The sequence below is a fragment of the Calypte anna genome, chromosome 8, assembly GCF_003957555.1.
Source record: "Calypte anna isolate BGI_N300 chromosome 8, bCalAnn1_v1.p, whole genome shotgun sequence".
Classification (NCBI taxonomy): Eukaryota; Metazoa; Chordata; class Aves; order Apodiformes; family Trochilidae; genus Calypte; species Calypte anna.
The window spans coordinates 11,671,623-11,815,801 of NC_044254.1; the positions used below are offsets into that span (position 1 = coordinate 11,671,623).

Genomic DNA, 144,179 nt, shown 5'->3' on the forward strand with positions numbered 1-144,179 from the left:
AAAGGTTAATACATTCCTACAAGTGACTTAATCCAACCTTATTGCTGAAGTGATATGATTGTAAATGGATATAAATGAAAGTAAAAAAGCTTTCAGTAATGCATTGTAACTATTAGTTAATATTCAGAAAGGACAGGGAATTTAAAAAAAGAAAAGGTACAGCACTATCTGCCAACAACTAATTTGCACACAGTGCATTAATTTTAAGAATTAATTATGCTGTAAAATCTAAGCCTAAGTACACACAGCACATGCAATGTCAGAGTGTGATGTAACAAGAACTGCAGCTCACGTTTTGACTTGTAGATTTAAAATCTAGGTGAACTGAAAGTAAATGTAAGCCCAGAGAATTTAAGTTTTATGATGCAAACCCACTGAAAAGGAAAAATAGCATCTTAGTAGAATACAAATGATACTAGTAGTTCCAAATTAATTTTAAGAATTTTATTACCTCAGTTGCAATTTGCTTAAGCATAAAGGGAATGAGGAGTAATTCATTATTACATATAGAAAAAGAACAGGAATTATGATAAACATGTGCTGGTATGAGGTCATCATGAAGTGAAAGGATGCAAATTGGGCCTGGTTAATAAAATTCTGCACATCTCAGAGAGTAAAAATTGTTTTGAAAATGGTATCCTATTGAAGAGTAAAATCTGTTGAGGATGTCTTCCATCTAGTGATCTAAATCCTGAGAAGAAAAAGGTTGCAATTAAAGCCTGATCAAATCAGCACCAGGTTCCTTCAACCCTGGAAGCACTGTGGGGGTGGCAAAAAGGGACACCCACTACGATGACAAAAGTGAGCAAGGACAGCTCACCAGCACACCATCGAGCTAGTGGTGACCCCTGAGGTCATGTCACAAGAAGAGGGGGCTGGACACTTGAATGGGCCTGAAAGGAAGCTTCCAAGGACTGCCAGTGATTAATGGCCAGCTGCTCTTTTTAACAGACTTAGGCAGAGTGATTAGGTGCAGGAATAGTTGAGTGTTGCTGAGCTGTGATTATTGCACTAAGAGGAGGATTTTTGCTAGCAATCTAGGTTTTGCTAATTGTTTTTAAATCATAAAATAATTTTGACTGGAAAATACCTTAATTAAGGTACAAGTTGGCTGAGCATTTATAGGCTTTTGTATGTCTATCTGGAAGACATGAATTGCATTTCATTTTTTCAATGAGCAATTTTTGTTCACTGGAATTTTATTTCGTTTTGTTTTTGTTAATAAATTTTCCTTCGAAACAAAACCTGCACATTTAAAATTTCTTTCCAGAAGAAATTTTTAGTTAGCTAGGCCTGGTTTCAAGAACTGTTGGATAGAGTTAGAAATTCTGATGTGAATTGGTTCTCTCAGGGTTTCACTAGCTCTTCTTCTCTGCTGTAACTGTTCCAAGATGGTCTTGGGTATTTTTGAACATGGGAAAAATGTTTATAGCCCTGCAGACAGCATCTCAGGTATGCAAACTGGCAAAGTTTTCTCAGAAACAAAGAAAAGACAGTAAAGAGAAACACAATGAAGAGGTAATCCAGCCAGCCTTTGATACCAGATATAAAATAATCCACAAGCTGATTCTACTTTTCATACAAAATGCAGTATGTATGTGAGCACAAATACATAAAAGTCTGCCTAAACTGAAATTATTTAATTTAGCTGTGCTTTCATTCATATAGCTTTCCTAACAAGACAGGACATATTGATGCTGATTTATTTAGTCTTTAAGCAATCTGGGCATTAACATCCAAGTATGCTCACAGTCCATGATCAATCTGTGAATTCTTAAAAGGCAAAAAGGCAAGCAAGAGGGTCATTCTGACTTAACTGCTAAAGTGAAGCAGTGATTACAGGGTAAGAAGGCCAGTTGTGAATATTCTTTGAATATTAAAAAAACCCAAACAAAAAAACCTCAAAACACTCAAAGTTCTTCCAAAAGGAACATTGAAAATCATAGCAGCACAGACAGGCCCTTCAATGGCAGTTGAGTAGCAGCGGTACACAACAAACTTCAGCAGGTAGCTGCTGCCTCCTTCAGGCCATTCCCACTATTACAGTAAAAGAATTCCTATTGAGTCATAAATTAATAACACATCACTATTTTGAACATCCCCATTTCAGATGGGGAGAGGGAAAGAATCCTAAGAAGAAAGATACTGTTAAAGAAGTTGTTATTGAACATGTTTATATATTGGCAAAGGATTATTTTTGTGTTAGAAATACACAGTCATTGAATTATCTTAACTAGGACGACAAATGATACTTTAAGTTGTATCTTTAGCTGTTACGTTCAAGCTGTGAAGTCACAAATGAGAGAAAAAAAGATCTTAATTAGAGCAAAGGCTGTGAACTGGACTGTGGAAAAACTCAAGATCAATTCAGACATCCAGAATGCATATTTCTATATTTTTAGCTAAGTATTTTCAACTCGGTGATTCTGTTCCTCGTACATAAAACAAATTATGCCCTATTTCTCCTTCTATCTTTCTTTTACTTCAGAAGAAGCTTGTGTAGAGCCATCAAGGACAGGTGGGCAGGTGTTCCTTACTTACTCCACAGATGGGGGATATGCAACTGGATTTTATGTTTAAGTACACCCATATGTATATGCAGTGCTCAGTGTACACACGTGGATGTATCTGTGTGTGTATAGTGATGTGTTCAACAGCTCCCTCATCTCAGCTGAAGCTAAGTACTCCCTGTGAAAATAACAAACAACATCAGCTTGATGGAAGCTGAGTGACTCAGTCTGCTAAGAAGGACACTTGTAGATGCAATCATATAATAGTTAATATTTTGTCTTTGGGATGTAACCTGGTACATTGTTTCAGCTTGCCTGAGAAGGTTTTTTAAACTAAATGCAAAGGGAAGATTCAAAAGATTATTTTATGCATGGAGTGTGCTTCCTGTAAGGAGAAAAAGAAAATACACTTCTCAAAAATTACTTTGTATCCATCTCACACTAACACAACCTTCTGATATAACAGCAAATATACATACCAGGTTTTCATATGGTGATACTGCTTTATTTCCTAAAGCACAATTTAAGCAAAATAGTTAAGGAAGAAAAGTGATACAGATTTGATGGTGCACTTCATTCTGTATACCTAATAACATAAAGGTCCCCAAAGAATAAAACATTTTTGAAACAATTTATCACTTTTTTCAAAACGGAAGTGGTTATCTTCTACTTCTGTGAATCTGAGTTGTCAAAGCTTCTAATAGAAGCTCTCAAATACATCCAATGTATACAATTTGCTGGCCTTTCTGTACTCATTTTGTTGCTAATAATAAAAAGAAAAAAAATTTCCATTTTTCACATAGCTGATTCTCAGCACTCCAAGATCAAGTCATCATCCTTGAAGTTAAATCACTTAGGTGTGAGAGAAGGCTCCTTCTGTTCACATGCATATTACACATCTGTTGAAATGTAGTGTGATACATCACTGAGGTATATTGAGTTTTGCCCTTTTCATCTTGCTGCCTTTTTTTTTTAACTCTATAAGTTTGGGTTTATCATACCCATTCCTTGGCACTCAATAATGTAGGTATCTTTGCTGGGATCTTCCTCTTCTGATTTTGTTACAGTAAATTTGGCCTAAAATAGGATTAGAAATAGATTACTAATTAAGTTAACATATATAAGATTAAGTATTCAATATCTGATACCAAATAATTATATTGACATGTGTTTATTTATTACAGCTTGGATTGAGTTAATAAAATCCATGTAAATAAAGACAGTGAAAGTATCTAAACACTCTAAAAGCATTTATCTCTAAACTATGTTCACTTTCTACAGGTAAATGATCAAGTTCACTTCACAGTGCCTGCTAAACAGTATGTCACCTTGTGACTGGATGACAAGAAGTAGCTAAAACTTCCTAAACTTTTGGACTGACCTTTGTTAGCTTTTCTGCAAAGTGTATAGCTGTTTGAGTATGAAGTGTAATTGGTCCAGTTTTCACTCTAGACACTCCCTTTGCCAGCGCCATAAAAATGATAAGCTGAAAGGAAAGTGAGGGAAAGGCAATTATTAAGTAACTGTTCTGGTCCTAGGAACATACTCCAAAACAACCAAACAAACAAACAAACCACCAGCAAAAAAGAAAAAAACAGAAAAAAAAAGAGGAAAACATGCAAAATGTCTGTAGATGTAAAAATTCATGCTGCTGAGTGTTAAGCATGACCCAAAGGCCAAGAAGCTCATAAATTACAGCTGTGATGCCTATTACAGAAGGGCTGCTACTTTTTCTCATAGGAGTTTGCCACTGAATTCCTCTGTACATTTCAGTTTGCTCTCCTCCACCCTCATGCCCCAAAATTCCTAAAGTCACAACAGATTCCATATTGTTAGATTGCCTTTAGGGAAAAAAAAAAAACAAAACCAATCCAAAAACCAAATCCAAAACAACTCGGGAAGAGGTTTTTTAATGCTAACACTTTCTGATCACATATTCACAAGACGGGTATTTTAAAAAATTTTTATTTGATCAACAAATATCACCATGACGTGCAAGTACTCAGTAAAGCCTGATATAACTCTGAGCAGTCCCCATGCACACAGAGTTTAGCTGTGGCATGTTTCCACCAATTTTACTCTGCACACTTTGGAAAAAGTAGGATGAGTCCAAAACCTACATACTTCCTGTTATACAACATAACAGTAATGTGTGGCCAGGTGTATATACCTAAGAGTTATCTAGAACAGCCCAAGGTTCTTATCAGGCTGTGTTACTGAATAGAAGATAGTGGAGGGTCTTCAGATTAAATCAGGTAAAGAAGAAAACCAGCATTTCCTAGATATTCTGTTCTCTATGGGCTTCACTGAGTATAATTCTTAATATGTAACCAGGAGGCTAATTTTACTCCACTGCACAGAGCACCAAACAAAAACAAATTCCCACCTCTTTCTGCCGGACCTACTAATATTTACAGGAAGGGAAAATTTAGAAAGTGTTGTTACAAAGCCAGGAGCATCTGTGGTTCCTAAAATCTGTATGTAATTTGCAAATCCTAATGATACTGTGACCACACCTAGAAACTTCCTAAGACTTCTAATTATCTAATAATTATGTAAAGCCATGCCCACCGATGGATACACCATCTAACTTTGATATCCACATTCTTTCCCTGTTTGGATTTATATTCTCTACAAGTAATACATGTCCAAATTCAACTTCATGTGAACATATTCAGGAGCCTTACTTGGTCTTGCAGAGAATCATCCACAGTTCCACCATGTTTAAGATTTTTAAGCAGAATTTCAGCTGCTTCAATGCCAACCTTGTCAGAATTCTTTCCTAACAAATGAATCCAGGAGATTAGGATGCTGCCAATTATTATTTAACATTTAAAAAATACAGAAGGAATAAAAAATAAGAAATTATCAACTTTTTCAACCTTATTTCCATGCTCTTGCCTCAAATGTCTGCTTGAAAAACCCCTCTCATCTTATGACATATAGTTCATACTTCCTAAGCAGTGGAAAGGAGCTCCACTTGGTCAGAGAAACATTTTATTCAAACCGTTTCAAACAAAAATAATTTCTAATCCTTTTATCTAGATACACATCTAGTTTCACTGAAAAAAACCATTCATAAATAAACCAAATGTTCTTAAATTCCAGAAGCATTTTCAACTCGGTGATCCTTATCAATCTTTTCTGTTAAAAGGTGAGTTTAACATTTTGTCATTTTTGTCACTGCAGAAGCAGCTTACTACAAAGTATGAGATTCCATTTACTACATTTATCTCTACTGTCTATTGTTACTAAACAACATCCATTTTAAAATACAACAGTTAAAGCATCAGATCTTTGGAAAGATTATACTTCAGATTCCTATTTCTTAATAGCACATTAATTTAAATCTGAAAGGGGTATATACTTCATGGAACCCTTACCTCTCTTGCCAAGTGATGACCCAGCTAACAAACAACCTGTTGAAGTCTCTGCAACAACACTAAGCAGAAAAAACAGAATCAATATTAAGAACAAGATCACTCACATTTCACTTAATTTATCAGATATGCAATCAGGGTCTAAGTAATCAATGAGCAACATTACAGTTATCAATAGAAAGTTTGGGCTCATCTTACATGATTCCACTTCCTGTCCCACAGGCTCGATCATCAGGTTCTCGAACAGGTTGAATATTAACGTAAAGATCTCTGATTTCTTTTCTGATGCATCTCACTGCTGCTGCTGACATGTCTTTTGCCAGCTAACAACATAAGAGGTAAAAACATTAAATTATGTAATTGTCTTTTTCTTTGTAAGTCATTATCACAGTGAATCCCTGAATAAAGGGGCTATGTTAATAACTAGAAAAACAAAGGATTGCTGTAATACCCTTACAATCAAGCATCTATTTTATCTTCCACGAATTTTTCCACAAAATTAAGGTAACATTAAATTATGAACAACTGGCAAGTATAGTGTTGAATGTAGAAGCTTTAATATAAATAGAAATTCCAGAACTTTTCTCCATTCATAGTGAGAAAGATTTTATTTTAGTCTTGATTACCTCAAGACAATATATTGTTAAAAAAAACAAACATAAAATAAGGAACCCACAATTATTATGTACAGGATATATTAATATCTTAGAAGATATAATACATAAAATAACATTTTGACAGGTGGGGGCAAGATGAAGCTTATCCCATCCTTGTGGTCCAATCATTTCCCTCTACTCATTCTCTGGAGACACAGAGAGGACAGAAATATTAGAAAGGGGTTCAAAGGAGCAAATTTCTCACTGGAGAGAAGTCCAAGCATTAATACTGTGTGGAATACAGTAGGGGTATGTTAAATAGATTACACGCCGTGTTACAGATATAAGAAGTTGGGTACTATCAGAGCTATTATCAGCACTTACTTTTATAGGCAGTGCTCCAGCAACAAATGCTCTTCCATATATCTTTGTCACTGTGCCACGATCTGTTAAGTTTATTGGGCTCAACTCTTTGACTGGGGACAACTGGACTACAACTTCACCACCTCCCTGAGGGTAGTAGCCCCTGTTTACAAACACTACCAGATATAATTAAATGCAAAGATCACAAGGAAACCAAGAAAAGAACATTCATATATTTAATTATACATTTTTATGTTCTCTGTTACTACACATATGAATTTTCTTGATGTGTACCTTAGAAACCTTTATAATAGAATTAAGTTCTCTAGCAGTAATACCTCATAACACACATTAACTATCTTGACTGGCACCTCTTCAGCTTCCCTCAGGGGTAACCCATAGAAAACATTAATAAGCAGCTGAAGACTCAGCCATGGAAAGAAAAAGAAAAAAAAGAAAAAGGGAAAGGGAAAAGGGAAAACGAAAGCAGGAAAAAACGTTATCATATTTATCATACGGTGACAATACACACAGGGGCAGCTAATGCAGATTAGTTAATGTATTATAAATTCCTCCCTCAGCTTGATTAAGGGCATCTTGCATGTGTGCCTCTGTGCTCACACACTGGCTTGGTAAAGCCTGTCTCTGCCACGTCTACAAATCTCACCTCTTTTTTATGTCACAATTAAAGGTAATATTGAATTTTTCAACTATTGGCTTGAAAACCTGAAAAAAAGCATACATAAAACCACAGTGAATCTATTTTGTATTTGTAATTTCCTACTATCTTATGCATTCTTCCAAGGGGAAAAAAAAATAGTGCAATGCAAAAGTTTCAGTTACATTATAGAACAAAACAGCCAGTCTCATCCATACAGCTTATCTGACATTCCTGATACTTCATTCTGAATGACCCTTTGTGTAAAAGGACTTTCTTACAGAAAAAGGAAGATAAATTTTTAACAATTCACAGAGCACTTCTAGAATAAAGACTATATTTTAAGTGAAATTTTCTTTAGTGATTACAAGCAGACTAGGTAGTTCCTGTTTCAGGGAATTCCAGGAAACACTGCTTGCCCTCTTAATACAGTATACTAATAGTGTTATGTTGCCATGCCTAATTCCATAATTACAAATTAACTTGCAGTAAGAGCAATAAAATTACAGTAGTTATACTGTATAAATATGCATGAACGATGCACCAAGCCAAAAAAAATTTTCCCTACCATGACTGTGTAGTCTATCTGAGGAGCCATCTCAGCATTAGTCCCACCTTTTAAATGAAGTTCTGATGGAGTAGCAGCAAACAGCACACAGGGCATTGCTACCTGCATCAGTAGACACACACTCCTAAAAGCAATGATAAGATACTCAACTGTCAAGCAGTCATGATCCATAGAATTCCACAGAAACATTAAATATCAAAGGCAAATGACTCTCCAAAGCATTTACATATTTGATTTTGACCATTACCTAGGAAGTAAATTTATTAGTCTTAAAACTAATTTAAAATTTCATGTCCTTAACAAGCCTAAATACAAGGGGTTTTGTTCCTCAATAACTGCATCTTTCCTACTCCTGTTTGAAGTAAATGTAATGTAGCTTACTCAGTATAGCGATAGGACTACAAAAACTGTAAGTTTAGCTAGCAAATAAAGCAGAAAAGGCTTAGGCAACAGTTTTAATGTCTTAATACTTAACAAGGTATTTAGAAAAATATAAAATTTCATAGTAGCACCTCATACAAGAAAATTCAGGGCCATAGAAAATAGATACGAGATTCCCCTATCACTGAATCACAGATAAAGAAAAACTTAGAAACTAAATTTCCCAAAAGTAAGTTTGTTCAGCAAAACAAAAGTTATATCACAGGGATTCAAACACCATTTTGAATTGTGTAAAGAGTAATCTGAGCCAAAGAAAACACAGTTTTGTTTTCTTAATTAACTTCCATAGCTAAAATGGTAGAAACTATTTACGGAATTTTTCATCAGATTCAAAGAACAAAGGACACAACACTTAAATACAGGACAGAGGAAATACAGCTTCAAAGAACTATAGAATGGATAGAATGTTTCCAGCTCCAGAAGACTAGAATCCCACATTGTGCCTTTATGTATGAAAGTAAAAGTTCAAAATCTTCTTTAATACATTATGAGGATTATTTTAGATCTCATGGATTTAAGATACTTCTCTAATTTGATGCAAGATGACCCAAGAATGTACAAATGTGAGAAAATAATGTGTACATTTTTAACTACATGGGTAGTTGCTTTTTGCTTAACATAAATCAAGTGTTCAACTTACATATCAGTTATAATTTAAACCCATTGCATTTGTGTATACTTTTCCACATATATTCTGCCTACACTAGAAGTTCTTTAGTCAAATATATCTGGCTAAAGCAGCATGGATTTTAGCTCATTACTCATGTATTCATATTCTTTTATTTCCCTCTCATTCATGATAATTTTAAAGTTACCAAAATGTCTTCTCTTGTCATTTTAAAGTTATAAAAGGCATTTAAAAGCAGGTAGCGTTCAGTAATTTTCTCTGTACAGACATACCCTGCTGTTTTTGTATCTGCTATGTGGGTTCCACCTTTGATCTTCCCAGGGGTGAAGGTTATTTCTGTTGAGCCAATTTCTCCACCTTCCAGCTTCCCCTCACATAGATCTCGAATCATCTCCAATCCAGATAGATGCTGAGGCCTTGGAATGACAATAGGCAGTTAAAAATACATACAAGTAGACTACATCCTCCTCATTTATGTGAAAAGAAATACTAAACACCAATTAATGGATACAGTTGCAGATTTCTGATCAAACAAAGATCAGAGATTCAATCTGGTTCCTACAGTACTTCTTCTGGGTTCATAAGAGACAAAGGCATAGCAGTCAGACCATTTTGGCATTCTTAGGATTCTGCTTTATTTTCCATTATAGAGTCCAGACAGACAAATGAGATGCAGGAGCAGTCGCTTGTCCTAATGTGATAAAAGCTTGCACAAAAACGCAGTGGGCTATTGATGGCAAGACTACACTGGAGCCAAGCCAAGAGAGCTGACAGTTTTGCTATTTATCTTATTTATCTTAGGAAAGAAACGAACTGATCTTAACACTGGGCGTTCGAAGTACCATGTTTCACTGAGGCGTTACGTGACCTCAGCTGTATTTTGTATTTCGTACTGTGCAGTCTCCACTGGCGAAGCAGCCTTTGAAAATATTTCCGAGATTTTAAGTCCGTGGTGCCTGACAGGTACGACCGGGGCAGCCAGCCGGGACGAGGGGTGGGAACTGCGCTGAGGGGAGCCGGTGAAGGGGGCCCAATCCTCTCCCCGGGAAACTGCGGGGGTACCCCGTTCATACTCCAGCGTTACTCCGTGCTCAGTCCTCAAGTAAGTGAGCCACAAACTCACTGACAAAACTGCCCTCTTATAGCAATGGAAATACAGCCCTGGGCGAGCGGCCACCAGGACGCGGGAAGGGCGATTACCTGAGGCCGGGCTGGCTCCTCCCGGCGCGGATCCGCTGCACCCGTACCGGCAGGCCCAGCAGGCAGCTCAGGGCCGTGGACACTCGCAAGATTTGCCCGCCCTGCAAGGAAAAACTCAGTTCGTCAGGCACTACGGTACTTCCCACCCAGCCGACCACTACCGGCCCTTCCGCAGAAGACGAGGCCAGCCCACCACTGGTGCTCACCCCCTCCATGATCCCGCCGTCTATCTCCATCCTGTCCCCGTCCATGACGGGCGGTGAGTAGAGTCGTTTCTCGCAGAGACCCCTAAGCCGATAAGATCCCAGCAGGGCCCTGCAGACGGAAAGCGCGAGGCGAAGCAGCTCCCGGGCCCCTGAGCGCCAGCCGGCGAAAGCGCGCCCAATGGTGCGCTTCGGCGACGGCGTCTCTCAAAGCTGCCGGTACTGTTCCCGGTGCTTGGGCCTGGGAGAGGCGGTGCTGGAGCACGCGCAGAGCGGAGGGACCTCCCCGCCCGCCAGCCACACGTAGTCAGGGGCAGTGCGCTGCCTGAGGGGCAGACGGCGGGTCCCAGCGCCCCGGCAGCATTGTAGTGCGTTGGGAGATCCCTACAGGCACAGGGCAGAGTGGTGGCGGCTCGGCGTTCCGGAGAAAGCAATGCCTGTACCCTGTCGCGACGTTACGGCCGGGGCGGTGACAAATACAGGACCCCGCAAGTCACGACAATGCAGCTGCTGGGACGACAGCCCGTGGGCCCTGCTTTGCCCCGGGACGCCCTAAGCCGCTGCTGAAGGCTGAAGGAGAATGGCTGGACTCCTGCCGTCAGGGTTACGAGAGAGTAATTTTCCCCAGGCGAGATGTCTAAAAGAAGCACGGAGAGACGTATGCGTGTCGGTCAGGCAGTCACACTCGGGACTTTATTACAGATGTCCCGGCAAAGGCCGGGTGCTTCCTGCTGCCCTTCCCGCCAGTTCGGTCAAGGGAAGCCTCACGCCCACCAGCGCCAGCGGAAAACCCTTTGAGGCGCTGGGGACAGATGAAGTTCACCCGTTTCTTTCTATGGGCGTGAGGGCTCCGAGGCACCGCCTGCGCCCTCCGGCAGGCAGCCGAGACCAGTCGGCTAACCCCGCCTGCCATCCCGCTCTCCGGGCTCCCGTTGTCGCTGCCTTCTCTGGCCTGTGCCTTGGGTGTCCTCCCGTCGGCGGCGTCCGGCGTGGCTGCCCTCCGGTTGGCTATTCGGTGGGAGGTGTGGGGGGCGTGAGGCCAGCCCTTCCCGGAGTAAGATGGCGGCCGTGACTGCTCTGAGGGGTAGCTGCCGAGCCGCGGGGCGCCTGGTAAGGGGAGCAGGGGACTGACTCTGCGGGTGGTGGCGTTCCCGGTTAGATGGTGAGGGGGTGGACGACGCGAGGCATCTCCGCCTCGTCAGCGGCATCCTGGAGCCCTGTTACTTCCTTCCAGTGGGAAGGGAGCGAGGACCGCGCGGCAGACCCTCGGAGCCAACACGACACGATCGCCGATTTACCGCCTCCCCTCATCCCTTCCCGCGCCTGCGGGCGGGCAGTGCCCGAACTGCCCTCCCTGCCTCCCCTCAGTCTGCCTGTCCGCCTTAGCTGCACCTGCGGGCGGGCAGCGCCTTAGCCCTCCCCTCCGCTGCCGTACAGGTGAGCGCGCCCTCCGCAGCCAGGCAGCCGGCAGCGTCAGCCCCGCAGGCTCCGCTGCTCCCTGGGGTAAGGCTCCTCGCCCCTCAGGAAACCCTTGCAGAAATTGCCTCCGCCCCACTCTGCTGTTCCCCAGTGTGTTCCCAGTTGCCCGCGTTTCCCGTGAAAGAAAAGTGTACCTCCTATAATAACCCGCTGACAGCCTTCTCTTCTGTTATTTCTTAGTCATCTGATAGATTGCGTCGCCGGTACGTTACGCGGCATCGCTGCTCCTCCGCCTGTGCAGCAGACCCTTTGCGTACCGCATCTGCACAGGGGTCATGTGGGTGACACACACAGAAATGGGAAACGTGTTTCTTTAAATTTCAGGAGCCTTAGTGCTTGTGACTTAAGTAGTTGAGAAACCTTACCATACTTAAGTACGGTATTACTTAAGTGAATATACTTTGTTGCCTTTTAGCACACTGACAATCTCAAAAACATGAGACTGACATAATGAAGACTGACTTTATGCTTTCTTCTGCCTTCTTTTATTATACTCTTCCTGCTGAAGTGAAGAGTAATGCCTAGTGAAATGTCAGAAAAAGAAACATTTTTGAAAAATAATCCTAGTGCAAACAAAATCAAGGATCAGTTCTAGTTTATATTATTTTTTGCTCTTAATGATTCCTTATACGTTGAAAGCATAGTAGCAATATTTTCAGTGATACTTTTGTAACTATCTAGTTTTAGGCTGCATATAAGTAACATTACTAATTAAGAATATAGAAATAGCAGGTTCTTTTTAGTTTTCTTTCTAGCTAAAGCTTAAATATAAAGGGAGATTCTGGTGAGATTATAATGGTCCTATTATTAATGCTAATCTTATTTGTGTTCACACTGAACTGTGGAATTGGCTATTTATGGTGTGTGTTTCCTGCAAGCACATTTTGAGTTTTGCTAGATACTATTCTTCTTGTGACCCATCTACAGTGAAACAATGATAAGATGCAGGAAGTAATATTGTTATTATAATATTAAAGGGCTTTATTTGAATATTCTCAATGCTTTTGCAAACACTTCGCTAGCAAAAGGAAGGAAATGTAATGGTGTCCATGTGGGCTGTAAGTTGTGAAGAACAGAGCCTGGGGGTCTTTGCATTAAGTAGTAGGGAAATAACAGTTCCCTGGACACTAGGACATGGTGCCAGTTACTTGGGTTAGTAGTAATGTCTGACTGAAATGTACTGGGTTTAGTACAAAAGGACATGGGGTTAGTAAATAGGCAACTATATACTTGGAGATACAGAGTAAGTATGCAAAACAAATCCATTGTAAGTAAATGTTCACTAAAATGACTCAATGTGACAGCAAGTTGAAAGAGCTCTGTAGAGGAGTATCCTTTAATAAGAAGTCATTCATTGCCTTTGAGCACAAACTGTTCAAAACAACTTTGAAATTCAGTGTTACTTCATCAGGTAATCGGTTGCCTGCAGGGAATAAAAACACAGGAGCAGATTCTTAAGATCTGAAGTGATTCAGAAAAGCACAGTTGGCTTTTTGTTTAAGAAAATAACTACAACTGAACTAAATGGGGGCAAGGTAGTTCTCTCCCATATAGCATACAGCTCCTATGTTGTCTAGGCTAAAACCACAAGTTTTGGTCAAAAAGTGGCTGATGTGTCCTCAGTATCAGTGACAGACTGGAGTGGAACTTCATTTTCTTCTCCCCATAGCACTCCACACTTAGAAGACTTGAGCAGGAATGTTGTTATCTTACATTATTGCCTTTAAATTGTTAGACAGCGTTAATAGAGGAGACAAACATAACTGCTAGTACTGTGCTTCTTTTTTTTTGCAAAGCTGCAAACCAAAAAGATTAAATTTTTAAAAAAATACAGTAGTTTTTAATTATTCTTATTAATGTAATTTGAAACATCACTGAAACTCTTCCATAACAAAACCAGTCTTTTTTTTTGGCAGTGACATTTGTAACTCACTACCTGCATTGGTTACCAAATGTTAAAAACACTTGGAAAGCATTATGAAACTTCACATTTAGAAATAGTTCAGAGATGTGCTCCTTGTGATCATCTTCACAGGTATGTTTTACATGTAGGCTCATATAATAAAACTCTTTTCTCTTTATAAGTTTGGGACAAAAAGATCTGGTAACCATGAATTTAAATGGGAAGAAAAAACATAATTAAAAGTGGAAGAAAATAGGCTTGTGAAGAGGTATATTGTATACCAGTTCTGTAATTGAATGGGAATTTTAAGTATGTGGCATAAAGTAAGGTTTGTTGTAACTTAAAATTACCATTTTGCATGTTTTTTTTAAATAGGGAAAATTGTTAGGAGGAATAATGAAAGGGCTGTCTGCTCATTATTATAGGTACTTACTCTGTGTCCTTTGTAGTAGAGTGTATTGTATAAATATAAATAAATGTATAAATGTAATTTGCAATTCTAGGTTAAATATTGTAGAAAATGTGCATATCACCAGTTCAGAATTGTGCGGTTTTCTGACTAATCCACTTTTAATAAGTCTAATACAAAACCAAATAGTTAAACACTGCAGGGGGGGGGCGGCTGGGTTGGTACTGGCAATCAGGAAGTTTCATATGCTCAGTAGTTACTGAAAGAACTTTCAAAAAAGAAGTTAAAATGAACTTTCCCATGCAGGTGTGCTGTTCTCTGGCTCGTCTAAGAAGATAATTTCTACATTTTACACTTTTGAGCTATTTGCCGTACATTGTAGCACCTGAATTTTTTTCACATCTCTAAATGAATTAGAGATTTTATTTACAGATAATTTACTATTATTATTAATTTATAGCACTCTAAGACAACCTAACACTGGAATTACATTAGAGATCTTACTAAATGAGAAAGGGTCTGAACTAACTTCCATTGATAGTAATGTTATGTCTTTTTATACTAATGCAGTTGCTCCTGGCTTTGTTTTTGACCAAAATCATGGCTGATTACATGATGCTTTAAAGCATAAAGTTTTGTCTGAAAAACCTTTCAAAAATTCTGTAGACCTTCAAAGTTGATTTCTGGATAAATGTAATTATAACCATGGAAAAAAATCATCTCTTGCCCAGGTCTTTAAAAATGTCACTAAAGTTGATGTGAACTGATATTTACTTGAAGATTATTGCCTCCTATATATTGAGAGAAATGAAGGGCAGCTGGTGTGAATGTCCTTTCCAATTAGTATTTCTGTATTTTTAGTATTCCATTTAGTATTCAACCTGGAATAAGAACTGGAATTCTTTCTAGAATAAGAAATGATGAAGAATAATGTGCTGATTTTTTTCAGCACTCTAGGGGACCCTTCCAGAACCCATTCTGGATAAGAATATTTCAGATGACTGATGTCGTTGATATTATATATGTTTTTTTGTGTGTTTCCTGATTAAAACAATTACTTAGAGAAACATAAATATTAATATCTTACCAGATCTTGTCATGCTTTTTGTTAATTGGTTATGTTAGCATGGCTTTGATCTCCCAGTGTGTTGTTAGTGAAAGATATGGCAAAGCTTATGGTGATTTAGTGGTTATTGTATGCTCAGTATGTATTCAGTATGATTGTGTTTCCATGAGAGCTTCTTATATATATATTACAATTGAGCTATTTTAGTATTATTGTTGCTTCAGGAGTATTAAATGAGCTCTTTACTCCTCAGTCTATCATATTAACACTTGAGACTTTTCTCCCCCAGGTTTGCATTCACCGTGTTAGATCGTGCAGCAGCATTCGCTTTATAAAATCAAAATATGTGTGCGTGTTTGACAAATCTGCCCTCAAGTTTAGTCATCAGCAACGATTATTCAGAACATCTGCTGGTAATCTTTTTCATAATAGAATGATTTATTTTTTGTTAATTCATGGATGTTATGTTAGTGATTCATATATCAATGGTATGTAGACGATTTCTGATGCTTTTGGATTTTTCTGTTTGATATCTTGCATTTTATATTAAACATGCTGTTTCCTTATTGTCCGTTTTAAGTTTCATGCGGCCAAATTGTCCAGTTTAAGCTTTCTGACATTGGAGAAGGAATTACAGAGGTGACTGTAAAAGAATGGTAAGCTCTACTTTCTTCAAAATGTACTAAGAGATCGGCAAGTAGTTTAACAGTTACTTTATCAATTATTTATCTGAGAATGTTTTCTAGTTAAGTTTTTCAAGTTTTATGTTATACATTTTAAAGCCCTGTATATGCAGAGCTTTATATTTTGTTTGTTTGTAATCTGTTTCTTTGGGAGTGGAAAAGATGGAAAGAAAGGGGTGCCATAACTGCACCTTTATATAATACTGTAGCAGTGATAAATATTTTTAGAGCACAGGAGGTCTGTCTTCTATTACACTTAGTCTGAACTTCAGAAACAAATTACTAGTCTGGAGAACCACCATAATTTTATCCTATAACCCTTCTCTATTTACTCTGGTAAAAGGTTTGAACATTTAAATTGTTTGTAAAAAAGCCAGTGATGAATGGATTAAACAAAATCAAAGTGTATATTAAAGAAAGGCAATGTTGAAATGCCTTGTTCTTTGTATATATAGGTGAAAACATCTACCCTTTCATTGAAGACAGTGTTTCCCACTTACAGTTTCTTTTCTGAAACTGATCATATACTATACTGATCCCAGTGATTTGAAATTAAGAACTTCCTTTGGTTCTGACTAAGCTGGACTCATTCGTATTTTAATAGGGCTTACACTCTGTCAAGAAAACTCTGCTTTACTAAAGTATGTATGTCTGGTATTCTAAACCATTATGTTATTTCACAAAGGGTTCTGCATCAGTCAGGCAAAGGAAAATAGCAAATGTATCCATTAGACAGAATTTCTCTTCTTATTTGGAATGCATTGTTATGTTGTGGGGATGCACATAACTGAACAAAAGAATACACAGCATAGATTTTGACAGTTAATATGTTTTATACTAGGCTATGTCTTATCTTTTAGGTATATAAAAGAAGGTGATAGCGTGTCTCAGTTTGATAACATCTGTGAAGTACAAAGTGACAAAGCTTCTGTTACTATCACTAGTCGTTATGATGGCATCATTAGAAAACTCCATTATAATTTAGATGAAATTGCTTGTGTTGGTAAACCATTAGTGGACATTGAAATCGATGCTTCAAAAGGTATTGTAGGCTGTTTTTTTCTCTTGGTATTTTATGTTTGTTGTCGTAAAACCATTAATGACAGAAGAATTTACTTTTTTCCCCTGAAAATCTTAAAACTGAATTATTTTTTTTCTCTTTTTAAATCAAGAAAGCTGAGTAGAAAAAGCTATGATATTTTACTAGGATGTTTCCTATTGGAAATTTAGCTTAATCAGCAGCCTCTAGCATGCTGTGTTCCCAAGAATAGTAGCTCCAAGTAAATGTTAAAAACTTCAGCTATCACAGAATCACAGAATAGTTAAGGTTGGAGTTTAACTTTACTCTATTGTAAGCATTTGTTAAAGTTTTTCTTTTTGTTTGCAGGTCTTGCTTCAGAAGAAGATGTTGTTGAAACACCTCCTGTGTCTCATGAAGAGCACACTCACCAAGAGATAAAAGGTCTCAAAACATTAGCAACCCCTGCTGTTCGTCGTCTGGCCATGGAGAATAATGTAAGTTTGTTGAATCAGATCCCACTGCATTTTATCCATCTTTTAATATAGCAGTTGGCAGATTTGATCTAGGGGAAAGTGCAGTGAGAAATGATCTGTTTTCACAACATATATATTGCAAAAGCATGAAAAATGCTGTAAAGAGGGTTGCGCTTTCTCATGATTGTGGTGGATAGGAGAAGAACTACTGGGTTTAAAATGCAGCTAGGATGCTTCATGGTAGAGATTAAGAATTCTTTTTTAAAATAAAAATAAAGTATCAGAATAGTTTCCTGGCACAAAGGAAGGAAGAAGGGAAAGTAGAATATGACTATAGAGGAATATTCTCTGAAAATTGCATTGATTTTGAGTCGATTGAAATTGATTTGAATCTTGTGGTGCATTTTTAGGAGAAAAACAAAGCAATAATAAGAGAAAATAAAATAACAAAAAGCTTTCCTCAAATTAGTATTTCAGTACTGATCCTGTGAAGTGATTAAGAGGTATTCATAGTTTCCTGTTGAAGTGTGCAATTAGACACATAGTGGGCCTCTGGATAATTTGAATAGTGTCAAGTACCTAATAAATCACATAATGGGAAAGAAAAGAAAACTGTAAGCATGTTAGATAACTGGAATAATTTTTAACCATAGCTTACAATATAGGATATTTTTATATTACTGTAAAAACAAAAGTGTCATATCTTGGTATGTACTTTTCAGATTAAATTGAGTGAAGTTGTTGGAACAGGGAAAGATAAGAGAATCCTTAAAGAAGACATACTCAATTACTTGGCCAAGCAAACAGGAGCTATTTTACCTCCATCACCGAAGGCTGAAATTATGCCACCTTTGCCAAAATCAGAGACTGTGCCAGCTGCTCCAAAGGACAAAGCACGCAAAATTCCTGTGCCTGTTTTTAGACCCATTGTGTTTTCAGGAAAAGATAAAACTGAGCCTATAACAGGTAAGTAATGAAATTTAAAATATTGAAACTGTGTTCAACAGTAGACTACGAGTAAATGTTACTCAGTGGATAGCTGAAGCCTTTTGATAAGAGAATGTTTCATGTTACTGTCTTGCAAGTGAACAATAGGAAAACATGTTCTGTTAAAAGACATCTCACGAAAGGATTACTTTATGAAATAATTACTCATCTTTTGGTTGGACGGAGTTGCACTTCTGAAGTGCACTTCTGAAGTGGCACTTCTGCATTTTTAATCAGTGTTTCTTCAAATGTATACTGGAACAGGTAGGAATTCTGAAATATGTGAATTTGATCATAGCATGAATCACTATGCAGTTAGTGGCAAACTGCAATTAATTTAAGTGCTTAATAATAATGTACTTTACATTTGTTGTGAAGAGGAAGGCAACAAAAGACTAAGGGAAGAAAAATCACATTAAAAGAGGAAGGTGAAAGGTTTTTGCTTACCTTTCACGCAGTGTTTATTTGGAGAGGGTGAAAAGAGTGGTTAAGATTACTGTATTATGATTTCAAGTACATACATACTTAGGTGAGATATTCAGTAATGTAATTTGAAATACTGTAGCTGCAAAAATAGAGTTACATGTGAAATCTACCCTATCCTTTTATTTGTTGTGGTTGAGTTTTGGTAAGTTTCAGTTTTTTGAAGTCGTGTGGTTTGTTTAATGGTAACAAATAATTTTAATTTCACCGTAACTTCCCAGGAGGTTGTCTTAAAAAGTCAGTGAATATTTTCCAGGTTTTCACAAGACAATGGTAAAGACTATGAGTGCTGCCCTGAAGATACCTCACTTCGGTTATTCTGATGAGGTTGATTTGACTCAGCTTGTTCAGTTGCGAGAAGAGCTGAAACCTCTAGCACAAATTCGTGGAGTTAAGCTTTCTTTTATGCCTTTCTTCATAAAGGTGAGATATGCAGCAGAACCCTGTATGGAGTACTTGTGCAGATCTTCCCAAATTGAATTCCAACTGATTGTTCTAATTTTGGAGCATCTCTCTATCATCTGAGTAATGATAGGTCACAAGAAAAGTCTCAACTTTTCTTGTTATTGAGCCAGTTATGTGAATTTACTGTTGGAATTGTAGTTAGGGTTATATGATACAAAGAAAAAAATTTGAAATGTTAATGAGGAAGGATAGAGCAGATAAAGCAGTATTTATTAGGGGAGTAAGTATCACATCACATCACAAAACAAATTTTGGAAACAATATTTTTTATGAGGTCTATTAAAAGGAACCTCACCAGAAATGTATCATTATTGCTGTTACTATATTTTTCTTGATAATGAATCCCTCAGGTGAATCAGCATGACGCTTCTGCTCTTTGGAAGACCAGACACTTGCACTTACTCAGTTGCCATTGTTCCATTTCCAACTGTTGCCATCAGTGAAGGCTGATGCACTTCCTAAGCTGCTTGTTGAACACATAGCTTAATCTGAAACTTCCGGTAATGCAATTAGAGTGCTAAATAAGCACTCATTCTGCTCATTCTATAGGGGGAATTCATATTACTTCCTTGTAACAATTTTCATTTAAGTGAAGAGCTGAGAATGACATTGCTGCTGAATCACATAACTTTTGTTTTGGGATATATGATTTGAGTTGTAGGACAGAAATGAAGAATTCAGATTCAGCCTTAATTATGTTTTTTATATGTCTGTCTGATGTATGTTTGGTTTTTGTAAGTTCTATTTTTAATTTGGCTATCTTAATGTCAGAACATCAATAGGCAAGTTTAGGAGAGCTTAAACCAAATTTGATTGCATAGAGGAAATGCATGTTATTAAATTAAATTCTCTCTCAACATTCCTTCCTTTTCATGCAACTCTCTGTTTTTAAAATACTAAGTCTATCATTATTATTATTATTATTATTATTATTATTATTATTATTTCAACAGGCAGCCTCTCTGGGATTATTGCAGTATCCCATTCTTAATGCTTCTTTGGATGAAAGCTGTAAAAATGTCACATACAAGGTTTGTAAACTACTGATAAAGTTGTGAACTTCAAATGTCTGAGCTAACTGTAAGAACTAAAATTATGGTGATGTGCTTGAAAATAATGCGTGTGTCCAGATTCTAAGGTTAATTTGATTTATTATTTATCCTATTTCAGTATTTTGTTCAATGAGAGTCACTTTTTTATTCAGCCTTGCTTCAGAAAAGCATATTAACATAGTGATTTTCTGTTTTTCACCTGAAGATGGGCTAGACATTTAAAATGAGAATATTTAAAATCTAATACAGTTACTTAAAAGTAATGGCACAATGGTTCCAGGATTTTTATTTCATGCAGTTGCCAAAATCAATTTGCACTTTGTAGATGCAGAAAGCTATTATTTAAAAATTTACATCCCCTTCTTCCCTTGAAGTTGTTTTGAAGAATTGTTTACTGCAAACAGCAGTCTCTAGGTTAAAATAATATCTATAGAAAAGTTTATTCAACTGCTTTTTAATGTAAAATGCATTTTATGTTAACTGCTTCTGTTAATGTCTGGTTAATTGAACTTATTGCAGGCTTCACATAACATTGGAGTTGCTATGGACACAGAACAAGGTTTAATCGTCCCCAATGTGAAAAATGTTCAAGTCTGTAGTGTGTTTGAAATTGCCTCTGAATTAAATCGCCTCAAGTCCTTGGGTTCTACAGGCCAGCTAGGAACAAATGATCTCACTGGGGGAACATTCACCCTTTCAAATATTGGCACTGTAAGTAGAGGAAAAGTGAGAATTTACATCTGAAAACTGCCTCTGAAATTAATACCTTTGAAAAGTTAAAAGTGAACAGACCCTGTAGGAATTAGTGCAATAGACAATAAATAGTTAACCAATATCCCCAACTTTTTCTTTTCTAGGTTGGTGGCACTTACGCCAAAGCAGTGATACTACCCCCTGAAGTAGCTATTGGAGCACTTGGAAAGATACAGGTATGTGAACCACCTCAGTGGTGTGAGTGTTTAGCTAGCCAGGGTTATCTGTAATGAAAATGAAATTGGGGTGTCCCTTTGTTTTGCTTTAAATATGCAATATGAAGAGGAAATGTTTATATAAACTCTATAGCTTGTGACTGAAAAGTTCTGTGATGTTTTTGGCTGACTGTGCAGACACCAGATATTTAAATAGTGGTGTCTGATGCCAAAAGTTCAGTTTTGTTTTCTAGCATCCTTTTAAATTTCAAGCACATTCTGTACAGCCTTCTAGTTCTTAAGAAAGAAGGATTAAAAAAAAAAAAGATTTTAAAAGATTTTACAAGTTTTCCAACATGATGATAGCATTTTTGCTGTCAGCAAGGAAAAAAACTGAGGCTAAAAAAGTATTCCAATAATGAAGTTTAATTTAATGAGCCAGATGGCTGAGTCCAAATGGAACTCTGCATGATGAAGGCAATTCTATATTTTCTGCTTTTCAGGCTTTAATTCTTTAATACAGGCATTTGAGATCAATGCTGGGGATTAAATTAGTATTAATTTAAAGTACTTTTTTCTATGTTCTTCCTCTGCACTTTTTGTTTAATGGTTTAGGAAAAACATCACTTTGAGCACTAATGATGCAATAAACTATTCAGGAAGAAACTTTTGAGTCAAGAAAAGTTTCCTCTACTTCAGTATTTCCAGGATGGTGGAAGAAGGATATGACTGTTTATTATCTAGGTTTGCAATATATTCTTATCTGTAGCACAAAAAATAATATGAAGATGTTTGGGTTTTTGAATGGCACTACTGCTGTCTGTTTAAAATGAAATTAAAAGATTATCAATACAGATTTGCTAATGGAAGTTTGTATTGTTTCTTTTGTTTGTTTGTCTTTCTTCCTCTGATTTATAGGTTCTCCCTCGGTTTAATGGTAAAGGGGAAGTATTTAAAGCCCAGATAATGAATGTGAGTTGGTCAGCTGATCACCGCATCATTGATGGAGCGACAATGGCCCGGTTTTCTAACTTGTGGAAATCTTACTTGGAAAATCCTGCTTTGATGCTGCTAGACCTTAAATAAAGGAAACCAAGACCAGAATATGCCTTTAAACTCTGTGGTTATACTGAATAATTATAAAAGCTGGCTCTGCTAGCACATGCCCTTTGCTACTCACATTATAAGATAATGTTATGTGGTTAAAAATTCTCAACAGCTGGTATCAGTGTATTGATTAGCTGTTTCTTTCTTTAATTAGTAATGCTGTAATTTCTTCTACAGCAGACTGTCAAACTTAATGGGTCATGGCATGACTTCAGAATATGCTGATGGAATGTCTTCGTTTTTATAATACATGCAGCTGTGAGGCTGGTGTGGGCTAATGACACTGATCTTCATCTGCAGTATTTATAATCAGATTAAATGGTTTTGAAGGGAAATACTCATAGTTATTCCTTGTTGGACATAAATTCATTCTAACAAATAATATCAAAATTCCAAAATAATTTATAAAAAACTATATACAAATAAAATGCCTTTTATGCTTCAGTTGTAAGATGTCCAGAGAACTTTTTGTGGTTTAACTGAGTAAGCCTCTCAAATCTTTTGCTAGTCCACTTTTTCCTGGCAATTACCTGCACAGGTACTCTTTATCAGATTATCAATGAAGAGGCCATATTTATTCAAATGCTTACTGATAACATTTATTGATAACTATCAGGGCCTAATACTCTCTAGAATATCCTGTATTTTTATAGGTTGGAAGTAGTTGCAGTACTTAAATACTTTCCAGTTATTTTTGTTTCTATAGAAACCATCAGTGTTTAAAAAAAAAACCACTAAAAAAAAGGAGGCTCTCATTTGTTACTCTGCCTGACAGTAAGCAGAAAGTATTCTAAGAGCTTTCATTGCCTTGTATTACTGACATTCAGATACTAGAATTTGACAGACTGATCAGATACAACAAAGAATTAACATTTTAAAAGTACTGTGTGAGAGAATGACTTGTAATTATCATCATATAATTATATAATCTGTAATTAATAGATTAAAGTTAATGCCTTCAGAACACATGGCAGTTATGTGGCTTTAAGGTAAACTTAAGAGGGGATGAGTATTGCACTGGTTATTTAACAGGAGATACAGAGAAAACTCTTGGATGTAAATACCTTCTAGAAACATAAGTTGCAAACAGACACAAGGAATGACCGTTAAACAAACTTAAAAATAATTTGTGAGGCATGAAATGGGTATTTTCATCTTTAGGTATGTGAAAAACTGCCTCTAAGGGATTACTTTCCAGAATTGTAGACCAAAGTTGTCTAGTGCATTTAGCTATGAAGGTGCAAGACATAAGCTGATAGAGGTAGAATCTCTGCATTCCTTGATGCTAACAGTGAGCAAGAGGAAAGCTGGTAATGTAGGGGAGCAAGTACACATGTAAGGTGCTATTCATATTTATATTGTGGTATAAGGGTCTTTTATATATAGGTCGTTTCTTGCAAAGCTTAACTAATATATCGTGCTTATCACTCATTAAATTTTTCTCAGATTTATTTATTCCTAATAAAAAAAAATTAAATAAAAACACATAGTAATACTGGCCTTATTTGTGAATTTTATACCTGCAATCCTCAACAGGTGATTCAAACTTTTATTTCTTCTAATCTTAAAGAATCTACTGCACTCAAGACTACTAAAAGAACACAGCCTAATGACAACTTCCCTACAAGTAGGATTTCTGACAGGGTTGTTCTCCTTTTATCTTCTTCTAGGGCTCTTTGAAGAAATAGAGTGTTAAAAATATTTCATGATTGGAAGCATGAAATGATGCACACCCTGATGAAGATTACTTTTCAGTTTGGACTTTGATAATTTGAAAAATTCTTGAACAACATTTTTTCAGCATGGGCAAAAATAACAAAATATTTGGTGATGTAGAGCTTTTTCTAGTCTAATTAGTCAATGTTACTATTTAATAGCACTTTGAAACTCCCCTATCTTGCAGAAAAACTTTGCTAGATTAAAGCGAGTAACTTATTTTGAATTAAGAACAAGCTTATTTTTCATTGTGGAACAAAACAAATACTCCTTTGTTCTTTTTGTGCACATTTTCTTCTGTTCATGGGAGTCGGATCGCATTCTGCAAACTGCAAAGGAGTGTGGTACATACTTGGTGGGGCTGCAGGAGTGCCTCATGTGATACCTTCTATTCTCAGCATAGGTTAAAATTAGAACTAGGCTGACATTGCATTGGAGTCTGAGTGAAAGTCCTGAATGGTTTTGGTAGTGCAGACAAGATTTGTAATTTATCCCTGCTTTTGCCCAGAAAGCTATGAGTCAGAAAATCCTTGAAGACACCAAATAATTGAGGTAAGGTGAGTAACTCTTTTAGTTGCCTGAAGATTAAGTTGTTGGGATATCTGATTAGTTGGGAGTAAATTTGCAGTAGTTTTACAGCCATGCTTGGAAATTGAATTTCTGAATAGTTGGCCATGAAGACATGATTATGTTCTTTATTTTCCTAACAAATAACAAGATTAAGAACAGGCAGCTTTTGATGCTAGTCCTGCTATCATATAATTAAATCTCCTTGAAAACATAGTCATATACTTGGGCCCTTTTTCACATTTCATGGTTCTAAACCAGTATTTATTGAATAATATGCATTCCACAAGCAAAAGAGAGTTGCCCTATATAAGCTTTACTCAAAATAAGTATTGTTTCAACTGTACAACACGATACTGGTTTTAGTACAAGTATTAACATCTCTTTTCTGCACAACTTATGTAAAAAGATTTCTATTCAACCTAAATGATAGAAAAGATTGGTCTGAAAGACAGACATGCAGCAATTATTGTAAGGAAATATATGAATAAAAAGACATGGAGTTTCACTTTGGTTGTTATCCACCTGCTTGTTAGGAAGAAAGTTATCCTCATTTTTGTAGTTTGAATGGATATGCAAGATGTTTTTCGTATTTGTCCTTGCAAATATTAGTAAAAAGTTTGAAAGGAAGCATTCAGATAATCAGTGTTCAGGGTACACTGCTGTTGGCATAAAGTTTAGCTTTCCAAGATTATCTGAATATCCCTATCTTGGTTCCAGTTTATCTCCAAAGAAAACCAAACCTTTTCTGAAATAACTACAATAATAGGAATAAGAGTGTTTTTAAGAAGTGTGGAGATGACTCTGACTGAGTATCCTACTTTGATGCACTTCAGAAAAATAGGTATTAATTATTTTTTTGCTTTTGTATAACTTTTTGTTTTCTGTTTGGGTTTTTTTGTTGTTATTTTTTGTTTTGGTTTTTTTTTATTTTTTATTTTTTTTAATGTGGATCCTGACACTCAGCAGTGCTACAAGAAGATTTGTTGAAATAGTATAAAAAGCCTTCTCTTAAAGGTAATGCATTACAAACTGTAAAATATATTGTAATGAGTTAAACTATGAATAAAATTAAGTCAAATAAAATATCATAATTTACTTCCAGCAAATGTTCGGTTTTGCTAAAGTGCAAAACCTCTATTTACAAAGCTCCCAGGATGCAGCTACTAAGATTAAACTATCTTAAATTGCAGGTAACAGCTTAATTTGTCCTGGGAAGGGAATGAATGCTCATATCTGCATTTAATAACTCTGGTCAGTACTTGGCCTTGAAAATTGGAAGGACTTGAGAGAAGCAGTTGTTCATTGACTAAGAATGCAGAGAGATTGCAATAATACCATTTCTTATTTTAAGAAAATGTACCTAGCTGCAATTACCTGTTTTTCTAAAAAGAAAGTAGTTGGTAACATTCTGCCAGTACCTATACATTAACTACATTTAATAATACAATCAAGTCAGTATTGCAGTCTTAAGTTTTCACATCACTGTTTCCATCTGGTAGATGATACATGCGCTAAGGCACTGAGCCTGAAATTCACAGTCAGATTCCTGTGACTGAATCTGAGCATGTGAGGATCATGACTGAAACTGCAATTTGTCTGGGAACATTCAGTGATGTGAAGAGACTCTGGGAGGTGCGAATACACAAGATAAGTGAAGAATTACAGAAAGAAAAAGAATTTAGAGAGAGATGTGCAGGAAGGTAGGTGTATTGTAGATCTTCAAGCATATGAAAAGCTAAATCACATCTTAATATTTCAGAAGACTGTAATTGTTCAAACTCATCTATAATCTCATTGTTTATTCATTACTCCAGCAGAATTCCCACCAATTAGAATCTCGCAGTGTGGTCAGGTAAAACCAAAAATTGTGTATACATTATATACACAATGTATATCTATTGCATCCCCCAAATTCTCTCCTGCATGGAAATTTTCACCAGAATGTGAAAATGTTATACTTTACTCTCCAGGGAGAATAACTCTGTTAACAGGGTTGCTTGGTCTTCTGCCAAGCCAGCAATTTAATGAAATGTGAAGATATTTAGCATTCTGTTCTTGGAAATCTTCCTAGTATGTCAGATGTGTTTGAAATGGAATAACAAAATTACAAGTTACCAATGGAAAATACAAGCAGACAATTAGCCTAATGTTGTAATTCTTGCTTAAGTCCTCCTAGGAACTAATCAAGTTATAATAATCCTTGGCTGATAGTGTTTGATTTCACTTACAATTGGTGGAAGGCTTTCCTTACAGGAGATTGTTCAAAATGAATGGCTGTGGAACTTAATCCCACACGACTTGATATTTTGTTGCAACATGATAAAAGTGAGTAAAGTTACATTGCTCTTCTGTATTTTGACTGTAATTACATCAACCAAACATTACTTTAGTTTCTTGTCTTCGCTCAAGTTTGTATTATATTTAGCATCCAGATATAATAATTGTTGACATTAAAAAAAATCCACTCTATCTTTGTTCCCCAAAGTAGTAATTATTGCTTGTATTTATTGCTGCATCTCTGATAGATCTTCTTTCCCTTCTAGGCTGATACTTGTCTGGGAGGAGAGAGCTGCTTTAGCAAAGCTCAAAGAAAAAGTTATTAATGAAGATGGAAGAGCAATTTTAAGGATAGAGGAAGAAGAATGGAAGGTGGTGTTGATAGGAATGAATATTGCTTGGACTGATTTACTGGAAATTAAGAGTTTATTACATAAATCTTAAATCTTCATTTAACATTAACACACTAGAACTGCTGAAGACCCTTTTTGTTTTGGTGCATGAAAACACTTCTTACAGTTGTTTACTTCCTATTTCAAAGAGTGAAAATGAGCCAGCAGATCCCCAGGATACTAATCTTCTGGTTTCTCATGCATGGGGTGAAGCAGCCTTTTGTAGAGTCAGTGACAAAGTGGGAGCCAACAGTCTGTTCTGAGACACACAAACAGGCAGATGCGAGTTCCTATGAAGTGATGAGAATTGGACTATTTTGAGGCCAGTGAAGACTGTCACAGCCACACCCAGTAATACTCTGGTGGTCCCTAGGTCAATGTTTCTTGTTCAGGCCTTGTAATATACAAGGTTTTTTTATTCCTCAGCTGTTGTACTCTCAGCTGCTCTCTGTGTTTCTTAACAGAACAGGAAATACAATTTAATCATCATTTGAACACAAAGAGCTATTTAGAGCTGTTTCATCTTCAGTTATATTGGCTTTGTTAAATAACAGAAACAAAAGCAAGCCTGAGTAACAAGACTGTTACTGTGTCAAATAAAACTTCTACCTAGGCCTATATTCTTGTAAATTAAGCTTAATTTCTTCTGGTTCATATTTCTTGTCTTAGACTCTACCTTCATGCCTATTGAAACTACTCCACCTCCAGGAATGGCAGCTTCATAGAACTTCTTTGCAGAAAATTCCTCAGTTCATTGGAAGATTTCACAATCTTGTTGTTCTGGATCTGTCCCGGAACTCAATTGAAAGTGTACCTAAAGAAATTGGTGAGCTGTGCTTGCTTTATTTTTTAAACTGCTTTTCTAAGAAAATTAATCTGACACAAACACACAAATTTTTGCACTTTGTCTGTGTAACAATCCTATTGGGTAGTGTGAAAACAGACAATTTGAATCTGACAATGAGATAGAGATCTGAAACCTAAGTATTCCATATAAATTAAAGAAAAAAAAAAAAGCTGGATGAAGGAGATGTCTTTATGAAAGATTCCCATGAGGAAAAAAAAGCTTGTGAGCACAGCAGGTACTAGATATCAGAACGCAGCTAGAAAAGTGATGCTGAAAAGCAGTCCTCAGGTTTTGAGTCCACAGCATGAGTAGCCTATGTTTTAGTTGTCGGTTGGGTTTTTTTTGTAGCACTCCACTGGAGTTCAGTTCTGTACTAAAGAGTCTTGATGTCCTACTTGTTTGAATTTCAGAGAATCTTTTTTTTTTATTTATTTATTTTTTAAGAGCACTTGTATAGCAGCATAAGGATAACACAAAATGAGTAATATTGTATTTCAGATAGAATTAACATGAACATTTATAATTTCTCATCTGTGCCCTCTGCAGGCCAGCTGACTAGCCTCCAGGAGCTGCTTCTCAGTTACAATAGAATAAAGTCTGTTCCTGAGGAAATAAGTAACTGTGTCAGTCTTGAAAGACTGGAACTGGCTGTCAACAGGAGTATTTGTGATCTTCCTCCTCAGGTTTTAATGGACTGTTTTGTTATGCTTAGTTTTGTTTAAATCATATTTTAAATTTATCAAAAATCAATTGTCATTAAATGTTGGACTCTGTGTTTTTAGATTTGCTTTCATATTCTGATTTCACAACTGCTCCACAGAAACACCTATGTGAACTATATTAGTATGATTAGTCAAACAGAAGCCACGTGAGAAGGATGAGCATATATAGCTTGGTAGCTGAAGAAGCCAGTCTTTATTTTGCCTAGATAAATTATTTGGTAGTGCATGTAGGACTGTGACATGCTTGATTTTTTTTGTTTAGACTGAAGGTCTTCATTGATTTATGCCATTGAGGCGCTGATGCCTTAGCACAGAGAAGTTCCCTTTTATGTTTGAGAATGCAAATTCAGACCATATGCCAGGACACCACTATATGATCTTCAGCAGACCTGTTAGCTATAAAATGGGTTTGTGTGATTTATACAGCTGCCTATGCATGAAGACTCAAATGAATGTTATTCTGAGATGCTGAATGCAATTAAGAGAGAATAAAAACAACTGCTTACCTACTACTGATCTTTAAATTGGACTGCTAAATGTGAATGAAATCTGCTCCTCTAAATCTCTTAGAAATTACAAGTATGTAACTATATTTGCTTGTTATAATTTATTTAAAAACCAGTAGTGGTAATAGCTGACAGCAGTCAGTCCCTTGCAAAATTGAGCGAATCCAAACAGAAAAGGGTAATAACAAATCTTCAGATGAAAATTTACACTATTAATTAGAATGCAGAATTTACAAAATCTGTGTGAATATAGGTTATTTGGTGTAACATGAAGTGATAGCTATTAAATTAACAGTTCATAGCAAATACATAGTTCTATCCAATTGAGGCTATGCTGATGTGAACACTGAAGCTGTGGTTGTATATACTTGAGTAGCACTCAGTGTTCAGACAGAGAAGATTTGCAATAAAACATCTTTGCATCCCTTGAACATTGTAAAACCACCTCAAGATGTGATTGACCAAAGGACTTAGGTGTTGAAATACTGAATGATGCTTTGTTTATTTGTAGAATGTCTTTCCATAGTAATAGATTTCACAATATGCAATGCGTCTAGGATCACTGTAAAATACAGTCCATGCAATTTGAGCCATATACATCTAAATATCTAATGAAAAATGGCATATTGCATAGAATATGAAAGGCTAAGGACAATGGTGTCCTTAATATTCGTCTTCTCAAGGCTTGGGTTGGATCTATCTGCTTGATCAGTTTCAAACCTACCTACTTTCTGTGTGAGAACTGTAATTGTTATGTAATATCAGCTATGGCAACTCAAAAACCACTCTGTGTTTACTAAACAAATTCCAGAATGTGTTGTAATGTTTTTAAATGGTTTCTTTTTTTCAGTCAACAGTATTAAAACAGTCCTTTAATGGAACAGCTATACAAACTTGAACTAAATCTCACTTACTTTTCAGCTCAGTGATTTAAAGAAGCTTTCACACATAGATTTGAGCATGAATCAGTTTACTACCATCCCTTCAGCTCTTCTCAACATGCCAAATTTAGAATGGTTAGATATGGGAGGAAATAAAATCCAGGAGCTTCCTGATGTGATTGACAGGTAAATAAACTCAAAGCTCACATTTTACTCTCAATTCCATTGTATTGATATTCCAATTATTAAATCCTACTTCAAGATATTAATGTTAAATTCACTGCAAACTTAAGATCTACCAGCCCTAATGTGATAGTTTGTATGAGCTGAAATAATCCAATCACCTACCATTTGTTGCCTAACAAAATCTAATGTTTTCAACCAGATGTTAGGTGATTATCTTGAATACAGGGTTTCCTTTGAGAACTGTTATTTATGAGAGCCCTGTATGTGGTTGTAAAAATGAATCAATTAATTACTTTTTATTAATGAATTACAAGATTAATTTTCTATATATCTATTGTGCAAATTCCTATTTTACAGAATGGAAAATCTCCACACCTTATGGCTTCAAAGAAATGAGATAAAATCTTTGCCAGAAACCATTTGTAATATGAAAAATCTTAGTACTCTTGTCCTTAGCAACAACAAAATTAAAGATATTCCAGCTTGTATGAAGGATATGGCAAATCTGAGGTAAGAAAAAGCAACAGAAATATAAATAGTAGAAGATAAGTTTTAAAGCCTCCCTTGAGTTTGTGTATCATAGAGTGGCACTAAAGAAGGGGAAAAAGAAAGGCATGTCCACTATTGTGCAGATGGACAGAAGACCAAATAAAGCAGTATAATTACACAGATACATGACAGTTGAGGATCTGGTTGAGAAAGCTTTCTATACCATAACTTATTTAAATAGGTAAGCTATAATCATTTCAGTCTGCTCCTCTAGAAAAAGGAGACTAAAATAAATTTTCTCATTTCTTAAAGGGGCAAATTAAAAGGCCACTTCTAATTGGCCTTTTATGTCACTCTCTAAAGCCAAGAATCTGGAGGGAAAATGTGCCAAGCATAAAAATGACAAAAAGTACAAGTTTGGCACTAAGAAGTCAGGCATTCAAAATTACAGAAAAGGGATTAGGTCTAAGGATATGAGTAAAACTCTCCTGTACTTGATTTGAAAAGGAAAAAAAAAAGAATGTAATTTGTAATTGGTAGAATCAGAAGTGTTATTTTTTTATATTGTGACAGAAAATTTGCTAATGTTTGCATTTTCATTTGAGTTATTGGATGCTAGCCATTTTAGAGAAAAAGTGCTTGCCTAAATAAACCATGTCTAACTCAGTAAGACAATTCCTGTTTTCAGATGTTTTGGAAGAAGCAGCACCTAATAAACAAGTATGTACAAGCATAGACCTAGGGACGGACAAAGACCAAAGGGAGACAGGGGTGGTTATTACCTTGCCAAGTTGGGGAGGATACAGGCATTTACACTCTGGTCTCATCCACTCATCTGTGTGTGGAAGTTCAGTAAGGCTGAAAGTAGGATGAAAATCTGAAGATGAAATACAAGGACTGCAATGTTTTCTTCCACCACCATCAGATACTGTTATTGAAAGGCAACTTCTTAGCTTAGTTTACTTAATATTACTAATGTAGTGGTTTGTTTAGTGTAAGAAAAGACTCATTTTTGCTCAAAATAATGTTTGAGGAATCTTAATTTAGTTTCAAAAGACTTACCTCTGGACAAAACCTAGTGCAAGAGTAACCTTTCCTGGTGAATTTTCAGATTTGTCAACTTCAGAGACAACCCACTGGAGTTAGAAATAAAACTCCCTCCATGTGAGAATACAGAAGAGGAGGAACAACGGGAAATGTTTGGCATTGAATTCATGCACATGTACATCCAGGAGTCACTCAAGAGAACAGGTACAGTGCTTTAATAATTCTGATCTTTCTGGAATACAGTGAGGAAGGGAAGGATAAAGTACATTAAAAAGCTAAGATACATATGCAAATGAACCATGAATAATCTTCTTAATAAATGAGTAAAACTTTAAAGAAAAAATGTTGACAGACTTCTGGTGAGGGCAGGGGCCCTCAATTCAGTATCAGGAGTTGGCACAGCAGGCCTTGGCATGAACAGCATATATTCTAGTAGGAATGTACTGGACCCATGCGAGATTGGAATAAATGTGCTTGAGTTACAACCTGGGTAACTAGAAGTTGATAGAAGTTGATAGAAGTTGATAGAAGTTGATAGAAGTTGATAGAAGTTGATAGAAGTTGATAGAAGTTGATAGAAGTTGATAGAAGTTGATAGAAGTTGATAGAAGTTGATAGAAGTTGATAGAAGTTGATAGAAGTCTCCCACCACTGTTTGCCTCATAAAGCTCAATTTTCTCTGGTTTTGGTTGTTGTCCACATGGGAGTGCCAAGGAAGGAGTTCCCAATGTACATGTTTTCGCCATGAATTATTGACACTTGATAAAACAGATGTTTTCTCACAACTTGCCTTCCCTGACAGAAAATCCGGTCACCTAAATAGAGCACCTCACAATTTCATCCCAGTTCTAAGTCACTGAAAAAAAATGCTCTAGGTAGTCTCCAAAGGTAACAGCTTAGTTGAAGAGAACACATTAAGGTCTTCTCAATGGATGTGAAGGTGACATCCATTACTTGAACTGAGAACTTCATTCATTGAAGATATAAAATGTTCTTTCTTATCTTCTTTTTACATCTTGTGAAGCACTAAAAAATGAATGACTGAAATGCTTTTAATTTAGAACGCTAAGCCAGTAAGCAGTGTATTTTAATTTATTACTTTTTATATATTCATTTAATGAATGAATTACCAAATCAGCAAAAATATATCAAGAAGAGTTTAAAAGTAAGTTTTCCCTAACAGCTTCCTCTAGGACTGTGGGCTAATGAAAGTACGTAGAGCCTACTTATATAATTTAAGAGGAAACAATCATATAATATGCTGAGTTTGAAGGGACGCATTCAAACTGAAAATCAAGTCTGTTAATGTCTCTTCTTTTAACCTACTGTCTTTCAGGAAATCTGGAAAGTTGTACCTCTGATCCCTCTCCTGTCATAAATGCTAAAGAATAAAGAATGTAATGTAAATGAAAGAAAATACCAAGTATACTGCCTAGCCTAGCAAAGAGGTTTACAACAGGTTTCAAATATTACTAGGGATTTTATTTTTCCACTTATGAGAACTGGTTTGCATAGTTGTAATTCCCAGTGAAACTGGGAAATATACAACCTTTTCCTGGGTACATGAAAGACTAAGGCAGTTTTTTTGTAAGAAAATAATTATTTAAAAAAAAATATCCATGGAAGTTGTATGGATTTTTTTTAGTGCCAATTCCAAGTCTATCTTCTGTCACGTAGTTGTCTCTGGTAGCAAAGCTGGACTTGGGACAGCTGTCAACAGGACATTCTCCAAGGACACAGCAGACTCTGTATAATACTGTAGTGCAGCCTTATATCCTCGTTGTTGTAAATATTCAATCCGTCCATAATCAATGAGCAGTTTACAGAGGCAACCTATCTCCTTTCGGTCTTCAACACTAAGTATCCTAGTTTCATAAAAAGGAGAAAAAGAACAAATGTGTGAGAGGAAGAGTTATTGTTAATTTATATTAGTCGTTAAGCTTAAAAAAAACCTACTGAAATCACTAAGCTTATTTAAAATTGTGTGGCAAGCATGACAGTTTAAGTATTTTGAAACATGTCTATGAAAATTGTGTTTTTAAAGTAGAAAATTTCTATAAATTTATTAAAGTGTTTCTGTAAAATGAATTGAGGACCCAAAAAAATTTTAAGTACCATAAACACTTCACTATACATAACTTGGCTTTCTGCTAAGAAAATCCATTTGCTAAGAAAAATTAAAAATGACATACCCTTGTGAAGTATTAGCACCACTCTCTGTCTTGCTGAATGTTTGCTCGTGTTCTTCTGTGTCACGAGTTTGATCTTCACTTTCTTGACTTGCGGAGACTTTGGCTGTGATTTCTCTCATGCCACAAGTGGCCCAGCTACTCATTCTCTGAAAATAATGAAATTCTACTGATCCAAGTCCTACTGATTTAAAAAACTCTCTGCCTACATAATGTGTCCAGTCACACTTGTGATGGCAGCATAGTGCAATAACAATTCCAGCTACATGCTTACAGTCTTCTTTTTTGTGTTCATTATCACCAGAGCTATTAGAAGCCACCTCTGTCTTATCATTCCTAGAGCGTTTTGGTGCAGGGTCTTCATTTTCTCCATCGCAGCAAGTTGTATAACTTTCAACCAAGCATCTCAAAGCAAGATCTGGAAGAAAACAGATATACCCCTCACAAAAAATAGTGATTAACACCCTGCCACTATTTATACAGGGTGTATCATGTTTGGCAATGTACTTCCCACAAAGAATAATAAAAGCATTCTTCACAAACTAAGCCAAGAAGGAATTTCAAGGATAACTAAAAATTACAAGCACGCTTTGAAAGCATAAACCCTAGCTAATAAATTAATATTATGAGAACTCTGGAGCTACTAAGGGCTTATCCTCTTGAATTTTGTCCTGCATAAATGAATCTGAAATATTTTGGTTAATTGACATATTGTAGGAGAACTTCCTCCCTGTAAAACAGGCAAGTATTTGTTCTGACGGTTTGGTATCTAGGACACATACATGTACTTTTGATATGCTTCACTACATCATCTTTGTAACAGTACCTATACAGGTCTCATATTTGAGATGTCTTTGTACATAGAAGATTTACAAGGTTAGAAAAAGTGTACTAGCTGAAAATTTGGAAGGACAGAAACATGCTATTCTCGTTTGTTTGCTTGGAATACATATTCAGGCCGCCAATACAAATTTAGCAAAAATATTGTAGAGGCTCTACAGTGTTAAAAAAAACCCATAATTTTCAATCTGTTCTACTCTATAAAAAGCAAGAGAAGTTTTACTTCTGGCTAAAGTAACTTTGCATCTATTGTCCATTTATTATTCCACTGAAGTCAACAAATATTTAGATTATAATTGCTAGATTCACCAACAAATGGTCAGAGGGCAAGAAAAGCTTAAAAGGACAGTTTGGACAATCAGTCCATTCCATTTGTTAAGTTGTAGTATCTTAATTTTTTGCAGTTAACACACATATAATTCATACCTGTTGCAGCCCCACACAAATGCTTCCCAATTCCTACTACAGGTAGTTTCTTCTTCTCCAAAACAGGCACCTTCTCTAGAGGGAAAAAAGAAAAACCAAACAAAAAACCAAAAAGAAAATTAATACACACACACAATCCAAAACAACCCCAAAACCTTTATTATTGTAGTTGGAGCAATATTTTTTTCGGATAAAATAATTCCAGCACACTTAAAAAAAGAAATAAACGTTTATCTACACTAAAACCAGTGGTTTGCACACAGTTATAAGCCTGTTAAAAGGCAACTTTAGCTTACTTTTTCTAAAACTAGAGAAGCAGATGCTGTGGCTGAGAAGCATATATGATCATTTCAACCTTTCTGTGCTGCCTATCAAGCATAAATGTGATATTAATACATCTCCTGATGACAGGTGTTCCCACAGATTCTGCAGTATTGATAACACATAGCGTAGCAATGATACATATCACTTGCTTCACTCTGCACACCTAAACCAAGCACTGTCAAGGTGTTTAATCCTGAAAAAAAAACCTTTGAAGTGTTTCTGTTTTGGCATTTCTCACCTATAATGATGTTCTGTAAGTGTATACAATTCAGTAAATTTTAAATCTCCATTTAATATATCGATATGTGTGTATGTGTATACATATACACACAGCGTTAACGTGTCCAAGCAACTACTGAGAATATCAGTGGTTCAAAACCAAATCCATTTAAGCATGCTACATACAAACGGACTTGAAATCCAGTGTTCAAAATCTGAAATTAAGCTTGTTTCACAATTACACAAGCCAAGAAGGACTTACTTAAACACAGATGCTGAATATCAACTTGAAGCCTTTCAAATACAGAATCTTTCCTTTTATGTTTTCCATCTATCTGTGTAAAGAGAGTAAGATCATCAGGTAGGACTGGCCATTAGTAGTCATAATTTTGCTTCAGGTTATAATTCTGGACTCTCTTCCTGTCAAATCAACACCTGCATATTTCCAACGTTAGACACTAGAATTTTTTTCTGACAGATTTGTTATTGGTGAAGTATGAAATGTAAGCAATTGCACTTTTAAACTTTTTTAAAATTAAAAGGTTTTATGTTATTTTTTAAGACAAAAAGCAAATACCAAAAGCATCAATAACGAGTTTAAAAATCATATATAACAGACAGTGCCCCCCCTACCTTGAATCTTGTAGTTGCCCTTTCCACAAGCAAAAATTGAACGTTTTCAGCATTCTGTAGCGCAGCATAAACCCAGTGTGACAGCTTTCCTCGCCCAGCTCCAAACTCAACAAAACATCTTCCTGGACCAAGTAAATGTAATTTTTCCAAGTTACCTAAAATAGAAGCCTACAAACATCAACAGGTTATTTACAAACCAAGCATATATATATGCTATGTACTGTGGTGTGTGACAGAAAAATTATTACTTCACCCAAACTGCAGAAGACTCTTACAAGTCTTCCCTTCATGAGGTATTGGGGATTTTATGTGTATGAGGAAGGGATTATATGACTTGTCAGCATCACACTGCCTTTCTTCCATTGCTCACAGAACTCTACCCATAAGTTTTATGGAATGGATTTTTTAAATCAAAATACTCATTATAATATTATTCTCTGCTGATTCTCCAAGTAGCCATCTCAAATATGGGTACAGCACTGTGTTTTTCTGTGAAACATTAGTGCCTGCAGGGCACTCTATTCTGCAGTTACACATTTTGAATAGAGAAAGTAGAGCACAGGAAGAAAGTACTGGGGAACAGACATGTCTTATTTTTAAACTTTACTTCTCAAAACTGCCTATTTTGCAATCCATCTCCCCTTAAAATTTCAGCTATTCAATATTCATTAAAAGGGCAGAAGGTAAACTCAGGCTCTCCAATTCTTTTTATACATCTGTTAGGAACCAGGAAATCTAGGACTAGCTTTCACAAGAAGTAAAAAATTTGGTTTTCTTGTTAGCAAATACAATATTGTACCTTTTGTAGCTCAGATTCATGTAAGTATAAAATAAGAATTTAGACGTAAAAAACTCAGACCACAAAATTTGTATTTTAGTATTTTAATACAATGTTTTTTAGTAACAAAGGAGACACTGAAAAGTTTTATATCTGCTACTATTTGAAGAGCAATAGTTATACAGCATACCAGATTTCCTCTGTATGAAGTGACTACCATAATGCAGACACAATTGCTCAAATTTACCGCAGAAGAATTCCACAATTTAAAAACCTCTGTAGCTATTACTAAAGCAGTGACCATACCTGCTGCTTCAGGTGTTTTGGAAAGCAGATTCCCCATTCTTTGGGTCATTTAAGGCTTCTTGTAAAGTCCTGGTGGGACAGTATTTGGTCCTTAAGGCAAAGTTCCAGGCCTGCATGCAAACGCAAAGCTTTTAGGTATAGGTTTCCAGTTGCCAAGAGTTTCTGGTCTTGTAATGCACATTACTATAGTCAGACATGAGCTAATTTGTAGCACTAACCAAAACAGTCTATTGGGAATATAAATCTATCCATTGTATGTCCTGTAACAGAGTTGTATGGTTATCTGTAGTTATATTTGGGAAACAAGAAACACAAAAGGAGAGAAAACACAAAAGGAGAGTTTCATGAACTAAATACCAGTGTTTTATGATTCTCTCTATCTAGTTTATTCTTCTGCATAAAATTTAGCTATTGGAGGATTGTCTCCATCCTTGATAATTACTTGGTATGTCTTTAGTGCCTAATGTCACATCTTCACAGATACCAAACAACAAAATAACAATGACACTATTTACTTAAATCCATTAAAAACATCTTGTTCTCAGTTATAAGCAAGCTTACCATTACATGCTTTTTCAACTTGATAATCAGGTTCTGCAGCTGTTCTTTGGAGAGAGAAGAGATTGGTACCTTTTTAAAGGAAAAAAAGTGCCATCCATAAAAACCTTTTTATTTTTGTTAGTTCTTTAGTCATATGAACAATTGTAGCATGTTTTTTGGGACTGAGCTTTTGAAAAAAATAAACATACTCACTTGTTTTTCTGGTATTTCTGATACATCTTTTAAACCTGCATTAATATCTTGAACAAAGTAGACCTTTAAATTCAAAAGAAAAGAAAATTGGTTTTGTAAATTACCATGTCGGAAAAAAGCTAAATTCTTCATTGTTTTTAATAGTAAAGTACATTGCAATGGGGATCCACTGCAAAAGAAGATACTCCGAGTAATTTTTTTCCTATAGTGGTGATCTTGTATCCTCAGCAGAAATTACTCTTCTGAAACACTGATAAGATTGAACACATTGTTGTGAATGCTTACTTGATTGATTCTAGAGAATGTTTTAAGGTTTCACAAGTAGCAGCATTCATAAGGCAGAAAGGCTATTCACTGTTTCCTTCAAACAGCTGTTGAAAAATACATACATACATACAACGCAGCTGTCATTGTAGCTTTCCCGTAATTCACCACTATCTTGGGTGATGCAGGCAGCTGGGTTGGGTAGCAGACTTGTAGCTTTACTTTCTGAGAACAACCTCTCACTAATCCTTTAAAATGAACAGCATTATGAGAGACTGTTCTTGGAGAATGTTTCTGAGAAAAAATAGTTCAGTGTTTTAATTTGTAAACAAGTGAACTGAAAAAGCTGTTCTGAACTACAGTGAGAGAAGACATAGATGATGGGAGGCTAAAATATTGAACTCCATCAAGTACTTGTTCAGCTTCTATACCATTCCTTACATGTAAGCACTTGCTAAGATTGCTGTCCTCCAGCCTCACAGATGCTGTCAGCTCAGTAAGTTCTCTGCAGAAGTGAAACGTTTTGGGTCTTACAACCTGCGATGAAGGTGCTGAATTTATATCGCACTTAACTGGCTTTTGGCTTCTCTCTTGATTACATTTTTTTAAGTGCTTTTTGTAGTTGGTCTTCAATATACAGTACCTAAAATCCAAACGGAAAGAGAAGTAAGCAACAGCATTTTACCATGTGGAAAACTGACAAAGAATAGAAAAAAAGTTTACATAAACTTACTGTTTTGGATCAAGAGGGCATGGAATTCTTTTTCTCTCCATTTTCTTCCTAGTTAAAAGAAGAAGTTTTAGACAAAGCTTCAGCAGTGTTGTTGTTTTAGAAAAGCTACTGAATAACACCGAGTTTCACAGAACATTTTAGTCTGAGATAGGAGAGGTTACCCAGAGCGGGGAAACCCGAGACAAGAGTTTAACCGAGCTCCCCAAAGCACGAACCCGTAACGCAATGGCAGCGATACTGCCGGGCTGCAGTCATGGCGCTGCCACATCCAGGGCTCACGGGCAGACGCTGCCTCTCCGGTGTGCTGCGGAGCCAGAAGCAGGAGGGAACAGCACACTCCCGGATCCCGGGGTGCCGCCGGGACTTCCCGCCGGGCCCAGACCCTCTCAGACACCGCGGGACTCCCTCCCTCAGGAAGCCCGTGCTCCCCCAACAGCAGAAGGCCTGCAGCTCCTCCCAGCAGGGTCCCAGCTACCTCCTGCTGTCCGTGCTCTCCGCAAAAACGCTTCCCAGGAGCCGGGATCAGCTTGCAGAAGCGTTTTTTCCTCTCCACGAAGTAGGAACATCGGCCCACGACCAGGGAACCCCGGCAATGGCTGCGCCGCTGCCATTTTTCTCCCAGCATCCCCTGCGGCCGCCGCCGCCCCGGCTCCATTTCCGCGCGAGCGCGGCGCCAAACTCGAAGCTCAAGATGGCGGCGGAGAGTGTGTTCAAACCGCCCGGTGTGTGTGCTGGTGAGGGGCCAGGGCTTGCGAGGAGAGGTGAGGGGCCGGCTCGAACGGTGTGGCGAGCTCCGTCTCTGTTTCTTCTTCACGAATGCTATTGTGCTTTTTAGGAGAGGGGGCTTCCCTCCCGTCCTTCTTGACTAACAGCTCCTGGGCCGAGGCCCTTTTGCGTAGTGCGGGCAGTGAGCTGAGTGGTTGCTTGCATTTTTCTTTTTTGGGGCTGCTTTTATGGGGGTCTTCCGGGTTAGGGGGAAAGGGACTTATTCTCAGGAAGGGCAGAGGGGTAGTCAGTGAGGGTTGAAGTGGCTGCTGTGGCCGCCTGGCCAGTCTGGAGGGGGGTAACGCTCGCAGGAAACATGCATTGGCTTTACAGAAAGGCTCCAAGGGCGCGGGGGGCAAACGCTTCTCACTTGCGGGGTCGGGATTCCTGCCCGGGCTCGGCTTGCCCGGAGGGTGTTTGCGCGTCCCCAGGCCGGAGCGGTTGCCCCGCTCGCCTCCTCTTCCGCCTCCTCCCGGCATAGTGGAGCCGGCCTTACTGCACCCCACGGAGCATTCCAGGTCCTTCGTGACCGCCCCACGGCGTGGACGAGCCCACTCGTCCGTCTCGGTCACTTTATATGGAGGGAAAAATAGGTTCAGACGCCAACCCGTGTGCGAGTGTGCATGGCTTAGTTAGTACTAAAGTTTGGGAAAGTCCCGGAATATTTTATGTGAATTTTAGTAGTATAAGTCGTATCTGGGTTGGACGTTGCCTATAGGCGTTAAGACTGCTCCCTTGTGCCTGTGCTGGAAGGCACAGGAGGGCTGATGCTTGTGGGTACACTTGGTAATGCAAAGAAATTCTCGGATTATGCAGCAAGAAGTAAATGAAACACAAGGTAGCATTGTATAAATAGTTATAAAAAGTTTCAGCAATCGTTAATAAATTTCAGCAGGCTGTTTGAAAGATTCACAATTTTCTGGACAGTATTTCAAAACTCCTGCCTTGCTGATTAAAATTGGGTGGGATACACAAAAAAGCTGAGCTGACTGAGGAGGCTGTAATGGGCAGCTGAAAACTGTGGGGCTTTTGAGGTATTTTAGTCATCAGTGGGAGCTTTCTTGATATTTCTGTCTCAGTTTTTGAAAGCAGAATGTCAACTCACTTCCTGTAATGGAGCTACAAACACATTATTTTGAGAATGTTTTCCTTGATTGGTTACTAAGCTCATCTTTTTGTGTACAGGGAGGTTAAATGTTCGAGTGAATATTGAGCTGCTCTCATTCCAACCCCGTTCATACAAAAGCGTTGTGGATTAGTTATATTTGTGTCATTTATTAGCCTTACCTGATCTTCATTGTATAAAAGGGACAGATAGACAAAGTAAAAGCAAAAGAGCACTTAGTATGTTTGTCACCTTGACCTTATTTTATTTTTTTATTTCTTGACTAATTCAGTTTGTTTTTGGATGGTGGGTTTTTCTAGCCTTTTGTCTCCCTTTCCAGTTTGACTGTTTGTGGGACTTGCTTTTAATTTGTTAAATTTACTGTTTGGGGGCCCTCAAAGGAACCTAATTTGGTGCAAAGAGTGGGTCTTGCTTCAAATGTACTCAACAACTTATTTAAGAATTTACAACAGCAGCTCTCCTTGCAAAGTTCTCCTCTTAACTAGCAAAGATGACAACTTGCATGTGGATGTAACATTTTGCTTTTTATTGATAAGTATGTTAGCTTTTGAATGTCTGGAAGGAAGAAAGGGAAGTAATGAATAAATTTGCAATGACAAAATAAATCTCAGGAAAAAGTAAATGAGTTACTGCTGGAGGTTATAAAATCTTTTTTGTTTTGTCACTTAAATTGTGCATTCACCTACAATATTAAGATTGGTTAGTTGGGTTTTGTGTACCAAGCCATAGCCTGTGTCAGCAGGAGCCTGGAAATCCAGTTGGGTACATCCGTGACTGATAAATCTTACAGGGTGGTATATAGTACTTTAAGTCATATTTATGTTTGTCTTTTCAGGATTTAGCTGTTCGATTGACTGATGATACTGATCCTTTTTTTCTTTATAACCTTGTCATATCTGAGGAAGATTTTCAAAGGTATGTGAAATGTATGTCTTGTCTGTGAAACTTTTCTAAATGGCAGAAAAGAATGGGGAATACTTTTAGCTTAAAATGGACTGTCTGATAATTTAGGCTTAGAACTTAGGTTTTAGAATTTTATTTTTTGCTTGTGGAGTTTTTTTGGTGTTTTGGTAGTGTTGTATTGAAAGTGATTGGCTCAATATCTTAGAGATGAATTACAGAATCTTGGTGATATGTTCTCTGTGTAGATGCAGTACCACAGTTGATATTACTGATTACTTCTTATGTTTATCATAACTATTTCTTGTAGATTATTTTATGGATGTGAAATATTTCAAGAAATCTGGAAGGAAATCTGTTTGCAAGGACATGAATTCACAGACCTGAGCCTTTGTTGTATGGGTTTCTTACATACTGAATTTACTATTAGGTCTCATTTGACTTTACTTGCTCAGAATTTGATAATCTAAATTTGGGCACCAGACATGAACAGTTTGGTTTTCTGCTTTGTTGTTGAGGTGTATTTTTGAGGGATCTTTTTTGGTGTGGTGGGTTTTGGTGGGGTTTTGTTTGTTTGTTAGTTTGTGGGGTTTTTTTGTGTGTGTGGGTTTTTTTGCTTGTTTTTAAAGAGCAGTGATCAGTGTGTGCATCAAGAGATGTACAAACACTGTTTTACCAGTATGCAGAAATGTTTTGCTACACAAGTTATTGATTTGTACATGGACTTTGGAATGTTTTTTTCTGTTTTTGAATTTACTGTCTCTATGGTGAAGGTGCACAGTTAAGTACAGATAGAGTCTTGATAATGGCTGAGTCTCCCCTCATTATCCTTTGTATGCTCCATGTGCTCCTGTCCAATAACTAACACTGTGCTGCAATGAAGAGGTCTTTGCAAAAGATCACATCTGTTGTGCCATGATGAATTTTTTTTTTTTTTTTCTTAGTGTAGCCCCTTTGCAAGACCTTTTGAAATCAAAACCACCCTCTGGTGATTATTTTCCAAGATGTGATCACATTTCTTCCCTGTTCAGGACTGAAAGTGGCATGCTAGCAAACTTTAAAGACATGATCAGAATTACTTTTTCATACTAGCGTAAACAAAATGTCTTATAGGAAATAAATTACACTTGTATACTTTGTTAATATGATTTTCTTCCATTTTCTTCCTGTTTATATAGTTTAAAATCCCAGCAAGGTCTTCTGGTAGACTTCTCTGCTTTCCCACAAAATTTATAGATCTGCTTCAGCAATGCATTCAGGAACAGAACAAAGATATCCCAAGGTAGGTAAGAAGTAAGTGCCGTACTACTCTGGGTATACGTGTTGAGTTCTTAAAATACTTCTTAGGTACCAAGACTGAGAAGAGTCTGTAGAATGAGGATGGGTAATTTAACCTTCCCCTGGATGCAGCTGAGTATCAGTCAGTGGATGTTACTGACAAAGCTTAAGTCTCAGGTGAACTGAGCAGTGGAATTGATGTCTGGTAATAGTCTCCCTACCTGAGCAGAAGCTGGCAAGCTTCACAAGCTAGAATATGTGCAGCAGTGCAGCACTGGTCCTTTTTTGTTTGGTTTGGGTTTTTAGCAGTTTAATGCTAGAGGGCTAATCCAAAATTTTGGACCAAGGTATAAATCTGTTTTATAGAAAGCAAAATTATAAGGCATTCTGACAAGGATTTTCTTTCATTTCAGTGTTTGAATGCTAAGATGTGAAGAGGGAGACCTGAGATCCACTTTCCCCTGTAGTGGCCATTTCAATTGCTGTATTTGTTTGTGTGGGTACTGGAGGAAAGCCCTGTCCAGAAAACAGAAGTTAGGCCATTTCCTGAATTATGTACAGTGGGCTGTGAATTTTGCTAGGTTATAGGGCACCTAAAAATCAGGACTCTGTTTTTGCTTTGAATTCGGTTACTAAGGCCTTACTTGGTTTCTACAGGTAGAGTCAGGAAAAGAGATACTTTGACTTTGATACTTTGACATTTTGACTTTTTTTCCCCTAGGTTCTTGCTGCAGTTAGTTTCTTCAGCATCTATTCTAGATCACACACCTGTCTTTCTAAATGTAGTGGAGACGAACCCTTTCAAACATCTTACCCATCTCTCTCTGAAGTTCCTACCAGGAAATGATGCAGAAATAAAGAAGTTTTTAGCCAGCTGTTTGAAATGCCTTAAGGTAAAATGAGGGCTTGTAATAGTTGCAATTAGGTCTTAATGCTATGTGTTGGTAAGCAATTTTTTCAATCTTCATACTTCAAAAGTATGTACCAAATTATATGCTCTGGGATTTTTAAATTTTAACTCAAATGTCACTGCATGCAGTTTTTTTGGTGCATGTTATAAAACAATTTTTACTGTCACCTTAGCAATGAAAATATTATGTGTATATTCACCTACGCTTAACACTTTGAACTGGCAGAAAATCAGGTGTTTAGCACAGGCAGTGGATGTGATGTGCAGCTGCTGAAGGCTTCAGTGTCTTGTCCCTCCAAGCCTTGTGCTGAATGCCAGATCAACAACAAAAGTAAAATATTGGAATCCTTCAATCTCCTTGTTCTGCAGTTGGACTTAGGAAAGCATGTGCATACATAATTTAAGGCTTTATGGACTTCAGAGGGCTAGTAGCTATGAATAGCAAATTAAAATTGTAATGATGCAGTTGGATGTATGCTGCATTTTTACTTAATGAGAAGCTAATGCTCTCATAATTTGACTTTTGTCTGTTTAGTAATCTGGGCTTTGTGTTCTCTCCTCCTGTGGTGTCATATCTATATCCACCTAATAAGCAAATCTAAATATAATCTAACAAATTTAGAGTATTTCAGTTGATTTGTTGTTAATGAAGTACCTTCTAAATAAGCCTATATGATACTATTTCCTTAGAAAATTGGTAAGAATTTGATTCAAGGTTTTTATCTTGTGAGCATTAGCTTCATGCCTTTTGTTTTAAATGTATTATTTATATCTTACTCATTCTTAAGTTTGTTTAATAAGATGTTTTTTTTCCACAAATATAATGCCTTTGTGGTTGCTTAGGCAGGGTATGCTGATAAGATTGAAGCTAAATACTACTTGTATTTGGGAGTTAAAGATTTGATTCATTGTCAATTTGCTCATAGGAAGACAAAATGATGTTGGAAGAAAAGCTTAGAAAAACTGAAGAGGATCTGACTAGACAACTGAGCTACACTCAACAGGTAATGTAAATTTTTAACTTTCCTGTTGTAATTTGCAAGTAGTAGATAGGCTTTTAGTCTAGAACATGTACCTGTTTTGTGAGTGGCTTGGTTAGCCAGCACCTAGCCAAGATAATTGACTTGGAAGTAAGTCAAAACAAGAGAAGTAGTCTGCTATAGCTTTTCTTAAGAGTGAGTAAAGCATGCAACTAAAGAATAAAATTTAGTTCTTACAGTACTACAACAGAATTTAACTTGTATTTTGTACAGAGGTCTGTATATGCACACACAAGTTATATACTATGTATATGGCAGAGTGAAGGTAAATACACCCTCCATATTCTGGGAGTGGTTGGAAATCCTTATATTGGTAGAAAATATGAAATGATGATAAATCAGAAGTCTTCACATTACTCAACTACTTCTTGATTTTTGCAGTTATCCCAGTTATGACTTCACATTTGTGCTTCAAGAGGGTGATTTGGGTCAAATGTAGCATTATCACAGTGAATTTTGAGTATCCTGGAACAGAAAAATTTCATTTAAATCTCCTGTTATGGACATTGAATGCTTGCTTACCTCATCTTTGTATTTTCAGTGGAAGTTACTAAATGTGTTTGCTGAACTGGAATGCAGAGTTGTAAATCAAAAAGAAGAAAAGATACTTCTGAAGAAATTCTGCCTCCTCCCCACCTCCTTACTAGAGCACTTTGTGTTCTAAGGGTAGGGAATATCAGCAGACTGCTTTTAACTCTTAGTGGTTGAAAAAAATACAATTGGAAATTAAGATTTATTTAATCCAGTGTCTGAAAGGTGCTCTTTACATTCTCTCTGCCTTACTTTCCTGTATGTAGAATGAGCAGATGTTTTGGAATCTGGTACTGAAATTTAGTCTTCTCTTAATGCCATGTCCTTCAAAAGAAGTAACAGTAAAGAATCATTTGGTAATGACTGAAATGCATATATTTTTTAAACTGTATGCTTTGTCAAACTTAAACAGAACTTGTCAGAGAAGAGCCGAGAACTAGATAAAATGAAACATGAATGGACATCAGTCACTACAGCTCTAACAAACAAACACACACAGGAGCTGACAAATGAAAAGGAAAGAGCTCTGCAGGTATAGCAACAGAAAAGGATTGACAGTGTTCATGTATGTGAATAGCTGCTTTGTTTAATTTTCAGATTCATCAAATAATTTCTTTGCTTCTTGTAGGCACAAGCTCAGTACCAACAACAGCATGAACAACAGAAAAAGGAGCTAGAAAATTTGCATCAGAAAAATATTCAACAGTTGCAGAACAGACTCTCAGAACTGGAGGTCATCAATAAAGATCTAACAGAAAAGAGATACAAAGGAGACTCCACAGTCAGAGAACTGAAAGCAAAGCTTTCTGGAATAGAAGATGTATGGCTTACTAATTTCCAAAACCAACCTTACTGTTTTTAGAGCTTTATCACTTCCTGCCTATGTATGCAATAGGAAATACAGCATATTAAGTTTGTTAATCTCTTTGTTCCATGTTATACTTACTTAAACAGCTATATCTAAATCATAAGTACTACTTTTACAACTTTTACCATACTATTACTAGTATTTAAAAAAAAACCTGCTTCCCAACATTCTAGGAATGTCAAAGAGCAAAGCAGGAGGTACTTTCACTGCGTCGGGAGAACACAACTCTGGATGCTGAATGTCATGAGAAAGAGAAACTCATAAACCAGCTGCAGACCCGGGTTGCTGTTCTGGAACAAGAGATCAAAGATAAAGATCAGCTCATTATTAGAACAAAGGAAGTATTGGATGCCACACAAGAGCAAAAGGTTTCTTCAAGTTTCAAAATAATTTTCTCTAAAGATTTGTATAACTTCCTTAATTGCAGTCTCTATAGATTAGCAGGTGACCAATTTTTATGAATACAGCAAGTAAGCTTTCAAATTTGCTTAAATGTTTTAAGTTATGGCATCAGAAGTATACTGGGTTCATTTACCGAGGATGCAACCATTTTATATTGTGGTACTGCAGTAAGTCAGTGTACTTTTTTTTAAGAGTAAAATGGACAAATTGAGGTCCTGTGTAATTTGACTGGGAAGCAAGAACTGAATTACTTGTAAGGATTAGTTCTCAAAGAATTATGAGGTTCTACTTGAAATCATAAGCAATGTCTGTCATACTTTATTTTCATACTTCCAATTTTTTTTAAAGGTGAACCTGGAAGAGAGTACAGAAAAAAAACAAAGTCATATTGAAAAACTAGAGATAACAATTAAGTCATTATCAGGAGAACTTCTTAAGGTTTGTTTGAATGTGCCATTATCCTTATGAAATGTCTTGTTCTTAGGTGTTTATTTTGAGAATATCTGATTTTTTAAATTTTTATTTAATAGGCTAATGAAATTATCAAGAAGTTACAAGGAGATTTGAAAACTCTAATGAGTAAATTAAAATTGAAAAATACAGTTACAATTCAACAGGAAAAACTGTTGGCAGAGAAAGAAGAAAGACTGCAAAAAGAACAGAGAGAATTCCAGGAGATGGGTCAGTCTCTTCGGACAAAAGAACAGGAGGTACTGTGATAGGTTAAACCTCTGTCCTGTAAAGGCTATTGCAAGTACTGTGTTGGGTTTTGTGTGTAGCTTAGAGCAATAAGGTCTTTATCCTTTCTGCAGAATAGAATTTAATCTTTTGCTTGGTTAAAATATTTAGATGTGTAATTGACTTAATTTTTTTTCATGTTAAACTGATTTAATCTAGCCATATTAAAACTAAAGTTACATTGTTACGAGTACAAACCAATATAATGGATGAATCAACATCCTTTAGAGGATATCTGCATGTGAAAGTTGGTGAAGCAAGCAAGAGCAGGAACAGAGTGAACTGTTTCTTCTGTTAAGTATATTTTTTCCCTGTGCACAGACTTCTTGCATTATTTAATCATAGAAAAATTAAGGTTGGAAATGTTTCTGGCTGTAATCTTGTTGAAGCCCTAGCTAAAACCAGGGCTTATTTTTGAAGGAGGTCTCATTGCTTTTGTAAAAGCTTGGGTTCTGACTCAAGATAATTTTAAAGCAACAGATACTTCTTATTTATTTATATTATAATTTTTCTTCAGTTTGTAATTAGTAGTAGGTCCTGATGGTGCTGTAATTATGAGAATATTACAGGTTTGCAAGCTACAAGAACAGCTAGAAACTACAATACAAAAACTAGAAGAAAGCAAGCAGTTACTGAAAACCAATGAAAATGGTAGGTTTATACAATTTTGTTTACCTCTGTAATATAACAGTGTTCTAGTTGATACTGAAAATTAATGGAAGCAACTATATTGCTTTACCTATGCTCTTTTTTTATAAGGAACTGGGATTATTGTTGCTCATAAAAAATAAACTGCTGTCTGCAGTGTGAATGCAATACTATTGTCTAGAGCTGCAAGTGGTTGCTTGGGCTTGTGTGCATGCTGGGGGCTGACTCTAGAGGAAGGAACAGAGTGGCATGTGGGTGTGAGGGAACCTCTAATCTAATAAAAAATGAGACCAGGACTTCTAGTGATGTTTGAGCTTAAGGAGGAAAATAGTTAACCAGCTGTTGCTTTTTTTGAGGAACGGCTGCCTGCTGTTTTAAACAGCCTGTAAGAGTGAGCCTGACCTGTTTTTATTTTCTCTCTTCAGTAATCACATGGTTAAACAAACAGCTGAATGAAATTCAGGTGGGCAAGAAGCTAGACAGTTCTCCCAACTCACTTGGTGGTGGTAGGGCTGCCATTTCACCTCATGGCATGGTAAGACACAACACTAGAAATACTATGTTTAAGATGTAACTTTTTTCCTGAATGTATGACCTTAAAAAAAAAAAAAGTGCTTTCATCTTTTTTGGGCCCTGAAATTTTAGAGTGGGTGTGGGTTTGGTTTTGTTCTGTTTAGGGTTTTGCTTTATTTTAATAACATAAAACCCTGCAGGGGCTATTTGATAGCCTGGCCTTTTAAATGACAATTTTCTATGATCCCATTTATTAAAATACCCAAACCAGTGCAAAATTAGCCTGGAAAAGATGAAGTGGAGGGTGAAGGGGGAAAAAAAATAAAGGTGGCATTTTGTGTTATGAGGTTAACTTACATTGTTATTATCTTTATATAGGTTGAAGAAGCCAAGTGTACTCTTTGACTACTCGTATTAGTGAAATTTAGATTATGAAAATAAGGGGCAAGAAGCACTACCTATTATCTCTGTTAAAAACAATAGCTTATTTGTTTTTATTCTTTGTTGTTACTGTGTGTACAGATGTGTGTTGCCCCCTAGCAAGTGGTGAAGTGATGAGTAAGCTCAGTAGTGGAAGGGCATATTCATGCAGAGGTCACTGGTTTATAACTAGATACATTTAACATATTAATCAGTTACAGGGTGTGTAGCTTATTAAGAGCTTATAATTATTGCTAATATAACTAGGTAATACTCAACTTGTCTAACTTGTAAAAGTTTTAATTAAAATGTGAATCTTGGAAAAGTGATATTTTCTTCCCATCAGGGAGATGCTAAGGAGTGTTAGCTTTGTAATTGTGGTTAGTTATTATGTTTGGAATTTTGCATCTTTACAAACAATTCAAGAATTGCTTTCCTCCTTCATGCATTTTTTTTGGTTTTTTATGGATGTTTTGTGTTTCTCTTACAGCCTGACCAACCATCCTTTCCCAGCTCAAGAATCAATCATCCCATTTCTCCTCTGTATGCTTTCCAGAACTTTGCAGAACCAGCACACCACAAAAACATCAGTTCACAATGTCCAGTACCAAAGGCAGGCACCTTGGCTTTTTGTTTTGCTTAAGAATATGGTAGCTTAAAATATCAAAGCTTTAGTGTTTTGAGTATTTACTGTACATCCTAGTATTCTTAACTATCATGGTTAGTAATAGCTAATGCTTATGTTCAAGACAAGGTGTTTATTTTGTGTACTTGTTGTGTGCTTTGGAAAGTATAGAAACATGAACTGCTGAATAGGACACTTGCATATACTTAGTGGTGGACCATCGTATCTGGAGCAGCCCTCTTTAGCCTGCAACTTTTGTGTTTCTGCAGATTCAGTTTAACATGCAGCTTTCCAAAATGAATCAATGTTCAAATGTTCAGACAGTACCTGCAACCATTTTTCCAGCAAACAAGGAGAAGTAAGTGTCATGACTGCATTTTTAGTGGATTGCTTTGTTTTTTTAATTGTTTTTTAAAGCCTCTTGTATTCTATGTGTGTTTGGAGCTGAGCAGAACACCTCCAGTAACAAACTAGTTCTGTGATCTGCCTTTCTCCATCAACACAAGTTTTAAGTTGCAGCAGACTTAAATTGGTCACTGGCTTGTAGGCAATAAAGGAAGAGTTGTGCTTTCAGGAATGAGTTCCAAGCAATAAAAGTTCATTGTCCCTCCTGGTTACAGATGTAAGCCTGTCAGGGGATGGATGGGTCAGCCAAAAAATTATAGACTGTTCCTGAACTACTCAGTGATGTTTTACTTTATCATTTAAAAGTTCTTAGGAATGCAGTGAAAATTTATCTGAATGAGCATGTCTGCACACTTGTTAATGCACTGCTAACTGACTCCATTTGCTTAAGAATGTAATTTGCCTTTTTATTTTTTAGTGGTGATAATTTGGGGTTGGACTCAAAGTATTTCAAGAAAAAAGATGACAGCATTCCTTTACGAGGGCTTAGCCAAAATACACTCAACTCTGGTATGTATGGAAATAGTAAACAAAGATCTTATTACTGGAAATGTACTTAAAGGATAATAATAATTATGGTTCTATGAACAGTATCTTTTTTCTGCTGTTCTACAGAATATCTGAAACCATCTACATCACCAAAAGCCCAGCCATCACCAAAAGCTGCAGTAATACCACCCTCAGCTTATTTTCCTGGATAGTAGATGGGGTTCTTAAAGTAAGAGTCCTTTTCTGACCATTTGGGGGTGTGTGTGATGTCCTGTAATAGTCCGACCTGACATAATTTTCTAAGTCTGAATCTGTTTTCTTTGAGAAGCATACCTTGATTGACTTTGATGACTTTTCAGGGTACAGAGCCTAAAGAAAAGATAAAAACTTTGCAAGCAGCCTCAGCCCTCTTAGTATATTGGAGACTGGACTCTTCCTAAAAACCCACTTAAGTGCACTGACTTGTTACAAGAACTGACAAGTGTGGCTCTGTTACAGATGAAATGTACACTCTAGCATTCCCTGAGAGAGAAACACTTCTCTGTGAATACTTTTCTGACTCCTTTCAGAGAAAAGGATGATGCAAATAGGAATGCTGGAGCACAACAGTTGCTGGTTTAGCTGACCAATTTTAATAATGGTCAAGCTTCTACATTAGCATAACTGCCTCACTAATCCTCCCTTACAATTTTAATTTTTAAAACTTTCTCAATTTTGGAACTAGTTTATTTCATTTGTGTATGGACTTACAAATATATTTAATACTTAACTTGCTAAATTATTTCCTGAAGGTATAAAAATTTAATTAAAAGTTCTTGCTCTTGGTTACCCTGATGTGCTGTTAATGTCAGCAGTGTACTCCACAGGTCACCATGCATAAACGATTAAGCAAAGTATCTAAACAGTTAACTATTGAAAGTATCACAACAGCTAAAAGCTACTTATTTTACTAACCATAGTTCACAGAAATTTGAGCTTCTCTAACACTTACTTTAGGGGGACCAAGTCTATTCAGCTGTTCTACTTGAGCTCAAATGTTAGAATCACAACTTCATTCTGTGCAGCTTTACTGGGACACCAAATGAAAATCTGGCAAGTGTTGTAACATACAAAATAAACTTAAGTTACTTTTTTATGTCATAGCTTTTTTCCCAGCTATTTAAGTGATCCAGAGGTTGTATATTTAAGTGGTTTGTTTTGCAGTGCAAACTGTTTTATATTTGTTTATAAATCAAGCACCCATGTTTAATCGTATATTCACTTTTTTTTTGACATATAAATTGTCAGTGGAAATATTAAATGTGTGGTTTTTTGTATCAAAATGTCTGATTAGTAATGTTCCAACAGTCCTAAAGTAACATTCTCCCCACACAGAAATTCCAGCATTAGGTAAGTGCTAGACCCATATTTTTTTTAGTCACCTTACCTGGAGTTTTCTTCCCAGCTCACTTGTATCCGATGTGAGGCAGTGCTAATGAACCAGCACTATGATGTAGCACAATCCCCCAGACAGCAACCCGCCCTTCTAAGGTCTGTGATTATGCTTACTATTTCTAGTTTGTTTTAGTAGGTGTAAATTGATGTGAACTTGGTCTGTTTCTCTTGAAGTACTTTCGTTAATTAAATATGGTAGCTGCCCCTCTCTCCCAGTCCTGCAGTCTCCCAAACTGCAGTGGGCCTGCGAAGACAAAGCTTGTTTCAGCGAGAGGGGGAGCCAAGTTGGCTGTTGCTGTTATGGCCCCCTTTCTTGGAGAGCCTCAGATCCCCAAGCAGCTCTGGCCCTGCTGCTGGGAGGTGCCAGCAGCTGGAGCCAGCATCACCTAACAGGGAAAACACAGCACTGGACCTCCACTCCAAGCTTTTTCTCACCTGCTGATGTGTAACACATACACTACAGAACCTCAAGTTAAGGTTTAAGAGACATAATTATTTAAAAATTCATTAAAATATTCAACTTATTACCAGTATATTACATAATTTTTTCCTGCTCTTGGTCAACCATGGTGAATGTTTGAAGGTAAAAAAGCATTAAGCAATAACCACAAGATGAAAAACATTTTAAACCTATACAATCACTTTATACACAAATTTATACAAAGAACACTTAAATAATACAACTGGACACAAAAATATACAACTTTTTAGAGAAATTCACATCAGTATTTATAAAGCTCTCTTCGTGCTACTAAGGATCCTGAAAATTTAGGACTAAAAACATTAGCTCTGTAATGCAAAAGGGTTATTTTGCGACAGTCCTCAAAGGCCACGATATAGCATACGGATGTGTTCAAGGCTATCAGCTTATATTTCAGTCTCTGTGTATTCAAGTTTTGAGGTCCTTTTATGATTTACGCAAACATCAGAAATATAGTGGTATAATAAACGGTACTTAGGAAAGCGGAGTTTTAGAGCCAGTATGAAAATTTGTAGGCTCAAAACACCCACTTAATATTTAAACAAGTGTTTGATACTACGTTTATTCAAAAATAGAAAGAGTAAATGCACTTACAATAAAATAACTTTTACTGTTCAGCAAGCGTGCTTCATGTGATCTTTATATCAGTACAAACTTAAAAAAACACCCTGCCATATGACTTCTTAAATAAATTATACCAATTCACCTTCTCCCTACTCAAGTACATTTACATTAAGGCTTGAATCATCTGACCCAAGATTTTACAACATTAAAATGAATGGGTCCACACAGATGGCTACTCTGTCTCATTGAGACTTAGCATGACTAGAATTAAAGCTCACCACCTTAAGGAAAGAGAATGACACATGCTCATGCCTGGTCTCCATTCTGACTCTGAACTAGAGGTAAGGTTTACTTTAACAGTATTTCATGTCAAGAGAGGAGTAAGTGACAGTTGGTTTTGAAAAGCAAATTATGAACTCAATGGCAACATCTTTGGAGAAACTTTTTTTTTTTTTAACATTACCTATAAATTTCATGCAGAAAGCTGTTTCTTAAGGTTACCCTTAAAAACTGGATGTTTCATGGAATGTGTATCCCAAACTGCTGCTGAAAAAAAAGTCCTAAAAGATCTTCCTGGATCCTGTCATACATTTGTATCTTGCAATAATGGTTCTTTAGCTTCACCGGAGCTGTGGACTGTGGGGGGTGGCCATGGCTGCCACAGTGTTTCTTCCAGTTGCTGGATCGTACATTTAGGTTTGTTAATGTTCAGGAATGAACAAGGCAACAAGTAGTGCCAGCAGCACAGAGCACGCTCCAAACAAGAATGGGGGTCCAGCGAATGATAGAATTTCTGAAAAAGGCATCAACACCTAAGTATTAATGAACCTTTAGACATGTATTAACAGACTGGTACCACAGATTCAAGAGTGGAAAGAACTTCTGCCACACTCGACAAGACAGTCTTTGTCCCTGACTGGAGTCTTCTGGAAGAAATGTGGGAAGAATATTGCATCCTAAGAGCTAGGAGAGGGAGTACATGGTTCCTATCAGTGTGCACCCAGTTTCTTTTTAGTCTTAGTTCTTGCTCCTGAGCTTCCTCAACCAATTAGTATTAAGAACTAAAAGTAATACAGAGCTTGTATTAAGACTAGATGACAACAAAACAAAATCAGCATGTGAAAGATAAAATACAATGTGAGGGATATAAGAGCAGGATACAGTAGTTTAGTCCATCTATCTTTCCTCTTTTACCAGGGTCATCCCTTGTCTAATGACTCTGGCTGTATCTCTCTGAAGTTAAACTAAATCAGAGCAGCTGATTAAAGCAACAGAACAATGACCCCCCCTCCTGTGAGTGATATCAGAAACTCTTTTCACATGCTTCATTTACAGTTAGTATAACAAAATGTAATACAGTATCATATTAAAAACCAGTGAGCACATGGTCCTTTTCTAATTAATGTGTTGGGGGTTTTTTATTTAATTAAGAAGAATACTGTTGTAAATGGTACTGTGCGACCCACACTACCTCCTGATGGCGATTCAGGCATGGGGAGTTCATTCAGTTCAACGTGAAATATATAGAATATAAAGCCATAAAGTGCTGGTCCCAAACCATTACACAGTCCTCGAATTCCTGTTATCATCCCTTGAACAACACCTGAGAAAAGTAAACCACGCAGTTACCTAACTGTATTCACACATGCATAATTAACAAATTTTTAATAGACTCTCAGCAGCCGATCACTAAGAGTTAGTTCACTTCACCTTGTAACTAAAGCAAGTAGAAAAAGTGTGTCTAAATGGTTGTTGCACTAGAAATACCAAAAATTGTCATTATAGTATATCTGTGTTTTTTCCATCTCTCTATAGGTGCAGAGGAGCACCTACCATGCTCTGGTCACTCAGTCCAGTATACATACACTAACTATCAGTCTCACACAGGAGAGAAAGACTGCATGCAACCTGGACAACTAAGCAAACTTCTGTCAGAAAATCGGGAGTAACAAGCAGCACATTAAGTTTGCTAAGTATTTTACTACTGTTGGACCTGTTGCATATCACATCTTTCTGGCTCAGAGGGAAAAAATATTCTTGTATGAACAACTTCCAAGTAACTGGGATTTTAACATTTTGTGACCTGTACTCAGGGCTGCTGTGCCAAGATTCGCAGTCCAAGACTGCCCTAGCGCTGCAGTGACCCCTGACAGCATTCTTTTCACCATAGAATTTAAGGTATCAGGACTAAAACCTACCCTGTTGGTCAGCATCAGCAGTTCGTGAAACCAATGCGCTTACAGCTTGGGAAAGTAATACTGGACATGGCTGCAACAGCCCCAGCTGCCCACATCATCCTGCAAAAAACACAGCCTCAAAGGAACTGTTCTGCACAGACAGCGTGCTGTGCTTGGAGCCACACACGACACACACGCACAAGTGTCTCCTTTGAGTAAAGGATGAAATGCAGAAAATGCCAGCTATTAAAATGAAATTTACGTACCATGGTTCTGATCCAAAGGCCATACATTGCAAGCTGTAGATTTTGAAACCCTAGGCCCAGTAGGATGGTTTTTTGTTCCCAATGGACCGCATAAGTAAACTCAAAACTATTGTCTGATAGAGGAAAAATAAAGTAAAAAAAAAATTAAGAAAAAGAACATTTTATTCTACCTGTTAAATACATTACAAATAAATAAATAATTTTTTAAAAGCCAAGTAAAATGCTTGAAAAGCAGTATTTGGCCAATATTCAGGAGCCTTGTACTGAAAAAAATGAGCATAATTTAGCAGAATTATGAAGAAACCATCCACCCCTTCTTTAGTGCACGAGGATTCAAGTTTTCCCCAACACTTCAGATATTATTAACAATCTCTGTCTGGCAAGCTGTTTTTTCATCTACGTTACAGTGAGGATCAGTTGTTAGACACTTAAAAAAACAGCAATAGAAAAGGTTACACCTCTAGAACCCAAGTGTTGGGGAGGCTCTCCACAGTCCTTAGCTCTTTCAAAGTCAACAGTCAACGAAACAGCAGTAACTTACCTGGCGCAATAATGGAAAGAATCCAAGAACTGCTATAAATGCTGCAACACTTTTCAGATGAAAATCCCATTATCTGTATAAAAAATGTAATTTGATTATTTACTGTAAAACAGTGTATCACAATGTCACAAAGATCACTGGGAAAACTCACAAGGCAGAAGACCAGTATTTTTCATTAAATCAAGCAAGTGGACAAAGATTAAAAGGCTTTTAGTAGAAAACAAGTAAATGGTTCCCTAAAAAAAATAAAAGTTTAACAGTGAACATTGAGGTATGAGAATAATGCAAATAATCATGAAGCACAAGAAAATTCATCACCCCTCATTCACCTCTGTCTAAAAAGAGACAAAACCACAGCAGCAAGAGGAATTAAATAAGCTCCTGGAAGCTTTTAAATTATACTAGATATCTGTAGGTTCTGTAATTAATTAAGAATACTGAAAACTTTAAAATTAAATTTACTTTTGTTCAAATCCATATCAAAATTGTTGTTTACCCTGTCTGAGGTTATAGGAAAGAAGCCTGGAATATGCCCTGCCTCAGGGAGGTAGGAAAGAAAGGACTGTTATGCAGATGAGCAGCACAATTGAGGTCCTGGCCCAACTTCCCTTCAGTGACTTATATGGAAAGAAAAAGTCAATTATAAACATTTTACTCTTTATCTTCCAGGAAAGTACACCTATCCTTGATGCCTGATAAAGCATGTCAGTTAATGAAGCCATGTGCTACCCACCACAATAATTGCCTGCATGGTTTAGCAGGAATGCTTTGGCAAAAGCATTAGCAGCGAAGAAGGTTTTGAATTTAAAAAACCAGGGGCTTTGTTTTTCAGGTGTGTAAAGGTAGTAAATTTAGTCTCTTCCCTCAACAAGCTCAGCATTTACAAATAAAATATTCCATATTTAAATAGCTTACTGCAAAAAGGGTCAGCCTGCTCCCATGAAATGGGTGCTCCCCAAGATGCTGGCCTCATCTTCTCTGGCAGCGATTCTGGTACAGCAACAAGAATAAAACAAATGTCTAACAAGGCTATTGCTGTGGCCAGGACCACCACCAAGCTGTCTCCATAGACTCGACCAAGATAGGCACCGATAGCAGGGCTGGTAACTAAACTTGCTGCGAAAGTTGCCGAAACCTGGAACAAACAGCAGCTGGTAAGATTTTCAATGACACACGACAACAGCATTATTGCCCACTTTTTCTTGTGTTCAGAACCTAATCATTTCAGTCCTGCAACTATGTGGTAGCGGCTTTGTATTTCAGACAGCCAGATATTTTCTAGAAAAACAATTTTTTAATAACTGGACGGCAATGCGAGGCTCATTCTTGCATGTACCAACATAATTAGGTTTAGTAAACTATACATTATCTGCTGATATCTCTGGGAAGTGATGAGCTGTATTTAATCTTTGTATTAGTGAAATACATAATTGTCTTTTAAGAAAAAGAGCACGTTGTATCCTGATTAATCCAGCTCAGTACAACAGATCTTCAGAAAGCAGTTTTCAGTTAACCAGCAGGCCCTGCTGTGAAAGGCTGGAAGGACTTTGTTGTATTCTCACAGATATACGCAGAATGGAACTGTTTAGTTCTATATCCATTGCTTTCAGCTCTTCCTCCTGAATATGGTAATGGATTCTGTAACTTAGATGCAACAATTAATTCCGCTAACCGGTAATGCACAGGGCTGTGGACGCTCCTGAGATCTGGCAGGCTATCAGGAGATGAATGTTAAGACCTTAAGACAGGCAAGTCGCTCAGCTCCCTCTGTTCTGAAGTGTGGTTGTGCGACTGGAGACATGCAGGAGTAAAGATACCGTACAACAGGAGTTCACAAATTATCCAGAAATAACAGCTTCGATTTTTGAAAATGACAGAGTAGTACTAGCATGAGAAACAAATGGAGGAATAACTAAAGCCCCTACCACTAAAACTGATAGTAATTATTAAGACAGAGAGAGGACCAGATGACAGGAACACTGAAGCAGAAAAACCTTTCTCCAAACTGAAATACATTTGCCAAAGAAACATTCAGTTTTGAAAAGCTTTCCCTACTTTTTTCCCTACTGAAGTATTTAGTACAGGATACCACTGTATCAGGAACAGAGCCAAAAAAATACATACCAAACCATAGGCCATGCTTCTTTCATGTTCTTGGGTTATATCTGCTACATATGCAAAAACCACAGAAAACGTCACTGCAAAAACTCCTGAGACGGAGATAACAGCGAAGTACCACCTAGGAACATTATTAAAAATTGAAATGGAAACAGAAATTCTCTATTAACAAGTACAGTTCAACAACAAATCATCTTATCCAATTTCCTGACAAATACTAACAAAGTTGGAGAATGCCAATGTGAATGTCTCAATACAGATGAATAATGCTTCTAGCACACCACGTACACTAAGATAAACGACATCTGCAAAAAGCTGCTGTGAGTAAGTAGTTCTAGGAAACAAGGTGCTGTACTAACTTTGGATGCCTATGATGCAAAGCAAACGAGGAACTTCAGTATTTTGAGAGTCTGGCCAATGTGACGTCTCAAGATAAGCCTTGTCTTTATGCTATGGACACTGGCACTCATCCTTTGAAACATTAATTTACACTTAGAAACAAGCTACTTTGCAGAAAAGAGATGAAGAACTTGTGAACAATCTGTGTGACCCAAGAGAAAACTGAAAAGGCTCAAGGAGCTACCTGAACAGCTGGCTCTGCCCTGCCTCAGTGCAGTTTGTGTAATTTCAGCTACACCCTCAGGTACAGCATGTGGGTAGTCTAACAATATTGAGAGTTCTAACTCGGGGAACGTATGTGCTGGTTGAGAGCTTACTAACTTGCAGACAGGGTGAATGCTGGTGGATTTTAAAATCTGAGAAACAAAACATAAAACTGCAGCAACATTTTAGGTTACAAATGGTTACTTCATGCACTAGCTACCATTAGGTAAGGCTTTAATTTCTGCATAGTTGGTTAATTTTTGTGTAAAATGGCCACAATAAAGACCTCCACAGTTTATCACTCTTAATACCTTTTGCAAATGTGCTGAGCTAGGAAGTGGGGCCTACAGCAGCAGCTCTGAAAATTTTGACCAAGGCATTTGGCCTCATGGCAGCTACTTCAGCGTGACTCCATTCTCCCAACTTTGCACTGAAGTAATACAAAAGCCTCAACCTTCCACTGAGCACAAACTTTATCAACAAAGCTACAAACACAAGCACTATACAGCAACTTTGACAAGAAACAGCACATCTAGTGTGAAAAAATTTACTAACCATGGGCTGATCTTCATCAGTGGTATTGGTGCACAGGTGAAAAATACTGTTAGCAGCAAGAAGGACTTTCGTCCCCACACATCAGACAGGGCACCTATGAGTGGGGCACTGAGGAATGATAATAAGCCCTAAATGGAAAAAAACCCCAACACTGTAAGTTAGAACTAAGCAGTTAAGAGTAGTGATAGGTGATGATACCACAATCTTACAGCAGGCTGGGCAATGCCTCAAAGGCAATATGGTCAAGCATTATACTGACCTTGTATGTCTAGTTACATAAAATCTGAGATTTATTACCTCAGAGCTACACAAAATTAAAAATGCATATGATCCAGTCATACTAGCAGTTTTATGAGCTGTGTTTTATCATTTTATATATTTACAATCCACATAAACACACGTAATTGAAAATACCCTACTGGAGCAACAAGCTCCCAGTAAAAAACTGTCAAATTTTAACACCATGCATGTCATTTGGGATTAGCCAACCACCTTTTTATTTGCTGAACATAAACAGCAGATACAGACCAAGCAGTGTCTTACCAAAAGTAAAATGATGCCTACTTGCTTTTTTAGCAATAATTTATTCCCTCTGTCATTTATACTGTGAATGCTGTATTAAAAAACTCTCTTGAATATCTCTCTTAATTGGCAGACAATTCTATATTCCTCACCACTCACTTTATATTACATTTGAGATTAACTTTCACCACCTTACCTTTACCTTGAATTAGACCATTCATTAGAAATGTATGTTTTGGGAAGGTTTCATGCAAAACCTGGAGAAGGAATACAAACACTGTCATTTACACAATGTTAGTAACTGTAAATATTGCTTGTGGTGCATCCAACTTCTACAGCAGCACAACTGAAGTAGTTTTATATTATCACAAAATATAGAAAAAGACACACCACAAGTAATCTATTTAATCTTTAATTTACATGGAAAGTACTTTGTGATTTTAGCTTTACTGGATAGAGGCCTCAGTTCTCTTAGCACTTTGGGAAGGATTCATGTCATCCAGCTTCAGAGTCTAAAACCTTAACCAATCACAGAGAACCTAATAAATTATTTCAGATCAGACTCTCCACATACTGATGTGTCATCCGCATGGGGCTGGGGACAGACACATCACCTCTCAATTTGGTGACCAAAGCCTAGATATGAAGGTTAAAATTGTGCCTCTCTCAGTCAAACTTGTGTTAGGTGAGAGAGATTCAACCCAGTGACCAATGGGCAGTTTATATCCAAGAGATTGTGCAGGGTTAACATCAGCTTACAGAGCTGCACCAAGACTGAGTTTTAGGTGGAGATTGCTTGGAGATCTTGCTCCTTTTAATTTGTAAGCATGTGTCACTCTCAAAGATTAATTCCAAATGGAAAGCAACCAACTACATTAGAAAATAATTTGGTACAAACAGGTTGTATGACTGTGTCACTAATAATAGGGAAGCTTTGACAGGTGGAACAGGGCCTGTGCTCTGAAGCTTCTATTAAAGCACAGCCAGGTCAGCAAAGATCTAATTACACACACAAATTTGCATAATTTTTCCAAATTTCAAGTTTATTTTTGTTATGTGCCAACTCTTTGTAGCATTTTGAAAGATAAGATGATTTCATTACTGTCTTAGTGGTTTCAAATCAGAAAATACTCACATATAAGTTTGAGTGTTAGTACACAGATAGCTATGCTGCTTCATTACACTGCTTTAGTGAAGTAATTTAAAATTCCTGATTCCACATACAAATACAAAAGTTTTCACTTGCACAACAGACCAACTCAATAATTTAGAGCTTTCATTGAATTCAGAAGATGTTCAATGTCTTTGCAGTAATTGCCCGATCATTCAGGAAGAAAAAGCTTAAGGATTGAACTTACCACCAGAGTAGGTGCTGTCAAGAGTCCCCAAGCAAAAAACTCCAAGAAGATCACTATAACAGCATGGTAGACACTAGGTGAACCTATTCCTTGAGGCTAAAACAAGAGAAAAAACAGGTGACTAAAACATCTAACAGTCTATCAAAGTCATGAGAAATGCATCTGAACATTATAAACAGAATGATTAAGAAATTAAACAGAACTCAAAACATTGGAATATAGTTACTTAATCTAACTGGTCCTGAGCAAAATTCCCTTTTTATCCCTTTCTTGCTAACATCCTGACTGGTCTCTGCAGAAGACAAAGCTTCTTCCACTATTTAGTATAGCCAGAAGTAGCTTTTGAGGAGAACAAAAAGTGCATGGGAGGGACAACCTGCTCATCTCATACACCCTTAAACATACCCTGTCAAACAACATGCCACAGCTCATCATTTGCAAATCGAGGAAACAGTGCACTAACTATTTTCACATGAAGGCATTATGAATAACTCATCAGAAATCTCATATGCATTCTTTAAGCTTAGAAGTGCTGCCTTTACATCTGCTTTCACAGCTTTGTGTGAAGGTGAGTTACTAACAAGAGTGGCACTGATCTGGTCACACTAAGCATTTATACTGAGCACACACAAGCAGGAGAAGGTCCTCAGCTGCTTCGTAATTTTTAGGGGGATTTTATCAATGAGATTTTATCTTTAGAGAGCTGATGTGAGGGGCAAAGATGACACACCCAGACTCTTCTCAGACATGTCAGTGACAGGAAATACAGGCTGCCAGTGAGGCTGTGGAATCTTCATCTTTTCTTTCCAGATTCCAGTATTCCCACCACAGAAAAAAATAAAAAAAGGTTTCTGAACAAATGAGGGAAATAAATACAGAAAAACACACTGTCCATTTACTTCTATTGCTGGAAAAGATTATAATTTTCAAAAGTAACCATATCAATATGTAAATGGTGAGCTACAACAGTACCTTAGCACTGGTTTATTTTTGTTTTCCAAGTCCTCTTCAGTAAATACAGCCATACCATACACATATTCCTATCTTTTCATCCTATTCTCTTAAAGTGGTAAAATAACAGTCTTTATAGATACAGAAAGTGGCTATCATTATCTTCACTTCCCACAATTCCTCGCCCTCTCCACCCACAACTCTTTGAGTTTTGGATTAAAAACTTATCCAGTTCTGCACAAACCGTAAGTAAGCTTGTGATGCCCCCATGGCATAAAAGATGGTGAGGTAGGAGTCACACACCATCCCTGTCCCTCCAAGCACCAGGGCTCAAAAGCACCTCCCTTCTGCTCACATATAGCAAACACAAGCTCAACAGCAATCTGTCTCTACACTGCCCGTGTTCTGGGCAGCTACTCAGAGATCACATGGACAAATCAAAAAGCAGAAGGAAACCAGTGGCTGTTCTGCACAGCTAAGTTGTTGGCAATTTCAGAGGCATACAAGCAGGTGACTGCTGCTCTCTGCCATGTAATCCAGCTGTACACAACCTAATCAGATGCTTCCATTACACTGACAAACAGAAGTGACATTTAGATCACTAGGGTTAAACATCTTTGCTTTCTTGTTGCTAATACTCACTTTTCACAGGCATCATTATAAACCCACCCTGCTATGCTTTGCAACCTGGCTCATGTAGTGTAATGTAAGGTAATAGCCTAACTGCAACCAAATCAGAAGGCTTTACACCTGAAGATAAATGATACTGAGCCTTTGTGTGAACAACCTGGGACCAAGATGTTCCATTCAGAGTAACTGCAACCCTTCTCTACAGCCACAGAGCCAGTGCACTGCATATTCATGTTTGGCAAAATCTGTGGCACCAATTCTGTGGCTCTAAGAATGTTCCTTTCCTTAGCTAGAGAAAAAATGTCTTTAACCAAACACTGTGTACTGACAGTCATGCCAGGGTATATGCCAGGAAGCCTTAAGAACACACACCTGGTAACAACAGAATAACTAAGCAACTAGATGATAGCTGCTGTTCTTCTTCTGGAAAAGAAAATAAAGTAAAGAGCTCTAATTCTCCCTAGCACTGCACAGGCATGCACCTCCCAACTCATTTCACGCCTGCTTAAAAAATGCATAATCTTGCATAAGATTAATTCCAACTGTTTATAAAGGAAGGCAAAATTAAACAGTGCTGAAACCACTCCACTGGTACTACTACACCACCCACCAACTTGCCAAAGGGACATGGTATAACCTGTGGTGGGAGGAGAGGCTTTGCAGTGGCAATGGCTGTTTTCTCCCTTGTGCTTATTTTTTTTTCCTCATAGCAGAACCAGTGATTATAAGTGACAATAAATTAAATTGACAGAAGTTCCCTGTCAGTAAACTTTTTGCCTGTGACACTGCCTCATTAAACAGCTATATATTCTTGCCAGCAAAAGAGTCACACAGTTTTCTTCGATGTCATTTAAAAATAAACCAATCAGGCTGCAAACAGTTCACTTTGGTGCTTGATTTGCCAGCTGGTTTGTCAATTGGAGACACGGGCTATTTTAATTTACCTGTATCCCATAATGTCACATGGCCTGCTAGGTAAGCAAAGAATTTAAGGAGTCTGAGCACAGAGGCTAATTAATTGAGCAGAGGTTAATTCAGCAAACCTTATAAAAAAATCCAAGCATAAATTTTTTCCTGTCAGCATAAAGAATACTGTTACGCTGGATTTTATAGCCTTAAACATGTATTTAAAACATATTCTCAAACCATATATTTGAAGAAATAAAATATCACAGGCTGGTATTTCTGTTATCCAACAAAAATCTACAGGCCTTCATCTAATAGTTATGGTCCATTTTCCCACTCTTTATAAACAACTGAAAATACACAGAACTCATGCAAGTTTGCACTCTGTTTTGAAACTGGTGAGAGACACTGAATGCAGTTATTATAATATCCTTTCTCCTCTTTGGGCAAAAGGAAGTTAGAATTGAGAGATAAAGATACTTGGAAGTACATCGTATTTTAATCAAAGATCACTGCAGAGGGTAATCTTTGGGAGCACCATGTCCCATGAATAACAACATTTATTCTGTTTCTATTACTCATTCTAAAATACTTTCAAAATTTAACACGTGTTGAAGGTAATCTCATGCATTTCTATCTTTACAAGATCAGCAAAACATGTCCTGGAAAACATCGACATCCATCACTGGAATTAGTCTTTCTTCTTACCACCAAGTACTCCAGATGGGTGGCCACCAGCTGGATGAACAGTCATAGTGACTCAGATATGTCTCCTCCATTTTTATTCCAAAAGACAAACGGAAGGACCACCAGTCTGTCCAGATGTCTCTTTATTTGAAATAGTGATACTGTATTTAGAAGGGTGTAATCAAAGCTACACAGTATTACACTGTGGAAAAATTCCAGGGGCAAGGATACATTGGAAGCAACGCTTCTCCAGCTGTTTAAAAAAAAAAAAAAAAAAAAAAAGCAAAAAAAAAGCAAAAAAAAAAAAAGCAAAAAAACAAACAAACAAAAAAACACCAAACCAAACAAACAAACAAACAAAAAACAAAACCAAACAAAAAAACCCAACTCCAACAGCCCCAAAACATTTAACAGCTTCCTTTCTTTTTAAAATGTGTGTATTTAGGAGGAAGCAAGACAGTGGGAGGTAACTGCAAAACATTTCTTCCAGGAAGCCTTTCCACAAGACTTTGACGCAAACAGTTTGTCGGCCACTCGCTGGCCTATTCTTTCTCAGACTAAGGAAGCAGGGGGGCCGGGAGGCTGCAGCGATGGCGATGGGCGATCCAGCAGGTGGGCTCCGCACCCCGGCAGCGCTGCATCCCCACCGCCCCCCGCAGCGCCCCACTGCCGGCAGGGCCCGGCCTGCCCATGGCATAGCTGCCGCCCTGACACCTCTGCCTTCTGCAGAGATTCCTTTAAATACTTTTTAATGTAACGTTAGGTTTAGACACGTACCGCACGATCTCGGGCTTACGTTAAGTGATAGTTACCTGTGCCTAACCCCCGGGACGACACAGCTTTGTAGAGTTGCCCCCGAGTCCTAAAAATCGGCCCTCACTCAGAAAGAGCACTCACGAAGAAGCCTGAACTGGCGCGACACCTTTACAGGTGTTTCTCGGTGCCTGCTTCAAGGAAACGAGCCCGGGATGCCGGAACAGAGCTGTGGGGGCTGCCCCAACCCTCACCATAAAGGCAGCTGAACCCTCGACACCAAGCTCAGCCTCGCTGCCACAGCCCGCCCCGCTCGCACGCCGCCAGCAGCGGCTGATCGAGGCCCAGCACCGGACCACCGACCCCAGGCCCGCACCAGGCCCGGCCGCACCTGCCTCGGCCCCCTGCCCGACCACTGCCAGCCCTCCGCAACGCCGCGGGACCCGGGTCTCCGCTACCATCTCGCCCACATCCCCGCCCGCTCTCACAGCCGCCCCCGGCCCCGCCCGGCCTCACCGTCCCGCCGTCCTTAATGATGATTTTCTTGGCCAGCATGATACTGCGGTTCACAGCGCGTTTCTTCTTCTTCCCCCCCTGCGTCATTTTACCATCCTACAGCCCCGGGGGGGAAGGGGAAGGGAGGAGGAGCGGGGTCAGCAGCGGACCCTCCCCAGCAGCCGGGCCTACGCCTCCCCTCCCCTCGTTGCCGCCACTACTCACACACCCGGCGCCATCTTGGCCAACCACTACCGGGCGCTGCCGCCGCGCATCACGCGATCGCCCCATTGGTCAGCCTCTGGTCACATGTGCAGGACGCCCCGCCCCCAGCGCCCCTGCCCCCGGGCCCGCCCCGCCCCGCCCCGCCCCAGCACCGTCCCGGCCGCCTCGGCGCCTGTCCCAGAGTGAACGGTCAGGGCTGGAAAAGTGCGATAGATGTAAAACAAATAACAACAACAATAAGAAAGAAAAATAATAAAAGAGGCGAAACTGCTGCTAGAAGCCGTGCGGTTCGCCGGCAGGCGACCCAGGCAGTGCCCCTGGCAACGAGCTTGGTGCGGCAGTGCCGCCCCTCCAGTGCTTGCCCTCTGGATGAGCAACCTCCATCTGTTGGCACACCGACCCCCGGTACTGCCGGAGGCGGTTCGCCTATCACCGGGATGACCGCGGCCTTCCCGCCACTCAGAGGACCCGTGTCCTCAGACACCGCCGCAGGCAGCTGTCCTCCAGCTGCCTCCAGCCTAAGCTGAGGGATCATGTCCCAGCCCTGTCCTCCCTCCCGGAGCTGGCCGAGAGGTCTGGGAAACAGAGGCACAACCAGGCAGTTCCTACTGGATCTACCTGCTAGGCCTTAAAATACGTTTCTAAGGCCAAAGCACGTAACTGCACATAGACTACACCTTAAAAATGCAACTTGGAGACACTCTGCTTTCTTACTCCTCAGTTTTAAATGCAGTTTAGGAAAGCTTTAACAAGTTCATATGGGCAGGCCATCTCAGGTTCTGATGTACCACAGCCTGCAAGTAATACAATGGATGGAGCTCCCAAGGGATTATACCCATAAGTGAAGAAAATATTTTAGAAAGGTGTGCTATTATTATCGGTTTACAATCATTTACAATTATCGGTTCATTTCCATCACTGCCAATATCTGGCAGCACTAAACCAATCAGCACCTGTCCACATCCAGTGCTTATTATGACGTTCATGGTCCCTGACACAGCTATCCAGTCTTGTCTCTGTGCTCCTTACTCAGTCCTCCCATCTTTCAGCCCTCTTGCTGTATATCCCTATCTCTCCAGCTCCTGCAGCACCCGTTTTCACCCAAACTTCAGACGCAAATTAACATCTTCTCTGTCTATACAGAGGCTTCTACCAACCCCCACCCAGAGTAGAGACCTGTACAGTACACACCTGTACAGCTCCCTTACAGCACCCACATCACTGTGGTAACAAAAGGGTGTAAATCACTCGCCATTTTGTGAGCTTAAGTTAAACCATCAGCCTTAAGACAAAGCACGGGTCTTGTCTTGCAGCTTCTAACGAACATGTATTTTGTTAGGCACAGCTCTGCTCAGCTCAATGGATCTACTCTGCTCTCACAGTGAGACACAAAGACAAGCAGCCTCTAGGTCATGATACTAATGTGGATCTATCAGGCTACACATAGGGGAAATAGGATGTTTGCAGCCAACTAATCAGTGATCTATCAGAGTTACGTTATCACAGAGGGATAGGATGGCAAGTATGTGACTAATGCAGTATGTTCCAGGGTTTCTCACCCCTTCTACTTGAAAAGCAGAGGGGTCCTGAAATTGTGATATGCTTTTGAGTCTACTCCTTGGAGTGACTGCTATTAAATATTGGTGGAAGTGTCACCCAGACATGTTCTTGACAGGTGAGGAACTCAGGTAAAAAAGAAGTTAACAACTAAATCTCAGCAAAGACATTTTGTAACTAAACTGATTTTCCATTCACACCTTTATATTATACCAAGTATTGTCATTGATGTCATTATCTCAAAATAATTGCATCTTAAATATAAAATTTGCCCCTGTAGGCTGAGCAGATGATTCAAGTAAGAATTCCTAACTTTAGAATAAACTCTAGAGAGACATAACTTGCTTCTACTGTAATGAATATCATCCAACTACATGTTTTCAAATATCAAATTCCACTTACCTAAATAAGTTCTGACATAATCCACTCTGACATTACTTAATGGAGAGACAAATTCCTGACAAACATTAAATCTCCTGAAGAAGAGAAACAAAAATTGTCGGTTACATCTTAAACACCTGTAGTGTTTAAGCTTCTACACGACCTGATTTTATTATATACATCTCTGGAAATGGCAGGGACACGTTATTCACTATATATAGTAATGTGTTTGTGAACTCTTCAGGTCTTCGATATACTGTAAATTATAGCCATACAAAACCTCAGATTCTAAATTCTAACAGGACTGAACTGATTGTGCTGCATTCTAGAGGGTATATTGTGTATTACTTTCCATTACTATCAAAATGAAATATTTAAATCTCGGGGAAGGAAAGCAACTGAATAACCAGCTGCCTCCTTGTAACTTGTGGCAAAACTCTTCTACACAGGATTACAGTGTTTTACAATCCCACGCTATACAACTTGGTACTTGATAAGCAGATACACCCCACCACCGCCAGTTCAGGAACCAAAGTCTTGAACAAGGAGATAAGAATTTTCAGACTGGAAGTGTGCAGACAGTCACAAGACCACTACTGGAAAGTGGTTCACAGGAAGCCACGATACAGTGATCAAAAAGAAGAGTATCTCAGTCAAGACTAAATTTCTGGCAAAATCCAGTAAACTGTATGATAAAAGCTGATGTTAAAAGCTGCATGTACGCTGTCTGAAGTTTCTATAAAATTATGCCAAAAACTATGTTCTAAAACAGCAATTGTTAATTGAAACACTGTTTTATTTCTGCTAAAATATGCATAAGGCAAGCTTCTTCATTTACAAAGCTCTCAAACAGTTTTATATCATATTCTTAATAAAGCCAGTGCTTAATTTTAAGCAGTTTATTACTATAATGGCATTATCTACATGTAGAAAAAAATATCATTTTACCTCAATATGGATTTATAAAAGACTGCATTAGATAACAGAAGATACATTCCATGATTCAGCAATGTTATATCAAAAAAACCCCAAAACTGTTCCCAATCTGCCTGGAAACACCACATATTAGAAATGTATTCAAGAGTAAGCACACATAAATATCAACATTAACATATAAAAAATTCTTAAGACTACCTTAAAATTTTGCTATGATGATTGAATACATGTTCAATATTTGGGCTTATATTTAAAATGAAATTTAAAATACACTGACACTAAAGACAAACTTAAAAAAATCTAAAACTGTTACTCATGGCAGCAAACATAGACACAGGCTTATCATATAAGCAATGTTTACTGAGCTAATGAATGGATACAGCTCGTTACAGTCAGAACAATGACGGAAGGTTGAAGGCAAGAGTTAAAATGTCTTCCATTGGATGCAAATGTGCAGCAGACAATCAAGAATGAACACTGAACAGCACCTCAGGACAGATTTTTCCTTCTAAAAGGACTTGAAATTCACCTAGCATGAAATAATTAGAAAGTTATAAATTCAAATGAACAGAAATTTGGATTCACAGCAACCAGAGCAGAAGATATAATCTAATTAATCCCACTGCATCTGGGCGAAAAGCTGCATTTCTCCCTGCCTTTTTTTCACTAAAACTATCTTACTTCTAGATATCTAAAAACATATAATGAGCTTACCTGGAAGAAGTAGAACTCTTTAGCAACTTCCTGTGGAAAATAATGAGCAATAAAAATGAAAAAAATAATGAAAACAAAGGCAAATAAAGACTTCTTGGACTTTCTTATAGTAACTGAATGCCATAGGTAATAATACCCTACCACATATATGGTATAATACCACGTTATAGATGAGCATTAGCTTTCCAGTACACAAAAAACTTTAATATTTTCTAATATCTCATCCATACAAAACATGGGTTTCAGACAAGAAAACAGTAAACAACCTTCCTCATACACAGCATTCAGCAAGAAACACTGTCAACAGAAGAAATGGGCAACAACTTTTTATCTGGAAAATGATGGCTTAAGTACAACAGAATATGCATGATTCATAAGGAAATATATTAAAATATAAAAGTTAGTGAAAATGAAAAACAGAAAAATGCAGAATTTCATATATATCAATTTTAAAACAATTGAACAAAATCCCTTACAGTCTTTTGAATTACAGCCATAATAAAAAGTTAGAAACACAAAACAATTGCGTACCTCTAAAAATCTGTGAGAGGACTGTACAAGTATCTGAAATGCAAGTATATGCTAATAAAATAAGATTTTTTTTTTTTGAGGAAAAATAACACTAGTTTCTAAAAAGTTGCAGTAGTAGAAACCCCAAGGTGTTATCGTGCAGAAGCTGGATCTAGAACATTAATCTACTCATTATTAAAGCAAACAAAATAGGAAGTTTTCTTGTAGTTTGTCTAAAACAAAATTGAATATAAAATTATCTGAATTATTTGAGAAAAAAATACTATTGGGCACTTGTGGACAGCACAGATACACAATGTTTAAAGAAAAGTATCTTTTTTATTAGACTCAATATTTTTCACTACTGAACTGCTGATTTTACTTTCAAATAGTTCTACATTTATTGTTATATGACCATTTATCATGTTTCCAAGAGATTCTCAAATAAAACTACCAAATTTCAATAAATACTAGTATTTTCATTATATAGGTCTTAAAAAAAATAAATCGCATAATTCAATTTATTGCAAATAAATACCTAGCTATAACTTTATAAATATTTAAATAAAATTCTTCTAAGTATAGGTTAGCCTCCTAAATATACAGCTAAACTAACAAATCCATTGTCTAAAAGTCAGAAAAATAGTCTAGAAAGACAAGATTTATTTCTTGAAAGTTAAGACTCCTACAGACTGCTTTTAGGGCAAACTCAAAGCACACTATTCCCTACTTCCCAATGCTCTCTGCTAGCTAAGCTTCTTTGGTTAATTAACGAGTTACTGACTTTAAATCGGTTGGGGTTTTTTTGTGTATTTTTTTGTGTTTTTTGTTTTTTGTTTTTTTTTGTATCTCAAAATCCAGATACAAAAGTTTCTCAATGAGAAAATGTGCATATGGTCTCTGATTGCAAGGGTTATAGAAGTCAATAAAACCTCCACAGATCCCTTCAGTTCTCAAGAAACATATGCTGTCTTCCCTCTGTACAGAATAACATGTTTCAGCCTACAGGGGCCTCAGACAAGTCTGTCCTTAGTCTGTAAAGCGCCGAGGAAACACAACTCAAAATGCAAATTCCTGCTTCTTTTACAGCAAGTAGTGTATGGAGAGATCTATCCTTCTACTGGAAAATTTAACGGAACTGTCAATTGAAAGTGAGGAGTCACTGACCTGCAGACAGGAATTTCTGCTCTTTTATATATTGTTTTCCAAAGCTGTATTCTAAACCAAAGAGTACATATTACTTTTTTCATTTACATTGATGCTTCTCAACAAATAATGAGAGATGCTTCTGAAACAATAAAACTGGGTTAATGTAAGATAACTCCCACAATGTGGTGATTATTTGTCCTATTTTGTCTTTTCCTGTGCAACCGTCTTTAAAGTGTTCTTCCTCAACATACTTATTTTTGAGGAATTCCTCAAGGGAGTAACCAGTTCTATCACCTGAACATTCCCATTTTCATTAAGGAAATTAAAAGTATTGTGTAGACCCAGCTCCAGTACAGATGTTACTACCAACACTTCTCAGATCATTTCAGAGCCACAGTCAGTTCCCAGTCTGTGCTGCGCTATGCTGCGAGCAGTGTTCTGTGCACACATCTTACCTCACGTTGTATTTCAGTGGTGAAATGACTGGATGTCATTCTTCAAAGATTCTACCACATTTAGTGCTATTGGTAAAAGGTTTAATATCAACACAGAATGCCAGGTTAGGGTAGTATGTGAGAGCTTTGACAACCAGGCAGCATTCAGAGGTCACAAAGCTCAGCAAGCTCTTGGCATAACTCTGAAATTTCTTTAATGTGTCACTCTGCTACCATAAGCAAACAAAAAGCTGATAATCCATGTAACTGCCAACAGACGGAAAACGCTGGTTTTCTTTGGCTGGAGTAAGTGGAATTTTTCCTTTCGCTTTTACAACATTTCATTAAAAAAAAAAATCTGAGTACTCTTAAAGAATCTCCTTGTCAATGCACCACTAAAATGTGAAAAAGAGGATGAGGTACTCTGGGAAACATTTAAAAACACCTCTTTCTTCACAACATGGTCATTAAGACAAGCCAGAAATGAGAAAGTACACAAGTTAAGGAAAAACCAAAACCATACACTTTTACCACTTGCCATTATACAGCTAAGGGACTACTGATATGTTTCTGTATAAATGTATCCCTTTACAAGTGTTACATAGATATGAAGTCACTCTATATTAGTATCAGTGGTGAACAGGCCTGCTGAAAAGAAGCAATTTTTAAAGACATCTTTTTTTCTTTATTAGCCCTGGCATTATTTTTTGTGTGTTTCTGTTTATATGCAAAGACTTCAACAAGTGAAGTGTTCATAACAGTCTAATTGATTTAAATTCTAATTTCATCTAGGTTTCTTTGAGAAGTTTTGGTTTTTTTTTCTGTTGTTAAAGCAGGAAAACAGTTGCTTGTTGTATTTACCTATTGACAATTAATTATTTTTTCATTGTGATTCTTTTTTAACTTCCACTACTGAGATGGAATATCTCTAAAAACCCATTTTGGTCTGCTGACTCAAGGATCCCAGAAAAAAGCAGGTTAATAATAATAATAATTAATAATAATAATAAAATCTCTACTTAAGCCGTTACATAGAAATGCACTGAAAGCCTTGAGAAGGTAATGTGTAATAACTCTGTGTAAAAAACACCGTCTGTAAATAAATACAGAAGATAGATATACAGCATAATACCCCAGATGGGACTGTTTACGAGAGAAAAATAGTCATTTAAATGTGTACTATGGGCACTTTTTTTTTTTTTTTTTTTTTTTTTTTTTTTTTTTTGTCAAAAAAAAATACCCAGAGAATATGTAATGATTAAAGGGATTTTAAAGGTTCTATAGAAGTTGATTTATAATCAATAAAAAGATATGAACATTACATCCTTGGGCAAGCACTCCAGCATAACCCTACTCTTAGTAACAGTTAGTGCAGTAACTCCCCAGCCTGTGTCACAGGTTATTCATTCTCATGGAACAGACAGGGCTAACCTAGATGAGGCTGTGATATAACAAAGATTCCCAGCTTTCACTCTCGAATTTCTCCCTTTGTGTACTTAGGTGAGAATGTTAACATCTTACTATGTTTCTATATAAAGACAGAATTATATAATTTATGATTTAAGAACAGATTTCTCTATAAATCAGCTGTCAGAAATATAAAAATATTGATGTCATAGTGTTTTTCACATCATACTTCAATCTTCACAGTTTTAATTAAGGAACACCTAATTAACCATCCCTTTGGAACTACAATGTATATTCAGCTTATTTTCATGTAAATAGGCAAACAGTTAAAAACATATTTCTAAGAATTAAATATAGTCAAATTGCAAACATACAATTCTGACAATGTTGTCATGTGCTCTTTCAAAAGGAGTGCATAGGACATTTCTGCAGCAGTCAGTACAGTAAATTCTTTTGATGCAATCCCCAGTCAAAGCTGTAAACATTCCTATTTGCAGTTTCTTGGAAACTTTTTGTTCCTTTCAAGTTTTTATTAGCAAGTTGCACTGGGCATTCTTTTTTTTCCCCCTCCCCCCCATCATTACAGGCAGTATCAGCATTCACCTCAACCCATCTGACCTGGTTCAAAACTATCATAACATTTTTTTTCCAATAGATTCAGGGAGAAATCTCTCCTTTGCAGTACAAATGACACTTCCACATCCATGTTAGCAAGGCCCCAGTGCATGATCTTGAGAAGCAGGTGATGGAGGAAAGTCTGCTATGCCTTAATAGATTTCCTGCAGGTTTGGGATCATAACCGTATAGGAAGTAGCTGCTATTACAAGGATGGCTCGAAGAAAAAGACACTGGATAGAAGGAAGGATGAAAAAAGAAAAAGGTTAGCTCATTTTAGTCAATGCAATTTTATTTACGTAACGCAATCAAAAGAAAGAGCATTTTTTTCCTGTGGGAACAAAACAATGTGCATTACATTTTTCCAATTTATAAAGAACGAAATAGCTTGCATGTATTTATTACAGAAGGATGCAGGAAAAAGCTGAAATAAGCAACTTACATCCACGAAGTAATGTATCTTTCTATCAACATGCTGTCAAAATTAAAATTATACTTTCATGGAAAAATTGTCAAAAATAATCAGACCAATTTTTTTTTCCTCCTTTGCCCAAAGCTCTGTGCAAAATGCAAGCAGAAAGCAAAGGAAGACTTTTAACATCTTACCTACAGCATGTTGTTGGAGTTGTGTTTGCTTTGAGGTCCAAAGCTTATGTCAGAACAAATTACCGTTGCCCAAGAACCAGCCTGCAAGTCAGTATAATCTAATTTTTGGCAAATACATAAAGACTTATGTAAGGAAAAGATAATAAAGGCATCTTTTGTAATGTGACAGATGGGCCTTTTGAGTTGTTTTGATAGTTACAAGTCTGAAACAAAATATCCAAAGGCCAACAGACAATTGGTACACATTTTAGAAAAGGACCTTGTCATAAAGACATGACAATGCTGACAACTTGATTTTCTGAACCCAAACGCCTAAAACAAACTGTGGCACATGGCATGATAATCCTTCAGAGAATACAGTTAGCCTATTTCTGGACATGATCCATTGCACCACATTGAAGCACTTAAGTACTTTACTATTATCCCAATCAAAAATGTTTGTTGAAGTGAGAGAAACAATTACTCATTTTAAGTTCAGATAAATTTAGCTGCCATAAGCAGGGTACTAAAGATTGTTTTATTAACTCAATCAAGTTTTATTAAATGAGATGGCTTCAAGTTCTACATGCTACTGGTTTGCTCCCTATCATTTAATTATTACCATGACTTCCATTTTGACCATGTTTGCAGAAGCTGGTAAGTTACTTATTAATTTTCCATTTGAGCACAGAAAAACTCTTAACACATTTTCCCAGATTTGTTAACGGGCAAGTGTGGCTACTTATAACTTGAATGCCTTTCACTTTTAAGCCAGAATAGTTGTTCACTTCCACTTTTGAATGCTTAAATAAACTCCTGCTAACATCTCAAATATTACTTTTTGAATTAAAAATCTGGACAGTCAAAAGATTATTATAATTCTCATTGCTCAGCCATAACTCCTCTTGCCACGAGGAGGCTTGTGGAAGATTATCTGTATAGACTTGGAGGACAGAGAAGAGGAGGAGACAAGCAATCCCCTTCCGTCACGGTCATTGTTCAGAACAGCCAGCAGGGGGAGGCTGGTCCAAAAGAGCAGAGCCAAGCGCAGCGCAAGGCAAGCACCCACTGACCAGTAGTGGCTGTATTCGGCCAAAAACCGAAGCAGGCACTGAACAAAGAGGAGAGATGTGGTAAGGACGGAAAAGAGAGAAAGGGACAGTGAACTAAACCACTGAGCTTGCAAGTAGAAGAGGTTTGTCAAAAACCAAGAGCTGAAATTCATTACACCTGACCTATGGGAGGCTGTATCTTACCCTTGCCAACTACAGTGAAAAATTATTCAATGAAATTAAACTTTTACAAGCAAGCTGTATCTAAACATTCTAAAAGTGGGTTAGGACTGGTTTGTTTACTAATTTATTTATTTTTGCAATTAGATCTGGTAAGCATTACGTTTTCAACCATTTTTTTTTCCCGCTCAGGGCGGAAAATAATTCTTACCCTTGTAGGGACAAAATCTTGCAGCCCAGAAATAGGAGATCAATGTTGACAGTATAATAGAAGAGAGAAGTTGCAAATCCCTTTAAAATGTTGTCTGCATATTTTATCACAGCAGCAATCACCAGTCCTCCAAGTGCCTGAAAAATATTGAGGTTTTGGATTGCAACCTGATAGTTTGTTCCACTGAGAACAATATTTTAATATTAGTGCTTACTTTTAGGAAAAGCTTTTGTCTATGTTTAGAACCATTACATTTATTTTATGTTATGGATATACACTATTGAAGATTAACATGAGAGGAGTCCTTCTTTCCTCATTAAAGAAACTGTTGATTATATAACCATCATCAAATTAGTGGATGCTTGTAACTCTACATTTTGAGGCACAGAAGGAAGGGCAAGTATATTTCTTTAAAAACATTGCAAAAGAAATAATGTTTATGTGCTTTTATATTTCACAAAGTTTACTCATATACTTGTCATATATTTTCCAGTTTTTTATTCTGAGGTTTATTCTAATAGTGATAGGCAAGCTTTTTGATATGGAATTCCCAGTAGCTTCAGTGAAATCCATTAGTTTCCACAGTCATTTACAGAAAAGTAAATTCCAAGTGCCTTCACAGAAACATCTCACCTGCAGAACAACAACTATCCATGTAAGTTTGTTGTATCCTTGAAAAAATCCATTCTTTGACAGTTGTTCTCCATCATAAATGTATACACCCATCAGTCCAAATATGCTACCAAAAAATCCTGAAAGGACAAGATTGATTTAAAGCTTCACATGAGAAATCATGCAAACAGGTTCCTTTCCTCAAGGACTACTCACATGTACCAATTTTTAAAATAGGACTGCTACTTGCATACCATCTTGTTCAATGCCATCGGATGTTCAGCTTTCTCTTTTAAAAGCTATTTTCCACACTATTATCAGTTTGACTGATTTGATCAGGACATTCTTGTATATTATCTACCACTGCTTTCTAATGGCATGGGGTTATCTTTGTTTATGGCATATAGCAAAAATTCAATCAAACACAATTTCAGTTTTCCTGAAACTAGTCATGGCTGACAAGCTGAAGATACAGCACAACCTAGAAAGAAAACCAGGGGTACTTTCAGCAGAGGAGATGCTCACCAACACAGCAAGAACAGGATTTGTCATTTTATCAGTTTGCCCTTCAGACAAGGATCTTGGAAATGGATTTCTGAACCCGTCTCAACCAGAGTAAATATATATAGTAGAGACGTTAATGTCAAAAGAAGAAATTGAGATGAGATTGAAAGTTTACAGTTTTGGTGAGCATAGAGTTCTTCTACCAGATGGGAAACTTTTCCTAAATCCTCTGAGTCATGGAAGTAACACCAAACACTTTCTCCGTGACTGATATAGGCCATAGTCCTGAGCAGGAAAGGGAGGAAGAATATTTTTTCCAGTCTGTTTTTGTAAATACTGACTTCTATTTCATAATGTTTCTTTGGCATCTGAAAAGGATAGCATTGTTTTGAACAGAAAACCCCCTTCCATTTGGCAAGAAATTATTCTTTTGGCAGACATAACTAAAAAACTTGGGTTTCATTCAGATTGAAAAGGTCACTTTATGTTTTCCAATTGATCTGCTAAGAATTAATAAATAAAATCAACTATTCCATACATCCCATACATGATACTGGTTTAAAAATGGAGTGTCAAAAAAATTAGTCAAAACTACTTTCCATTTTTTCCTACAATTCTAGTAATTCTCTATAAAAATGAAATGAAAACCAGGTTGCACATATGGCTTTTGTTGTTTGTGTTTTAAGAATTGCTCCACTGCAAAGCTCTTCTGTATGACTGACTTGCTCATGAACGATAGGACATCTCGCACTTTTAGACAGGATACACTTAACACATTTTTTAACTTGTGATACCATGTTTTAAGTATTTTCTAAAAGTTGTATCAGGAAACCTTCAATGGAGTATGACAAAAACAATTTCACTTTGGAACTGAAAACAGCCTTAATATTAAATATATTGTACTGAATTTTATATTGAGGGAAATCAAGCTCACTGATGGAAAATAAATTTAAAAAATCAGGTGACTAAATTCTCACTATTATCACAGATACTTAGGTCTTCATATATCACAGTCCTAGCTATTCACCACCTTGAACAGTCTGTGTTGAGATGTGACCTGTTCTAATCTCGTTATTTTCACGAAGCAACTACTGGAACATTCAGTCAGGCTGACTGAAAAACTAATGACCTCATTTGTTTCCATACATACTTTTGTGTACTGTAGAAAAATCTGAAGAATGTTTTAGAAGAAATTATAAGATTTTTCAAAAATTGTGTATGTTTAGTTGAAAATTGTTTTGGATATCTGTACTGTTACTCACTGAAGTGCTTTTTGCATGGAAATTGAGAGTAATAATTATCAGCTTTCCTTGGCAATGGGTTGGACATTGTAGCTCCACCTAGAACACCAAATTAAACCTTAAATCCTGGACCAAGCCCCAGCTACCCACCCTTCTCTACCTTCAAAATTCAGTAGCATAACCTTTCATGATATATCCCCTAAAATCAGCTCAAGAAAACCTAGTTTTAAATATGTATAATTTCAACAAATACTAGCAGATAATCAGTAGGGGGTTTAGATTCTATCCTCAAGTTTCAACTCATTATGGACATGTAAAAGTTTTAAAATATCATCAAAAAAGCAGTTCTGCATTTATACCATTTGTAATTAAAAGAGCAACAGGAAAAGAAAGGAAAAAAACTGTATTCAGACTTTTTTTACCATACCAGGTTTTGACCAACTATCTAGTTAGAAAAAAAATATATTCCCTTTTTATGGTACTTCATTATATTCTACCAGACCTGGTACACAGCCTTGATCCACTAAACTATCCTTATAACTTAATTCTACAGTACTACAGGATTTGATTAAAAGTCCATACTAAGGCCATGGAGAGTTCAAATTCTTCTTGGAAATTCTTCTACTTGAAAAAGCATGCATTCAAAATACACAATCAATGGGTTATCGTCTACACAAGATAAGAGGGACTCATTTGAGAAAGAACTCCAACACTAAGTGTTGTTCCTGTTGCAAAAACGGGAGCAAAAAATTATAGCTGATGCCATTTATTTCCAACTCTATAAACTGGACAAGATTGCTTTGAGGTTGAAAAAAACCTCCTTCAGGAAAATGGCTCAATTCTGTTGCATTACTACCTAAGGGGAATGAAAGGTATTGTCTTACTGATAGGTGTACAATAGATAAGGTGACATTAAAATAATGCAGATGAACTGTTTTAGCATATAACTCTCTCCAGTGCTCACACAGACAACTGAAATAAACTGATCTTTGTATAATTCATTATCTCAACTTGTATTACAAAAGCATGTTTTTTTTGCATTAAAAGTGCCAATCTATAAAAACTGCCTAGACCCAGACACAAAAGGAAAATAAAATGTTAATTTAAAACACTGATTCTGAAACATTTTGTTTGAATATTCTATATTCTATTTTTAAAAGTGAAAAAAGGAAAGATAAATACTACTTATATTTATTATACCTTATGAATTAGTACAGAAGACTATTTTGAAGACAGAGTTCCTACATAAGAGCACATTCTTTAGAAAATTTTAATTACAAATTCATTTGACAGATTCTGTACAAGCTTACAGACACTCTAAAACCCAAGTTTAAATCAAGACTTAGATTGAGCTCAGAAAGCATTTCTTTAATATTCTATCTAGCAGAGTTTTACTCTTGTTTTTAAAAGGACATTTACGCAGAATACTAAAATTGTTATGTAAAAATATAAAATAATATTAGTGAATTTTTAAATTTATATGTATATATTTGAGGTTAACATTCTTCAGATTGCAGTACCTCTAAGATATTACTAAAATTAAACTTACCAAGCTGAATGTTTTCTGATCCACACAGATGTTAGTTTCCTTTAAAATTTTCTCAAAATAAACCCCAGCAAATCCACTAGAAAAGCATGCTATAAGAACTGCAATGAGGCCTACAAACTGAGATCCTGCCGAATGCTCCTTAGCAGCTGTTGCTTGAGAGTCTGAAGGCCACTGAATATAAAAAAAATTATATAAAATTCACTGATAAAATCAAGTTATGAGCATCTATAACATGCAAAGTTGTTCTCTAGCAAAAGTCACAGTTACTAAATGTAGACAATCAAGACCTTGTAAAAGTTTTGCATTTTGAACCATAAATACTTTTAAAGAACTGCAGAGCCATAATTCATCTTTCTGCTTATTTACAGGAGGAGAACTGTGCATGAACTGTACATATCAATTTAAAGAGGTCCAGGATTTAATTTCATAAGCCAGAACAGTTTCTGAATGCCAGCATGACTTATCACTGTAATTCAGTTGCTGACTTTCTGGAGCCTGACAGCTACCTTGCCACAAGTAGCACTTACCACTTACACAAGCTGTCTACAGGATGCAACTGCCATTTGCATGTGCCCCTCTTCACTGACTATGCAGATGACTAAAACAAGCTGAAATTTACCAAGCTAAATCCTGCAATTTAATCTAAACTAACATAACATGCCTTGAATAAACACATGAAATAAACACAAAACACCTGTTAATATTTACCTGCACAAACGCCCATCCTGTCATCAATATTACTAATGAAAGCCACTGGTATACACCCAATTTCTTGCTCAACATCAACACAGAAAACAATGCTTGTGGTAAGATTTTCAGTTGATATGTAACCTAAGAAGAACCCAGAAACAGTATACTGCTTAATTAATAGGATTTATTTTCAAACCTACAGTGAAATCCAAATGTTACAATACCTGGTATGTGGCTGCATCTAGGTTTGACAATGCTACATACAGCAAGTTATTCTGAAGAGTATAAATTCCTGAAGGAACAGCAAGTTTCAGAGTTTCCATGGGGTTTAATTAAGGATTCATCATGTAGCACTCTGTTCAGAGTTCGTAAATTTGCACTCTACCAAGAGAGACAATAAAAGAAACAAACATTACTAAAAGGAGAAAAAAAATTAAACAGCAATGTTCTGTTCTTAAAAATGTTGCCTACATTTTATAGCTATCATTGGTATCAAGATGTCAAAATACTATGTTTGACTTTCTTAGCCTCATTAATGTAAGAAAAAGACTGTAAAGTGACTTCTGTAGTCAATTTTGAAAATGCTACATTAAAGAGCATCACCTAAAGAGTGCATATTTAGAAGTCGACAGTCTCATTCAATATTTATGCATATACAACGGGAAATTTAAGCTGCTGAATAGCCTAATATGTAGGTAAAGGAACCTAATCCAGTATAAAATGCACCAAATAAGAACTAGAGTATAAACTGAACACAGCCTTTTTTTGGCAGCTTAAAAACTGTGCTTTTTTCCTGTATGTAATGAAATTGCTTCCTCCCATTTGACATCTGCGTTTAATACAGGCTTCTAAACTGTCATTAATGTTTGGACACAAAGCTTTTAATCTTTTTTACTACTCTACATATAATTTCTTAAAACATCTGACAACACAAGCTTCAAGCTGCTAGTAGAAATTTTATCTTGCTCTAATTATCCACATTCTTCAAAGACATCTCTGTTCACAAATTACAGTATCTCTATTATGTGTTTGGAGGAGTGAAGTATGCAGTAGTGTCTTTCCATGAATATTTCTCACATGAGAAAGAAACGCTTGCATACACCTGTACTCACATGGCTGCTTGCAGTTGCCACTACAATACAGCATAATGATTAGGAAATTACTTGGTGCAAAATTTGACACATACTGTGTCTTTGTAGACCAATAGAACACAGGGCAAATCTTCAGAAGTTCAGCAATAATACTGCAGTGGAGGATAAGTAACGGGGTCCTTCTTTCTTTCAGTGTCCGAGAATAGCGCATGGGTCAAGACTAAACTTGTGGTCTGAAAAACCAGGATGCCCAAGGAAAGTATTTTAAAATTGGTAGACATTTCTTGATTTTTTTCTTCCTGAAACAGAAAAAAAAACCCCAACCAGGCTTAAAACTGATATGGTAAGATATTTCCCTCAGGAATCAGTGTATTTAAAAAAAAAAAAAAAAAAAAAAAAAAAGAAGGCACTTGAGATTAGCCAAGTAAACGACAAAACCTAATCTGGTATTTAAAAAGAAAAAGAGATTACATTTCAAAAATGTTTTCAAATATATGTCTAGAAATGGGTAAGCATATCAGAAATTAGATGTGGTAACTAATAAAGAAATTAAATTAAGCATTACATCTTATATCTAATATTAAAAAAAGGCAAATAAGGACTTTTATCTGACAATTAGCTTTGCAGTAACTTGCTTCAGAAAAGCAATTTCCAAGTTAAATCAATCATGGACTTCTTTATGTAGGTGAAGGTCAAAAGGTACATTTGAAAGTGAAAAAGTACTGCAGAATGGCCCAGTACCCCTGCTGCAAATGCGTTATTTCCCAGAATGAAGAGATCTTCTCATTCTTCAACTTCTCTGAAGTTTTTCATGTTGCAGTCTCTGCCTTGCCAGATGACATGTGCCAGCAAAAGATGTGTGAGGGCTGGGCCTGCTTTAAATGAAAATGAGAGGTATGCCTGATGTTGAAGGAAGATGAGAGTTGTGGGAAAGCAGAGTTGGACAGGAAAGATGTGGGATGCAAGAGCTGCAGAGAAGACAGCACTAATTCTGCCCTGCTGAATATCCCTCTCAGAAAAAAATTACTCGAATAAGAAAGATGACTGGGTGACTGCAGCTACTTTCTCATAACACATTGACATCTAGAAAACTTACATTGCTAAGCTGTATCTTTCTCATCTCTCCCATGAAATTACACCAAGCTGATGTGGTTTTCTTTGCCTCTTCCTTAATGCCTAGGCATTAACTTAGTGCAGGAGATTAAAAAATGAGAACTGCTTTCCTGTTAAAGAACGATATATTACAAGGAAATGTAAAATTGCATCACTGTTCTTCAGAATATTTAATTTTCTGCTGTTCTTCATATTAAGTATGAGTAATTTCTATACATACAAAATTAATGCTTTCTATTAAAAATTCCTACTGCATTCACCACCTACATATTAAAAAACAGTGGTTTTTATACTGACAAAGTAAAATGAAATCAGTGATTAAAAGTTAAGAAATATGTTTTCAAGTAAAAGAAAAAACAAGTCAAGACAATAATGTGGTTCTCACTTTCAGAAGTCTAGAGATGGCATAAGCAGCACATACTGGATGAATATGCCCAGAGCTCTCCCTACACACATTTTACACCTACAGGTGACTCATTAACTATCTTCTTTTGTACACAGTGCTGAAGGATACAGCTTCAAATATTTGTAGCTGACAATGAAGCTATTTCTTGTTGACTGCATTTCCTTAGTTCAAGATACATTTCATAACAATTTTCACTTCTGTTTTTCACAGATCTAGAAATCTGTGCTGTACAAATATTTCTGACTTCCCTTTATGTTGTCTCTAAACATTAATGGATTTTCTCCAGTCAAGTAGACCTATATGCCCACAGATACCTAAGAAACACTGCAGTAACCTGTAAATAAATATGAATTGCAAGTGCCACAGACATACGAAGCACATACTTGTATCCCACACAACAAAAATTGTTTATCTGGAGAATCATGAAAATAATAAAAAATATTCGTAAAAAGCATATTGGCAAAGGAGGAAGACAAAGATGCCAGGATACAGAAACTAAAGAAGAAATACACAAGGATTTCTTTTAAATAATATTGATTAGACAGAAATCTATTGATAGAGTTTCATATTTGAATGAACCTATGATCTCCTTCAATTCACTAAACAGACAAAATACGAAAAGATGCAACAAAAGATTGTCCAGATGCACTGGACAATATAAACTGACAGAAATGTAAAACAGGAAGGAAAAGAAAGCTGAAGACAGCATTCAAGCTTTACTGTCTTTTTTCCACAGGTTCAGGTGGAATAACCCTTTACGTAAGGATGTTAATTGTAGAATTATGAATCCCAACAACAAAATCAGTTTGTCAAAGCATAACATCATAGAATAATAGATATGCTATAGCTAGGAGCAAGGAAGGAGAAAACAGAAGAACAAGTTCTCATGTTGGGATGAAGATGGGACAAGCAAGGTCAGAGCTCATAGTCTCTGTGTTACTGGAGAAAACTGGCCATTGCAAAAAGTACATTTATGTGAGCCAACTTGCACAAATAGTTCTTCCACCATTTCCATCTACCATCTAACCTCATTTCCAGTATTAAGACCAGACCATCTAGAAACAGCAGAAAGCAATATATGGTTAAGTACAAAAAACCTAAACTTCATGAAAAACACACTTATAGATAAATGAGTTTTTAAGCTTTTGGTTTTTCAGTTTTCAAAATGCTTCTGAACAAAACACAGATAATGGGACACACACCTTCCTGAACTCAGAACTACATTTGTTGCATTCTATAAGCCTATTCTATATAGCCTAAGAAGTAATAAAGGGCTTAACAAAAAACAAAAAAAGAAATGTTCAAAATTCTCAGAGATCAATTCTTTAAACTTCAAATTAGGTCAAAATACAAAAAAAAAAAAAATGTTCACATTAATTTTTCTAAGAACTACAAAAATTCCAATTACTAAGCAACTAAAAGTAAAATTTTAAAAGTAAAGCACTAATTTATTTATTTATAAGCAAGGTTCAAAGTACTCACTGTGAAAATATACCAACACACACAGTTTAATAAGCCCATCAGCAAAACCATAAGAATACATACCACAATATTATCTTGAACTACAGTCTTGTCTTCATTGTAATCATAAACAAAAAAAGGAACTTCCCCAGACAATGTGTCTCAAAAGACTCCAGCAGCAGGAAACATATTTGCCATAACTCAATGAAAGCAGTTTCAGACTTCCAAAATTCATAGAAATGGACCTTACATGTCCAATGTGACAGCTGAAATGGGGATATTTGTCAAAAGTTACTCTGTTAGTGGTCAGCAAGACAGGCCTGCAGAGAACAAGTGTGTGAAGTTTCACACTGTACTTACACGTAGTTGATTCACAAAGCAGGAACTACAGTGTCTGAAACATGTATGCCAATAAAGTAACCACACTCCACTAAGCACACATAATATGTCACCAGCTCTCCTGGTCCCTCTTCCTTTCTTTTAAAACAGCTGCACATCAGCTCCTAGAACTCAGTGCAAACTGGAGGCTGAATCCAGAAAAGGAGCTAAATACAGAACTTCAAACAGTTGAACAGTCTTCAACTGCAGACTCACAGCAGGTTTAGATTTACAGATTACTACCAGAGGTGTAATCTCTCTCTTCTAGACATGAATTTCAGCTACTCTCACTGCAAGAGACTGTGCAGTCATATAATTGAACTATTGTCTTCAGTAACAGCACACACTTCGACTGTCTTAAACCAACAGTGAAACGGAAGTTCCCAATGCATTTCCTGCACAGAGTTACAACCAGGCTTAGATTTCTTACTGGGCTTGGGTAGACGACTCAGTACTCTGCAGGAAAAAAAAAAAAAAAAAAAGGGATTTAGGTTTACTAGTTCAAAGACTGGAAGCTGACTAGTCAGATTAACTCAGTGACTTTTGAACTGTATTTTACAGTTAGAGGTGCTAAGTACCTGCAACTCATTGATTGTAATGTCAATCACAGCTGCTAAGTGACTAGGCTCATTATTCTTTTCTTTAATTAGTCTTGGTTAAAAAAAAACCAGTAAACAGCTTCTGCCTATTCAGTATGCCATGTAGACACACCCTGCAGCTGGCAGCACGGCAGGCAGAGCCAAAGGTTAGAGACGTCTATGTGGGAAATCAATATGTAGTAAGCCAAGACAGCATTTACAGCCATTTAACATCCAACCTCAGTACACACAGGTGGATAAAATGCAGGCAAGTAATACGTAAAGAGCTGTTCTCCCTAAAAGTATAAAGGCAAATGACCTTAGAAATGTTTTATGGACTCAGAAAACAAAACAATCTGTGTAGGAAGCAATACCTTCAGCTCAAAGTATCATACTGTGCAAAATCTGAAAAATACCTGTTCAAAGGCAGCAGACATTTTTTACTATGGAAAAGCACGCATTTCCACTTCATAATACATATTCAGACAAAATGAACAGATTTCTTGCTTCCACATTTTAATTTCCTTTAGTAATTACTCCACCATAAGCCAACATTTCATATCCTGAATTTTATTTGTATATTGTCCCTATGCTTTCCCTCCTAAAATACTAGTAAATTCTAATGTATGCAGATGAAATATATTAGGCCAAAAAGAACATAACCAATTGGACCTAATGAACAGTAAACATACCATATATATTCTAGTTTCTTCTATCCATTCTTAACAAAACTTGCTTACATTAATCAAGATTTACAATATAAGGAACAAGAAGACAATTACAAGACTCTCCTTAACCTTGAGATTTTGTCTTTTAAAAGATCTGATGGTATAAACTTTTGGGCTTCTCAGCTGCTAAATATCTACAGTAACAGAATCCTGTGCAAAATTAAGGATTAGTTAACAAATTTATCCTGTTTTCGGAGATCTCAAAATCTGACAGAACTGACAGTATCTACAACACTAAAAAAAATGGAACTCTTGAAGGAAACGAGACAAATGTACCGTAAATATTCTTTGTTTAAACTCAAGACACTGGAGACTGTTCTAAGACCTTTTGCAAAGACGGTTGGTGTTATACTGCATATTATGGAAATTCATCCATCCATCAGGATCAGGAACGAAAGAGCAAGGGCAGCTCCACAGATCCACGCAATCCCAAAATTTCAAACCATGCTGATAACAAATATTACTGGCAACTATTTCTTTATTCCTTCCCACTCTGTCACAAGGAAAGTTTGATTTTTTTAAAAAAATAAATTACTATTATTGAGCTTCCAGTCTTCAGAGTGATGGCATTGTGTGAATTACATTCCTTCCAGCATAGCTATCAAATGTTTTCACCGCTGATGGTCTTTTAGAGTAAAAAGCCAAGTTACAGGAATTTATACCAGCTCTTATTTCACTTTATGATTGACAACTTTAAAACTACTTAAACAAAAGGCACCTGCACATTAGTTAAAAGACAAAGCCAGACAGAAACAGAAAACCAGCCTCTTAAAACTGCAAAAGATAATTTTTGTGTTCTAGTACACCAATTTCTCCATCTGCAATCTGCCAGAGGCAAAACACTGACTGAATCTGCCTTACAGAAGGAAACACACAGCAGAAAATTAAGTACATTTGCTTTGAAATCAAGACAGCAGATTAAAGAAATAGGATTGTGTTCTCATATTTCTCAAGTGAAATGGGAACCCAGTGTTGATGCTATACCTATACAAATACAATAAGCTGGCAACTAAGGAACAGCACAGTTGGAAGGCAGAACAACAGCCAGGTCACAGAACATGAAGAACCTGTTTTTATAGGACTTCCTTCTAAGTTTTTGCATGTGCATTGCCCTCTTTCCTGTGCTGGATAATAACCAAGTAATGTGCTACTTTCTATAACTCAATTACATTTCTCAGAGGAAAGTTCTATTCAAAACAAACAGTTTATGTATAGAAATAGATGGATGGCAGGAACATCATGAGGTTAAATAAGGTCAAGTGGAAGGTCCCAGATGTGAGCCAGAGCAATCCAATCCACAATAACAGTACAGCCTGGAGGATGAATGGATTGAGAATATCCCTGCAGAGAATAACTTTGGGGTACTGGTGGATGAAAAATTGGAGAGAAGTCAGCAATGCATGCCTGCAGCCCAGAAAACCAACCATATCCTGGCCTGCATCAGAAGTGTGGCCAACAGGTGATTTTTTTCCCCCCCTATCTCTGCTCTCAGAAGACCTCACCTGGAATACTGTGTCCAGTTCTGTAGTCCTCAGCACAGGAATGACACAGACCTGCTAAAGCCAGAGGAGGGCCACAGAAATGATTAGAGGGCTGTAACACCCCTCCTATAAACACAGACTTAGAGAGTTGTGGTTGTTCAGACCGGAGAAGGCTCTGGGGAGATTGTATTCAGCCCTTCCAGATAGAAAAGAGGCTTTTTTAAAGGGACTTTTTATCAGGACCTGTAATGTGAGGACAAGGAGCAATAATTTTAAACTAAAAGAAGTTTAAACTAAAAGAAGGCGGATTTCAGCTGGATATAAGGAAGAAATCTGTGTGATGAGGGTAGCAAACACTGGGACAGATTGCCTGGAGAAGTTGTAGAAGCTCCAATCAAAGCCAGGTTGGATGGGGCTTTCAGCAACCTGATTTACTGAAAGATGACCCTGCCCATGGCAGGGTAATTGGAACTAAATGACTTTAAAGGTCCCTTTTAACACAAACCATTCTACAATTCTGTGATAAGTATCTCAGGTACTGAGATACATTCAGGGGGTATGAATCTCTATGAACCTATTAACTGCTGCTGAATTAGGTTATGAACAAGATTTTACATACAAACAAATATTTTAACCACCAAATTTGGACAGCTATAATTCAAAACACATTTCTTGCTCTCCCCATCCCTTCAAATACATAATCTTTAAAGTCTGTGTAAAATTTTTTAATAAGCCATAACATTATAAACTTTTCTAATCATATTAAACCTCATATTTCTTACTTGAAAACGTTGCTATTGTTTTCTACCTTCTTGACAGGTTTTCTCTGTTCCCTCCCATAAGCTATCTATGATTATTAGCTGTTCCTCCCCAAACACAAAGCACTTTTCAACTAAACCACTGCAAATCACTTAATCATTTTAAAATTTACCTTGCTCTTTCTTTTCTTTTTCAGTTTGTTACTCATTCTTCTTGCTGGGTATGTTATAATGTGTATTAAATACACTGAAAACAAGCTTTGCTTTTCTCAGAGCTTTTATTCTTCTTCAGAAGTTTTATCAAAAGCAAATGCTCTAGCAGAGTTTTTTCCTTGCTTTTCTAGCAGAAACTGAGTAACTAAAATTTTTTTTTCACACAAAGGTTTGTTCCAGGAAGCATTCCCCATTTCTCTATTTACGGTAAAAAATTTCTGAAGTTGTGAAAAAAAATTAAAAACATCACTACATTCAGATGATATTTGCAAGACAGGGTATCAACCGCAACACAGTACATTACTGGTGGACTTTGCTCCTGCAATGTCATCTAGTTCCCTAACCACAACCTTTTTTAAAACCATGCAGAAACTTTGAATCATTGGCAACTGAGCGTACTTATGCACAGCTACACATTCAGTTGTTAACTCCTAAAGATCAACCAGTTATTTCTTCCCAACTTTCCTCCAAAATCAGAGGTTTTTACCAAGGATAATGATGGCTACATCAGTGATTCGCTGCCCTCTAACTCAACCAGGAAATTCCACCATTGCCAAGTCTAACAAGGGAATGCAATTACATATTAACTAACATCCAGTTTCAGACAAGGCTATAAATTACTTGGATTGCAGGTAGTTTTCTTACAAGCTAACAGAAAACCCAGCAGAAAGGGAACTTAACACTGCTTCACAGTGTTAAGTGAAGAGTGTTAAGTGTGTGTGTGTTAAATGTTAATTGTGTGATCTCACAAAGGTTATTTTTGTCTGTTTTTTCTTTTGTGAGAAAAGAATATCACCAATCTCATCCATGTATCCGACAGGAAAAAGCTGGGCATTGTGAATCTTAAATGTGAAATTTGTGGATAAATACTCTTTAAGCCTACCTCATACCATTTATCCTTTATACCAAACCTAAGAATCCAAAGATAAGATTTCTTTGGCTGAAGAGAATTTCATTTGGTGAATATTAAAGAAATCACATGTTCAGTATAGATATTCAGAGTTCAGGAGATGCAGGCCCTCACTGAGCCAAAGCTAACACCAGCTGAAGGCTTCATCTTATGAGAAATACTATGTGCACAGTAGTGCAGCAGTTTTATATTGTCATAATACTCATTAAGCCAAACTCTGCCTGCCAGCACAGAAATTTGATACAACCTGCCTTAACTGCCTCTCTCTTTTTCAAACAGTACACACACTGCATTCATTGTATAGATCCCAGTATAGAAAGAATCCAGTAGTTAAATTCAGATTCTGTGAGCAAGGAGGCATTCAGTTCCCCATTTCAGTTCAAATGCCCATCCCTCCTTAAGCACACAGAAGTGTAACGATATGACCCAAAGCTCTGCCTGAATGCAACTCCTGCAGATGTATCAAGTCAAAGAGAGGGCTTGATTTCAGGTGCTGAAAGACTGAACACTGAATACAGCTGAGCTTCAGCTACAGCTTACACTTACCCTACTTCTGAATTACTAATCAACTCTGGATGCTTGAGGCAATGCAGCCACCCTCTGTCAAGGTGACCTAGTTTGAGCACAATAACACAAACTAGATACTACAGTGAAAATCTGTAGATACTTATTGCAGAAGTTTAGTAATTAAAACTAGAAAAATGAGCAGTGTATTGGAAGTATGAATATAAGATAAAAAGGTTCAAAAATTCAATGGGAAAATCCTGAACCCCTAACCATCTTACGTTTGGTAAGATAGACCCTAAGACGTACAGACGCTTAGAATCTCTGCTCCTCTCTAGAGACTCGCTCTATTGATGCAACCAAGCTTGTGCAGCCTCCCGAGTTTCAATGAAGGCACTACGCCTGCCCCAGCAGCAGGCATATGGCTATGAACTGAAGTAACTGGGGAAGATAAAGCCCAGGTGGCAAGCAATTCAGGAGTAATAAGAAAGGAGTAACTATGAAGAATGTCTTGCCCTCACTTAACACTGCAAAATCTGAAACTGTGTGTGGCAGACAAATGTGATTTGATTTCCCTAGGCACCTAGTTCAGATGTTCCCTGTTTTTTTCTTGTTACTTAAAACAGCAGCATAACTAGCATAAGGAACTAGGCTGTGTAGGTAGCCAGTATGATTAGTAAAGACACAAAGTCACACCTAACACTACACTGCTCTAAACAAAGCAAAGTGATATTTACTACTGCCATAAGCTTTGCCAGAACCAGTATTTTTGCTACACGCTCTACTTCCATATGAACCAGAACATCATACATCCCAAACCAATGGATCCTTACCTCCCAGAACTGTAATTTTCAATCACAAGTTTTCATGATGCTTAATAAGGTACAAGGGAATCATGAACTATATTTGCTAAAAGGAAGGGGTTACTCTTTCGAGCATGGGACACTTAAATTAAGCTGGAGGGGGTGCTGGCCCATTTTGTCCAGGCTATACTTTAGCCAGGAAAGATTGATCCTTGAGATCCCTTCCAACCTTGGATGATTGTAAATCAGTTCTTTCACAATTATCACCTCCCTCAAATTCACCCTGCAACCTCTAGAGAAATTTGATGCTGCTTATTCTTTTATAAAAGAAAGCATGTGTGATAGAGCTCAAGTCCAGTCTAGCAAACGAGGTTTTTGTGAAGCCAGTTCTCTGTACTAACAGAGAAGAGCTGGGGAAATCAGACCCATCTCAGTCCACATACTGAGAGTTCAGACGAGTCACTTACTGCTATAGTGCTCACTCAGCTTTTGAAAGGTTTGTTGCACATAGTCAGTATTTCCAATAGCCTTAAAAACCCGTTCTCTGATATACAAGTACTCCTCGCTCAGATATAAAATAGGATTACAGGATTCCATAAAATGAAACCACTTGAAGTACATTTGGAGTTTATCTTTTACTTCCCAGTCTATTCCATGTGTATCATCTCATTGCTCATTGTCATCTTCTGGTTTTCTGAATCATCTCACTCATCTGCTACATAGTACTTGAACCATGCTGTACTGCTACTGCATTTCTCATTTTAAAAATCCAGTATGGAATTGTGATGCCACAGAAATACTTATAAAATGTAGATTTCTTTTAACTTCAAACGCAACACTACATCAAGCACGGCCAGCATCTTGTCAGCATGGGACCAGTCACACTTGCCCCGAGAAGAAACCCAGCGAGTGAAACCCATCAACCTTAGCAACGACACAGATGCTGATCAGATCCGTACCCCTTCCCAACTTCCCAGACAGCTGCTTCCCCACAGTAACTTCTCCTTCACCCCCCAACCTCCCTATTCCCCAGACCGTTCCATTTACCGACATTTATCTCCGTTTCTCCTCAACCCCACTCTGTCCCTCCCCAGCCTGCTCCCACACACCTACTTCCCGCCCCATCCATCAACCCCGAACGTCTCCCCCTCCCACACCGAAGGCCTTCCTCAGGCTTCCTCCCTCATCCAGAACCCTTGCACCGCGCCCGCCTCTTCCTTCTCCCGCCGCTCCCAGCCCAGGCCTCTCACCTGCAGCACCGGCGGGCGGCCCAGCTCGCCCCTCACTGCCGGCTCCGCTCGCACCCACCGCTGCTTCCGGGTGCCGCGGTCCCGTCCCGCAAAGGCTCCGACTGCAGCCGTGGCTCCGCCCGCTCCGTTCCCAGAGCCGCTGCAAGAAGCGCGCCCCGCCCCTCACGGGCCCCGGTGCCGCCGCTACGGGCGGGGCTGGCGACAGCAGGCGGGGATGGGCAGGGGCTGTGGGGACGGGGCCGGTGCGTGAGGAACAGCGACGCGGGGCAGGAAGGGTCCGCAGGGCTGCGGCAAGGGGGGCCGGCGTGGGGGGGTCCCGGTCCCACGGCAGCGTTACTGTGGGGCAGCCCCGGCCCTGTCCTGCCCCGCAACGTGTCCGTATGCCAAGGGGCTGAGGGCAGGGGAGGGTTTCACTGGAAAAACTTTTTTAATAGGGTTCCTGTGAGGAATGACACGAGTGTTTTGTATGAAATCCATGATAAATTTATTAAAGAGGTGCAAGCCCCGTTTGAGTTAAGATACGGACCGCTCAAAGAGAACCTTACGGTACATTCCAGAGAAACACATTGTCCACCAAATTTTGAAGATCGTATAACTCCTTTAGGCTTTAGTTACACATTTGGATTCTATCCTTTGCCAACCAAAGTATGTCCAACGTATCAAACCCGGGTGAGTCCCAGCCCCACAGAAGCTGGTAGCAGAACTAAACACGTATTTCCATTCATCAGTTACAGTGAAAGACAAGCATACTACTACTAAATGTAATTTCAGTACTAAGCACACATTCTATAAGGCATTAATTAGAAGTATGCTTTAGGAGAATGCACTTTGGTAACAGCAGAGGAGCTGAGCCCCCAGCCAGTGCTGATGTGGAGATAGAGGAGGGGCAGGGCCATGAACAGCACTACTGACAGGGCCGCAGCAGTGGTCACTGAGTGGTCACTGAGCCAGAAGAAGGCAGCTCGAGCAGCCCCAAGAGATTTTGCTGCAAGATGTGGAACTTCTGACCTGAAAAATGGGTGGTGGTCTTTCTGTGTCCACATTTACTGTATCTGCTTGCAGATGTTGGCATCCTTACTGAAATTGAACTTCCAGATGCATTGGGTATCCCAGGTCAGACTAAATACTTGAGAAAAGTAGTCAAGATACTATCAGTTTTATGAACTTAATTAGATTTCCATTCCTTTCCAAGGGAAAAATGTGTTGGTTTTCAGCAGGTTTTAGAGTATCAGCCTAATCTAGAGTGCAATTGCCTCATATGCTTCTCAGCAGAATTCTAGGTATTTTCAACCAGTTCAGAGTGCAGCATTTCTCTGCTCCAAGATGTTTGACTTCTCTAATGAATAAATATTAAACTCAAATTTTTTCAGTCCCATAGAATATTTTTTCTTTGCGACCTCCATGTTTAACTTGCACTTGATTACAATAGACTAAACCGATACTCTGGTATTTTAGCATCTTTTCTTCTGTCCCATAGGGGACTGTTTACGAGATGTTTATTTCATAGCTTTATTTCATGCTTTGATGACCAGGTGTAGTGGTCAGTTTGCATCCACAACAATTTGTTTGACCTCTGCTTTGGCTAACAACCAAATATTTTTAAAGTATTTGTTGCTCTAATCAGATTTCAGGTAGGTGTTCATCACATTCCCCATTGGAAATAAAAATAATTCATATAGGTAGGGTACAATATGCTCTCTTAAAACCATGTCTAAAACACTGACAAAACTAATTATATCTACTAATGACTAAAACCAAAGGTAAACTAGTGAGAGGCATGGCATACTAGCTAGACATGCAACATAACAGCCAAGTAGGGTCTGCCAATTTGAATTAAAGGCATTTTTTTTACATCAAGTAATTAATCTAGTATTATTGAATATAATCCATGTCTAGGATGCCAAACAACTCTTCAGAAGTTCATATAGACCATTTTGATGCAGCAGCAGAGAGAGCAAAGGCACTCAAAACACTGAATAACAGCAGGAGTTGGGGCATGGAGTGTTTCCCAGCAGAGCTCTAGAAAAAAAAATAAAATTGATAAAACAAATTCAAAGTAGCTCTATTTCTCACTGTATAAAAGCATAGAAAGTTCCAGATAAAAATTTTCCTATTAGTCACTTCTATTGTATAGACACTTCTGATGTTAAAAAATCATGTGCCACATCCACAGTACATGCAAACCAACTGTTTTCAAATGATAGACAGGATCAAAAGTATAATGCACGTACATGGCCCCACTGATCCTCATTTTTGTTGATACTATCAATTTATTACGTTGCATGTGTATTCTCAAACATTTTTTCAGGTATAGAGAATCTGGAAAATACCTCACAGTATAAACAATACTTTAAATTTTCTACAATATGCATAGGAAGAAACCAGTAGGATATACAAAAAGAAGTTCTTACCACTTGACTGCCACCCGAGGAAGGTGAATTCTAAAACCAAACAAATAGATCAATCTCAAAGTGTTCCCACCCAATGTTTTTGAACAGTTTTGCTTGTGATCAACAAAATTTTAATAGCTTAACCCACAGCATGGTTTTAAGTTGTTAAATTTGCATAGATAAGTGAACAGTTTTAATTACACACTCTCTTCATTACACACCTCATCATACATCTGAAAATTTCAGATAAAATTGATGAAAGGGAAAATCTATTTTCTATATAATTCATTATTATATTCCATACAGAGTTTTCCATCCCTATAGATGAAATAGATTGTTAATTGATGAGTCATGGAAAAAAAAAAAAGAGGTGCAAAACCAGCTAACCTGCCAGTGAAAAATTCAATCTTGCTTATTAAAGGAAGAAGAAAAAAAAAAGAGTGAACTAAACAGACCCTTTACAGATTTACACAAAAACCAGGATTTTAAAACTATAGGGCAGCCAAATGTAGCAAGGCCACTAATTGGAATGTGAAGAAACAAATTCAGATTTAAAATATAATTGATATTGAAATAGCTTTCCCAGACTGAGGCTGTATTTTCCACAGTGGTGTCTTTAAATGTGCTATAATACAAATGGAACTAATGAGTAATAGTCTTTTCAGACCAAATAATCTCAACATTACTCTGTCCCTAGGTTCTTTGTTACTAAGAAAAGAAGATGAAAACTCTGTGATTAAAATATTCTCACCGGTTTCCCAGAATAAGTGCTTCCTGAGGTAGATGAGCCCTTTAAAATAATAATATACAATTATTTATTTTTTTTTTTTTTTGTACAAGACTCCTAAGTGAAGTGTGTCCAAAGAGCACACAGTAGTCTTGAAAATGTCCTAGATATTAGTAGATTGGATAATGATTTTCATTATAACTTATTCCGGCACTTTTTCTTGTATTTTAATTGAACAGTCTCAAGTAAGCACAACTGCTTTCTTTTTTCCATGAAGAAGTTAGTTTCAGAACATTTTCACAGCCATGTATCATTGACTGAACTACAAAGTTTGAAACTGCAACTGTTACCCTGATATTTAGTATTCTTACTAGAATGATCCAATCATGTTCCTATGATTTATGGAGTACGTCAAAATTTGTCTCTGGGAGGAATTAATATTGTCTCATCCTAAGGTTCAAGTTTGAAAAAAAAAATCCATATTTCATTGGTCAGTTTTCTCAGACATTCAGCATTGTAACCATTTTAAAGGTTAGCCAGATTATTGTTACCTAATTTAAATACCAATATCCACATTTCTACATTAGTTATGGGAATACTGAAAGAAGAATATCCTTACTGGTTTCCTTAAATACAGTCTCCCAAGCAAGATGACCCCCTCAAAAGATCTTACAACTCTAAGCCTATTTGTACTTCCCTATATTCTTGCTATTTGGAATAAAGAACCACAGGAGAATGAACACTATTTTGGATGAGCGTGCACTCATCCAAAAATCTCAGGGAAAAACTTATATGAACAAAAAGTATTTAGCATCTTTCTGTTATAAGTATTAATTTGAATGATATTAGGCACAGCACTAAGTCAAAGATCTCAAGATCCATTTTGTAGTTATCATGCATTTACTATATGGAAACGAAAAATAGTTGGGTCAAATTAAATATTAATTAACTTGGAGTTGGTCTACAGTTAGATATGGGAGGGGAGAAAAAGGTGAAAGTTTAGCCCTATTGAAGAAAGCTCTAATAAAACACTGTTCAGAAGTCCCTTACAAAAAATAATGATCCTGCAATCTCTTACTCTTTATTACGAGAATCAGAAGTTCAATTACAGAGTAAAATACTGGCTCAAAACTATGGAACTATGTGAAAATATTGTGTTTGAATTTGTTGAAATTAGCCTAGATAAGTAAATCATATGATAATCTTTGCATATTTGAGTATTTCTCAGAAAAGTATCTAGTCCAAAACTAAGAAGATACAGATATTATTTTTTTAACAGGCTTATAAGAAAAAAGTAAGGTAAACTTGAGGGGTTTTTTTACTTACTGGTTTACCCTGTTGTCTGCCTCCAGAAGGATATGAACCCTGTAAGAAGTGAAACATGTATTAGTAGAATGAAAAAAAATTCTATTACTATCTTGAAACAATTTGTGCAGCACTTAGGACAAACTTTTGCTGCTTGAAAAAAAAAAAAAGTAACTGGGGACCCTACAACTTAAGCTATCTACTAAACAAAACAAAACAATTTGTTGCTCTGAATCAAGAAAGGTGTTATGAAATCCAGTATAAGTAATTATAGTTTGACTATAAACTGTATAAGTGATTTCTAGGGTTTTTTTGAGCAGTAATTTATTTAAACTAGTTCTTTTATTTAGCTTGCTGAAACGATTTTAATTGGTATTACCTCAACTATGTAACCTAAGTAATATGGCCAAATGAATGTATCTTTCAGCATCAAGTCACTGACCTGATCTAGATGGTGTAAGTGAAGAATTAGGAGTGATGGGAAAAGAGTATACTCACCTGTCCACCATACTGGCTGCTTCCCGATGGAGATGATCCCTGTTTAAAAAAAAAAAAAAAAAAAAAAGACACAGCATTAAAAAAAAAATCCCTGGAAACTTAAGTGCTTAAGCACTAAGGAATCTGGAAAGTATATTAATCTAAAAATTTTGCAGTGACAGACTTCTGACTTAATTCCACTAAGTTCCTTAACAGCTGAAAGTAGTAAAATAGGCAAACAGTCACAAAACACCTGCTAAGGCTATTCCCTGACATAAATAGGTGGATCTGTTCAAGAGGGGAAAAAAAAATGTCTACTTTGTGATTCTCTGGTAGATCAAACATATGCAGAGAGCATCATGTGTATTGTCAAAGCATCCTTATTATTCCAAATAAGGAATCTAAGAAAAAATTGTTTTGCAGCTTTAAAAAGTGCTGTAAAATCCTCTCCATGCTACAAGAAATGATTTCACAAGTGATGCAGAGATCAAATGCTTGTTATTGGAGTAAAAAGAAATGAAATTATTTTTTAGTATAACAGAGTGAAACACTGTCAACAGAGCAACTATATTAATGTAATGTGTTGCACTTTCACCATCCATTATATCTGTTAGCTACTTGGGGTACTAAGATTTCATGAGAATGACAATTAAGTCTTCAAAAGCTACACAGGATGCTCCTTAAAAGTATGACACTCAAACTGCATCTGAAGATGAGGAAAGTGGAGTTATTGCAGGTAACACCAGAAATTTCAAAGCATTATCTATTGATGTATTTTTTACCAAATTTCCAAGTATTTAATCTAAATGAATGGAGAGAAAAAAAGGATAATTTCAATATAATTGAAAAATAACACAGAAAATAGAGTTTGAACTGAAACATAACAGTAAATGAAGTACCACTTCAGAGAAAGCATTCCTAGGTAAAAGAACTAGAGTTATGATATATGCAGTTTCTTTGAACTGAAATTTATTCATGCTACTCCAATTCAGTTATTGAGAAATTATCCTTGTTCTCATATATTACTAAGAATAAAATTGCTCTGGCAGTATATACACTGCATCATATTCTTAATTTAAAAAATAGCAAGTAGGAACATCTTGAAAACAAAGAAAAGTTACATGCCTGGCCACCATATTGACGGCTTCCAGAATATGATGAACCCTTTAAAAAGAACGTGAAACTTTAGTAAATAATTTTTTTAAAAGCCGCCTGGCATCAAAAGCATGGATCTAGTCTAAACAGTACTCATGACACTGATTACCTGGAAGAATTTTACACAATTATTAATGCCACTTATCTGCACGTATTATTAGTGGTTTATTCAAGAAGATGAACCCCGTGAACCATTCTTCAGTATTTTTTTGAGGTAAATTCAAAGTAAAATCTTAGGTCTAGATATAGAAAGATGCACTGAAATGTCAAGAGTGTTTCAATAAAAGCCACATTGAGTCTCTAATTACTGTCCCTATTATCTCTGTGGCTAGACAGAATTTGATATTTAATGGCTTCTGAACAAATATGGCAACTAAACCATGCTTATTTCTGAAGAACTAATCTGTCCAAAACAATAAAGACAAATTTCCTACCTGTCCACCGTGGTAGCGGTTACCTCCAAAAAAGCCCTGTATCAACAAAAATAGCAATGTTTACTCTGTGTGAAATTCAATGTCATATAGAGGAAAAACAAGAGAGTTTCTATATTTTTCTATTTATTTGGTTAAATAAGTAAAGAATTTAGTTTCTATTAATCCTTATTCTTTCAGACTATTTGCTTAAAACAGAAGTAAACTCATAATTCGTATGTAGTTTTCAGCACTTTGGACTTTCAGAAGGGGCATATATATATATATATATATATATACATACATTGTGAGTGGTATATTTATCGTGTGTGTGGGTTTTTTGACTTTATAAACTTGGAAATCAAAGTAGTCATCTAAACAATTTTGACTATACTGAGATCCACCTTCAAAAGTAAATAAGTGTAGTTTCATTGAAAGGTAAGGTTGTGGTATTTTTTAAAAAAAAGTATTTAGAAAAGTATAGTGAATACACTAGTTAGGAAGAGAAATGGAAATAGCTTTAACTTTTCTAACGTGTTGGTCTCTTCCACTTGGAAGCATTCTGGGCCAGGATTTTAGATCTAAGTTTCACTGGTTCAATCATACTGTTAATAATCATAAGAGCAGCACAATTGTACATGTCCAAAACCCAGCAGATATAAGATATTTGGAAAACATATGCTTAGAAAAGTCACAGATCTCTTGTACAAACCAGAAGAAATTCAATGCTTTGAGCAGTTTTTAACATCTGGATAGCCCTCATTTAATACAAATATTGGAAAACATTACTGCTTGTTAAATCCAGGGTGGGAGAAGTGCTATTTTTTTCCCATGTTTTTGTTTGAAAATAAAAATGCGTCGGGGTAGCTAGCTCTGTTTACAGCATGTCACTTAATGTTTTTGTCCTTAGCAGGTACAAAATTTCTCATTTTGGCACAATGTGAAAAAACCTTTCATCATACAAATAAATCCACAGACAGAATCATTTCAATAAAGATCATTATGTGTATATACTACAAAAAATATACAGATACAAAGGTTACTTACTGGACTTCCACTGGGGCACACACATCCACCCTGTATAAACCAAAACCAAACTTAATTTGCGGTGTTTAGGACTGGAAGAAGCCTCTGAATTAGTAAAACAAACTCATATTCTGTTTCTTTGAGCAAACAGACTATGAAGTCTTGCTCACAGACTCACCAAATTCCAAGTAGTTTTTTTCTTTCTCTCTCTACTGTCCTTTCAGGCTAGTTGTGAAATTAGTGGCCAAATTTTGTAAATTTAGTCTTCTAATTTCTCATTTAAAACCTTACTCACCAAAAGGATGAGTAAATGATTTCCAGTAGTACTACAGAAAAAAATTGTGGTTACCTTTTTTCTTTTTTTCCTTGAGAATCTAGAGCACCCAGAACACATGCAGTACTCTTTTGTGCTACAGAAGTTACAGCAGGCACTAAAGATTACTTGGCCGTTAAGACATGGCCAAGGAGTCACCATTCAGTGTCTTGCTTTCTATATTCAACGTACATGAAATGTGTAAGTAGAAACATGCTTAGCAGCAAAGCAGGTACAGAAGCCCAAATACAACTGCCATTCAGGCAGTCACTACTGGCTACTCTGGCCTGTGGGATGTCAGAAGGACAGAAGAAAGAAATTCATGTGTTGCTGAGGCTTTGGGCAAACAGGACAGTGGTGTAGAAGAACCATTCTTGTGAAGGAAGGATATGCAAAGTAAATTGTGGGCTCCTGGCAGGAGCACCACTGAATGGTGTGGAGAAAGGAAAGCATACCTGTCCACCATACTGGCTGCCTCCTGAAGAAAAGCCCTGAAAAAATTAAGTAGCTAAATGTGTTACTACATAACATTCTAATCAGTTCTTTGTGATCCTTAATCTATCGAATTGCTTCTGTCTAAGCATAACAAAAATGGGTTTCTTAGAACAACAATCTGTTCAAGAAGGGATTTTTACAAAGTCACACATCATTTATTCATATCATGATCTGACATACAAGACAGACCCATACTTAGGAGCCATCACTCAGATTTGCTTAAAGAAATTTTTCTTTCAAATGTTCCTTTTTTTGTAAAAAGCAAGGGTAAATTTTCCTAATGAACTGTGTACCAAAACTTCAAATACTATGAAAGTAGAAGTTTTACCTGTCCACTATACTGGCTGCTTCCTGGAGAAGCTACACCCTAAAGAAATCAGAAAGCATTTCTATTTGTTGCACAGTCTTTAACTTATGGCCTGTCACAGAAAACCATGCTTTTAATTGTCTTCCGTGGATTTAAGTATCAGAAGAACGTCAACACTTCCTTTATACCCGCACTGAAATCTATTGGCCCTTACAATGGCTACGATGTAAACAGAACCATGAAGTTTAAGTCAAAGTCAATGGAAAAAAAGACATAAATAGAAAAACAATTCTCACCTGTCCTCCATAGTGGCTGCCACCTGAGAAAAATGGACCCTGAAGCAAAGTTGCCAATTATTTTTCTATCAAAAAGCTTCTTTCAGTGTTTTTTAATTGAGGATATTTTTTTTCTTTTGTGCAATGAAAGATGACAGAAATCTAAACACTTAAGCTATTCTTTTATGTGTTCTATGCTAATTAGGGATTAGTGTAATTAGGGATGGTCTGTAACACGGGAATCTTTCATAATGCTTATCATGAGATATTAGAATTATATACCTACTTTCAGCACACCATGTTTGGGCTGAAGATTTCCTTCTCCTCTAATTCCCTTTCTAATAAATACGACAAATATTTTCAGAGACAAAAGATGAGTCTGCTGGGGATTCCACTTTGTATTAAAGGGTATACTGCTAAGCAGCTCTAGGAGCCCTATCCATCATCTTTCACTTCACAAGGGCATGGAACACCTCTTATTAACAGCTCCTGACCTTCTCCCCTGTTCCCTTCCCTGAGACATACTGCTTCTCTGATAACAATTCCGATATTTCATTTTGATGAAGGAAGTGAAGTACTCCAGAGGCTGAGGTAGAGGAGGAATGCAATTGGCTTCCAGCCACTTCTTTCTGTTACTGTTAAAGCTTATGACAGCAGCAGAAGCGAAATGGGTCCAGAATGTGAAGGGAAACTTGGGGAGTAGAGAAAGGCCAGAACATTCACCATGGTACAACAGAAGCACTGTCCGTTTTTGCAATGTTTCAGATCATGAATCTTTATCATGAATCTGATACCCAGATTAACTTAGTGTACTCAAACTATTACTTTTCAGTCAATAAAAAAGTACCAAGTTTTGATGTAGAAGGCGGGTGTTAGGATAAGGACTACATAGGAAGAGATTCTCACCTGTCCTCCGTACTGGATGCCCCCTGAAGAAGGTGAACCCTAAACAAGAAGAATTAAATAGCCTATATTATCCATGTCACAGTATTCTTTTAAACCACAGTCCATAATAAAGAGAGGTGCCTCATTTCTTTCAGTGCAAAACTGAATGGACTGAAACAAACCATGCAAAAAGGAATGAGACATGTCTACATTTACCATAATGCATAAAAAAATACATCTCCTAAAAACTCTTCTGTGGTTTAGTAGCACATACATTTATAACTACTGTATACCTAGCCACAAATTTAAGTAAAACATAGTAATAATAATAATAATCCATCTCCTTCAAACAGTTCTTTTACACAGAGAACTAGCTACCAAACCTCTTGGATGAAGCAGTGAACACTACAAGGGAAGAATTCTCACCTGTCCACCATGCTGCCTGCCTCCTGAGGAAGGTGAACCCTGAATATCAACAAAAAAGGAAACTGAAACTTCCTTACACCCATTTATAGAACCATGGAACCATTTCATGAAGCTTTTAGAAACTTTGGTCATCTTCATGAAGTACTAATTTATTTCAACAAGACAAGACCTTTAATCCTGTAGATTTCAGGAGCAAATTGAGTCAACTGTATATTTAACATTCTATTTTTTCTTAGCATTAAATAATAGTCTTCATCTGAACTTGTTTTATTGAACCACAGTAGCAGCATAGTGCGACAGAGAAAGAACTACTGAGAAGATTTTAGGCCAAGATAAATAAAGCTAAGGTAGACACTCAGGCACATAACTAATAAACTACATAGGTTAAAACTACACAATTGGGAACTATCTAATGCTTACTTGTCCACCATAATGGCTGCCTCCATAAGATGAATACCCCTGAAAGAATATTGAACATCAGTTATTTCTGGATATCTTAATAATGGAGTTGAGTGGCAAAGAAATCTGTGTTTTATTTGACTGTTTGTTTGCAATCTTCCCAGAATAAAAATCTATATTTTTGTCTTCCTTGAATTCACAATATTACTACAGAGAATAGATTACTATGAAGTTTCTTGAAATGTTGAATTGAGATAGCTATTTGGATAATCCTTTACTTTGTAAGAGACAATGCAAAACAAAAATACCACATATAAATATCTAAAAAGTAAGAGCTTACCTGTCCACCATACTGGCTACCTACAGAAGAATATGAATCCTATAAAGAATACAAAATAAGTGAATTACTATCTGTGGGATACTCTTGAACCAGGACATGACTCAGCACAACAGGAGAAAGAGAAAGGCAAGGAGTGAAAACAGGAGAGCAGGACTTCTAGTATGCTTTAATAACTAGAGTTCAAGCCTCACAAGGTAAATTGGGAAAATATTTGTGTTCCTAAGTAAGGGTGAAAAGCAAAAAACCCTACTGCTTTGTTTGTGTGATTTGTTGGCAAGGTTGAAGCAGCATTCTTCCAAGTTCTTTCTCTGTTCATTTCTGGAGATGGCATTTCTTTGTTTGGAAGCTGAACCCTGGGCCAAAATTAGTAGTTAAATATTGTCTGCCTAGCAAGAGTCTGAAAATGAAACCAAGCACATTTACTGAAATCTCAAGCAACAAGAAGTCTCTTCAAAGTGGGGAGGTTGGACTTGTTTTTCTTCTTAGTGCAATAAGGCTTACTTAAGGCTTACACCTTTAGAGTAATTCTTTCCCCACCTCTTTTTTTTGTTTGCATAAGCTTCAGTATTCCATTTTCACAAAAAAAAAAAAAAAAAAAAAAGGACTAACTCAGTAATGGATGTCATCTAGTGAGTTTTTGCTCTTTAAATATAGTTCTTGTAATAAAACTGAATGTAATTGACTTTGTGGATAGCTATCATTTTCAGAAGTGGCAAGCTGACTTTCCTTTGGAGCGATTGTGTACCTGGCTACTGTAGTGGCTGCCTCCAGAAGATGAGCCCTGGAAAAAAAAAAAATCTCTAACAGAGCAAGTCTAAACCAAAATTTCCTGAAGGACACGAGTATGTAAATTTCTATTTTAAACTTTTTTGCGTGGGTTTAAAATCCACTCAAAATGTAGAACTTAGCCCTCCCTACTTTGTTGATACATCTAAAATTTAGTGTTTTACTATCCACCAGACAGGCTGCACACTGCAGAATGATATCCCCACCAAAAAAATTTAATATTTATTTTTGCAGGGTACTGTCTTGCAGAGTACTACAGACCTTTTGAGTACTCTAAGCTTCCACAAGATCTGACAAAGTCATAAAGAGATGAAGCTGTTCTGTTTTGTTTATACTTTAAGCAGCTATCAGAAATATCTCCTTAGTAAGGAATCTTAACAGTGTAAAATGTCTTTTCAAATGTCCTGTAAAGAAGATACTGAAGAAAATGTCCCCAGGTAGACAGCAACATATATTTGGGGAGAACTAAATTCTATATTCCGTATGCAAAAGACATTCTCCCCTGATGAGGTACTGTGTGCTTCTATGCATTGAAGTACACATCAGGAATGTGCCTTTGAAACAATGTCCTGATAGTCCCCACTCACTGTAGGTTTTTTTGTATAATGGAGTGGACTCAGACTTAATTAACTGGATGCCTTTCAGATTAAACTAAAGTGTGGAATACTCTGTGTGCACACACTTAATGCATTTAGGTAGTAAATGGACTTTTAGCCCAAAAGACCAGAGTAGAGCAAATCCTTCTTCAAACATGTATAGTATGGCCATCAGTTCAACAGTGCTGATTTTTTCACACTGTAGAGTGAACCAGTCCTAGCAACTTGCAGGGTCCGTCAGTGTAAGCACAACCACTGTGTTCCCTCAACCTTTATACACATTCAATGATACTGAACTGCAGCCCAAAGCAGCCAAGTCAGTCAAAAGCAAAAACCTTGGTCCTAACTGGAAGTTTCAAAGAAAACAAATCCCAGCATCAATAATATGAAGATTGTAGAACATAGGTAGGTAAGAGTAGTCTCCTGACTGCAGATACATAGCCCTCACTTCTAAAAGGGAGCACAAGACCAATCCTATTTATGTAATATTAATTTTAACATGGTACACTAATGGAGCTGCATCCAAGCCATCTTCATAGCACTTGGCAGGCTGGTAATAATGCCACAGATTTCTGTGCTAGTTACAAAAGGACCAAAATGTTTTTTCTCCATTTACTGCAGCACATATAGAGCTGCATACACTTCATGACTTTCCAACCCACGAGCAGAACTAGTCTTGGGAACCCTGTAAACTGGTCTCACCTGCAGGAGTTCTTATCTTTGTGAGAGGGCTAGCATCATTAAATTACTGCAGTATAAATACTAACTTTTCTTGCAGTAGATTATCTAAGAGGAATACAAACACATAAATCCAGGAGATATTTCATCATATTTTCCAGGAAGCCAATGGAACTAACTCCTGAATATGATATCTACTTGTGTTTGTGTCCAACAACATTTTTCATTCAAAGACTTCTTGAATGAAACATAAATTGCAAATGTAATGAGAAACTGTGAGTGTTGAATGAGTGTCCTGTGTGTATTTCAATTGTAACTAAGTTATTTTCACAAGTGTATGAATTACTAGGTACTGACTATTTTTCAACTTTCTAGCCATTGCATTGACAAAACAAACAGAGGGTATCCTTAAAAGCTGATGAACATTGCTTACATTTGCAGAGGAATCACTTCTGACTAAGGAAGGGGATCCACCCTGGGAGGCGGAAAAAAACGAAATAAGATAATTAGCATTTGTCTTTGATCATAAATTAAAAGTGTAGTTGTTTCGTCTGGAGAAAAAGAGGTTCAGGGGAGACCTTACTGCTACCTGAAAGGAGATGTAGAACGATATGTAGCCTTTTTATCCAATTAACAAGTGATAGGATGTGAAGAAACAGACTCAAGTGGCACCAGGGGAGGTTTAGATTGGATATTAGAGAAAATTTTTTCACAGAAATGGTTGTCAGGAGTTGGAACAGACTGCCCAGGGCAGTGGTGGAGTCACTGTCTCTATAGGTATTCAACAGATGTGGTTGGGATATGGTTTAGTGGGGTGCTTCACAGTGTGAGGTTTATGGTCAGACTACAATATAAAAGGTCTTTTATAAACTGAATAATTTTGAGTCTGAATTCTTCTCCTTGGCATAAATAGCAAAGCACCTACTGTGTCAGTAATATGTAAATCAAAGGAACAATGAATATAAAATTGAGAACATTAAAAAAGTACACTATAAATAAATAGGGCCACATTAATTTTCCAGTTAAATAATTCAGTAAAAGAAAATGTATAATGAACAAATACCACTTACAGAACTTGCCCCAGAACAATTACATCCGCTCTGTAAAGAATGCAGAAAATGTTTAAGATACTAAAAGCACAGGTCTGAAAGGGACTTCAGTTATAACTGAAATTACTGCTTTTTCTACCCCAGGTATGCCAGCCATAAAGTTATGAATGTAACTGCTTCTGTAACTTCTAGAAGTTATTCTAATTTTTGTTCTCTTCAACCTAATACAACTGTCCTTGCACTTATTGCTCTGGTGGAGCAGAAAACTTTTGATTTTATCTTCACATTTGTTATCTGCCATATTTACCTTAAAAACTTTAATAAAAGGAAATTTCTAGTAGTACTACAGAAAGCAATTTTTTTTTCCTTGAGTGACCCAAGCACCTGCAATACATGCAGTACTCTTTTGTGCTACAGAAGTTACAGTTACAATAGTAAAGATTACTTCCTGTGAAGGTCTACTAGGTGATTTCTAGTCTGATAAAACAGAGACATAGCCAAGGGGTCTTATTCAGTGTCTTGCTTTCTATACTCAACGTACATGAAATGTGTAAGTAGAAACATGCTTAGCAGCAAAGCAGGTACAGAAGCCCAAATACAACTGCCATTCAGGCAGTCACTACTGGCTACTCTGGCCTGTGGGATGTCAGAAGGACAGGAGAAAGAAATGTGTTGCTGAGGCTTTGGGCAAACAGGACAGTGGTGTAGGAGAACCATTCTTGTGAAGGAAGGATATGCAAAGTACATTGTGGGCTCCTGGCAGGAGCACCACTGAATGGTGTGGAGAAAGGAAAGCATACCTGTCCACCATACTGGCTGCCTCCTGAAGAGCTCGAACCCTGTAAAAGTAACATTTTAATTTAAAAGACTTCATTTGACATGTGTATTTGACTACAATGTAGTGCCTTTTACTCTCTAAATTAAGTTTGAAAAGATCTCTCTGGTCAAGAACTTGATTTTATCTACAGAAAATTAATGAATATAAAACCCTAGGACACCTATTCTAGAAACAAAGGCATTGCCAATCTTGTAGTATTTTCTTGAAATATGTACATGGGAAAAACCCCAACCAACTAAAAAATAACACTGAAGAAAAATTTCTCACCTGCCCACCATACTGGTTGCTTCCTGATGTGGGTGAGCCCTGGAAAAAACACAACCAACCAAAATATTTAATTCATAATATATAAAACACTACCAAATATTTATCACTTTCATTTGTTTGCTGGTGTTAGAACATCAGTTAATACTTTAATCAAATTTTGACCACTTTGCTTACACTTTGACTTTTATGTAGAGATATATAAAGGAAAAAGTTGTTTGAGTACTGAATGAATTTTTCTTACAGGTAAAAGAATCAATGTAAGAAATTTAGGATTCAAGTTTTGCATAACAGATTCTCTAGGTCAAAAAGAGAGAGTTGGTATTTACCTGTCCACTGGAGTAGCCACCACCTTGAGAAGATGATCCCTGCAAAAAATAGACCAAATTTTTTTTTTAACATGGTTTCTGGAAAACAAGACAATGTTGTTAAGTAGTCATACACATGTTTAAAAAATATTAATTATTTTTTTTTAGAAAACAGTTTGCATTTGGTTTCACAACATGCCAGATGACCTGAGAAATTCTAGGTGATAAACAGTTGGGTTTTACTCATCAGGATAGAACAACCATTTTGGAAGGGAACTGCAAATAATGAATAAAATAGATGCTTACATGTCCACCTGACTGGCTGCCTCCTGGGGAATAAAAATCCTGGAAAAATGTATTGAAATGACATGAAAAAACAAAAAACTTCTTTTCTTTGGTAGAATGGAAAGATCAAGATGGAAACTGAATGCTCCTTCTTTCTTGTCCTCATGCCTTCATTTTCTCTCATGGATTGTTCAAGAATGACAACAGAAAAATTCTCTGCATAAATCAGCACATGCCCCTTTATACCTGCTGATACTGCTTTTTTAATGAAAGATATCCTTTTGGGTACAATTATCAAAGAGTTCACTTACCCCCAACAAAATAATTTCTGTCTTGTTAGAATAAATAAAATGTGTTCCATGTAAAAACAACATGAAAATGGAAGCCCTCAAAAGTCAGTCATACAGCACAACAAAGCAAGGGATTTCACTTAGAAATGCTGCACAAATCATGCTACTGAAGCCTTTTGCAGTTAGGCAACGAATAAAAAAAGCAGAGGAATCTGAACAAGTAAATTGTAGTACTGTGTTTGTAATGCGTTTGAGATTTAAGAGGACACCTCAGAATCAGATGGGATTTCTTGAAATACTTTAACACTTTAGTCATATCCTCAATTCCATCTGTGCTTGAGAGCTTTCTATCCCACACTGGAAGCTGCCACATCAGCTTCCACACAAGATGTAGTTTAGCTGAGTAGCAGAGGCCAAGCACTGGGGCAGACACCCTGGCAACATTTAAGGAAAGGAGTGCTTACCCGTTCACTCTGCCGACTGCCAGATAGTGAGGTGGAACCCTAAAAAACATTGGAATCTAGTTATTGGATGGGAAATATTTTTTACCAGGTTTTGCTGAATATCCAAAAGAAGATTTTGATACAGGAATTGCTGGAAATGAATTACACTATACTTGTGGCTGAAGTGCACAGCTGAATTTATAAAAATTGGTAGAGAATAATTTCCTACTAACCAGGGGAAACTGACTTATTGGAAATCAAAGTGGAACCAATTACGCAAGACTCTGAGGAAATGAGACTTCGAACTTGGAAATGCATTATGAGCAGCTTCAACAGAATTAATAGGAAATTTACTTAACTCAGGAGAATAGATGTGTTTTTGAGCAGAAAAGCAAGCAGTTCTTACCACACTACAGGAAAACAGACCAGCCCATGCAATACACTGACAACAGAACTTGGATCTTATGTCTATCATTGGAAAAAACCAAATTATATGTAGTGTGAATTGAAGATGGAAAGAGATGAAACTAGACTGTTCTAGCACCTATATACTTTAAAAAATATTAAAGTCTGATTTGTTACACTTGAAGAAATGCTTACATTTGCATCAGTTTCACCTCCTCCCATGGAAGGTGAATCCTGTAAAATAATGGGAAAACATCTATTTTTATATAAAAAAGGACCCTTACATGATCTTATTTGTGGAGAATACCAAACAGAAGAATAAAAATAACCAGCCACTTATAATTTCCAGTTTTACCTAAACCAGAGAATGTGTAAGAAAAAAGTGTAACTTTACCTGTTGCTTAAGAAGGGTAAAAAAACCCATGCATTTTTATAAGGAGAAGTTTTAAATAAAGTTGGTTCACAAAAGTAATCATTCTTTGATTATTATAAATTTTAAAATATGTAGCGGGAGGAGCCATTCTTGCTCCTGAAGCTCGACGAGCTGCTGGTCTCTTCCAGGACTCCAGCCACCACACAGCGCTTCCAGGGTAGAAGTGTAGGGGGAAGAGCCTTTCTTGCTCCAGAGGCTCGACGAGCTGCTGGCCTCTCCATGCCTCGCACCAGAGTGAGCTGAGGTGCCTTCTGTGGGTGTGTGTCCCACCTTTATTGGCCCCCTGGTCTTGCTCATGCCCAATAGGGGCCTGTCCTAATCAGGCACAGGTGGACTCACACCCACTCTTTGGCAACTCAAGGCACCTGGTTGACAATGTCTCTCTACAAAAATACCACTATCTATGCTTTCTTTCTAGATCCTGCAACTAGAAGTAGCAGCATGATATAGTTTTCTAAGAACAAGCAATCTACATTATTTGTGGTTTATTTTTATCAAATATATGTATTTGTATAATATATATTTGTATTGTAAAATAAAGTGTATGACTTCAGTTGGTTAAAATGTATTGCTCAAGAAAGCATAAGACAGTTCCTTCTGAAAGAGATTCAATAATGAGATTCACGTCAACAACTGTAGACTTCAAATACAGACTTTCAACAGCTTCTGCTGAAGTAAGGTGCGTCAAGTAAATGCACAAAATATAAACATTTAGAACGAGCCAATGCTATAAAGTCGTTAAAACACTGAATAGTCACAGTAAGTGGATAGTGTCTACAGTGCATCACCTTTCCTTCCATTGTGGAAATGTTTGGAATGGTAAAGGGGTAAATAAAAGCAAAGAAACAAAAGGTTAAATGGCATTGGCATGGCCCTCACTTAAAGAGAATTGAAATATAGAACTCAGTGCATGTAAGAACCAACACAGAAATGTTAAGCTTATGATGTATGAGAAGAATAATTTTTACCTGGCCATAAGATCCAGCACCACTATATGTGGAAGATCCACCCTGTTCAGAAGACAAATGATTTTTATATTAAAAACAGGCTTTTAAATTTTTTTAATTTTTACTGAAGGGAGCCACTTCTGGGGAGGTTTAGCAAATATGAAGATTTCCTTAATTATCAGAATTGTTATTGAGCAATTGATAATTATATCCCATAAAACACTGATTTAACATGCTTTTAAATGAGATTCAAGTTCCACTTTTGAAGACATTTTCATCTTGCAGATAATTAAAAACTAGAATTGTTGAGGAGAATAAGATTTAACAGTTAATACTCTTAATATTGTTAATACATCACTTTTATAAACTTCCCTCCTCATAAAATTTCAGATTACTTAGTTTAAAGTATATGCAAATGATCTCTACAAAGAAAAAAAAACCACCATTATAATATAGTGAGAGACAAAATAGAGAATATAGCTGTATATAAGAGCCAGGGTATTGAGCCTCAGCACTCTGTATAAAAAGAATGAAAGAGTATTTACCTGGCCATACGATTCACTACTATCGTAGACAGAAGACCCTCCCTGCATAGAAATATATTTAAAAGTATTATTTTGGTCCCCACCCCCAGCAACACTTTTCCTTTTTTCAGGGGTAGAAGAAAAGTAAAGATAAGTAACTTCTTATCTTCACAGAGAAGGAAGAGCACCCACCTGTCCGTAAGATCCACCAGGATAAAAGGAAGACCCTCCCTGTACAGAAAACATAGAAATTGACTGCTTTGTAGTTGAAATGTTCTCTCAAAGGAGACTTTTAGATTGCTGCTATGCAGGCGCAGTGACCAGAATATTTACCTGGTTACCGGAGTAAGAGCTGTAGGAAGAACCTGGGCCATCCTGAAAGGGAAACACAAACAGCTGTTTTCTTGTGGACAAGATGGGTATTGAAACAACAATGTATCCGATTCTCACTTTACAGTCTTTCTTCCAATTTTCAGCTAACTTTTATGTACCTAAATAAAAAATCAAGACCAATATTGTTAAAGTGAAAGAAGTCTTCTGGCAGTAATTTTCTCAGCCTGCTGAAATTTGAATTCTGCAAGGAAACAGCAGACACTATTCTGTATTCCCTATGTTCTGGTTTGAGTCAGGATAGAGCTAATTTTCTTTCTTGTACTTTTGCTTTCAGCTAAGTCTTTTGTAAGCAGCTATACTTGATGTAATTAACAGCAAGTTTCTCAGTCAGTATCTGCTTCTAGGACAGGTAACACTCAATGTTTATAGTTATGGCTAGAAAATGGTATGCAGAACCAAGGCCTCTGCTCAGTTCTGAGGAACATACTGTGCTCCAGAAAGGGAAAAGGAGTTAAGATGTCACACCTGGAACCCTGCTTTAGGGAGAAGCAGACAAGGGAAATGACCAAAATTGACCAGAGTATTCCATCCCATACATGTTATACTCGGTATAAATTTGAAGGATCATGAAAGTCAAACCCCTTTTGCCCTCTTCCTTCTTCCTTCCTTTGGCCTTTTGCCTTCATCTGTCCCTGTCTGCTTCAGCATCCTGAGAGGATTCTGTCCATTCCTCTGCCTGTGGTCCTGATCCGTGCCAGCCCATATCTGTGTGTTCCTGCTTCCAGTTCCCAACTGCTGCTGACTCCAGGAGTCCAGCCTGGACTTTCCCAGGGCTGCCCTGCAGCCTCGGTGGTGATGTGAGAGTTACTGGGAGGGGTGGGGAGAGTAATGTAGTATATATTTTCTGCATATTTGTATATATTTAATAATTTTCCCTTTTTATCATTACTGTTTCATTAAAGCTGTGTAATTTAGTTTCCAACCCATAAGTCTCTTTCCCTTATTCTCTCTCCTTTATCAGGGAGGGAATGGGGTTAATAGAGAGCATCTGCCATTCAGTTAATTGCTGGCCCTGTGTTAAACCCTGACACCCTGTCAAAACTCACTCCCCACTGGGTTCCATCAGGGTTACTGTAAGTTTTCTACTCCAAGAGACAACTGTCAGCTCTGTATTTACAGTGTGCTATGGTACTTTATCCATTAGGAGTGAAGGTACCAGGGTGCTAGGAGTTCTCCATTATATCCTGGTAAGGAAGAATAACTACCTGTCCATAGGATCCTCCGGGATAGAAGGAAGGCCCTCCCTGTGCAGAAAACAGAATGGGTTACTGGTATTTGGCTGCTGGTTTAGGGAAGCTTCTAGTTGGAGCTTCTGAACAGGGCATTTTATCTGAACGTTTACCTGGTTACCAGAATATGTGCTGTGTGAAGAATCTGGGGCTCTCTGAAATGAAAACACAGACTAGCTACTGTCTTGCAAACATGATGGTGTAAATAGCAATGTACTTCAATTCAATCTCACTTTCAGCTGATATTGGTAAAGAAATTGGAACTTCTTAGTAAATTTTCTTAGCTAGATGAAAAATCAATTAATGGAAGTTGTAAATACAATTTATTTTCCTCTGACTCCATATTGTAAATTAAATTTGATTGATTTGGTTCAGATATTATACATGGAAAACACAGGAACAAAGATAAGAGAATTTGTTATCTTCACAGAGAAGGAAGAGCACCCACCTGTCCGTAAGATCCACCAGGATAAAAGGAAGACCCTCCCTGTACAGAAAACATAGAAATTGACTGCTTTGTAGTTGAAATGTTCTCTCAAAGGAGACTTTTAGATTGCTGCTATGCAGGCGCAGTGACCAGAATATTTACCTGGTTACCGGAGTAAGAGCTGTAGGAAGAACCTGGGCCATCCTGAAAGGGAAACACAAACAGCTGTTTTCTTGTGGACAAGATGGGTATTGAAACAACAATGTATCCGATTCTCACTTTACAGTCTTTCTTCCAATTTTCAGCTAACTTTTATGTACCTAAATAAAAAATCAAGACCAATATTGTTAAAGTGAAAGAAGTCTTCTGGCAGTAATTTTCTCAGCCTGCTGAAATTTGAATTCTGCAAGGAAACAGCAGACACTATTCTGTATTCCCTGTCAAAACTCACTCCCCACTGGGTTCCATCAGGGTTACTGTAAGTTTTCTACTCCAAGAGACAACTGTCAGCTCTGTATTTACAGTGTGCTATGGTACTTTATCCATTAGGAGTGAAGGTACCAGGGTGCTAGGAGTTCTCCATTATATCCTGGTAAGGAAGAATAACTACCTGTCCATAGGATCCTCCGGGATAGAAGGAAGGCCCTCCCTGTGCAGAAAACAGAATGGGTTACTGGTATTTGGCTGCTGGTTTAGGGAAGCTTCTAGTTGGAGCTTCTGAACAGGGCATTTTATCTGAACGTTTACCTGGTTACCAGAATATGTGCTGTGTGAAGAATCTGGGGCTCCCTGAAATGAAAACACAGACTAGCTACTGTCTTGCAAAAATACATATAAGTGAATAAATTTCTGAATTTCTATGCTTTCAAAGTATAGCTTTCAAAAAGGATATTTCCCCAGTCATTAAAAGAAAACATTGGTTATTAGTTTCACATGACTAAAAACCATCGTTTCCTTTGAAACAAGATGGTTTAAATATGTATAGCTTTGACTCCTGAATTAGAATCTTTTTCAGGTTCGAAGAGACCTAAGTAGTTTTCTTCCTGAGCTCCAAGGCTCTTAAAGGAACTAGATCAATGCCTCCTTTACATTATGTTTATAAATGCTTGATTATTCATACATATACATCCACATCTAATGATACCTTCCTTTTTTCATTTAGAAATGAACCTGTCTATCATGACCCATGTGTTTTTACATGCTAATCTTAGGCACTGACACTGTCATGAGTAGAGGATTCACCCTGGAGAGAAAAAGTCAGGTTTTTATTCAGTTTATTCCTTTGCAAATGTTGCTGAACTTTACTGTTGGGTGAAAACAAAAAGCAAGACTATTGCTGCCTACTTCTATCATCTGGTAATATCACAAACTGAAATTCAAGTCTCTTGTGTATTAAAGCGGACAGATCTCCACTGAGAACTAGTTTTCTAATGTGTCCAATTTAGATGTCTTATTTTCTTCACGTTGAAAATTGTTTGATAGCAACTAAATATACTCTCCTTCCCTTGGCCAAGCTATGGTGGTTTACTGTTAAAAACTAAGACACTTTTGCACCAATTTAAACATGAAAAGAATGGAAACTTGGATAAATATGGCCACATTTTTCTTTGAAAATGGATTTGCTTATATAGCAGTGCCATCACAAAACAAAATTTTTTCTTGATGAAGTTTCAATATTCGATATTTTAATAGGCTACTCTATATTTTAAAACATGTAGGTCATGAATACTTCTTGGTTTCAATTATAGGAAAGAGGTAGTATTTCATCTGATTAATTCAAAATATGCCACTATGTAGATGAAAGTGTGAATTCAGTAAAATAGTTACCTGTCTATGACCACTGCTTCCATCAGGACAAATGCAGCCACCCTATAAATTTAAGAAAAAAAAAAAAAAAAACCTGTTGCTTTGAGGAGGTTTAAAATGAAATTTTATTTCAGAGGGAAACTGTGCTTAGGGGAAGAAAGAGTAAGGCTATGGTTTTTCCTATATCTAGAACAACAGCATAGCTCTATAGATATAATGTTTGTTTTGGAAGTCAGAGTGATGCTTTATCTCTCACTGCTTTGTCTCAATGACAGGTGCCTTCTCAAGAGAGAACTACTTGGATATTCAAGAGTATAGAGGATCAGTGTTGTGCTCTGACCAATAAACCATGTGTGAAATTGAAGCAATGCTAAGGAGTGATTTCAGAGCACTATTTCAGATAAACTTAATCTGAATAGGCTCACTTCTTTCACAGGTTAATACATAACATCATCAATGCCCCATGCAAAATTACTGGACTTAAACTCTGACTCCTGAATTTGATAAGTTGAATTTCCAGGAAGCTATTTGGACAAGACTAGACAAAAATAGAGAAAATCCTGACCTCACTACTTGATCCACCACCAGTTGTAATGAATGATCCACCCTGTGAAGAAAACAATCGCTTTTTAAAGAAACAACACATCAGAGACTAAAGTATGAAATTGCGTAGTGACAAGTAAGGTGACAAACTCTTTGTACTACTTCCCTGTACCAACAACCTAAGTTTATTCAGAACTCTGTATGCATTGTTGTGAAAACACAAATTTGGATGAAACAGTGACAATACAAAACACAGGGAATGGCTCTCCAGAAAACTAATTAAGAAAACTCTTACTCTCTGGAGATCTGACTAGACTATAGATTTTGACTTCAAACTTTGAGGCAGAAGACTATGCTAGTGTTACAGCTAACATACTGCTGGGATTTCACACAGTAGGATAACACACAGTAGGATTTCAGTTCTCTGGGAAGCTGATGGGTACCCATAAGGTACAAAATATTACGAAAAAAGAAATAGGTTCCACTCTGGATAAGTAAAATTTAACATAATTCTATAACGTACACATTGCAGCAGCAGCAGTATTTAAGTACACAGAATAGGAAAGCTGGAGCTACTTTTGTAACAGAGGTACACAATCTCTTACTGAACCTTGTTAGAAATTCCAAACAAAACAGAATGTTGTATCTGTCAATTACCATCTAGTACAGGACTGTTTCTAAAACGATTTTAAAACAGTTTCTTTTCTGTTTTTCAAATTTTTACAACATATTACACAAAGAAACACCTGCAATGCTTATTTGTTTAGTAGAATGAAGGAACAGAAGAGACAGCCTATTTTGGGCCCATTACCATTACACTTCTCATTTAAAACTGTGCGAAATTATTACATCATCAAAAAAAAGTGCTGCCAAATCAAAATAGCATCTTTCAGCACAGGTATGCTAGTGAAATCTAATTTTTGGAAATTAAATAGAAGTTATCAGCAAGCTCCTGGCAATTCAGTATACACTGTTATTACCTGGAGGTTGATATGGCTACTATTTGAAGTAGAAGATTCATTCTGTGAAGAAACAAGAAATTATTAATTTTTATTTTTACATTTTTATTTAAGAATAATAAATTAGATTACAGAGTTCCTTTGGAAAAGAACTACCTAATCCTAAACAGAACACACTGTTGTGGAAACTATCTTCTTTTTGTAGGTAATACACCAAGGACCTGTAACAGGAGCAGTAGTTGGGAAAAACTGGCAAGAGCGATTTACCTGTACATCATGGTCTCTCTTGCTCAGAACATGTGATGTATCCTGTAAAAAACAAATGCATTTACTACAAGGAGATAAAAACTTTATGGTCAGTGACAGGCCTTCTTGTTTTCTGTATTTTTTATTTTTAACAATTTATTTTTCATTTTACATGCATACATGGATGCCTTATAAAATAAAAGTGGTTTTGCACATAATTTTTATAGAACACTGATGAGTTTGATTTGAAGCTACATGATACACATCTCCTCCACAACATGCTGAGTGCAATAAATTACCAAATATTATTCTATCTTGCTTCAACTAATAATTTAGCTATTCTCTGTCTGTATGACACTCACTTCATTTGAGCATTAGCTTGGTCCAACTTTGTATTTGCTTCCTGAAGAATTTGAGATGCTCTATACCTCATCAGGGTTTTGATTTTTTAAAAATTTTATTTCTTTTTTCCTCTATTCATACAAAGAACAAACATCCAAGGTACTTTATTTTACTTTTTCCTTAAATAGGAGAAGAGCAATGTGCATACACATAATTAGGGAAAAAATGGGCTTCACTGGGACAAATTTGATATAGTTAGGTCAAAAATCCTAAAAGCAGTAAAAAAAGAAAAAGGAAAGGTACTTACTCGGGCAACAAGAACTTTCTTTTTTGCACAACCAGAATTCTATAAAGGAGATAGACACTAAATATTACTTTAGAAATGCAGCCACCTAAACAAAAAACTTTCAGCTAAAATCCACCTCAGCTTTTTGAAGACAGTATATTTCAGGACAGGAAAAATGTCAATATCATCCTTTAATATAACTAAGAACCCATAAAAGCATATTGCTTGCCTATTTTCACCTTATTACTCCTTCATCAGAAGTCCCTGCTTAGCAGAGTCTCCCCAAACTCAACTATTGTGTTTTAGAGAACAATCTGTATAATTAATGTTTTGTTTTGTTTTTAAATTTCACACGTTTACTTGTGAGAATGATTAGAAGCAAACTTTTTTACAACAAAATCTAGCAATAGGTCCTGGACAGCAATAACCAAGGGAGTAATATAATATTTTGGAACAAAAGAAGAAGTGATGAGACTCAAAGTCCTGCTGAAGAATTTTTTTTTGCAGAACATTTTGCATTAAACCTAATGCATTGCACTGGCGGTAAATACAAGCAAAAAGCAGATGTATTCCGAAGGCCTCCTTGCTTAGTTTTGGTACTGTACTACAGTAGTAGAGAGGAAGAAAATAATGAAGCAGTAATTTTATATATACATGGCTGACATCTGAAGGAAAGACAAGCAGCTGGTGACAGAAAATGGCAGTGAAAGAAAGCAAAGGAGGTTTTAACAGATGAAAAAGCTTTTCTGTGAACAGAAACAAGTATGGAAAAATCTCATTCATTTACACAACAGTGTATTTTCTTGGCCAAGAGCTATCCATGTTAATTTGTTTTTGCCTGTAGAACAGAGGGAAAGGAAAGTCTTGGAAGAGAGACTAATAGTAAGCGATAAATGTTACTTTGCAATGCTAGTATACATGCAATTTTAAATTAGAACAAGTGGAAATAGCTTGAGGTGGCTACACACATCATGTACACAGGTGGTTAATTCTCAAATAACTGTCTAGCTAAAGTGCATAAACTAATAAAACCATGTTAGTATATATTCTTTGAAGTATTGTGCAGTTTTAAATAATTGTACAGCAGCCTTAACAATTAGAAGGGACTCTTAGCAGAGAACAACAAATATCTAATTCTTTAATTTTTTGAAGGGGATCGTAAGGCAATTGCACACTAAAATTAGAGGTCTAAAGGTCTAATGCAGAAGTGCTTAGTTACTGTCATTAATCATAAGAATTTGACTACTGCAGAAGAAAAAACCCACTTACCTTATTATTGGAACTATAGGTAGTATCACCCTGGAAAAGAATACATGATTTCCTTCTCTAAGAATTATTTAAATACAGTAAATTTACAGAAACATGGTTCTTTCTGATATTGTGTACAGACATAAAAATAATTTTTTGCTAACACACTCCAAAGCCTTGCCTAAATTAGTCTGAAACCCTGCCATTCCACTCCGAAAAAAATTAAAATAGCAAGTTCAGATTGACGTAATATGAAAAGTAGTGGAATATCTGCCACTGTATCTCCTTTCTTTTAGTGTATGCATTTAAAGCTTGTCTGTGGGACTGTGTTTTGTTTATATACTTGTTTGTTTAATAATCCCTGTAAAATATATCCTTAGATCTTCAGCAAAATCTTCTGTTAGTGCAAAGCCACTGAAAAATTTTCATCTGTTTCAGTTAATCAGGTTAAACGTATTTAAAAGCACAGAGTATATCTGTTCAACACTTACATTACATTTTTCATTAAAACATGCAGTTGCTCAAACAGCCATTAGTGTGGGAGCACAACATTCTTTCTAGATCATACTGTTCACAATACCACGTCTAGCAGTGCAATATTTTCCTGTCCATGTGAAAAATGTGATGAAAATATATTGGAGAAAATGTACTCACATCATCACATGCATTAGGATTATCATCTGAGGAATCCTGTGAATCACAGAAAAATATCAGATATCAGTTAATTCCTCACAAAAATGTATTGTCAAAAATTTTTTTTACATTTTGATGCTGTACTCTGCAAGATAAAAATCAAGGCTCATTCAAATAAAAAGGTACTGGGTTAAATGAAACTCAGATCTTTATAAGGAAAACAAGAAGTCAAATACATGGCTGCCATAGTTCGATTGTTAAGTAAAGAAAAAAACAAACCACAACAAACAACCCAAACTAAGAAACAGCACAGAAGCTATTACATTTTACTTTATCTATGAGAAAAATGATGTAAGGACCACAAGATTAGCATGAAATAATAATTAACTAGGAGAAAGAACAAAACAGTTACCTGATTATCATAATAGCTGTCTGTGGAAGACGATCCACCCTTTAAAACAAACAAACAAAAAATCAGGAAATTAGAATATAGAAAACCTGATTTTGAGCAGAGGCTAAAGACTTTATGAAGTGACATACAAGTACAGAAACAGCACATTACTTACTTTGCCACCACCATAGTTTTGTGATCCACTTCCTTTGCCACCACCATAGTTTTGTGATCCACCCTACATGACAAACACATATAAGCCCCACTTCAGAAGAAACAGTGATTTTGTCTGGAAGTTGTAAAGCTGAAATAAAAAATTGTCTGGGATTCCTTTGAAAAAATACAACTTCCTAGATACCCATATAACTTATCAGATATGACAAAAATTCTTACTACGGGAAAAATCAAGCTCTACCTACCTGGTTGGCACCATAATTTTCTGAGTAGGATGATCCACTCTGCTAATAAATTAAAGAAAAATTTGAATTAGTATTATAATATTGCAAGATATTTTCAGCTGTTGTGTAACTCATGTGAAGTAAAACCCCATTGGGAGGAAATAATAATCTAGTACTTACCTGGCTACCTCCATAGGTTTGAGAGTTTGATTCACCCTGTGAAAACAGACAGCAGCAGCTTTAAAGCTGGATGGTTTAATCTGATCTGAATACCCAGAGCTGGCTTTATTAGGTTGCTGAGTTCTTTCTATGCAATTTCAGGGTTGTAATTGAAGTTACAAGTTGGAACTGGGTGAACTCTGCAATAATCTGTACCCTCACAAGGAAGAACTCTATTGTCTGGATTAGAGATGTTTAAATTTTTCTTTTTACCAATTAATAAGAGCTACCTACCTGACTACTCTGTGATCTATCCTGTAAATTAAACAAAATTTTTGCATGGTTTAGACACTGTTTGGCTATGGATTATCTTTATTGAAAACTATGATATTTGCTTAGAAGGAGTAGGGAGCAGAGGCAGATATGTAATATATATATGATTTCTGACATAGAAAGCATATATTGCCTGTAGTAGTAAGGTAAATACTAGATGATACATGTCAATGAACCACAAAATTTATCTTAAGTAATGCCTAATACAGTAATGAGCTTTATTCTGAAGAATCCTCAAAGAATTTATCTTTTTTTCCTCCTGCAGAAAAACTCATTTATATAAATAGAATGAAAAATTCCCCTGGTAGCATTACTACACAGAAGGCTGTGCGCTGTACAGTGGCCTTGAGGAAAAGGTTTTAAATAAAACATTCAATATGTTTCATTATGTCCACTTCTGAAGAGGAATATAACTCCTCCAAGTGAAATCAGAAGAGACATTAGTTGACAGAAGTATTTGTGTCAAAAGTGCATAACAAGAGCAGTGAAATCCTAAGCTATTGAAGTGAGTGGCATATTTGCCATTAATATAATGCGGCTGAGATTTCATCCAGAAGAGGCAAAGAAAAATTAAAAGCATTATGTCTCAATGTCCTAGTGATTTATAGAACAAAATTTAAGTGTTTCTCCTAGTCTTAGAAAGAAAGAGCTCACCTTGGAAAAAAAAAATGAAAAATTATTATGAAAAATTATAGCTATGTGGTGTATGATTCTTTCAAGTTACATTGCATACAGCATACTGTATATACTATACCACATTATAACAATGTTATAGCAACATCTACATTGTCAGTATATTTAGAAATACAGTATAGCTATCCTGCTAAAAGAACTTGTCAATACAGTGATCCTATCAGAATTTTCTATTTCTTGTGAAAAATCCTGAAAATCAGAAGGAAAAAAAAAAAAAAAAAAAAATCACAAAAAAGGGACAATTCTCCTCACTAATTTTTAACATCGAGAGATTGTTTCTTTAAACATAGGATAATTTTCTCAAGATAGCAGTTCCAACATTGAAAGTGGAAAAAAATGCACATATATACTTCACTGCACAAACTGAATTAGTCATTAAGGCAGTCTCTTTCAGGAGCCTCAAGTGGCAGTCCTAAAACTTTTCCTGACTCTTGATGGGAAAAGTCTACAAAGAAGCTGGTGAGCTCTAGCCCTGATTTAAGGTAGTGTCAGTTGAGTAACTCTGCAGGAGACTTGTTCTTCTGAGAATCCGCTTAAATATCCTCTAGAGCCGGACATCTCACAGACATATTAGGAAACAGGGGAGGAAAAAAAGACTCCAAGCTCCTACACAGGAAGATAGCAAGTTCTAATCTCATGGCTGGTAAGATAACATGGATTTACACTCTATGAATGTGAATTTGGTACTAACTGAGTCAGTTTCAAAACTAATTTGGATGCATCTAAAAATCAGTGAAGGAAGCCCATTTACCTGGTGGCAGGGATTGCTATCATAGGAAGTACCCTGTTAAAAAACAAACACAAAAATCAAAACGTAAATGCTCAGATTTTCTTTCGTTTGAAAAGTAATGAGCTTTCTTGAAATTTTGTAACACACCATAAAACTTTATAGACTGCAAGTTTTATTTTATTTAACCCTGGAAGCCTGTGGCTATCCCTTCTGTCACTGCCATAACCACAAGCACCAAGACACATGCATGCATGACCAAAGCAGGACTACTTGTGTGCCACGGTGAAAGCAAGGGAGGCAGGCAGTTGATGTGTCTCTGATGCATCCTAGTTCCTCTTGATTGGTAAAGGGAACTTTTTTTTTTTTTAATTGCATAGTCATTTTACGAATCAGATACTATTGTGTGGCCATCTATCTCAGAATCTTGCTAGATTCACCTATAATAAATCTTAGACAAGGCTGCTGCCCAGTGCCTTTCATATCCCAGTTTTGTGTATATTTTAGCTACAGGGATAACAGAGTGAGAAACAGTACACAAAATGAGTTATACTCCCATTACTAGAGTACAGAACAACTGTTGATGGTGGAAGTAGCATTTCTTCAATGTTTATCAGTTTCACTGCTGTTAGCTGTGTCAATGTTGTACTGCTTCTTATGATGCTTTCACACGCATTTCCATTCATACTTAACCCATGCCATCCTAATATTTGTGCTAAATACTTCTGCTGAAAATGTCTGTATGTATACACTTCTTTTATATATATTGCTTTCCCCAATATATTTATTTGAATATATATTTACTATCAGGGCCTCATCTATGGCTTTCACCTAGGATCTCAAAACTGATGTTAGTTTAAAGGAAGTCTTCACACTGATTTTAGGCATACACAAGTTGAAAAGGAAGGAGGGTTAAAAGTACTAATCTAATTCTTATTCGACAGAGACCAGTCTCTGACCCTACTGCTTCCCATAGAAACTAAAAGGAAAGCACCTAAAAATCATTCCAAAGCAAAGATATTACCTGTTTATTGCATTAACAGATGAACAATTAATTGTTCATCTTCTGTGAGTACCTTCTATGTGGGAGAGGCGAGTTCATTCTGGTTACAATGACCAGCAGTATCAGCCTGTCCTGATCTCTGGGCTAGAAATTCCATGTAACAGTGAAAACAAAACATGCCAACTAACAGACATGATATAACAAATACATTACAAATATATAACTACAACCAAAAAAGCTGTGGGTAGTTTCCTAATAGCTTGGAGAAAGAGGACTTACTTCTCCACAACCTCTGCTGCTACCTGAAAAAGATTCACCCTGAAAAAAAAAAAAAAGGCAGCTCAGAAATCTGAATCTTGCTTTTAATCATTTCAAAAACAGAAAACAGATATAAATTTTAAATAGACTTAGTTGTTTGAGTACTTGGAAGGAAGAAGACCAGCTACACCATACTGAGAATTTTCAAGTATTGCATGTGCTGAATATTATAGTGCATGAAAAAGATGAAATCTACACACATTCTATGTTTGAAAGAGCTGCTCCTGTGAGGGTTGTGTCCCCCAGACCCGTAAGAAAACATGTACAACTCTTACTTCTAGTGAGGAATTACCATATTATTTTGAGAAGCAAACAGCAAGATTCTTAGCACATATATGAGAACATCACATACATGTTGGGGACAGACTGGTGATTGGCTGCTGCTTACCTGGCCATAGGAACTGCCACCGTGATGCTGGTAGCCCTGTAAGAAAAGCAAGAACACATTTGTAAGCAAGGCTCTAGTCTTAGCACTATTGTAACAGAAAAGCCCATATCCACTAGAAGTTCCTTTGTATTATGTTCTTGGGCCTCTGTGGTAATTCAGGGACCACTTGGAAATACCAAAAAGGAAAAAGCCCAGTCAGGACCCAAAGTCCATTCACAAGGTAAGTCCCTACAGAAAAGGTCCATAACAGTTCAGCAAAAAGGGTCTCACCTGGCCATAGGACTGGCTGCCTTGGGAACCCTTTAACAAAGGGAAGAGAATTAGCACCTTGACAAGGAGGCTGCTGTGAAGAGCATGTAAGTAGGGTTTGGGAAACCCTGCACAAGGGTTTCCCAAAAAGGCTCTTCCTGAGCCAAAGGAGACAGAGCACTATGCCAGCACCTGTGCAGCAGACTGTCCTATTCTCAGCAAAAGCCATTTATCTAATTAAGGTGTATGCTACCAAAAAAAAAAAAAAAAAAAAAATCACTCTCAAAAATCTGCCAGGTGTGCTGAACACAGAGAAAACAGTGAAGAGCTTTCTACAGAATATACAGTTTCCTTACCTGGCCATAAGAACTGCTGCCTGAGTAACTTGGCCCACCCTAAGGCAAAGATACCATTTGGTTACTTCATTGGGAAAAGAATCCAGCCTGCATTAGGAAAAGCTAGCAACTACATCCTAAAGCTATGGGGGGGGGGTGATATGAAGAGCCTGGACTTCCTTCTGACCCTCACAATGATGCTGAGCGTGATGATTTCACATGCTGGGATTCCAGATAAATAATCATCACATGGATATATTTTGATTGTGAGCATACACATTTAAGAAGAGAATGTCATTTAAAGTTCAAATTCTAAGTTTAAGTGCTAATTGTAATTTAAGTGCTTTTGCAGTGATGTGGCACTCCCCCTTCTCAAATTCTTCACTCTGACTGGTGACTGAATGCTACTTACCTGGCCATAGGAGCCACCACCTTGAGGCTTGTAGCCCTGTAAGAAAAGTATTTTTAATTCATAATTTTTGTACTTGTGAACTCGCTTATGTTTCTGTCTTTGTAGGAAAAAAACCCAAATAAGACAGGAAATGTAGATACTCTGCTTCTTAACTAGAATTATTTTGATATTTCTTATTTTGGATGAATAACTGATGAAATTGTATTTATCAAACAACAATCATACAGTAGCTTATATCTATCTCAGATGGGACTCCAATATTACAGTTTTCCAGCACACTGAAGGCACACATTTTCTTATGCTTTTTTGCCTGCTGTTTCTCAAACACAGAGCTGATATGGTTGATGAATATGGTGAATACTGACTTCCTTTATTTGTATTTTTGGTGGGCACGAGATAGAAAATTTCCTTCCTTTTAGGGAAAACAAATGTGAAATATAATTTTTAAAGACTAAGAAAGAAACCTAGAAAAAAAAATGGATTTCTAAAAAATGGAAATAAAGCCATGCAATTAAATTTAGCAAGTCAAATTACTTTTTCAAGGATATCAGTGTGTTTTGAAAAACTTTGTGATATAAGGTTACTGTGAGTAACTATAAGCTTCTGATGCAATCTCTCTTCAATATAATGTTGAAGAGCAGATGTTTTCTGCACATGCAGGACTGTGCCACACTGCCTGTGAGAGTTAAGAAGACAGGGATTACCAAAAAGAATTTTAACTGTCTTGTCTGTTTCTGCTAAATGAACAAAAAGACCTTGACAAAATTCATAGCTATCTTACAACTGCTTTAATTCACACAAAAATCTTGAGGGGAGGTAAACATTCATGAGCTGCAGGCTGTATCTTCCTTTATTTGATGACTGGACCCAATGTTTTTTAGCTTCTTAAAACTTTTCTCTGTACTGAAACCAAAGGAAACTGGAGAACTACAAATCTGTTTTATACTATGTAAATCAACAGGAACAGGACCAAACAGACTACTTCCACCATAAATTTAAAAAGTTCCATACTGATGGAAAAGAGCAGATAGCAATGGAAAACAATGTTTCCTGCATTAAAACCACAACACTTACTTTCATGACAAAAGTTTAAAAAAAATGTCTCCGCACTAATTTCAAGAACTCAACATGAAATGAAAAAAAGAAAATAATTTAAATCTGCTATCTTTAGCATTTATAGGGCACTCCACTCTCTCAAGTGATGTAAACTAAGCGGTGCTTACCTGGCCATAGGAACTGCCACCTTGATGCTGGTAGCCCTGTAAGAAAAGCAAGAACACATTTGTAAGCAAGGCTCTAGTCTTAGCACTATTGTAACAGAAAAGCCCATATCCACTAGAAGTTCCTTTGTATTATGTTCTTGGGCCTCTGTGGTAATTCAGGGACCACTTGGAAATACCAAAAAGGAAAAAGCCCAGTCAAGACCCAAAGTCCATTCACAAGGTAAGTCCCTACAGAAAAGGTCCATAACAGTTCAGCAAAAAGGGTCTCACCTGGCCATAGGACTGGCTGCCTTGGGAACCCTTTAACAAAGGGAAGAGAATTAGCACCTTGACAAGGAGGCTGCTTTGAAGAGCATGGTGTTTATGCAAGTAGAGCTGCACAAGGGTTTCCCAAAAAGGCTCTTCCTGAGCCAAAGGAGACAGAGCACCATGCCTGCACCTGTGCAGCAGACTGTCCTATTCTCAGCAAAAGCCATTAATCTAATTAAGGTGAAGGACTGCCAACTGTGTTCATGTCATGCCTTTGTCATATTGCGTACTGGTTTTCATGTGGCCTTGATCCCTAGAAATCATCCCTACTGTTGTGAAACATGTTCCTGTTGGCATGTAGTGATAGAGAGAGTACTAACAGAAATTTGCCTCCCTTTTTAATCCTTCCTCCCCTCCTTCCTAAAGAGGAGTAAGTCTGAAGAGACACCATATTAATTATTTCATACTAGGAGTTTTCCTATGACCTAGTCTGCAACAATTTGTATTTTCATTGTGCTAGTATTCAGTAAATTCACACTCTTGTTTTTTACAAAAGTAGCTTTAGCTGCATGGTTTTAATGTTTTTGTTTTTTTTATTCTGGAAGACGTTGCATATAGGTCCAGCATCATTATTCTCCATTGTTCTTGGTAAGGATAAGTATCTATCCTTTGCAACTTTTGGAAATTTAAGATCTGAAATAAATGGGGTCTGAATGTACCATGTGGTATTTATGGTGTGATAATGAGCTTAAAACCCCTTCCTCTCAGTGCCATGACTTCTAGGCACATTTTAGAGGTCTCACTCTGTCATTTCACTTCAAACCAACCAAACATGGAAATAGATTTATGAGCATTCCAAACGAAAAACAGCGAAATGCCAATACCAAATAACAATTTTATGAACAAAAAACCCAAGCCAAAAAAAAAAAAAACAAAAAAAACAAAAAAAATCAGAGAAGCAATTATTCAATTACTGGCATGCTGTGAGGTAACTTATAAAAATGTTGGAAATAGTATTTCCCAGTTGTTCTGGCCCAGCTTCAGTGAAGCCTACAAAATTATTTCTAGTCCTTTTCAAGCTCACTTACCTGAAAGTAAGTACTGCTGCTTTGCTGTCTTTGTCCACTCTACAAAGGACCAAAAAATGGTTATTAATAATAAGAGGAATTGCTTACATACCGAGACATTTCAAGAAAAAACTCTATCCTTATATCTACTACAAAGTTTGAATGTCTGAAAGAGCTCTTTCTTATTTTATGTCATCTCCCTGCACTACAATGTTCAAAACTTCAGTATAAAAAGATCCTTCATAAATAAGTTGCTAAAATTGTTTCTACATCCTGATGTAACTTGCTTTATGAAAGTAAGTCATATAATACATTGCTTTGTCATACTATGGCATTTCACAATGAGCGTTTAAATTATCCTGCACTTCAAATGCCCTTACACAAACTACCATTAAAATCATATCCAATTATATTCAAATTATGACTAATTTTTCCACAAACAAGTACAATAAACGTTTGACAAAGGCTTTGCCAAAACAAAGCCTGGAAAACCCATGGTTAGAATTTGACCACAAGAAAAAGTCACTGCAGAAAATCTGTCAGTGCCTACGAAGCTCATGCATTATGTGCACAGTTTTATACATACATATTGAAAGTATTTAACCTGTGTAATCAAAACACCGAATGTTCAAATTCAGAAATAAAATAAATAGGAAATCTCATTCCCTTCTCTGCCAGCATTCATAAGTAGTTATCTAAGACTCTTATGCTATACATTTTGAAAGCAATGATTTTCAAAAGACAAATTTCAGCTGTGGTAATAAGCTACTGATCTTTTGATGAAAGTGAGAATTTGTTGTCCCAGTGTGATATAAAAGAACAAAGGAAAGCCTAAACCAGGATGAGAGGCAAACAGGTAAAAATTACAAAGACCACAGAAATAATATGCCTGTTTAAACGAAAATGGAACTGTGCAGGTCATGATTTAGGCATATTTAATGTCACATAACATTCAAGCTCAAGTTCCATCTGCCTTCCTGAGCAGATTGAGGATTGAGATGCAAGATTTGCAGATTTTGAGAACACTGTGGAATTAACAGAGTTTTTTATATTTTCTGACCTTAGAAAAAAGCTGCAGTGGTCTTTAATCATCAACCAAGCAGGATATCCACTTTGCTATAAGCACAGAAAAGCTCTACACTCCACCACTCTAATTTGTGGACATCCAAAAAACATGCACCTTATCCATACTGGATTATTCCCAAAGAGATGAATAACTGTTTAAGTTACCGAGACAGGGCTTCAAGTTCAAACTCAAGTATAATGGAGGAAGAATATCTACCTGTACTATGATCCTAGTACCAGTACTTCCCAAAGTCTGAAAAAAACCAAACAAACAAACCACATTGGTAAATATTTAATTTGACTTGCTAAATGCAATGCAGTTAAAATGACAATACAATGTTGCACTGTTTTGCTTGAGAGAATAAAGGGAAAGCTTGTATGTGTGATGTACTAGTATAAAATTCTTAACTGCTATAAACTAGTTTATCCTCAGCTCTGAAAGTCTGGGAATACAGCCTGAACCTGCTAAGCAGTTTTCTACACTTCCATCTGTTTTTATTACAGCTTATCTGGAGAGTAGCAGAGCACAGTCTATACCTACACCCTTTTTTTCACTACCAGCATGCTTGGCTTTTCCAGGTGTAGCAAGTGAACTTAAGATATCTTCACCCCTCCAACCTGTCTCACTGTCATCTCCATTGGACATATAACACCACATATAACATACAAATTCAATTCCTGATCCAGTCACTTGCTGAATTTTGGGGCACAAGGGAGAAATGTGAAAGGACAGTGACTGTTTTGATCCCTTAAGTATTGTATTTATATTGTAGAAATCATAAGAAAAAAGTCTGCTTACCTGGGGGAAGGTGTGACGCTGCAAAGGAAACAAAACATTCTTTAATTATTTTGCACAAGGGCTTGTTCAAACAGAATTTCATCAGAAAAGGAGCCCTGTCTTTTGGATGCAATACACAATAAAATGTGAAAGACGTATAAAAGGATAGAAGAAATGCATTCTAACTTTCATTCAAGTTATAAAGAGAAACAGTTTTTAGTAAAAACTAGACATGGGAAAAATATATCTCAAATGTTACATCATACAAAATCAGTTTAATGACCATAAGGATAAACTTACTTTTGACTCACTGTGTGAGTTCCAAGTAAAAAAAGTAGAAATTTAACAATTTAAAAATGAGAATGGAAGTGAATTTAGACAAGAAAATTGGAACACAAACAGAAAATCAAAATTCATTATGACATTGGAACACATGCATTGAGAGACCTGGAATCTGAAGCTAATCACTTGCAAGTATTAACAGCGATCATAGAACTATGAAAGCTGTAGCTATCTTACTACTGGCTTTCCCTGAAGATAATTATGCTCCAAGGGTAAACCCTGTCTACCAAAGAGTTGTCTTCATACTCCAGCAATCTTCCTGACAAATTAAGGATGTAGATGACTGTAAGATTTTTGAGTCACAATTCTGAGCATTGTAGAGAAACACTGCTTACTTACCACAGGAGGAAAAGGGTTGCTGTTGGGAATGACCACAATCTATAGAGAAATTAGAGAAGTTGTTCACCCATTATAGAGTTTATTTAAATAGTTAAATGTGTTCGGAAAATTAAGAATACTAAACAGTCTGAATTTACAAGCACTGGTAATAATGCTATGGATGACTTTTATAAAATACTATTTTAATTAAAACTATTAATGCACATTACCAAGGAAAGAAGAAAATGTATGTATATATGCAAGAGTATAAGGAGATAAAAGATTTGGTCATGCAATGGCTTGGTGTAGAGGCAGAGGCAGGATTTCATGTAATATTGAGTTATTTAAAAAAATTAAGCCAAATGCAATAGTAGTATCTTCTACTTAGGCTTTAATGTTTTCTAATCAGAAACTTTTTCCCCCTTTTTTTTCTTTTAAACTGAAAACAGCTTTTATAATCTGTAAGTGTAAAAATGAAGAGGAGAATTGTTGCCAATAGAAGAAAACTATTATAAAACAGGGACAAGTTTTAAAAACTAAGCTATTAAAAAAAGAATCTATCAATGTTTTAAATTCTTAAATTCTTAAACTCTTAACTCTTAAAACATCGAGAAATTAAAATGAAAAAATATCTGCGAGGACAAGAAGAGATACTAAACACCCCACAGTTATTAGGCTTGAGCTTCCTGGGGACAGAACTGTGAGGAAGAGTCCATGTTAAAATTATAAGTCAAACTCAACAGTATGAATTCCATCCATTTCGTTTGGTTTGAGTCACACTCATTTTCCAGCCCCCTCTGAATGATAATTACATAATCTGCACTCTTAAAAATTCTAATTACATCACAATCACAACCCATTTTTTAAAAAAAAAAATCCCCATAAACATGTATGGTGTTTTATTTTATACACGCTTAGTCAGCTATCAGCAAAAGCCATCCCAACACAGCTGGTTAGTATCAGACATCTCAGAGCCAAGTGGATTCCAATCATAAAACTCAATCTGAACTAAAACCTTGAAAAATCTTAACTGTTAAAAGGAACTGCAGTATCACTGAAATAAAGGAGTTATGCCAAGTGACTACTTTAAGATTTTTTTTTTCACTTTTGTACTGAAAAGGAATGCTTACCTTCTTACTGGGATCTGAAGGTCCTGAAGGGACAGACTGTAAGGAACATAGAATCCATTTTTTTCTTAGGCTAATATGATAAATTAACTACAGCACTATTTTCCACAAGAATGTTATAGCTAACAATTTCCCTAGAGTATCAAACAAAATAAGATTCTGAAGAACAACAGCTGAAATGAATCAACTGCTTTAACTTTTTTCTACAAAATCCAATTATTTTACAAGTTTATGCAGCACTTTATGAAAGCTGAAATGTTTCATCTAGCATAAAATTTGACATTTGTTTATAATAAATGTATTCTATTGGTAGGGAAAAAATATTAAACTAGTCTACCTTTATCAGAAAAGAAACAAAACATAAACCCCAGAACCCCCCTCCCCCAAACTAAAAAAAACCTTGCTGTGGGAACATAAACTGGAATAAATGGTGTAGGTGTAGAAATATTTTGCACCATAGGTGTAGAAATATTTTGAAGGTAGCACAAGATGATGTGCAAACCTTTCCATTTCATTGACCCACATTCACAATGGCATAGGGAAATATCACAAAAATACTTTTGTTTCTTATTAACTATCAAAAAAACCACTGACTTCAGGATTCATTAAAAAAAAGCGTTCATTTACAAAATAAATATAATTACATTTCAGTGTAAATAACTTCTAGAAAAACTGATATTACACCATACTCTAAACATGTAACTCATCCAAAGCTATTTCCAGATAAGATTATTACCTAACCATTTGAAAACAGTCCTCCTTTATTCCCTTCAATCAATTTTATTGTTTCATAAAAATTGGAAGCAACCACTTTGTTTCTGAATACCACTAAATGAAAATGTTAGAAAGCCCAGAATTACCTGACCATAGTTAAGACCACTGCCTGAGGATGCACTCTGAAAAAAAAAAAAAAGTTGTTATTTTAAAAATATAATAATTTGCCAATTATGTCTTGAATTAATCAATTTATTCCCTAGAGGATATATACTTCAAATCAAATTGATTTGAACTATACTTAATTAAATCTAGGGAAACACTTAATTATATGGAACTTGGTTTAACTTGGTAAAAATTACCCAGTATTCTAATGCCTATAACATAAATGATTACACTTGCTTCAAGTCAAAACATAACACGTTTTGTTTTTCAGTGTCAGAAAAATCTCAGACTAGTACCATTTTTCTGAATATATTCAGAAGAAAAATATAGCTCTGCAGAAGAGAATCAAATGGAATTTTCAATAAGGTGGTAACTTAAAGATAGGAGTATACAATAAGGAATAATAGATATAACCAGCTTACATCTTTACAGGCCTGTTGACCATATACACCAGCAGTACCTCCCTGAAAAAAACCAGAAACAAACAACCCCCCAGTTATTTCTCTTCTATAATACTTAAGAAGAAAAGGCACACTTCAGACACCTTCAGTACTGAATACTGAATGATCCTTAGAGTATGTATAGATGATAAGGAGAGTATTGTACTCTGCAATATTACTGTACAAACACCAACGTGCAAACGTAAGAGCCAGGCACATTAGCCCCTTATATAGTAGTGATTAGCTAGTGGTACTTGATAAACATTTTGAAAAAAGACACTGTCAAAGCATTATTTTGATAGAAATAAATTACAAGAATTTAATATAAGTGCTTGTAATTCAAACAGGCTATCTGTACAATAACTACATACACATATATGTAAAAATTAGAAAGCAGAAACTGGAAGCAAAACAACTTGATTTGCAGTTAATCAAATACAAAAGAGAGATCAAGAATAAATAATAATAATTCTTTTTTAAAAGAAAATCTCCCTTGTTACTAATATAATCAATATTGTACCCCAGAACTTATTTTGTTGTTTGCAGAAACCCATGCATATTGTGATGAATTTTGTAGTTTACAAGTACTGATTAAATGAATGTTATAATTTTTTTGAAAGAGTGTCCATGTGGGTGCTGAGTTATCCTCTTTTTTCTAGTTTGAAGTGTCAAATGGTAGTCCTTAGCCATAGAACTACATGATTAGTTTATTTTTGTTTACTTGCTACACTGTAAAATACAAGCAAAAAAACCTGCCATTGACACAGAAAAAGTAAACTTGACTTTTCCATTTTTTAAAGTTTCTTCTTAATTTTTATAATGAATAAATGTTTAATCACAGTAACCTTGCATTAAAAAAGTAAAAACATTATAAATACTGAAAGGAAATCAATACATATATATTTGATATAAATCTGCAATTTTAGCCCTTACAGCTTGTCACCATCTTGATAAAAATTCATCAGCTAAGTTTTTGATCTATTCAGCACCACATTAGAGAACTCCTGCCTTTTTCACCTGTCTTTGGATGAATGGTTTGACCTACCTAGGATTTCTAAATTCACAAGTGTTCTTGCTGCATGAAAGAATGAAAAACTGAAATAGTCTTGGTTACTGGAGATAACTTTGTGATTACTTCTAAGAGGAAGAAAAACTTAGAACATGCAGACCAGCTTGCACCAATCTTATCTTGGTAGAAGGGGAGATTAGACAATTTGTGACAGTGTAATGTAAATGTAAGAGAAACACATCCCATCCTTTTTTTTTTTTCATATTCTACATAGCAGAAATACATCTGCTCCTACTTAATAGCTTGCAAACTACTTCATATTGTTGAATAAAAGATCCAGCTTCTAGTGTTCTCTTCATTATTATCTATTTGCTAAAGAAACTCCTACATGAGCACTAATAAAAAATGTAGTTGAAGGCTAGGAGTTTCTATAAATACAGTTATGGTGGGGACAAAAATGTAAACATAAAAATTGCTTACAGGGACACATCCGCTCTTGCTTATTGTGTAGACTACTGGATTCTGAAATAAAAACAGAAGTCAATTATTTCCATGTAAAAAAAGAATGAGAGAGAATAAAAATAAAAAAGGAGCCCTGCTGCTTATGGCATGAGAGGTGTGCAAATGTGTCTTGCAAATATAGGATAAGCAGGTAGAGAGCTTACCAGTTCACTGGCAACTGGCTGTAAGAATTCTAATTCAGTATGAGAAATAAATCATCATCCAAATATCATATAACTTTGTCTTTGGTCATGTAACCTTTCAAAATTCACAAGTTACTTTACTAAAGAGTCTCTATTTCAGAAAAAATTAGTAACTTCAAGCAGTTATGTGACAAGATGAGAAGCTCAACTCTTAGAAAAAGAGGCTGTACTACATATGAAAGAAACACAATGAAGGAAATCAGTATTTAGTAGATAAATAAAAATAACTGGTGTTTGTCAGAGCCTGGTAATTCCACTTACAGGTAGTGAAGACTGAAAAAATGGAATATTAACAGATCAGTAATTGATAAATATAATCACTAATATGAAATACACCCTTGAAAAGCTCAGATCAAGCAACTGGACACATACCAGAAAGCATGTGACAGTTGAGGTGCAAATAGGCACATTATAACAGTGGAGATAACTAAAAATCAAGTATACATTTCTGTGAAATGAAAGTGATCACTGGGAATACAGATATACATAGCCAATAGGTTTATAAATGCTAACTAAACAGTGAAATCCCCAGCTTTTCAACTGCAAATATAATCCAGTGTCAAAGTGATAATGACATTACACTGGAAATTTAATGTATGCATGAATATCTGGTGAAGTTTGGAGAAATTTGGCAAATTTGTGTGGAGAAGACAGAGAAACACAAGTATAATTAGTCCTTTTATTATATCACAAAACCAAGAAAACTACTTATAATGAAAAATTTGTTTTCATTATGCCAGATGTTGTTTAAACTAAATAACAATAGGTTTGAGACTGTGTTTGCATAAACATTTTCACACACAGGTAGGAATCCTCAAAATAGAATATTTTTGCTTTCTTTATTTTGGTTTGGGATTTTGTTTGGTTGTTTTTTTCCTCAAAAATACAAGTTAATGCTTGATACAAATGCTTAATGTGTGAAGTCAGCTATCTTACAGCTAATATTGAAAGCAAGCTATTGAGTTCAATGCAGTGTAGGCAGCTGAATATAGTCCAGGTACTGAAGATACAGTTTGCTAGACGACCAAGTCTGGCATTCTGTGTTGACTAGCAGAGGTGATACTTCAGTACAGTGTTAAATCACCTCAGCACTTTTCAGGCACAGAATTTTAGTTGTTCAAGGTTACTAGAAGAAACTTACACATGCTGGAAGTTGGGTCTCTTACCTTACTGCTCGAATAGGTGTTCTGAGAGGAACTGGAAGGCCCAACCTATAAAGAAATGACAATGTTATTTATTATTTTGCAGAAAAATTATTTTTATACAAGGGATTTTCAGGAAAATAAGATCTACTTAAGGGGGAAACATACTAAGTAGCTTTCTGCGACTTAATTCTGTGACTTAATTTCTGATGCTATTAAAATTATTTCATCGATCTTTAAAGCCAGATAATATCTATATCAATATCTATCTATATATATACCAACTGCTGCAGCTGGCATACATTAACATAATTCTGCTCCTTGCACCTTTTTTATTTGGCCTCATACACTTAATGTCCATCACTGAGGAGATCTACAGTGTCAAGATCATTAGAGAGTACACAAAAGCTTTTTACCAATATGACTATGTAATCATTAGACACTATAAAGGGCATACTTGCTGGGAGGAAAAAAAGTAAAAAGGAGGCTTAATCACCAAGGAGAAATTCTAGGTTTTTTAAAAAAATAATAAAGTATTAAATTTCACATCTAAATCATGATTTGCAAAAGGCAAGGTTTCAGAGCTGTTGAAATAACTGATCTTGAAAAGCAAGCAAGCAGCATGACTAAAAAGCGAAAGCGGAAAAAGATGAAAACTTCTAACAAAGTTATTGCAGAGTAGCTAGAGAAAGCTTGCATGAGAAAATGGTAACAAGGCTGACAACCATTTAGAAGGTTTATGATTTTAATCAAGCACAGTAAATTGCAAAAAAGAAAAATAAATTCAGGAACATGAGGGATAAAGATATGACAAGAAGCAGCTTTGGACAAAGTCTTTGGATCTTGGGCAACTGGCAGCACCAATGTCTTTGGGGAAAGAATACTCACCATGACGCATCCGCCTTGTGTTGAGTATGTCCCTCCACGCTGCAAGAAAGTAGAGGTTCCAGTCACTGCTTATTGACTGGTGCATAACTACCAAATAATTTTAAACAGGAAATCACCTGAATTCACAGTCAGGGTCTGAGTGAACAAGTCAGTGTTTCAGCACTTGCAATACTTTACTAAATGTAACAAAGATTTGAGAACTGATATTAACTAATTAAAAATATCCTCAAAACTGCACACAAAAACGCAGTTCCAAATGAGACCTCACTAGGAAAGTAATTTGAATGTTACAACCTAATCTTCAAGCTACAACCATGAAACAAGCAGACCAATAGGAGAGGAATTCATAAAGTGAGGTAACCAGAAATTTGGAAATTGAAGAAAAATTGCTCTTACCTTGCTACATTCTAATTCTATCACCAACTGTGGGGAAAAAAAAAAAACAAAACATTCACAAATTATTTACTAAGAAAGAAAAGCACCTTATGGGAAATAAGTTTTATTGAAGCAAGGACAAAAGCCTGGTGTTCATTCTTGGATAGATCACAATTTTATATAAACCAATGTTGCTACAGTCAAGAACAAATATGGTAGATTTAATCAGATTTGATCTGACTATCATGTTTAAGATAAGCATAATTCTTGGCAAAAATACACAAACTAATTTCTAAGGATATGCTATGCAGATATAGGGACCAGGGAAGCAGTTAATAGCAGCACACTAAACCAGAAGTACAGTAAAGTTCTCCTTATAACCAATTTTATTTTGTCTTTATGCTATAGGTTCTTTTGATAATTAGATTATTATTAGGTTTCTTATTTCTGTGGGGGCCAAAAATATTTATTTTTGTAATTAATTTATTAAGAGAATTAGGAAGTTTAAAATGTTGACAATATCTGATGATTTTGGCTTAGATTTGTAATCATGTTTACTTTAACTATGTCTTGTATCAAGTAAAATATATTTTAGTTTAATGAAATATTTTCATTTACTACATTAATTTCTAGTATGCAGATACACTCCAAACATACCTTTCTTTTACTTTTTCCTGTTGCATTTACTGACTCAGATCTCACAGTCGTGAGAGTTTTGCTTTCAATCCCAACCCAGAATTTCTCCAGATCTTGAACAACAGTTGCACTGGAAAATTCCCAAAAAAATAATTATTTTTCTGACAAATATTTCAGTATAAATAACAACAAGCTGTTCCCACCTGCAGCTAAGAAAATCCCCCGTTTTGATTTTAAAGATACATAGTTTGAAAACTTTGAAAACCACCATCAGTTTCCAGAACACTTTTCCAGTTAGAATATTATTATCCAACATAATTTTGAAGATAAATAAAATAGATGCTGAGAAGTAGCAGAAGAGAAATGGATGGTATGTGAAGTAGCACCAACCCCAGTGGGGAGCATCAGCTCAGACATCCATAAAAACTGTTAAAGCTCTTCCCTGCTCTGAGAATCTATATCTGTAATGGTGAATTGATATTTATAGCATTAGTAAGTTGTAGTGATAGTGTCATATTTTGTTTTCTTTTGTCCCTTTTTATACTCAAGATTTAAGAAAGCAAGGCCAAGATGCCCCTGTCATAAATCTACATTTCAAATAATACTAAGCTATCAGATATTTAGATATTTTCCCATTACATCAAGCATGCATTCTGCTAGATGAGATGATATTTTCAGAAGTAGCACTAAACAGAAGGTCATTTTTAGTTCTGTTTTCAGCAAGTTAGTCCATAAATTTAGTTTTAAATTTATCTTACAAGCATTAACATCAAACTATTATTCTTTCACTGCTGAAATGAAAAAAGTTGAAACTCAATAGAATCTGAGCTTCACTTATTCAGGGAGCTAGTTACACTCCTATTGTTGCTCTTGTAATTAAAGAGGTCAAAGTGTAAAAGTTGATTAGTCAAATAACCACTAATATCCACAAATATCCACTGTGCTTATGGAATTATTACATATATTAACATCAGAAGGACAGTGTTTACATTTTATAATTATATCTTGAAATGGAAATCATGTTACTTAATGGACTCAGTGGGAAGTTATGACAGACTATGAAAAAACCCATGTTTGTGGGAAGAACATCAGAAACAGCAACACAGATCCCCAGCAAAATAATCCATAGAAATAAAATTTACAGGAAAAAAACCACAATTATTTACATAAACTGAACATTTCCAACATCACGTGGAGCAATCCATGTTGTTGTCACTCTCTTCTTCACTTCTGAATTTGCATGACTTAATGCTGAATTCTGCAATTGAAAAAAATACATGTATTCATATAGGATGTGTCAGTTACCTTTACCTATATTATTAGGGGAACTGTCTCCACTATAACAGGTAACATTTATGTCCAAAAAATACCAGGTAGCTTCTATATTAGATCCATATCACACAGAAGATATATGGGGTTTTTTGAGGAAGTCTAATTTTTTAAACTCCAGTGATGCCAAGCTTTACCGTATTAAAATATATTCATTTATTCTATCAATTCTGATTGAAGTATTTGAAAGCAAACCAAGATTAAGTTTTCCAAAGACTGAACACATACCGTCATATTATGACATTCCAAGCCTTTAGTGTTTGGATCTGTAATTTTAAAAGTTCCAACAGGAACATCTCCGTCTAATTCTCGAGCTTGTAGATTAAATCCTTTAAAACCAACATCTTTAAGTGCTTCTAGAGTCACTGTGAAAACAGACATTTTGAGATATTTAAGTTTCATGCACAACTGAAAAACTCTTAGATGTTTAACAACCTATTTCCCTCAGTCCAAAGCACAAGACTTTGTACAGGAAAAAAACAACCAAACGATTTTTTTAAAAAAAATTAAATACATTGGTATTTATTATAGGTTTTATTAATAATCAAGCAAATTTCAATTAAGGAAAAAGAAGAAAATTGGAAAGGTACTTAAATGTAAAATAAAATTAAATATATGATTTACTGACCATTGTAAAAGTAATTCTGCTCTACCAAATGACAACTTTCTTATTACTATTATTTACTGACCATGGATATTCAGAATACAAAGAATATTGGCTGATGGCCCTGCTGACCAAAAGGTTATTTATTCTGTCTAATTAAACCTGTGAAGTCAAAGTAGCTACAGAAGAAAGAGTCCTACATTTTGCCTCTCTTTTAAAAGCTAAGATTAACATTAGTCTAAGGATGATTTGTAAAATCATATTTTTCTTTTATGTATTATAACTGGAAAAGAAAAAACTATATAATTTTTCTCTAGTGTTGTGTATTAAATAATAATAATTATCTACTACGCCAATGTCAGTATTAGGTACTTTCACAAATAAAATCAGAATAATGGTTTATGCTCAAAGGCAAGTATAGTAATTAAAAATAAGGACAGATAAACTGGAAATGGCACAGAAGTAAAAGCAAAGACCAACCACACTTTGACAATTTAACATTTCCAAACACCTGCATAATTTGCCTTCCAATTTCTCATGGACTTTCAATCCTAATTCACTGACTGTTCACAGGTCTCACAGGAGGAATGACTTCCAACAGCTTGAATGCAGTGTTAAATCAAGCACAGGTGAAGCAGTAAGAGTTCTGACACATGGTGTGCCATAGGTGAAGCTGCAATATACTCAATGGAAGGGCAACTTAATGCAGCTTCACAAGCAGGTTGGAGCAATAGAAAAGTAGTGCTAAAGAAATAAAAGCATAACGAGAAGGGAAAAAAAAACCCACAAAAAATCCCCCCAAACCAAAGTCTAGTAGCATCTGGAGTTCAAGATTTTTGTCATGGTAAATCACACATAACCTCACAGAGAACTGTGTATACTTAAATCCATACATCATTTACTGGCAATACTGTTTTAAAAACAGCTATCAGTAATCAAACAGCCCTCCCATCCCTGGAGAGGCTATTAACACATGTTTTTCCAAGAACAACAGCTATTATAGGACCAAAATGCTTCTCCATTCTTCTCCCTACAAATCACTCGCCATGGAAGCATGCACATCCATGCTTCCAGGTTCAGGGAAAACAGAATTCCAGCTAAACAGCAGTTAATCCAGTGAATAATGCTCTTTTTTTAGCCACCAAGATACAACAATGGAAGTTTGTCAGGTAACCATTCACCCCCACTTCCATGCTTCTTCTAGCAAATAGCTAGAAAAAACCCCACAAAACTGTCAAGCCACTTAAAGTGTGACAGCACCATGAGATGTCATCATAGTGTGGAGAAACAAGGCTGTCAGGAGTTCCATCCAAAGAGCAATTTAGGATTAGGAAGATAAAAAGGTAGTTTAAGCCACAGCTGCTCCACCTCCTGCAATTTGATAAAATCTAGGATGCAGCTCTTAGAGGGATGACTCAAAATGTCTCTCTCTTGAGCTGTCATGTACTGCATCCTGAATTTTTATTTTCCTGTAAGATGGCACACATGAAAATCTAATGAGTAGGACCCCTTCGTATTGCAGAAGCCTGATACAACAGCAAATACTCAAATATGAAGTTAAAGAGCAACTGATAATTAGTCCAATTTGGCCAGCTGCCCCATTTCAGTTATACAAAAAGCATAGTTAAGAAGTTAAGAGATATTTAGTAGATAGAGAGAAGAAAAGAGATAATATATTTCCATTATACAAATATATACATGTATATACTTGTATATAAAACAAATAAAAAATATGAATATCCCAGGTACGGGTGAAGAGGATTAAAATAAATTAATAATTAGACTGAGAAAGAAATGAGGCAATTTGCATGAAAATTCCAAAAGACATAGATAAAGACATAGATTTTACATAATGCAGATTATTTACCTTGGATTTCATTTCCTGGCTCAAAGTTATCAAATGATACAGCAATAATATATGGTGGTGTAGATGTCTGTGGTGCAGCTTCATAGTTTGGTAACAAAGAATCACAATCAATTGAGGTATTTGTCTGTGGAAAACCAAGGATTCCAGGCAAAAATATCCCACAGAACAAAAATGCAAACCAGGAATGTCTCCTCATCTGTAAAACAAAGAGACAATATAGTTTACAGTAACGTCTTCTTAGTAACTGCCACGTTTGACAAATATCTAGTTTTCTCCAGGGTAAGAAACAGAAAAGCTGGGCTTTCATTGCAGTCACATATGACAGAGACAATCATAGTATAAAATGTCCATAAGCACTGGCAGAACAGTGCAATATATGGCACAGGTATTTGCATTTTAGAATATTGAATTATTAATGGGAGTTTAATTCTCTGGTTACATTACAGCAATCCATTAAAACCCATGTCTGCTGCATTACGGCTGTCAACTAGAAAAGGATTTAAACTAACTTCCTCATTGTCGAGTGGGCAGCTTTAGTTCAGCTCCTCAATTATGCAAGAATTAAAACACAGTCCCACAGTCCTTGGAATCTTGGGATGCTTTTTGTAGATATAACCATGACTAGCATGGTCTCTTCTGATTTCTTTGCTTTTTCCCATTTCAAATAGACAACCAAGGAATCTACTGTTAAATGTCATAGAAAATTCTTAGAAGTGTTTAAAAATCTTAATTTCTTCAAGGAATTTACAGAGGACTTTCTTGGAACTTCTAAAACATTTTAAAATATTGAAACTTTTATTTCATGCTTCGCATAGGTTAAGAATAAATGATGAAAATAACTGAGGCAGGACTGAAGCTCAGTCTTCAATGATTTTCAGCAGAAGAATATCCGTTTCTTTATAATTCATTTGTAATGCTGACTGTGATAATAAACTGTTTTCAAGAAAAAAATGTCCTGAGAGTATTCTCAGATATTCATTGCCAGACTTTGTGTTCCATGTTCAAAGTCTAAACATTCAGCTATGGAATCACAACTTCTAAGGCCATTACATCTGAAGAGCGCCTCACTGTTCCAGTTACAAAAATGCTGATCTAACTGTTAAATCAGAAGTGTATTTAATAATGCTACTTTTCACTCTGATGCAGAATTGCCTTGTGTGATGCAACAGGCTATAGCAGAATTAATGGAGATATTTATTTGAGATTTTTAAAGCATTTCAAACACAATGTAAGAGACAGATACTATTTATGTCATCTGCCTCTGTAACTTAATTTGTGCATGGATGTGTAAGACCATTCCATTTTATACGCGCTGTTGAAATAACAGAAGCACCTGGAACCAAGAGGGGTGGGGCAGGGGAGGAACTTGGGAACACAATTCCAAACACCCATGCACTCTGAACTTAAACAAATTTTAAAGAAGTTGCTGAGTTGACAGATAATAAAACAGATGACTGGAGTGTGTTGAAAGATTTCCTATAGGAAGATGATGAAGGTTCGCATAGTGTCACAACTAGTGAGTGCAGCAATCAGGAAAGCTGTATATGCAAGTTATCAAGTCTTTAAAGCAGATGAAGACTATCCCTCCCAAAAGTCTCATGAAAACGTCACTTAATCGGGATCCTGGTAAGCATTATATTTTGGTATCAGTGCACTGGGTGCGGTTATCCAATCTCTTGTGACAATTTTGACATGACCCACATCTAATTAAATTTTAAATACAGCATGCATATGCTATTATATTAACAGATGTGGTAAACAGTGATTTAATATGAACCAGTCTATGTGTTGTTGAAATCTTTGTCTGACTCATGGAGAGATGAAAAAAAATCTGTTTGTAATTAGATGTTCTATTTCAAAGCACAGAGTCCCTAGCACCAGTTCAGCTGGCACCGGAATATAGGAGCTGAACTCTGTCAGGGAAGAAAACCAGTCTGAAACCTCCTTTGCTATTTTTCTTGCTAGAAGAGAGCCAGAAACACAAGCAAAACAAGATGAAACATGGCTGAGATTACTTCCCTTTGTATCGTCTCTCTGATTTAGCAGTTCAAGAGCTATTCCAAGAGTCTAATCATGCCATCCTTTGGAACTAGGTTTTAGGAGAGGAACAGAGAAATATTTCCATCTTACAAAATTCCAAGGCCAGACTTCAGGAACAGAAAATAACCTCCAAGTTTCAATAGATATCTAATGTAATAATGTTATTTTGCATCACAAATTTACCTTTTCTCCATGAAAAATAAAAGGAAACTAAAAGTCAGTAACTCTAAAATAGAAGCATAGGGAATTCTGGCAAATAAATATTATTTGTGAGCTTCTAATCGGATATAATTATAAAAGACTAACTGTATTTTCAGTGTCTTCATCTATGGAAAAATTCTAATTCTTATCACAGAAAAAAATCACATCTTCCTACTAGCCTATATAGACCTCATTTTTGCAGGACTTGAGCTGCTACCTTAGGAATATTCTTCTTCATCTAGTCTAGTATGACTTCAGGCCAACAATTAAACCCCCAAGTGCTAGTTAGTTAGCTACTGTGTTCAACTGTAGTAGACTCAGGAAGAGATACTTTGGTGGTTTGCTTCTCCAGAGCCTTGGGCAAACCTCTGACTAGAGACAAAAGTATATTTAAAGACTTTTAAAACAACTGTATTTAATTAACATGATAAATACATTTATATAATTTGAAAAACACAGTCCTGGCAAGTCCATTCTGTCAAGAGTTTAAGACACAGGCTTGTCCACCTCTTCCTAATCCCATTCTGCATGAGTATTTTTTGTCTTTTCTTTCCACCTAAACACCTTCAATGACCCAGAGTTGCTCTTTAGCCTTTGAGAACAAATATCACCAGCTAGTAAGCACCCTGTTCACCACATCCCCACCAACACACCTTATCGACCAAGTGCTGGTGCTTGGGCATCCTTCGGTCCCTCCGTGGTCAGTGTGGGAGAGCAGCAGCTGAGCAGCCTGGCTGCCCCAGCAAGATGAGAGAGAGGAGGTGGGAGGCTTGGCCAATCATCAGTGAGCTGGGGAGCCAGTGCAGCCAATCAGCAGTGAGGTGGGGAGCCATTGTGGCCAATCAGGACCAGCCATGCCTCTGCATGGAAATTAGGTCATGGCAGGTGGGACCCCGCAGCCTGGATGGGGCAATGACAACACACACTCCTCACAGGTGAATCATGCCCCCTCTGACCTTTAACTAGGCATCTGGAATAGCTCAGGCCTCTGAAGGG

General features: G+C 36.6%; 8 protein-coding genes and 2 long non-coding RNA genes across 19 annotated transcripts; 3 read left to right on the forward strand and 7 right to left on the reverse strand.

Annotated features, from left to right (window-relative positions):
* Positions 1-2,999: 2,999 nt before the first annotated feature.
* On the reverse strand, positions 3,000-10,813 carry RTCA (RNA 3'-terminal phosphate cyclase). 3 transcript variants are annotated; one of them, XM_030454938.1, is made up of 11 exons: positions 10,551-10,812; positions 10,345-10,445; positions 9,417-9,560; positions 8,076-8,199; positions 7,517-7,575; positions 6,871-7,012; positions 6,089-6,213; positions 5,894-5,952; positions 5,198-5,292; positions 3,892-3,996; positions 3,000-3,587 (listed from the first exon to the last, which is right to left on the reverse strand). In XM_030454938.1, the coding sequence occupies exons 1-11, from the start codon at positions 10,593-10,595 to the stop codon at positions 3,489-3,491; spliced, it is 1,098 nt and encodes a 365-aa protein (XP_030310798.1). In that variant the 5' UTR covers positions 10,596-10,812; the 3' UTR covers positions 3,000-3,488. The 3 variants fall into 3 exon arrangements, with proteins under 3 accessions (XP_030310798.1, XP_030310799.1, XP_030310800.1); XM_030454939.1 differs by lacking the exon at positions 7,517-7,575 and having other exon boundaries at positions 6,871-7,025; positions 8,123-8,199; positions 10,551-10,813; XM_030454940.1 differs by lacking the exon at positions 3,892-3,996.
* A 704-nt stretch (positions 10,814-11,517) lies between these two features.
* DBT (dihydrolipoamide branched chain transacylase E2) lies at positions 11,518-23,026 on the forward strand. Of its 2 annotated transcripts, none has more exons than XM_008490885.2 (11): positions 11,518-11,657; positions 15,694-15,817; positions 15,985-16,060; positions 16,948-17,129; positions 17,475-17,602; positions 18,304-18,547; positions 19,308-19,474; positions 20,470-20,547; positions 21,088-21,279; positions 21,426-21,497; positions 22,395-23,026. In XM_008490885.2, the coding sequence occupies exons 1-11, from the start codon at positions 11,607-11,609 to the stop codon at positions 22,560-22,562; spliced, it is 1,482 nt and encodes a 493-aa protein (XP_008489107.1). In that variant the 5' UTR covers positions 11,518-11,606; the 3' UTR covers positions 22,563-23,026. The 2 variants fall into 2 exon arrangements, with proteins under 2 accessions (XP_008489107.1, XP_030310797.1); XM_030454937.1 differs by lacking the exon at positions 22,395-23,026 and adding an exon at positions 22,092-22,266.
* A 1,713-nt stretch (positions 23,027-24,739) lies between these two features.
* LRRC39 (leucine rich repeat containing 39) lies at positions 24,740-33,879 on the forward strand. 7 transcript variants are annotated; one of them, XM_030455025.1, is made up of 11 exons: positions 24,740-24,856; positions 25,833-25,883; positions 26,369-26,569; positions 27,413-27,518; positions 28,208-28,364; positions 28,932-29,068; positions 30,535-30,680; positions 31,038-31,190; positions 32,281-32,420; positions 33,553-33,617; positions 33,754-33,879. In XM_030455025.1, exons 3-10 carry the CDS (start codon positions 26,445-26,447, stop codon positions 33,606-33,608), a joined length of 1,020 nt encoding a protein of 339 aa, XP_030310885.1. In that variant the 5' UTR covers positions 24,740-24,856; positions 25,833-25,883; positions 26,369-26,444; the 3' UTR covers positions 33,609-33,617; positions 33,754-33,879. The 7 variants fall into 7 exon arrangements, with proteins under 7 accessions (XP_030310885.1, XP_030310886.1, XP_030310889.1 ...); XM_030455026.1 differs by having other exon boundaries at positions 25,836-25,883; XM_030455029.1 differs by lacking the exon at positions 25,833-25,883 and adding an exon at positions 25,587-25,710 and having other exon boundaries at positions 24,740-24,851.
* Positions 33,864-40,331, reverse strand: TRMT13 (tRNA methyltransferase 13 homolog). Its single transcript, XM_030455031.1, is given in 13 exon segments — positions 33,864-34,081; positions 34,409-34,823; positions 35,672-35,746; positions 36,477-36,549; positions 36,848-37,015; positions 37,932-37,949; positions 37,952-37,999; positions 38,001-38,051; positions 38,502-38,561; positions 38,685-38,747; positions 39,522-39,575; positions 39,672-39,725; positions 40,154-40,331. Coding segments are annotated over 13 exon segments (1,428 nt in total). The 5' UTR covers positions 40,307-40,331; the 3' UTR covers positions 33,864-33,885.
* Positions 40,256-52,790, forward strand: SASS6 (SAS-6 centriolar assembly protein). The gene is given in 18 exon segments (XM_030455024.1): positions 40,256-40,393; positions 40,395-40,442; positions 42,408-42,487; positions 43,651-43,694; positions 43,697-43,754; positions 44,472-44,643; positions 45,587-45,664; positions 46,644-46,763; positions 46,860-47,051; positions 47,273-47,467; positions 47,850-47,939; positions 48,032-48,211; positions 48,809-48,890; positions 49,313-49,422; positions 50,311-50,433; positions 50,715-50,803; positions 51,269-51,360; positions 51,466-52,790. Coding segments are annotated over 18 exon segments (1,959 nt in total). The 5' UTR covers positions 40,256-40,273; the 3' UTR covers positions 51,552-52,790.
* A 486-nt stretch (positions 52,791-53,276) lies between these two features.
* MFSD14A (major facilitator superfamily domain containing 14A) lies at positions 53,277-66,599 on the reverse strand. Its single transcript, XM_030455415.1, is given in 21 exon segments — positions 53,277-54,442; positions 54,445-54,520; positions 54,523-54,597; positions 54,599-54,611; positions 55,258-55,280; positions 55,282-55,421; positions 56,017-56,062; positions 56,064-56,115; positions 56,262-56,278; positions 56,280-56,332; positions 56,335-56,374; positions 56,803-56,853; positions 56,855-56,875; positions 57,299-57,361; positions 57,363-57,405; positions 57,687-57,937; positions 58,927-59,041; positions 60,079-60,206; positions 60,783-60,857; positions 61,959-62,054; positions 66,402-66,599. Coding segments are annotated over 21 exon segments (1,506 nt in total). The 5' UTR covers positions 66,489-66,599; the 3' UTR covers positions 53,277-54,401.
* Positions 66,600-76,340: 9,741 nt separating this feature from the next.
* Positions 76,341-92,676, reverse strand: SLC35A3 (solute carrier family 35 member A3). Its single transcript, XM_030455202.1, is given in 11 exon segments — positions 76,341-76,473; positions 76,970-77,088; positions 80,243-80,413; positions 80,951-81,073; positions 81,157-81,258; positions 81,260-81,313; positions 82,119-82,158; positions 82,160-82,206; positions 82,208-82,234; positions 82,236-82,322; positions 92,607-92,676. Coding segments are annotated over 9 exon segments (660 nt in total). The 5' UTR covers positions 82,305-82,322; positions 92,607-92,676; the 3' UTR covers positions 76,341-76,473; positions 76,970-77,061.
* A 5,950-nt stretch (positions 92,677-98,626) lies between these two features.
* On the reverse strand, positions 98,627-100,143 carry LOC115598638. Its single transcript, XR_003987783.1, has 3 exons — positions 100,118-100,143; positions 99,095-99,130; positions 98,627-98,669 (listed from the first exon to the last, which is right to left on the reverse strand). It is a non-coding gene; the product is annotated as an uncharacterized LOC115598638 (long non-coding RNA).
* Positions 100,144-100,967: 824 nt separating this feature from the next.
* LOC115598665 lies at positions 100,968-115,838 on the reverse strand. The gene is made up of 22 exons (XM_030455313.1): positions 115,803-115,838; positions 115,259-115,300; positions 114,179-114,220; positions 114,042-114,080; positions 113,594-113,635; positions 113,453-113,491; positions 113,118-113,159; positions 112,981-113,019; positions 111,716-111,757; positions 111,575-111,613; positions 111,404-111,445; positions 110,880-110,921; positions 109,674-109,712; positions 109,095-109,133; positions 108,362-108,400; positions 108,077-108,115; positions 107,751-107,789; positions 107,391-107,484; positions 103,537-103,575; positions 102,798-102,836; positions 102,393-102,431; positions 100,968-100,985 (listed from the first exon to the last, which is right to left on the reverse strand). The coding sequence occupies exons 2-22, from the start codon at positions 115,279-115,281 to the stop codon at positions 100,968-100,970; spliced, it is 855 nt and encodes a 284-aa protein (XP_030311173.1). The 5' UTR covers positions 115,282-115,300; positions 115,803-115,838.
* A 14,129-nt stretch (positions 115,839-129,967) lies between these two features.
* On the reverse strand, positions 129,968-132,412 carry LOC115598704. Its single transcript, XR_003987844.1, has 4 exons — positions 132,371-132,412; positions 131,930-131,965; positions 131,073-131,108; positions 129,968-130,002 (listed from the first exon to the last, which is right to left on the reverse strand). It is a non-coding gene; the product is annotated as an uncharacterized LOC115598704 (long non-coding RNA).
* Positions 132,413-144,179: the final 11,767 nt, after the last annotated feature.

Bases quoted from the DNA above. Each gene is read 5' to 3' on its own strand.
- RTCA (XM_030454938.1), bottom strand. From the start codon at position 10,595: ATGGACGGGGACAGGATGGAGATAGACGGCGGGATCATGGAGGGG. The intron at 6,214-6,870 runs GTAAGTGCTGAT...TTATGTTGTTAG, and splicing joins CTGGAGCACTGCCTATAAAA to CTGGCAAAAGACATGTCAGC. The intron at 5,293-5,893 runs GTAAGGGTTCCA...TTCATTTGTTAG, and splicing joins GTCATCACTTGGCAAGAGAG to GAAAGAATTCTGACAAGGTT.
- LOC115598665 (XM_030455313.1), bottom strand. From the start codon at position 115,281: ATGGAAGCAGTGGTCATAGACAG. The intron at 110,922-111,403 runs GTAAATACTCTT...TCTTCTGAACAG, and splicing joins GTAGTGAATCGTATGGCCAG to GGTGGATCTTCCACATATAG. The intron at 102,432-102,797 runs GTGAGAATTCTT...CTTCTTGTTTAG, and splicing joins GCAGGCAGCATGGTGGACAG to GGTTCACCTTCTTCAGGGGG.
- LRRC39 (XM_030455025.1), top strand. From the start codon at position 26,445: ATGACTGAAACTGCAATTTGTCTGGGAACATTCAGTGATGTGAAGAGA. The intron at 27,519-28,207 runs GTGGTGTTGATA...TTCTTGTCTTAG, and splicing joins TAGAGGAAGAAGAATGGAAG to ACTCTACCTTCATGCCTATT. The intron at 32,421-33,552 runs GTACAGTGCTTT...ACTGTCTTTCAG, and splicing joins GGAGTCACTCAAGAGAACAG to GAAATCTGGAAAGTTGTACC.
- DBT (XM_008490885.2), top strand. From the start codon at position 11,607: ATGGCGGCCGTGACTGCTCTGAGGGGTAGCTGCCGAGCCGCGGGGCGC. The intron at 11,658-15,693 runs GTAAGGGGAGCA...TTTCTCCCCCAG, and splicing joins GCCGAGCCGCGGGGCGCCTG to GTTTGCATTCACCGTGTTAG. The intron at 18,548-19,307 runs GTAAGTAATGAA...AATATTTTCCAG, and splicing joins TAAAACTGAGCCTATAACAG to GTTTTCACAAGACAATGGTA.